The sequence below is a fragment of the Mixophyes fleayi genome, chromosome 4, assembly GCF_038048845.1.
Source record: "Mixophyes fleayi isolate aMixFle1 chromosome 4, aMixFle1.hap1, whole genome shotgun sequence".
Classification (NCBI taxonomy): Eukaryota; Metazoa; Chordata; class Amphibia; order Anura; family Limnodynastidae; genus Mixophyes; species Mixophyes fleayi.
Genome location: NC_134405.1, coordinates 109,841,249 through 109,959,526, shown reverse-complemented (window position 1 = coordinate 109,959,526; position 118,278 = coordinate 109,841,249). Strand labels below are relative to the sequence as shown.

The 118,278-nt window shown below is 40.8% G+C and overlaps 1 protein-coding gene across 1 annotated transcript; it reads right to left on the bottom strand.

Moving 5' to 3' along the window:
- Nucleotides 1-3,982: 3,982 nt before the first annotated feature.
- On the bottom strand, nt 3,983-74,190 carry TNFAIP8L3 (TNF alpha induced protein 8 like 3). Its single transcript, XM_075207992.1, has 2 exons — nt 73,995-74,190; nt 3,983-7,018 (listed from the first exon to the last, which is right to left on the bottom strand). Exons 1-2 carry the CDS (start codon nt 74,038-74,040, stop codon nt 6,456-6,458), a joined length of 609 nt encoding a protein of 202 aa, XP_075064093.1. The 5' UTR covers nt 74,041-74,190; the 3' UTR covers nt 3,983-6,455.
- Between the last annotated feature and the right edge of the window lie 44,088 nt (nt 74,191-118,278).

The following is a 118,278-nucleotide window of genomic DNA, read 5'->3' as shown; positions in this document are numbered from 1 at the left end:
CAGCACATGACCCATTTCACACAGACATCAGTGTTATGCACCCACTATAGATGATATTAATGAAGGGGTTGCAAAACACCCAAAATGATAAAAAAAGCTTTTTCCTTTGTCTGCCTTGGTTCTAGGCACAGTGATGGACCCAACATTAGCCGGGGGAACCTGGAAAACTGAAATGAGAGCAGCCGTATAATACTCTTCTTTGGTGCACCTATATTTAATTACATCATTAAGCAACAATGTAACAGTTGTTTTGTTTTTTGCTTCTGTACACCTATAACAGTTTGCTTCCAAAAAGAAGCAATGTTTGTTCTGACCAAAAAATAAAGTATAAAATTCAATTGAGTATAGAAAAAATATATTCCAGATTTAACAGATCCAACTCCTCCCTATGTGTTCATGTCTAAACTATGTAGCTAAATATGTAAATATTTCCCAATAAAAAGGGACAGTGGCATGATAACAATAGGAGTTAACTGAAATTGTTCAATGAACAGGAACATTGGTGATAAGCAAAGAAATCCTCAACACAAAGGAAGACCTCCGTTATTGTACAGAACTTTTATTAATTTGATTAAACCTATGTGTCAATCAGGTAAAAGTTAATGACAATACTATGATGTTTGAGTTGATCAGGTAGAACCGTTTGAGTTATATGGATCTCATGATGTAATAATGAGGGAACATACACCAGCCCACATTTTATAAAAAAAAAATGCTATGATACAGATTAGGAGATTCTGTGGAAAACACTTCATAATAGTGTGTATACACAATTGGAGTAATCACTGATACATGAAGTGCGTTCTTCAATGAGAGATATTGTTGAATGTTAAGAAATTATATTTATTCCTAGTGTTTATATGGCTAGTGAAATTGGTAAATTAAGCTTTTCTTAATAAGAACTGTAAGCTCCCAAATTATTTAGCTGGTCTATGATCCTGCTGCTCATCTGAGAGCTATGAGACAGAATTTCTGTCCAATTTGACCCAGCACCAGTCGAAGAAGTTCTTGCATCAGTGGGGCATAGACTGGACAATAGCGGCCATCTGATGTGGCTGCAATGGTGCAATGTGGGGCCAGCTTTAATGTTACTTCCAGGCACACTGCTTTGTTTTCACCTGAGCTATAAAAAAAAAAAAGGGAGTGTATTGTCTTAACTCATTATAAATTAATTATAGGATATCTTTGGGTTTATAAATCTTACTGCAGTATTAGCTAACAGTGGCACTTTTGTGCCCCAAAACCAGCATCATGCCTGGGAGTCCTAATCTGGTATGTCTGTTAAGTCTGAAGACCATTGCTATTGGCTTGTGTGAAGTCGTCTTCTCATAGTACTCATGAGGTTTGAAAGCTGCTAAACATCTCCACACTCACTTGTGGCCAAAAGGAAAAGTGATTCTAACATTCTGGTTGAGAGAGAAAATATGCTTGTGCATGGCCACAATCACTGATGTCTAGCCATAGCTATTGTAACACAGACCTTTTATTTTCTCTCTCTTGATGAGGACATTTTAATCTCTGACTATTGCTATGACAAAAAGTCAACATACAAGTTGATTTTATTCTTACTATTTAGCAATATGTCTTATTAAAGAATATATTTAATTTATCACTGCTGGAAATTATTCTGTATGGTATATCAATCTAGTTAGGCTGTGTTACACTATTTTTCAAGTGTCCTAATCTAGCCTTTTGGTCTAACTTTGGTAACGTTTTGTGGAATGAAGCACTCAGTTCTCCTTTAATTGCTGCCATAAGACTGTAGAAATAGAGCACCATCATTTGATACAGTGAATGTAGCAAGTACACAATTATAGTGAGAGGGGGCAATTATCTGATGGGCCTTCACTACTGATAATATCAAGAGCCATATCAAATTCACATTTTTGGAACTAGTCACCTCAAATTTCATAACCTCAGTTATCACATTTTGAACGATGTAATGTGTTTTAATAAAGTGGACTTATGTACAGTGTAAGAGGTCTTCCTTTGTTATATGCATTAATTTGCCTCTTGCTAATCTTGTTTTCATTTCCAACTTGGTGCACAGTGTGAGAACAATTACGTACAGTATGTTACCATGGGGACAGTGGACATAAAACAAGCTGCCACTGTCTTAACAACTTTGTGGTACCATGCTTGTTAATGCATTTCTCTTTTTCTACATGTGCAGTCCATTTGGGACAAGCTATGGTAGGCATGGTGCAGAAATTATTGTTGCATCTTGTTTCTGTGTGTGTATAGTTGGTGTGATAGTGTGTAGCTTGTGATAAGCAGCTACCTAGAATATATTTTTTTTTTTATAGAGTTAAACATGTTCAACACTTTCATAAGCTAGAGTTCCTCTTTTCCTTTACAAAAGTATCAGGTATATGCGCCTTTTCACATTTTTATTTGTTACCACACAAAATACCTCTGTGAAATCCAAATGTTAAAAGTGACTGATTCTCTGTGTTACAACATGGTCGATCCCCAGAATGCCCAAACAACATACTCCCTGCTGTATTATGAGGAAAGACGTTTTGTCCTCTCATATCTAGTGCCACTCTTTACTGATCTAATATACAAGGTAGTTGAGGGTGCGATTGAACTTTATTGGAGCGAAGGATGATCTAATGATATACTGTAGCAAGATTTAGTATATGATTAGCAATAATGACATTACTGTACTGACTTGTTGTAAAGCAAACATTTTCTTTGTTGTAAATATTGTATATGAGAAATTACACAAACTGTACAAAAACAATTCTTCAATCATAAAGGGCCACTAATTCTAAAAATGCATTAAAAAGGCTTATTTTCCAACCTCAACTAATATTCAGTTTGTGCATGTTATAGTTTAGGTTTAGTGGTTCTTTAAATCATGTCTTTATCACATGAGAAAGGAAAGTCAAAGTAAGAACTCTCATCCACATTAGGGCTTTTTTCCTTATCTTTTTAATATGTAAGATGCGAATGTGCCATTTCTATTTTTATCACACTTCTGCTGCTGCTTCCTGTAGAGTTGTAAGACTTTGCACAGTCAGGGTGTCTAGAGAAGAAGCAGAATTTTCTTAGGCTTGTGCATTTTATTTCTGACAGGTTTGCACTTACTAGCTAAAATTAGGTACGGTCTTCCCTCAAAACAATATCCATCAACCCAAGTACTGAAAACATCTGTGCCTTCTGTTAAATGCTCTCTAATAATGTCATGACTAAATAAATCCATTATATCTATCTTACTGAGAGGAATTTTACCTTAGGGACTTATACCCTCTACTAATGAGTACATGATCAGTCTGTTCATTAGGATGCCACCAGCACACAAAGTGTTGTCATATATTTTATATGACATTCTGTTGTGACCAAAATCCACTAAATATAGTATCAGCCAATGACAGCAAATGTTATGTGGTCATAGGCTGGTTGTAATTTGTCATTTGGCAAAACTGCAAATGACATTATCAGATAAGTTGAGTCACAGATCAAGTAGCCTGGCACTCTGCTCCAACAGTTGGTTTCACCTTTAGCATGAGAGCTCTTAAGGCACAAGAATATCCAGCACCTTAGCAGTACATGGCTAAGTACTTTTTAAAGGTCAGTAGATGCAGACTGTTAGGTGAAGAGTAAAATAAGTTGTATTCAGTGTTTTAGTTTATAAAATTAAATGGCTATTATCATGACCTGCCTAGCTTTGTGTCAGTAGGTAAATGTGGTTTTGATTTAGGAAATGGAGAAAAGTAGAGGGTACATGTCTTTGTGTGTTAAACAATGCTATGGACCCAATAGACAAACCTCAGAATACCTACAAAACAAATGAAGAAATGCTGATTATTTGTAGGTACGTTATTCTGCTGTACAGTAATGCAACAATCCTATAAATCTGTATGAAATGTGGTTTTATAAAAGAAGCATGCCGCTTAGGGGTCTGACCACACAGCTACAGGGAGAAAACAACGCGCCATTTACAATGTTAGAGAATATGACTAAAATGAGAAATAACTAGAGGCAACACAAAACATTTTTATGGCCAATGTTTGACAAACAAAGCAATATATAGTTATATACTAATAAATAGAAATACATTGCACCAAATTCTCACAAATCATACAAAAAAATCTTTTGTGGGGGGGACATTATATTGTTCTCTGCAAAATGTTAGGATTAACCATTGTTTTGTTTATTACCACTGCACAGTCATACTTGTATACATACTTATACTTACTTTGTTTTACATTTCCTCTATAAACTTTAAACCATTTGGCAGTTGATTGTATAGTATTTAAAATAATTTTGTTAAAATCAAAGCTTTCTCAAATCAGCAGTTAAAACAAATAAAATGGGGAATCGTACACACTGATTGGTAATAACAATGACAATATCAGATTCCCGCATTTTGGAATGTGGCAGAAATATTACAAATCTGCCTATAAGTCTTTATGTCATTTACTCAACTCAAATACACAGATTAAGGTGTACCATCAAGAAATGGTAAAGCTGGTACATAAGTCACTTGCATGAAACATGAATAATTATGCTAAACACATGATTAAGTTACTTGTGCGGCACCACAGTCCTGTGGCTACATTTCCCAGATCAGAGAGTCCTGGTTACAATGGTAATGTTTTGTGATATACGGGCCTGCTGCTTGGCACATTTACCAACATGTCTAATAATGATCCCAGATTACTATTGGGCTTGGTGGTGCTGATATCAGACCAGATGTTGTAGCGTGTGTAGCCAGCAGAAGACCATTAAACTGCCTCCAGGCAAGTACTTTTTTTTTTTTTGATCTACGCTCCTGTGCAAGTTCAAGTACAAAAAGACCCTGTTGGCCCATATCCTCAAAAATTAAATATTTTTTTTTTTTTTTTTTTTTAAAACTGGATTTGACACTTAGGACTTGGACTCTTTTTAACCTTAATTTGAATCTAAGCGAGAAGGAGAGCAGTTGATCACAAAGTAAAGACAATACACTGTGGGCCTGAGTCATTAAGGAAAGTAAGGCAAGAAAAAGGAGTAAATGTTCTCCGGGACATACCATCTTACAATGGAAGGGGTGCAAATGAATGTATTATTTTGTACATAAGATAAATACTGGCTGTTTTTTCATCTAGCACACAAATACTTGATAGCTTTTTATTTTTACACTGAAATTTGAAGTTGAACTAGGACATGCCCTACCACAACTATAAATCTGTGCCTACATTTTAAATTTAGCTCCCCCTCCAATGCAACATGGTTTTTCCCAGATTCAAAGTTACTTCTTTTTTATGCTTTGCTCTCCTTAATGACGCAGGCCCACTGTGTGTCATCCTAGGTTTAGCTGAGTGACAGTAAAGCATCACAATTAGCAATCTGTTGTTTTTTGAAAAATATTCTGAAAGTTTACTGCTTTCAGGAGATTTGCTGTATAGGTAGCTCATTTATTTACCAGATTATTGTATTTTGATGGCCTGTGACATTATAATGATGGTAAATCTTGTGGAAAAAAGGGAACATTGTGTATCAGTTTAAATCATTTTCTCTTCAATGTACTTTTGAGAACATGAATGGCCCTTAGAGGTACATAGAGTGAGTTATATTTGTTCTTAGCAATTGTATAAAGAACAGTGATAGAAGAAAATAATATCAATTTTAATATACAAGACCAATTATGTATTATTAGTACTGTTAAGAAGATATAAGTAGTTTTCTTTGCTGTGTAAGACATTTTTATCTGCTTATCGCATCTTTTTGTTCTACTTAGACAGTTGTTAGACTGATTATTTAGCAATGTGTGATGTGCAGTGTCAGCTATGTAAGGGAACTTGGCTCTATCAGTGACATGGTTGGGATTACATTTTTTATCTTTTGAACGTTGGTATTGGCGTACTCTTCATTTAAATCAGCCGGAAACATTTTCACTGGGGTTTTCTTTTCCTTTCAATTTAAGGCCATGCGTCCCTTAATTGTTTCAAATCAAGTAAACCATTATTGCAAATCTAAACATTAACTGGGACCAGGCAGCAACTTGCATTACCTTTATCACAATGATAGTCAACCAAAACATAACCGTATATATAAGCAACCGGTGAGGCCGTGATTAAAAAGACCAGGAAGACCACAGAGAAAAATAAAAGCCACAATAACAGAACCAACCAGAATTAAAAAGGTTCAATTCCAACAACTGTTCTGCGTTGTTGCAGTTCAACTAATTTCTTTCCACTGTCCCCATGGATAGTTCATGGTTGTATCCGCTGTCTTATACCTTTAATTGAGGAAACAGTATTTAATGGTTGCGGGTTGAAAATGAAGGCCTCTTTCAGTATATGCATAACGCAAAAAAAAATGTTCCAAGACAAAAATAAGAATGACACCTGATACAGACATCTGCTGTGCTTTAATCTGGCCCCTGCAATCAACATGTCCATAAAAACCTTTTCTGAACACATTATCAAAAACAAATATATGTATATATTTATGAAGACAATGTTTTAAAGGACTCTTTCATCAAGCAATTTATTTACTCCCTCACAAATCCTTTTGAGGTAGGGCCTGCAATTCCCGTCAAGGCTATATAGGGCGGTAAGGAAATCCACATCGGCAAAATGGTTGAAGACTCGGTTAATGCGACTATGGGATTTTGCCGTCAGGTGACGCTGTACTAAATCGTGGAGTAGAGTTTTGCATTCATGCAGGAGTCCAGAAAGAACATTTTTATCAAAAGTGTATTCCACTTCATAGAAACTGACAGCTGTCATGGCTGTCTGGTTGAGCTTTTTCCTGAATTTCTCCACTATCGCCATTTCTTCTGGACTGAACTGGTTGTTCCTGTGAAGAATGCCAACTTTTACAGCAACCTTGACAAGGTCCTTAAGGATTTTGTGAGCCTCTTTTTTATTCCTCACGTATTCTTTAGTGGCTTTGAAAAGCTCATCAAAGATTTCGCTACTTGTGTCGTCGATAAGCATATTTGCCATAGTCTTTGTAGCCATCTTGCTCAGAATTTTTTTCTGAGCTTGTACTGCGAAGCTTTTAGAGCTGAACAGTTCTGGTCCTGTGTATGAAAAAGAAGACATTGTTAAATTATAGGTTTTGCACCAACTATATAATACAGACCATAATGTATACCTTATTGTAGATTACAATTTACAAAAAGAACAGTGGAATGTAATTACCAGATAAAGAGGTAAATTATTTTATACCAAGCTTGACCTCTTAAACGAAATACATAAATGGTATGAATACTAATATATACAAATAATATACTTATAATCTTAGATGTGTTCAGATAGCAAAATACCCCAAAGATCAGAGATGAACAAAAAGATGTGAAGCCAACAGGAACATTTAAGGAGTCTATGAAGAATTTAATTTATTGATATCAATAGAAAGGAATCCTAAAGTCACAAACACTGATTTTTTTCAGGTAAATTGGTTACCTAGATCCCAGATTTGTTCAGCACAGTCAAAGGCAACATATTACAGTTCGAGTGACACTAACCACCATTACTGGTGCCAGGGCTTCATGTCTTTATGTGGCCACCAAACTACTCAGTAACTTCTTATAATGTACAATAGGGGCTATATTATCCCATGTATAAGGCCTAGATTTGTGAAAAGGTGATAGAACAGATGTGACAAACAGTCAATGATCATTTTAATTAGTGTTGCAATATATTTCTTTATTTCTTCTATTGAGATAAGACATCGTACAAATTGGGCATGAAACACTATGTTGGTAGATTGTGTAGCCTACGGTGTATTTGTTCTTTTTTTCTGGTTTTATTAAGAGTTATGTGTAGAATTATGAAAAGATATAGAATTAAAAATATGAACAAACATATGTTGTCACTTAGTATTTTGTCAAATGATGCCAAACACCTGATGAACTACCATCTATAATGGAAAAGGATTTGGGAGTGCTCGTAGACAGTAGACTTAGCAATAGTGCTCAATGTCAAGCAGCAGCTGCAAGGGCAAACAAAGTATTGGCATGCATAAAAAGGGGCATAGATGCAAGGGAAGACAGTGTAATTTTACCACTGTATAAATCGTTGGTAAGACCTCATCTTGAATATGCAGAACAGTTCTGGGCACCACTCTATCAAAAAGATAATTTGGAACTAGAAAGGGTTCAGAGAAGGGCGACAAAATTGATAAAGGGTATGGAGTCATTAAGTTATGAGGAAAGCTTAGCCAGTTTAGGCATGTTTACTTTAGAAAAGAGGCGTCTAAGGGGAGATATGATTACCATGTACAAATACATTAGGGGTCAATACAGAGAACTTTCTTGGGAACTTTTTACCCCAAGGACTATACACAGGACATGTGGTCACCCCCTAAGGTTAGAGAGGAAATTTCACAACAAGCAAAGAAAGGGGTTCTTTACAGTAAGGGCAATCAAGATATGGAATTCACTGCCAAGGAAGGTTGTGATGGCAGATTCAATAGATAGGTTTAAGAAAGGGTTAGACAAATTTTTAGCGGAAAGGTGTATCCAGGGATACGACCATTAATTAAAATGTAGGTTAGTAGTGGATATAGGTTAAAAATAGGACTGCAATATTGAGTCTGGGGGGATTTTCACAATTGAAACATATTGGCGGTTGCTTACTCTGGATCAATTTCAAATATAAATGCAGGATCGCAGGAGATCCAAAATAGGTTGAACTTGATGGACTGGTGTCTTTTTTCAACCTCATCAACTATGTTACTATGTTACCACTGCTAGTGTTCCACGTTAATGAAAGTGGAATGCCGATATAAATTAATGCTCATTGCATTGATAATCATCTTGGAAAAAGTCAGACCTTTACTAAACGCATCCGTGGCAATTTTACATCTCATATCGATAACCAGGGGGTAAATGTATCAAGCTGAGAGTTTTCCGGCGGGTTTGAAATGTGGAGATGTTGCCTATAGCAACCAATCAGCTTCTAGCAATCATTTTGCAGCATGTACTACATAAATGATAGCTAGAATCTGTTATTTTAACCCGCTGGAAAACTCTCAGCTTGATACATTTACCCCCACATATTACAAGTAGATAAACTAAAATCACATTGGTGTGCACCCAGGTGAGAAAACTGAAAGCAGAACGTCTATTCCATCTTATAAGAGGTATGCTCGATCAGCGTGAATAACCAATGAGGAGGGATCCAGAATATTTTGGCTGTATTAACAACTAGGAGAGGAAATTCATTCTCCCTAACAGCTACACCACACTACATTGGATAAGATTACTCTATACATTACATATTTAATAAGGATTATTACATGCATGTATTTTTTATAATGTTCCAGACGCTGCTGGATTAAAGTTATGGTTGAACAATAAGCATCCATTCTCCTACTGTATATTTTCTGTGTAACAAGTGAACTGGACAGCCCTCCTTCACTGTGTAACAAGTGAACCGGGCAGCCCCCCTTCACTGGAATGACCTCCCTCGTTCCATCTGTCTCTCTTCTTCTTTGTGCTCCTTCAAACGTGCACCGAAAACTCACCTCTTCTGTAAAGCCTACCAACCATCTACTTAACCACCTCACCTCCTCCACTCGCTCTCTCGTCTCTCTTCTGGCTCCCCTTGTGCCTGTTCTGTCTAACCTCCCTTAGGATGTAAGCTCACATGAGCAGGGCCTTCTTCCCTCCTGTCTCCTCACCTGTTCTTCTACTCCATGCTTATTGTATTAGCCTGTGTGGAGCTTCTGAAGTATTGGTATTTTTGTTTATGGTTCTGTACTGTTTTACCCTGTATAGTCCACTGTTTGTACGGTGTACGGCGCTACGGATACCTTGTGGCGCCTAACAAATAAATGATAATAATAATAAATAACTGGCCATTCACTCCAAACAAAGACTTTTACAATCAAATAGTACTTTTGAAGAGGTTTAACCATCTATATACCAAACTGTGTTTCTACAGGGCTTAGGTGCACCCCATAAAATTACCTAGACATGTACATTCTGTAGTCTGGGCACCCTGGATATATTGCAGTAAGTGGAATGTTCGTATCGCGAGCCTAGTATTTGACAGTAAATTGTGAAATGCATTTTATATATGTTTGGTTTTTTATTTAGAATATCAGATATGGTTGTAGGTTTCTGGATTTAAATAAATGTGTAATTTATCATGCAAACTGCTCTATATTTGGGCTTATTATTTTGTATGTAAAACACTATTGCATGCGCTTCACTATAATTTTTAATTGTGTTTTTTAATGCAAATTGTAGTAGGTATAGTCATGATGTATATAAGTGGTGGGCAACAGGTGGCCTGGGGTCAGGTGTGGCCCTCCTAAATAAAATGACTTTCTTCATCTGCCTAAGGGTTCGGATATCAGAGGCAGTATATTCGCAGTTACTGTAGCAGGTTCATCACAGATTAGATTAAAAAGTTATCGGTTACACTACTGTATAAACTGTATATACTTCATGCTGATGCTCACAATCCATAATTGGATTTCATTCTTTTTGGGTCCAGTCTCCACAGTATCTTCACCACCATTTGTTTGTATGGGGCCACAGTACCTGACAGGCAGACTTGAGGCATATGCTAAAGGGTCATGGTTGTGGAGCTTACATTCTAGAGAGGGAAATGTAATGAGGCACAATAGGCACTTCTATAGAAGGATACACTGATAGCACACAGAACGGACGTATTAGTCACAGTAGTGAGAGAAGCTTCCGCTTCAAGCACTTGGTACCTTGGAAAGTGGTTTGGAAGGCAATCCCAGTATCAATTACAGAGAAAACATCTAAGAGTACACTAGTGAACTTCATAGTTAGTGTTATGATCTGCCTTCTATCTTTGTGTGCATTTTACCCTGTGTTATGATTTGCCTTGTTTCCCTGTGTGTGTTTCCCTGCAGTACCTGTGATCCTCCAGAGGTGCTGCTGTTCGGCCTTTTCCTACTGTCAGGGGTTAACTACCACTGCTAGTTAATCAGCCACACCTGTCTGTGGCCTATTTATGCCTGCTTGTTCCAGAAGCCTTTGCTGGTCATTGATGTTCCTAGCCTGCTCATAAGTATCTCTGTTCCTGGATTACCTGCATGTTTCTGGCTGCTACTACAAACTGGTTTCAGTTAAGTCATCTGCTGCATTTCTTTATTATTTACTGCTTGTTTGCCAAGATCTGGAAATCCATTGTTCCATTCAGCCTGAACTGTTACTGTTTATTTTTGCCTTACCTGGACTTTACTTTACTGCAATAAACAGTTTAAACGTTTATTTCATGTGTCTGGCTCCATGGCTGTAATCAAGTAATTGGCTTTGAACAGAACCATAACAGAATGACCAGCCCAAAAAGAAAGTCTTGGAGTCATGTGGAAAAACCCTGCTTAAGATTTCACCTGGAACTCTCATTGCAATTGATTTCATTTGTTTTCTCCCTGCAAACATGTCTGCTCTACAAATGGCTGAACAGCCTCTGCTTCAGTGTCTACAAACTGACATAATTCTGTTACGCTCTCAGCTGGCTCAATTTTCTGCTATACTTTTGGACCCACTCAGGAGACTATCAGAATCTGTTTCTCTGAAATCCAATACTGTTGATTTGCTTCAGCCAACTCTGTCTGCTGCTGAAACTGTGCTGCCAGCACCTCTTTATAGTACTAGGACAAATTTGCATTTAACTAACAACTACAGTGTAACAAATGCCCGGTTCACAGGTGGTCCACGCCCCCACCTGACCGAAGCGGAGCGACGGCGCAGAATAACTAACAAACTGTGTCTCTACTGTCCAAGTAATATACACTTCTTACAAGCCTTTCCTCTCCGCAGACCACGACAGCCTACCAAACCATCTTCTGTGGTTACTTCTCCGCATTCTGGATTTGTTTACACTTCACCTATTCTGCTCCCTGGCATGAGACCCAATCTGCCAACCCCAGTTACCAGCTCTGAGGTGCCAGCTCCAGCCGCCTGTCGCGAGGTCACATCAGCTGCCTCCAGCTCTGAGGTCACATCAGCTGCCTCCAGCTCTGAGGTCACATCAGCTGCCTCCAGCTCTGAGGTCACATCAGCTGCCTCCAGCTCTGAGGTCACATCAGCTGCCTCCAGCTTGGAGCCTGCTGCCACTGTGTCTGAGCCTGCTGCCACTGTGTCCGGTCCTGAGTCTCCTGCTGCAGCCATTGCACCCGAGTCTCCTGCCACTGTGCTGCCTGGTTCCGAGTCTTCAGCCGCTGCCTCCAGTTCCGAGTCACAAGCTGCTGTCGTTGTTCCTGAGCTACAGTCCGCTCCAGAGGGGGCGCTGCCCTTACAGTCCGCTCCAGAGGGGGCGCTGCCCTTACAGTCCGCTCCAGAGGGGGCGCTGCCCTTACAGTCCGCTCCAGAGGGGGCGCTGCCCTTACAGTCCGCTCCAGAGGGGGCCCTGTCCCTCCAGTCTGCTCCAGAGAGGGCCCTGTCCCATGCGGTTCAGCCCGAGTTGCCACTCTATGCGGTTCAGCCCGAGTTGCCACTCTATGCGGTTCAGCCCGAGTTGCCACTCTATGCGGTTCAGCCCGAGTTGCCACTCTATGCGGTTCAGCCCGAGTTGCCACTCTATGCGGTTCAGCCCGAGTTGCCACTCGGTGCTGTCTGCTCTGCGGCTCCTCACAGTGCTGTCTGCTCTGCGGCTCCTCACAGTGCTGTCTGCTCTGCGGCTCCTCACAGTGCTGTCTGCTCTGCGGCTCCTCACAGTGCTGTCTGCTCTGCGGCTCCTCACAGTGCTGTACAGTCCGAGTGGTGTGCTCAGTCTGGGTTATCCGTCAGATGTGCCCAGCTTGCCGTCCCAGTCGGGGACTTATGCTCTGCTGTCCCAGTGAGGGATTCTCCAGAGATTACTGTTCAAATTAAGAACTCCTCAGAGTTTCCTAGTGAGCCAGAATGCCCAGATGCCTCTTCCAAGTAATCAGATCCTCCTCCAGTCTTCTTTGATGGAGACATCAAACAGTTTATTTCACTTCTTCAGATTTCCATGAAACCGTTTCAAGACTCTCCAGATTACTTCGCCAACCAATTTAACCAAGTGGGTTCCATAATCATGAGTTTTAGAGGGGAGTCACAGACCTGAGCCTTCTAAATTCCGATAACCCCAATATCCATAACACCATGGACTTTGTTAACGTGCAAGAAGTACTCTCCATCAACAGTTGATTTTCCTGTTCATAGTCCTTCTGTTTCCATTCCAGCCTGTGTTTCAGCTCCTCTGCTTATTCACAAATCATCGATGTCCGTTGCTTCCATTGGTCAGCCTATATCTTCAAAAAATAAAAAGAACAATCACAAACAACAACCCTTGGTTACCGGCTTCATGGGCATTTGACCATCTTCTCATAAAATTAACAGTCCTGTTGCAACTCTAGGCTGGGACTCAGACTCTGAAAGCGAATTTTTGGAGGATACTAGAGAGTTAGTGGACGAACTTGACAATTCTTTCTGTGCTTTCCAAGAATTGGGCTTTGCCTGCACTCCATTGCAGAAGGACTCAATTATGTCGCCTAGAAAATCCCGCAAGAGGGGTAAGCAGAGGAAGAGAAAAGCCTAAAATAGACTTATTATGGAGCGTCTGGAATCCGCCCCTGTAAGGGGGGGATAATGTTATGATCTGCCTTATATCTTTGTGTGGATTTTACCATGCTCTGGAGTGACTAATCACGCTTCACCATCTGGCAGTCTGATGGCCAAATCTGGGTTTGGTGGATGCCAGGAGAACAATTCCTACCCAAAATTCGTACTGCCAAATGTAAAGTTTAGGAGCTGAGCAGTATGGATCTGGGGCGGTTTTTCATGGTCTGGTCTGTGCCCCTTAGTTCCAGTGAAGGGAAATCCTAATGCTACAGCATAGAATGACATTCTAGAGAATTGTGCGCTTCCAACTTTATGGGATCAGTTTGGGGAAGGCCCTTTAATATTTCATCATGACAATGCCACTGTGCACAAAGCGAGGTCTAACAAAAAAATCGTTTACACAGTTTGGTGTGGAAGACCTTGACTGGCTTGCACTGAGCCCCAACCACAACCCCACTAAACATCTGAGATGAATTGGAACACCACCTGTGCCTAACCTCACTAATGCTCTTGTGGCTGAATGGATGCGAATCTCAGCAGCCATGTTCCAGAATTTAGTAGAATGCCTTCTTAGAAGAGTGGAGGCTGTTATAGCCGCAAAGGGAGGACCAACTCCATATCAATGCCCATGGTTTTGGAATGAGGTGGTCAACAAGGACATATGGATGTGATGTACGGGTGCAGGGCCCTCTTAAGAACCTCTTGGGCCCCCGAGCACAGCAGTGCACCGGGGCCCCTATATATCCCCAAAAATAAATAAATAAATGATTATATATATGGGCCCTGCAGCCCAGGGGGCCCTCCGGAGGCATGACGTCATCACGCCCGCCCGACATCCATTGCGGAGCGCGACGGAGGAGGAGACCAGGGAGGTAGCCGGATCGCCAGCTGACAGCACGGTAAGTATTTTCTTCTTTTTTTGCAGGGTTTTTTTTTTTCTGCCTCCGGCGGGCCCCCCTGGGCTGCAGGGCCCCCGGGCACCTGCCCAGCGTGCCCAATGGGAAAGACGGCCCTGTACAGGTGCCCCCAAACTTTTGCCCATGTAGTGGCACAGACAATATAATAAGTCCTATTGGAACTCTTAGGAGAAAATTGTGAACACTCAGAATATAACATTGGTGATTATATTAAACCAAGACCAGTGAAAGATAAGAGTAAGGACACATTTCCTGGAATGTTCCACTAGTCCAGAATTCAGTACAAGTCAATTGCTACAGTAAAGCAGATCTCTCTAGTCCATATTGAAGCAGCAAGAGAAACTGGTCAAATCTATTTACAGTTTAGAACCAGTAACCTTTCTTTTCAGTCATGAGTTAAGGAAAAAAACATGATTATTCTGTACTAAGCACTGAAACACGTTCAACATTGTTTTATAGTCTGCTAAGTGTAATCATATCCTATAAAAGTAAATACCTAATCTGACCAAACTTTTCATCTATGTCCTGTTAACTTTGTAATTACACCCAATTTACAGAGGGTTACATTTCTCTCAGCAGTGTGCTATCCATCATTGTACAACATGTGTTTCCAGAAAAGGGCTTCGCTGGTAAACATATAATTATTTCTATTTTGAAAACAGACATTTGAAATATATTACATTCATTCCCAGGAAGTTGTCATCCTTGTGCAGCTGTCTTTTTCAACAGAAGCTATTATCTGTGTAACAGGAAACTTGCAGCAACCGCTTCTGCTCGTTGACTAGGAGAGAAAGACACTGAAGACCTGACACTTAACTATTGAGTATACACTCATATTAAAGGGACATTCATTATCTTTATATGGTATGTAAAATAAAAATGTAACAGAATTCTAAAACATATTAAAAGTAGAAAATTATAGTTTTGATTATACGATTTTAGGACTGGCGGGAGAATATTATTAGGCAAACCTAAGCAGTTTCCAATGGTGCCAAGTTAGGGGGTGGCATGAGTGACATAAAAGCTGCTGCTCATCAATGTTAGTGTTACGCTGAGAGAGGACTTTGACGGTACAGCCAAGCACCGCACCCCCAGTCTGAGTAGTCGGGAATGTTCCACGCGCCACCTGCCTGCCAAGGTACGAAGCAGGAGTGTGGGTGTCACCTAGGGCCCTGCCAGGGCTTGTATCGGCCCTGTCTGCCATGCTGATGGCTGCTGCTCCTCCACGGTCAGCGACAGCATCATAACACAAGGTAGGAAGCATTAAGGGCACACTCAAGTTGATATAAATTAGGAAGAATATGTATTTAATTTAAATCCTTCGGTTAGCCAGGGCTCAGTGCTGGGACATGCAGGGGAAAATAAAAACACTTAAAGTGACATAATGTGGGCAGCATTAGAATGGGTTTACAGCTTTTAAACGTCTTGTTTTGCTATTTGGTCTTTACCAGTCACCTATTTTACCAGTAAAAATAATGGAGGAGGGAATGTTGGATAGAGACCCCATAACATATGGGTACACAATTAATAATTTAGGGCACATTGCCTCCTAATTTCTAGGGTTGCATCATGTGCTAATATAGTTTTATGTGCTTTGTGGTCCTTTCCTCACTGGTTAGTGTTCATGCTAACAGTGCTGACAGATAGAATCCTGTGCTTATCACTTTCTTCAGTCAAACATCTGCCTGTCTGCATCTTCTCTGCTACATGACACGGGTATTAAATGAAAGAATGGCAGAAGAGAAAAATAACTGTCACTTTCACACTGAATTCCATTCATTTCACAGTATGTTGCTTCCTGGTTACGGTAACGTTTGAACATCTATGTGAAAATAATGCACAAATATTTTTTTACTACTCACTGTAAAAGTAATGTCTGTGGCATATGTACAAAACAGTTGCAAATTCCAATGGCATTTTCTTTTTGTCAAAAATGAGCTGCAATAAAATATGACTAGACATAAAATATAAATACTGAATAGGAATACTGAAAGCATTGCCAACTGGTGTTGACGTGTGCAATATTTTAACCCTCCCTTTAATTTGAAAGATTATTCCTATATAAAAAAAATTAAAATTCACACTTTCAACAAGTCCTTTTCACCTTGCTAGGCATGGAGTTCTGCATCCCTCCGCCCATCACCCCTGCGATTCTGCCACCCTATGCCTGGACTTAGGTGACTATAAGGGGAAATCTGCTGCCCTTGAAATTCTGCCCCGCTATGTCTGGGTCTATGTGGCCTTCCCACAATTACAAGCCTGCACTTTGCTAACCAAGCCATAATGTTCTATCAGGTACACAGATTTTAGCTATTTTCTATCATAGCAAATATGTGTTTTACTTATTAGAACGTAAGTGCGGAATGTTTTAGTTGGGGCGTACGTCTCAATCCGTTAAGGTACACTTGGGCGAACTTATACACAATATTAAGAAGGATGTTGGGAACCCACTTAATCCCACTTCATTTCAAGCGAGTACACAATTGTTCTAAAAGATTCTTTGAAAAACTTTTGGGCCAAGAACAGAGAGAGGAGGAATAAGGACACAAACATCAAACTGGCTAAGGGCGAGATAAGATGGAAAAATAAATTGGGTATTTTAGCCCCAAATGAGTTAAACTCTAACTTTGAGCTCAAATGGTTCCTTTAGTTGAGTAACTGAAAGACCCAAGAGAATAATCTAGTTACGATTAAGATAAATTCTCCCTTGCATAAATACCACATCTCCATTTTTGTTATGTTTGGTTCTCTAAAGAGATGTTTCTATATATCTATCTGAATTATAACTCTATATGTTAAGGCCTCTTTGTTATTAAAGAGGGATATTTTGGTCACAGTAGTAGTGTGGAGGTTTAGGAGGCTTACAAGGCAGAATGGTGGTAATAATATAGAAAAAACACTTTGAGTTGTGTAACCTTAACAGGCAAATCAGTTGATGTTCTAAGAACCAATTTACAGTTGTGGCCTTTTTAGTATCAGTGAAACATGAAAGTTGGTTGTCCCCCCCCACAACATCGCAGGCTGGGAGCTGAAGAATAGAGATAAAGAAATTCAACTTGTGACTGTTCATGTGGGAAAGAAAACTACTGATATCCAAATAAGGACTGGGGGTGTTGTTGAATCTGTTATGTTGTACCTAGCAGCAAGGTATGTTATATTCTTAAAAGACTTGGGAGGAATAATTAATGTAGTGACACAAAAAGCTCTATAAAAAGGTTATGCAAAATAAATGACCTAAGCTCAGAAACTTAAAGGGTGTGTGTGTGTCTTGATCACTGGAATCCCAGTTAACTGGTTTATAATAAATCACAGGCAAGCTGAAGGACGTTGATAATTGATAAAGAAGTACCTTAACAGTAGCATATACTATTGTACTAAGTGCTCTTGATGCTCACCATTGAAAATATGAGGTACCAAGTTTTGCTTTAAGTATTAGAGAGTGCCATGGGGTAGGTACTCCATTTTTTTTCAATTATTTCCATAGCTGGCTTGTATTGTAATAGTCGGTTCAAGTGGCCAAGGGAAAATGACTTTCATTTCAATTCATCCAGGCTTATGGTGTACGTGTGGAGCTGGTTTGTAAGGAGTGCTTATCTGGCTGATATATCCATGGTAACTTGATAAGAAACCAGTTTAAAAAATAAAGACTAGTGATTCTATAGAAAAGTTTTAAAAGTTTTAAACTTTTAATATTTTAATTGTTGATGTCTTTTAGCACAGTTTTTCAAGACACTTCCAGACCACTTCTATAGAAGTGCGGTGCTTGCATTTTTACTTTTTGTAACATGTATATTCGCAAATATTTTATGTTTCAATATTATAATCATTGTGATATATTAAGAGACTTCTTAAATACTGAATTTTACATTGAGTAAAGTAAGTATTGCACCATGTTTTGTTTTCTTTTACACTTCTTGATCCGTGAATATTGAGACAAAATGGAATAGGAAGGAAGGAAAGAAAGTCAAATGTTGTGGCTTTTAGTTAGCAGGACTGTGTTTATCAGCTGATTAGTATTGTACACATAATAATACTTGCATCCTTGACTATATGTATTGGAAGAGCCCTTGTTCACAATTTTTATTGTATGACACGCAGATATAAGCTCTATTTGTCATAAGATAATAATTGCAGACCTCCATAAACCCATCAAGTCCAAACTGAAAGAAAATTAATGCATAGATTCAGTGACTGAGTCAAACAATGGAGCTTGAAATGAAATATTTCCAGTCAAATATGACATACATTAGCCGACACATAAACAATTGAGATAGCTATAATGCCTGGATACATATAACATAGCAATACCCAAGTAAAGCTGTGCACGACTAGGTCACAAAGATTTGAGTTCTTGCACAAGCCCAATGCGTTCAAACCACATCAGTAGGGGGACTTTCGTGGGTGTAAAGGGTGAGGCCGCTACAGGCCCTGGAGGTGAGGCCCCTGCTCCGTGTCTAAGGCACCAACTCTGCTCTCATAAGAGCATAGGGCCTCTTCGAAGCGACACATTCACTGGACCATGCATGCTCAGTACAGCCCCAGCTGGTTGGTAAATTTTAGCCTAGGGCAGTGGTTCCTAAACTTTCTCAGTTCGAGGCACCCTTAGGGTCACCATAATTTTTCCAAGGCACACCTAAGCCAAAATAATTACCGGGTAGTCCAGTTTCTAAGTAGTTATATCTAAATAACGTAAGATGTATTTAGGCCCTTCACCATCACATTGTGCCCCTTCATCATATCCCTCTCTATCCCCTTTATCAAATCACTGTGTCCCCCATCGCCATCTCACACTCTGTCCCTCTCTTCATTAGCTCCCACTCTGTCCCCCTCTTCATCAGCATCTCACACTCTGTCCCCCTTCATTCTTCGTTCCTTTACTTACCTTCTTTCCTCATTTTCTGCTGTCTTCTTTCCTGATGTCCTCTCTGCTACTGCTCCTCACCCGCCCGGCAGGTCAGTGAGAACAGTGAGGAGGAGGATCCGGCGCTGGATGGGCAAGTTCTTTTTTTTCTTCTTCTTCTTCTGCAAGGGCGGCCACAGCACCCCTGTGACAGCGCTGCGCCACCCCAGGGAGCCACGGCGCACACTTTGGGATCTGCTGGTCTAGGGGCTTAGCAGCCTATTAGGAACATTTGAAAGAAAAAAAAATGCATGTAGCCCAGTGATCCAGACAAGCTGGCCCACTATGTGACTGCCCAGGGAGCCCCTGCCTGCCAGCCCCTGCCCATCGCTCTGCTCACTAGAGCTGCATCACTGGGTTACTACAATATGAGGCTCTATAAGCCATAGTTTTGCAGATCAATGCATGCATGCAATTTACCAAATGCTTCTGACTCACACTTCAGATTACCTTTTTGGTTGCTCTATTTCTGTATATCTACCGTAGACTTATGCAGGATCTACGTTGCCTTAAGCAGTTTAGGCAACAGGCTGCTAGAGACGTTACGCTGCCCTCAAATGGTTCACATGCAGCCTTCTGACAATATTAATTCACCCTTATTTGTCTATTGTCCTACTCATTCTGCTTGAACTTCGTGCATGTAGTAATAGGTAAATCTGAAATTGAATGGCAGAGATGTCTTCTCACCAGCTTGACTAGCAATAGGTTAATATCCTGTGTCGGCTGTGTGAAGACCATGCTGTTGCTCCTACCCACCAGTGTGATTTGATGCTTCTCTGCAAAGGTAGTGGATGGAACCCTTTATCGCACAAGGGCCACCTGTGAGGCTCCTGAAAGTGTCCCATGTACAAATTTCTGGCACTGTAGTATAGGAATCAGCAATTTCAGTGGCAAAACCACATGGTAACAACAATGGATTGTTAGTTGAGTAAACTAAAACATATATAAAACCTGTATCAAAAGCATTACAAGTAATTTCCCCAGACAACCCTGGCATTGCAAAGATGTTTTCTTGTTTCACGAGTCTTTTTAATTTTGCATCTTTCAGACCCAGCAGACAAAAGATCTATGAAAAAATTTGTCATAGTAATTTGCTGCTCTAGGCAATCTGCTGACATCATCCAGCGGAGAAGCTGGTCTATGACAGATGATGTGAAACATTGCATATTTCTGTGTCAGTATAGAATAGTCATTATTTTCATATGCACCTGTCTTATATACAAACAGCAGAGGAAGCCCTCTTTAATGAACCTGTAACTTTTTGAGACAAACACGTAATGGCATCATTAGCTGAAAATAGGCACTATCTAACCTAACTACACAGAGCATGAATCATCATTATTTATTTATTGGACACCACAGATGCCGTAGTGCCAGGCAATCATTACAAAAATGACATGCATGAATACAAGAAGCATGAAAACAGCTAAGCATAATAACAAATACATGAATATAATTAGTGCGAGAGCAATGTCAAGTACAAATACAGAATCACCAATGTGCGATTACAGATATGGACAAGTTTCAGCATCAATAAACAATTAGCATGGAACACCACAAAATACAACTAAAGATATGACAAGGGACATACGAGGTAGATGGACAGTGGACAAACATCGTATAAGATAGAGGACCTTGCTTGTGAGAGTATATTCTAGAGAGGGAGCGAAGAGAGTCAATAAGAGAAATTGGCACAAGTGGAACGTGGTGGACAGACACAGTATGGGGAGTGGACATGTAGGTCTAGGAGCGGATAGGGTAGGCAAGCATAAAGAGGTGAGTTTTGAGGGAGTATTTGAAGGATTGCAGGTTGGGGGGAGAGTCTGGTAGGGTAAGGCAAGGAGTTCCATATATGGGGAGTAGATAAGTAGAAGTCTTGAAGATATCTGTATCTCATGGCAAGGTCAGATATGGATGGGGGTGGAGGGGAAGCATTAATCAGACTTACTGACTTTTTCTTTCTCCGCTCTAGGATCTCTCGGAGGAAGGTGAAGTGCGAGTGTGCATTTTGCATTATTTCGTCATGGGGCAGGGTCAAAATGACGAGATTCAACGCAAATTGCATCACAAGGAAATAGGCAGGATGCGGGAGAATGGCCTACTCTCTCCTGGACATCCCGGCAGAGTGGGCAAGTATGCCGTTAATGAGGGCTTTGTAAGTGAGGGTGACCAGCTTGAACCGAGTTCTGGAGGGAATGGGTAGGCAATGAAAGGATTTACAGAGAGGAACAACTGATGAGGAATTACTATAACTAAAGACAGTATAAATGTGTTTCTTTAGCTAGAACTAAAATTATTACATATTTTAATTTTCATTTGGTGTATAAATTATTGCATTTCAAATCATTTTCTTGGTGTTCTCTGGGAATATGGGGCCTGATGGGATTAAATTAACAACAGAGTTGGAAACATGTTTTGTAATGGAAAAAGGGACCCACCCATCCTCACCATATAAAAACCTTCCTGCAGTCTGGGTGGGGTGAGTGACAATTGGAACAGGAAGAATCCTGTCAGCTTATGTACCACCATGAATGTTTTAAGAGGTTTGAAAAATTATTAATGCATTTCATAGCTGTTCAGCTGAAGCTCTATGCCTAGCCAACCACATCACAAGAATATGTTCAACAACTTCATGTACAACATTTAATTTTCGCAATATACTCTCTACCTCCAAAGCACAGAACCTGAAGGGTTCCTCTGTTAAAGGCCTTTAACACAGGAACCTTCCATGCAACTCTCTAAAGGAGAAAGGATATATTAAAAAAATATTGGAGGAAGAAGGATATATTCATATACAGCTTAGACAGATTTCCCAATGAACCATCTGTGGACCCACTGGATCACAATACATGGTGCAAAAAGTGGTAAGTCTCCAGTTGAACCGGGAATCTATCATGTTCAAATCTGGCTTCTACATATAGAACATCTTAGGTGTTGCTTCTGCGTAGAGAAAGTGTTCTTGATAACAGGCCTTGTTATTATTATTTATAGGGCGCCACATGAGGTCCGCAGCGTCGTACAGAGGGAAAACAACAAGACAGTACATGGTATAACGGTACAATACACTAAACAAATAACACTACAACTCTCAACACTGCTACTGGGATGCAAGGGGTATATTCAGCACAGGCTGAAACCTGTGCCCATTTGAGTGGGCACAACCAACAGGTTTAGAGCCAACGAAAAAGCTGCAAAGTCAATGGAGGAGTAGAGTCAATGGGCAGAGACCAAGGTGGAGGTGCGTATTGTAGTTGGTAAGAAAAAAGTTATAGGTAATGAGAACAGAAGGGTAGAATGCCCTGCTCACCAGAGCTTACAATCTAAAGGGAAAGGAACAGACAACTATTTGACACATGTGATGAGCCACTGTAAGGGGAGCTGAGGGCAAAAAGCAATAGTGGGAGAGATGGAGCATAAGCATGAAAGAGGGTGAGGTATACTACATGGTGAAATAATTAAGTGGAGGACTGGTATGCTATTCTAAACAGGGAGGGGGTTCAATGACAGTTTAAAGCTATACAGGCTAGGGATAGTCTGATAGAATGATGGGAGAAATCTTTGATAAGGGAGAGAGATGTGGTTATCAGAGGGGAGGAACAGCAGGGGTCACTGGCCGACCGGAGAGGATGACCGGGGGGAATGGGGAGGAGCATGTATGGAGTTGAGGTGAGCAAAGGAGTTGGAGAGGGCCTTGTATGTGAGGGTTTGGGGTTTGAAGAGAATTCTGTCTCTTCATATGAGGCCAGCGTAAGATACCGGTGTGTGAAGATTTGGACGCAAGTATGTTTAATATACGCCTGACATCAAACTGACGCATACGTGGCCATTGCAGACCTGGGTGCACCTTGAGATATGTCTGCATGCAAACAGAATGGCGTCTTTTTTTCAGGCGCATGTTTCTTATGCATTTTTTACGTAAAACTCTACATGAGGCCCTAAAGATAATATTTTATCAATTGGAGACTGCAGTGCTTCAGCAATTGATTTAGGGTTTTACTAGAGTAATTACTACTATAGGTGCAAGGGATGCAGCCGATATGGAGTCCCACAGGTGAGGGGGGCCGCCTTCCCTGTCAAAGATCCTTCATGGCCTCTCTGAAAAATTTCTGAAACATCAACAGTAAAAGCAAGTTTGAAACTACCATTCCACTGGTCATTTCAAAAAAAATGAAAGACTTTATAAGCAACTTATAGAGACTGTTTTAATGATTTTATTTGATCTTTGTTGTCAACTGCCCATAATATGTGGATTATACAATAAAAAGGATTATGCACAATTCTTTCTGTACTTGTGATAAGAACTTTAGACCATGTTATATTTTGGGGCTGAGGATATATAAATAAAGAGACCTTGGATAACTGAAAAACACCATAATTGCCTGGTCTCTACAGTCTTGGAATAAAATAAAAGAAAACTGTGCCACAAAAATGTCATGCTATATACAATATACTATATGACAAGTAATTCTTATGTATAATATAAAACATTGTATTGACACAATCCAGCTAATTCAGTAGGTGATACAACTGGATATGAAGAGGGCATGTTTCTATCTGGTATCCTCTAATAATAACCTGGTAACTGTTGGGACATGAAAAGCTGCTTCAAGTCGTCACCAATACCACACAGAACTTTAAGTTAAAGCTCACATCAGATGAATGCAAACACCTACACTGGAGTCATCATAGATCAAGTAGGGTTAATAAATTAGTGCACCAGTAAAGAGTTATACTATACGGTGTAGGTCAGATTTATAAAAAGCTGCTGCAGGTATTTTGCAGAAGGGATTTATATATTTATGTGACTCTATAAGGCAGCTGAGCGTCCTCCATCACTTTGGCAAATCCTCTATAATCACACATGAAGGAATTCTTCAAGACTAAGCTGTAATCTCTGATTCTTTATTCATGTCTCTCCCAGGATGATTGCACAAGTTTTCTCCTCCTTTCTCTGGTTAAGAGCATATCTTAACTACCAAGAGCTAGTGCAGCGCTGTAAAGATCTCTCATACTGGACCAAAAAAAAAAAAAAAAAAACACTTGAAAGAAATGCTTTTATTAAAGTAGCAATACATTGCTAGTCATCGGGATGGAACAAAATAGGCAAATTTCCTCTACGGAACACCCCCAAATCTTTCCCCTGCATACAAATGTGTAGCCCAGACAGAGATCCGATATTCTAGTAAAGTGCACAAAAAGAAAAGGCCCTCTTTACAACTGGAAAAGCAAGGAGGTTCCTTTAAGATAAATTAAGAAAGTCAGCTACGGTCCATGCATATGTTTGTATTAAGATTTCTACAGTGACCGATTCGTGTTATGCGTCCCTGGTAGCAGGACAGTGATATCAGTCACCAATGGCCGATTAATTGTTACCAGTTGATCATGCTGCTGCCTTACAATAGCCACAAACACTTCCCACACCAATAGCTACAATTATTATTCTGCTATCTTCTGCTCCGTACTTACTGCATTAGCCTCCCACCGGTCGGCTACCTCTCTTTCTCATCCCTTCTTCCCTTCTCCCCCTTCCTCGACTCCGTCTCCATTTCTCCCATCTCTCCGTCTCATTCATGTGTCTGTCTGTGTTCCCCTCCCTTTAGATTGTTCGCTCCTTTGAGCAGGGCTCTCCTACCTCCTGTTTCCATCACTTTTAACTGCGCTCTTCAGCTACTCAGCTCACCTCCTCTCGGTCCCTCTGCCCTCTGTCTCCTCTCGCTTCTCTCCGCTCCCCTCAGTGACTCTCAACCTGTCATCCGTGCCCACCCTCTTGGGCCATAGTTACCTGCCTATACTCACTTTTCCCCTCCCTCCCTCTCTTTCATGCTGTGCCTGAGCCCCCAGAGTTATAGTGCTTACTGTTACTTGTACTGTGCTGTTTCACCTTGTACTGTGCCATTGTTTGTCCTTGTACGGCGCTACGGATACTTTGTGGCGCCCTATAAATAAAAATTAATAATAATAATAATAATAATAATAATAATAATAATAATAATAATATTATTATTATCTATGTATCAATTGTTTCTCACACCTCTTAGATTGTAAGCTCGTTTGGGCAGAGACATCTTCACCTTCTGTTTCATGTCATTGTATATAATGTGTTGTGTTTCCCCCATATACAGCTCTGCATAAAATATGTCAGCACTTTATAAAAAAAATAATAAAAAAAAATAATAATAATAATAATAATAATAATAATAATAATAATTCCAAGCTGCACATATTATAGCTGGCTTCAATGGGTCTCAATAATAGGGAATTACTAAGGCGTTACCTGGTGTAGAAAGGAGTATATCCTTTAGATGGGCAGGTCATATTGATGCTTGTGGATTCAGTAGTACAACTGTAAATGACGCATCAACTAGTCATAGCTAATTGAAATCTGAATTCAGCAGGAAGTTCTCAAGGTACAGAGTATACACCATGACCAGCGAAAAGTCACTGTATGAAACTATCTGTACCATATAGATTGCATATTAGAAAAGAAAATTCTTTAAAAGTTTATCAAAAACTTTTAAATTTACATTTCTGAAATGTTAAGAAAAAAAAAAAGTTGAAACAGACAGCGCTTAAAATAGAATAGTTTTCTCTCCCCTACTTTCCTGGCATAGGCTACTTATCTTGTTTTCTTTTTTATTTATTCTACATTTTAAACAATGTCAGTGGCAAAAGACACAAAGGACATGGTAAGTAACTGGAAAAAGTAAGCAACTCTGAAATAAATGGTCAGACTGAAATGGTCATTTATACCTATTTTTTAACCAGAAAATGTTAATCCATAGTGACATAAGGAAAATGCCACCTTTACTTTTCCTCTATAAAATCTTAACCTCTTCAACTATCTGACCCACTTCACTTTTCCAACTCTCTTCTTGACCCTCTCCTGTCTGGCTTTTGTCTCTTTCACTCAACTGAAACCACCCTCACTAAAGTGACAATTTACTTACTCATAGCCAAGTCTAAAGATCACTTCACTATTCTCATACTCTTTGACCTCTCTGCTGCTTTCTACACCATTGACCTCTCTCTTCTCCTCACACCCTTCACCAAGTCTTCTCGAAACTGCCCAATCCTGGTTTGCCTCCTACCTCTCTGGCCACTCATTTAGGGTTTCTGGTCCTGAAACTCTCGTCTCTTCACTTCCACTCCTTTCCCCCTTTCTCTTTCTACTAGAGTCCCTCAGGCTCTGACCTCCCCCCCCCCTTCCCGACACCACCTCTATTGGCAAACTGATTCAATCCTGTGGCCCACACTATTACCTCTACATTGGCGATACGCAAATCTCTCTCCCATGGCTTCTCTCACTCATTCTTATCCTGAGAATCTAAGTGCCTCTCTGCTTCCTCAAACTTAACATTCAATGTTCCTATACCGACTGAAGTTTTCCCTTACTTTGAGATCACATTTCTCCCCTTTCCCTCATGCCCATTGCCTTGGAATCATCCTGGACTCTGTGCAGATCTGTACTCCTCCTATCCAGTCCCTCACTAAGTCCTGTCACCTACTCTGTAACATTACTAAAATCCACCCATTCCTCTCTCAGGAAGTAGCCAAAATCCTGAGCAATTCACCGATAATATTTTGTCTGTACTACTTTTACCTCCTCACTGGCCTTTCTGACACCCACCTTTCTCCTCTTCAATCCATCCAGAATGCTTATTGCCCTTTGCTCCCTTCATTTGCTCCTCTGCGTAATTTCCTTCACTGGTTCTCTAACCAATCCAGAATTCAGTACAAGTGCCTTACCTTCACTTACCTACAAAGCCCTCACCAACACATCTTCCTTATACAGCTTTGACCTCATATTGAGGTACACCCCTACCCAGTCACTCTGCTCTGCCTCTAACCTACATCTCTAACTACCTTATCCCATGCTGCCTTTACCTTTAGAACTCCTGTCTCACTCAACTTTCCTCCAACCTGTAATTATTCATACACTCCTTCAAAACTTATCTTTTCATGCTCGCCTATCCAACTCCCACATCATCTTATCCACCACCTCCTCTTCCTTTGCTCCTACTGACTCTCACCACCTCTCCCTCTAGAATGTAAGCTCTCATGGGCAGGGTCCTCTCTACCTATAGTCTCATGTCTATTCACTGTGTGTCTCCCTCATATACTCATGTCTTCTGCTACATTCTGTGTGAGTCCCTACAGGTTTTTACTCACATTCACATGTTAATTATGTGTAACTGTTTCATGTATAGTAATTGTGCTTATTGTATTAGTTATGTCTTATCTGGATTTGTACGACTGTGCAGTGTTACATAATCTGTGGCACCTCATAAATAATCTAAATTCAAAGTTTTAAAATGGATATTATTAAGGAGATCCTGTTACATACATACACACACACACACACACACACACACACACATTGAATCAGATATCTGTGCAGACAGCACATAACATGTTGCTGTATGTTAAAGCTACACAGATCATACACATTGGGTAGTTTTCAGTGTTGACACCTAAAGTAAGATTCACAAAATGCCAACATACAACTGTGGAAGAAATCTTTCACTTTCTTGCAGTATTTTCAACATTTCTTTCTACAGCGGTACAGTTGATTATTCTAACACTATACAGTTGTATATTGTCATTTTGATGCTCCTGCTGGGAAATGTTCCACCATGTGGGTTAGCGCTAGGCTTCAACACTGAAAACTGCTTAGCATCAGTATGGCTATAGCCTTATAAATCCAATTGTATCATTAAAGCAAAATTTAATCTGTGGTGTCATCTTGAAACTGTATCAAGTGAAATGAGCCTGATATCCCTGTGGATTCACAACCAGATAAGCATCTATTTAAATATCATGAACAGAGTCTTCTCTACACTCTGCTTTGCATCTACACCTTCTCTGTCACCCTCATGTTGTTCTATTTTTATGTAAGATTTATTTTCTGTATCATTTGTTACATTGGCTGTCTGACTCGGAAGAGTTCTGTGGTACCCTACATGTTAACGCATATAACTGGGATGGAAAAGCCAACAAATCAGTTACCAATACAGCAAGGGAGTCATTAATTTATCCAAAAAGGGATCCCAATAAGGTTAACCCCAAGATCAGGATGATCGGCACTTTTTGTGCTGAATGGCGACAACTACAGAAGATCTTTCAGCAACACTGGCATATTTTATTAACTGACCAGGATCTAAAGAAAAATCTTGACGAACAACTATAATTTAGTTGGCGTAGAGCAAAAAATCTCAGAGACAAATTAGTACACAGTCATCTCCATAAAAATAAAAAGTACAACCCTAAAGAACTTAAGGGTTATTACAAATGTGGAACGTGTAAGGCTTGTCAATTTATGGTACCAACCAAAATGTACAAAGACAAATTCAAGGAGTGGAAAATACAGGAATTTCTAAACTGTAACTCCTTAGGGGTTGTCTATTGCCTTATTTGTCCGTGTTCCTTGAAATATATTGGAATGACCACCATACCTTTTAAAAAAAGAGTACTAGAGCATATTAATAATATAAAGAACAGTAAAAAAGATCAAGAAAAATTTAAAACACTTACTTCTGTTGCAAAACATTTCTTGTTACACCACGATGGGAACCCAAAAGGATTACAAGCTTTTGCTATGACCAAAATAAATTTGGGAATCAGAGGTGGTGACTTACAAAAGGAATTACTTCAAAAGGAAACTAAAATGATATTCCAGATGAGAAGCATGGCCCCATATGGGCTTAATGATTATAACAGTTATATATCTTTTCTATGACATGTACTGAGCTCGTTTTTCTTTTGGAGATAATCATATTTATATATATTTTCTCTACAAAAAACATTAGGAGAATATCAAAGTTTTACTTGAGTTTTTCCTTTCTGTATTTAATTTTATATAAATTTGGGATCCCTATTAAGGTTTTTAAGGTATCCACACATTTTATTACTTATTATTTCTTTTTTTTATCACATATATGTCTCATCACATGACACTATAGGCTTGTTATTATTATTTATTTATATTCTCTATTGTATATTCCTTATAGATATATATTGTAGAAGGACATATTAATGTATATTTATTGATTTTTCCACCTCATAAAATTCAGAAGGACTATTTATGCTCCTCTTCACGCATAATTGTATCACTTTTTATGTTACACTCAATATAAACACTTTAACATTATAATGTATCAAACCTAGATCCCAAAAATTACAAAAATTATAAACATATTCACATTGTATTATCAATTTCTCTATTTATATATTATCATACTCTTCTTCCATAGAAATACAAATAAGGTTTGATATATCTTTATAAAAGAAACTAGTAAGGGTACTGGAATCCTTTACATTAAAGAAAATAACAATTTATGTGTTCTTATCGATAATTTCTATTGAACCATTTTTTTTATTAAAGTACACCTAAGTGGTTAATATTAACCCATTCTTTTAACAATAAAAACTAGCTATATGTGAGATTCATCTATTGATTGACTTTTAGAAACTTATAGGATGATCTGATTGATAATTAAATCAATGGTAATCTTAAGGGGTATTTATATATCAACCACTGATAAAGTCTAATTTTTGCCTTTCCTAGCTTCAATAATATGTTTCCGTAGGAGTTTTAATTAGATTAGTAAAGTCACGATATGTTCCCATGTATAATATAAAAACTACTTATATGGGTACTTCTCAGATATTTTCCATAAACTAATCTTGCGTAGGTAAATACATCCATCAATTTATTTATATTATCATATAATGTTATGAACAATAAATCAGGAAACTTAACCTCGAGACTGGCAATTCATTTCTTCTGCTTTCCACCAATAAAGAGAAAGCTTCTAAGCATCACAATGACAACTATAGGGCAATCGGACTGCCAATCAAACCCACAAGGGTTTTTGAAGGACAGCGCATACACCCATTTTGGTTTGAACTTGGCGATTGGTTCCTTCATTTTTAACCACACCTACACGAACGGGTATTTAAGAGCTGTCAAATCTGGGATTTATTCTGCCTTGAAAAAGCCACTGAGCGAAACGCGCATCGGTGTTTTTGTCTCACTATCCTCTATGCTATGGACTTTAAGGATCGCCTCCCAGTTTACTTTAGGTAGGGACATTTCACATAACCCCGCGATTCCTGTACTTAGCATTATCATTCTCCTATGCCTTTATCTAAACCTATCAGAATTTAGTGCTACGAGCAATGTATGAGAGGGACCCTTGCAGTGAGTCTACATCAGACTCTTAAGGTTATAATAGTACCTCTTCTAAGCTCCATAGGAGAACTCTGTTTTTGATGCTATTGTAAGCCTACCTTAAGCCTAATGCCGGTTGAGACTTTTGTTAGATTAATCTCACTAACCCGCTATTATCATTAGTGCTAAGATAACAGAATTATTAGCTAATCCGTCTATTCTATATACAATACTAAGTGTTACATAGCTGCAATCCAGTGCCATTTAAGCCTGTTATTTTGCATATATAAGAGGATTTAGATGAGACTTTGCAAAATCGTTTGGAATTTTAATCACTATTCACAACTTTTATCCACCCTTTTAATTATTTCGCTCAATTCTTGTCCATTTTAATCAATCTAATAAAAGTTAAATCTTAATGAGCATCCACGGAGTGCCTCAATTTACACTGTCTTTTCTTTCTCTACAAAATCCCATGTTAACGCATATATAGCTATTTATTTTTTATTTATATTTTAAGTGTATCTATAGCTTACAGACAGTGGATGCAGCCATTCTGTTGGCTGGATGAACATTCAGCATATCAGTACATGCTCCCAGCTGATAGACCCAGGGTCCATATAGAGGAGACCTTTGGGGGGTAGGGGATGAGGTTTGTCTCTGCTGTAGTGTGCTTGCATTACAAATCTACCCCGGAAGAAGCCTGCAGTGGTGGGGTAGGAAGACTTCAATCCAAGAGAGAGCCCATCCAAATATAGAAAGAGGGCGAGAGCCATCACCAGGGACAAACTTGTGTGTCTATATGAGACATTGAATAATTGGACATGTAAGCAACAGTAGGTAGTTACATTTTCCTGTGGCTGTAGCAAGAGTTTGCCTAGAGCCATACAGAGAGCCCACAGCCAGACGGCAAAGAGGGGTTTTGGTTGAATGTGTTTGTGGAACTACTGCACCCTGGAGAACCTAGGAAGCTGTGTAACCATTCTGTAATTGCAACCAAACTGTCTACTAGCTAAGAATTGTCCAGAGGGAGATATGAGATGTACATACTTATTTAATACTTGCAACTCAAGTCCTGTGCTGGAAGGGGAAGCTGAAGGAAAATAAATAATGTTCCCTTACTTTACATTTGAGAAATGGTCAGGCCCCCAATTCAGCTTTGCACCCCTCCCCTACAACCTCTGTATCCACCCAAAAATACATTTGTAAGATCCACATGACCGGAACCCAATCTGGTCATCTATGCTGACACCCAAGACCTAGCTAGGGCAGAGAAGAGCGCAAGAACATTACCGCCCTGCACCCCCAAATGCCATACATGGTGACAAGGGCTACACCTATTTTCATAGTATGTTTTAAAAATTCATCAATGCTAAATTATTGTAGTCAACATGATCAATGCTAGGGGCATTATATAGCCGTTGGTCACTCAAGGGGATTGCACATTACAGATAACATTGGGGATTTGAAAAGCACCATTGCACCCATTTGACTGATGCTTATTATGACAGCACAGTATTAGAACAATATGTTCACATAAGCAGCAGTTTACAGAAGACACATCTATCTTATTACATAAGAGTCTGTGTGAATGTACCATGAGTTCAAAGGAGAACTATATCCTCCATAAGGAGGGCCACAGTCGAGCCTATACTGTGCTACAAAAGATTTTTATAAAATATTTTGTAATGTTTTCCAGCCTGATGAGCAGAGCCAACTCTTTTTTGGAGGTCCTCAGAAATCTCCTTTGATCGAAACATGGCACGTGTTCCCAAACCTGTGTGTTGAAGACCAATCTTTGATAGTGGAGGCTCAAATTTTTTTTATTTCTTTTATTTATTTATTTTTTTAAACAGGGAAGAGCCACCCACAATCTAACACCTGATTGTCATCCCATTGATTGACACTCCTAGGATTATTGGTTAAGGGGATAATTAGTTAGAAGTTCACATACCTTTTAATTAATGTATTGATCAAAATGATCAAACATTATAACTCTTTGTTGGAAAAAGTATCTCCTTTGTGTGATATTTAATTTATTGGATGTCCTTCATCTATTATCATAGATGAGCAAATATAAAGGTCACATTTACACAGAAATTCAGAACATTCTAAAAGAGCTCCCAAACTTTCTAGCACCAATTTAGATGGCTGTCTGACCACCACATTGCAGCCATATAAAATAAAGCTCTTAATACCGATTGCTAGTAAGTTAAGGATTATGTAATGAAAGCCAATTCTGATACAGTAAGACATTTTAAAAAAAAAAACTACCTTGTTATCATGGCAGACATTTGTTACAGCGATCAAATAAGGTTCAAAGAAGCAACAGGCATTTTAGCATATTAGAGAAAGATGGATTCTGCAGCTAGTTTTGGGGGAGTTGTTTCTGTACATATACATTTCAAAATAAAAATGTAACTCTAATAAAGGGGATATCAGTAGAAACTTGTCTTTAAATACAAGAGGTGCTGCAGAGGGCAACATGAGATTACTATATGTTACAAGTTCATGGCGTTATTAAATGCGTCATTTGTTGCCAGGATCTGTAGGGTTAACCTTTGCAGCACATCTCATTGTATCTTTAGGGAAATGTCAAAATGAATTAATTTGATTTCTGCATGTCCACCAAACCTATAACTAGGAACACAGCCAAGAGGGCACTTGGGTGTTGTATTAGCTTGTACATGACTGTCTGAGGTCTAGTTTCCAATCTGCCACAGGACAAATTATTACTGTCTGGCTACAAATTATTGTATCGGCTGACATTTGATGCAATCTTCCCTATCCTACATTATGTATAAACAAACAAAAACAAATCTACTATTAAATTTATCATGCCAGACATGGTTTGCAGTCATTATAAATCTAGTATTAATGACCTGGAATCCTTTAACTATGCAACAGATGACAAGTATTAAAACATTTACAAAACCTAAACTGCACCCCTAATGCCTATCTGTATTGGGCATATAACTGAATGTAGGTCAGCAGTAACTGGAGTGCCACAAATTGCAAATACTGTGTCCTTAATCAAGCCTGTCCAACTTGTGGCCAGTTTCCAAATAAAGACCTCCAATACATTTCTGTAGGCATTAGAAAATCCATAGACTATGTTATATATTTTATGTAACCAAATAAAGTCTGTAAATATGCATTTCTAAGGAATTGCATCCCTTCCCATTACGAACTGGCACAGCTCTGTCCTAAATGAATACTGTATTTTGTGCAGCTGAGTGAAGCATATTTTTGTTGTGTGCAAGCTGGATATCTGGATCTACGTATACTGCCATATCTGTATTATAAACCAACAGTTCTGGATGCATAGATGGCCTACAGGGGAACTATAATGTATGATTTGAATATCTCTGCCCACAATTCCTTGAATAGGAATTAAATTCCTAATTTTATTAGTTTGGGAGGAAAAGCTATTTTATAGCAGAGTGTCATGATCAGACCCACCTGGGCATGCATATAAATGCAAAAACAGTTCTTTAACATAAAAAGACAAACAGAAAAACTAAACACATACTTTTCATGTAATCTGCAATCTGGGGGAGTTCTTTCACAAAAAACGCAAAGTTTCTATAAAACCATATAATCACTTCTTAAACCTTGTTCTTTCTTTCCTAAACTCAGGCAGAGAAGCAGAGAAAGTCCACTATATATAGAGACGACTGTAGGAGAAGAGAAGGGCCACCCATCTCTTAGACAGAGCTGCAAGACACACAGAGAAAGCTGCACTTCTATTAGGGAAGGCTGCTTATCTATTAGGAAGAGCTGTCAGATTGCTAAAACAAGCCCTTAGCCTAAAAGGAACTGCCAATTCTAAATCGGTGTCTTTCACTGCTAGCGTGGAAGCTGCCATGGTCATGTACAAGCTGCCAGAGGAACAGAGAGAGTCCAGGTCCAGCCCAGAAAAACAAGAGTAGTTCCAGTTATCTGCTGCCTGTCCCATTTAATTTCCTTTGTTCCCAGTTCCTGCTGATGCTGTTGCTAACACCCCTGCCATGTAGCCATCCAGAGAGGAGAGTCAGTGGTGAACTTTCCAGGTCTGATGTGAGTTTAGAGAGCCATTCAGGTTTCCAGATTTGGTCTGCTGCATGTGTGAGTAACTTACCAAACAATGCACCGCAGCACACCAAGGCCCAATTACCAGTATTGAAGCCCATGTGAGACAGAGGTGTAGCTTTGAACTGCTCTACACTGCTGTGACTATTCCTCCCCTCGTCCTTAATATTTAACAGTGCTTATTGCCCAGGGGACTGCTGCCCCTCTTATTCCTTGTGCTTATCAAAGGGACGGTATTTCTTGATGTTTGATAAATCTCTAGTTGCTACGTGAGCTGGGAATAATACCTACCTCATTATCCTCTGTGCATTTGCCATTATTGGGACTACAACTCCCATAATTATTTTCTTCATATTGAAAATTAGATTAACATTGTTTTTCCCCACAGTTATTACATTCCCCAGTATTAATCTAGAGGTTGCCTATAATACATTTTTTTACCATATTTTCTTCAGCTTCGTGGCCTTAGGTATTTTACAGACTGGGGATTTAGAGTATTTTTTGCCCATTTCATCTACAGTGCATCCAGAAAATATTCACAGTGCTTCACTTTTTCCACATTGTTAAGTTACAGCCTTATTCCAAAATGGAATAAATTCCTTTTTTCCCCCTCAAAATTCTACGCACAATAACCCATAATGACAACGTGAAAAAAACGTTTTTTTTTTAGATTTTTGCTAAATTTATTACAAATAAAAAAACGAAGAAATCACATGTACATAAGTATTCACAGCCTTTGCCATGAAGCTCAAAATGGAGCTCAGGTGCATCCTGTTTCCACTGATCATCTTTGAGATGTTCCTACAGATTAATTGGAGTCCACCTGTGGTAAATTCAGTTGATTGGACATGATTTGCAAAAGGCACACATCTGTCTATATAAGGTCCCACACTTGACAGTGCATGTCAGAGCAAAACCCAAGCATGAAGTCAAAGGAATTGTCTGTAGACCTCAGAAACAGGATTGTCTCGAGGCACAAATCTGGGGAAGGATACAGAAAAATATCTGCTTCTTTGAAGGTCCCAAAGAGCACAGTGGCCTCCATCATCCATAAATGGAAGAAGTTAGGAACCACCAGGACTCTTCCTAGAGCTGGCAGACCGTCTAAACTGAGCGATCGGGGCAGAAGGGCCCTAGTCAGGAAGGTGACCAAGAACCCGATGGTCACTCTGTCATAGCTACAGCATTCCTCTGTGGAGAAAGGAAACCCTTCCAGAAGGACAACCATCTCTGTAGCAATCCACCAATCAGGCCTGTATGGTGCAGTGGCCAGACGGAAGCCACTCCTTAGTAAAAAAGCACATTGCAGGCTGCCTGAAGTTTGCCAAAATGCACCTTAAGGACTCTCGTAACATGAGAAACAAAATTATTTTAAAGATATCCTAACTGTAAACTTGTGCATTCAAATTGGTTAATATTGCTCATTTATTTACTTGTTATCAATAGAAGCCAAGAACTGTATACCGGGCCTATTTTCAAATTTTGCTTTGTGGCCCACCAATGTACTGTCCCGCACCTGCATCCAGGCAAAACATGAGATGAAGAATGAACACAAACCAGTGCACGAACAATAGTCAAAGACTTATAAATTATGGTTTTCCACTATGTATGTGTTACCTGGATTACTAAATGCTCCAGTCAGAGCAATGAATATGTAAGGAAGTAGAACTCTAGGATTGTTCAAAAGCACATAGGTTGGGAAACTGCTAATGACAATGTACAACAATGCATAGATTGAAAACATCAAATACTGAACATAGACTGGCAAATGGGTTAAAAACGTGGAATGGAATCAACTTTTGCCACACACTCCGTGAGCCAAATTGGTGTGACCTGGTCATTCATGTGTGTACTGCAGCACAGTGTGCCGGACGGCGGCAAATAAATTATATCCACTGCTGGGCTTAGACGTCAGGTCTTGAACAGAACAAATCTCTAGCAAAACTGTTAACTGAAGGAAAATCACCCAATCCATAATTTTGATTGGCCAACTGTACTCAACAGGGACAGTCTATTGTGTTATTCAACTAGTCAGGTTACAAAATGTCAGACAAGCTATAAAATGCCTATATTTAAAGTGTTTGATCTATAAGAAGAAGGGATGTTGTAGAACCCATGAACCTAGTCCACCTGGTTTGCTATTGTTCTGTGCTGCGGATGAAAATAGAAAGTCAATGTAAAGAGACATCAATCAGATTGTGCAGCTTCAGTAAATAGGTTATTCATGTGGTGTTTGGGATGTAGGTATTGATAAAACGCTTTATGGGCTAAAATCGTAACACCAAAACCAATAACTTCTTTTGATCTTACCTTTCAAATACACTTTCATTCATACAACATTGCACTAGCATCTGTGATTCTGAAGATAAAATATAGAGCCACAGATATAGAATACATGACACATACAGGACAATATGGTTAAACACTGTCATAGTAGGTGCTTAATTTCCTGAGGATTTTACATAATAGAGCACATTGCCTTTTTATTTCCCTAGGAGAAGAAGGTTATATAAAAAGTACAATTATTTCCAATAAACTGTTGCAAAAGCATCAGATTGTAGCATAAAAACAACCAAACTTTTCACATGTATTATTAATGTTCTTTTCCCTATTTTGTAGAACACTGCAGTGTGCTATCATAGATGAGAAGATAATATAATATCTCCTAGTTTTCATACATGACAATAGTTTTAATTGTTTTTGGAAAACTGTTTTTAAAATGGACAATCTGCCAAAGAAAATGATTTCCTGGGAATGTGTCCTCCTACTATCGTTTTCCATCTGTCACCATTATGACTGAGTATTATTTAATGATCTATTATTGTGCATATGTAAAAGGGAACAATATATATTAAATATCACATGCCAAATATACTGAGCAACTAATTGATTCAAAACGTCAATTCCAATTTTTTTTTAAACACCAAGACTTACATCAGCAATAAGAAGTGGCCTTGATTTTTGTTACTTGGAAGGAGTTTAGGAGTGGAGAAGAGGAACAAACACAGGCGGTAAGCTGAATCCCTATCTAGTTCTTCTGGTCAGGCAGCGGACTGCACAAAACAAATGGCCCAGACAGTTAAATGTTTTATTATATATATATATATATATATATATTTACATTTTCATTGTGGCTATATCATATCCAACCCAGATGTATGTCTATTTAACCACAAAAACAGTGTACATATATGCATGTATACAGATCTGCACGCATCTGACAATTGCGCCTCCTTAGGACTGGAGAAGGGAGGGAAGGAGCAGTATGGGCGTGTTCAGGCAAACATGGCTGGGGCAGACCAGCACATATACGCATATCTGCTTATATATCTGTCAGGCGCCATACCTTATGTACCTGCTAGATGGTGCAAATACACACGGATGATGATAATGACTGTTACAAGCACTAGCTAGCCGCCTCCGATTGGCCAATTGAGAATTAACTTCTGAAGCAGATAGGCGTTTTCTTCATTGATAATGCATATATTAAAAGGATTTTGTGGACATATTGTTCTTAATTTTTTTTTTTGATACTTTCATTCGTACGCTAGAAGGAGTACATGCTGTATTATATCAAGGTTAAATAGTGAATGTGTTTTTCACTATCAAAACCAATGTTAGCAAGCTTTTCTTGTGCTTGTTACCTGGTCGTGTGTATGCGTATGTGGGTGTATATATGCCGGATGTAAGCCTCACATAAACCTGCTGTATTTGCTACAGGTATAGATTTGGACATATCTTAAGATGTCTACGACTAAGCAAATTGGGGTAGATACACTATTTTTATGGGTGGCTTTCTTAGCGCAAAAAAAATGCCAACATGCTTCCAGCTCTTTAGCAAGCCCTGAATGAGCGTCATGAGTGGGGGTACTGCGGGTACTTTAATACACTTACAACGCCCCTTCATGGAGTGCCTGCGCGGACATGAAGGTGAAGCAGCCAACAGCTTCTCACATGTGAAACGGTCAGCGGCTGCACTTTAATCTCAGTGTCAAGCTGGAAGTGTGGCTCTTCGCTATGATGTCATAGCGTCACTCGCCTATTCTGAGCAGAATACAGCCCTTTCTCCCGCTTGCTAAGTAAGAAGCAGCAGTAGTGGTGATGCAATGCCTAAGGGGTGGGCTGGGGCATCATCTACAAAGGTCGGAGGATTGCCACGTAGAGCAAACCAAGGGCTTGCACCAGCCCTGACTATACTCATGAAGGCGACGGTCAAGCCTAATAACGGATTGGTGTAATGAGCCGTGTTCACATATTGTTTCCTATGTACTAAAGCTAGTTGACCATTGCAATCATTAGCCTAGGTATAACATGGACTTCTGAATATGTGACAGTATCATAGGTTCTTGCCTTGTTTAAGTATGTGTAACAACTTGTGCATAAATAGAATGGAGAAACCTGTTAGTTGCTCACAACCAGCTCACAATAACTCCACTACCACTGCCCATAGATAAGGTCCTGTAAAGAGGTGGGAATAAAATAAACTATATGGTTACAGCAGTTTCTTCAAGTAGGATAAAACTGCTGTTCATGCAGAGAAATGGAGTACTTCATACTTGGAAAACATGTCTCTAGGTTGAAGCTTTTCCATGGCTACGTGGAACAAGAACTCAAGAGTGGTTAGATCATCTTATTACCAGATTTTTGTGAGCTGATTGGATGGATACTAGTTGTTCCTATGTAATCTGCCACATTTATATATAATTGAGGATCTATTGGGCTCATCCCTAAGTACTTATATCACACCATAATATTATATAGATATATTGACACAGGCACCCTGCAGACATCAGTCACAGACAACTTCTTGTTGAAATAAACGGTACTTTTATTGTTTCATCACAATAAACAGTATATACGTCGTCAGGGTGACACCAGGCAAACCATCACTGGCTTGTACCAGTTTCCCTTTCTGGACACAGGACACTAGCTGGCATCGGTCATCGTGTACAAGTCCATAATACAGTGTTTTATACATGACACTCCTCTCCCAGTTTTGGCTTGACGAACAGGTGACACTCCCGCTTTGCCTTTAAAGGGAGTTCCCTGCAGATGCTCTGTAACCACTCTTAATTGCAGACAAACCTTGTCAGCTCTGCTGTTAGCTGTGGAAACAACATTGAAAGCATGCAAGTAAAATCCCACTTTATACTTTTACTCTCACATGTCTTACACCTGTATATCTCTCAGCAGACTGTCAGCTGCAAAGTTGATTGACCATTCCCTTTGCCACTCATTATATAATTACATACATACTAATATCTAATATATAAATGCTTAGTGGCGTCTGTCTGTCTGTGAAAAAAAAAAAAAAACAAGTTGCAGCGCCACCTGCTGGACAGAGTTATACACTGACCTACTAAGTTCTTAGTGTGTGTGGGAAAAAAATTCAAAAAGGGCTGAAATTTGGTAGGGCTCAAACTCATTTTCGTGAGGTAATTTTACCTCATGAACACACATGTGTAGAGACGTGCATTAGTGTGTGTGTGGAAAAAATTATTTTCTCAGAAAGGGCTCATCCAATTGACCTGAAATTTGGTATACTGACATTATTTGACAAAAAAATTAGAATAGTCAAGTCAGTTAACTTCCATCATCCCCCCTTTCCCCCGTGGGAGGAGTAGTAAAAGCTAAATTTACGAGTTGAGGGGTCAAACTCATTTTCGTGAGGTAATTTTACCTCATGAACACACATTAAAAAGGCCGCTTGCGTCGGGAACTAACGCTCTTCCCCTGAGGAGGCCTGGGCTAGGTCCAAATGCATGACAAGAACCTTTTTAAGACCTTAAGTAGCTTGATTTGACTAGAATGCATGAGTATCATGCACGGGTTAACGTGTATATATATATATATATTAATTAACAAAAGGAGGCATTTAGCTGGCAATATGCAGAGAAAGCAGGGAAGTAGAGTAAAACATTGGCACAGTTATATACCTAGGTGGAGATTAAACCAGGTAAAAACATATGTGTAGTTTAAAATTGGTTTACTTACATGATTTAAAAGCTGCTTCCTCTCAGCAAACAGACAGGGTGGGTCTGATAGTCTAAACAGAGCCAGGGATGGGCGTTTCCTTTTAAATAGAAGGTGGGTGTGTCACCTGTCCATCAAGCTAGGCCTGTGGGAGGAGTGTCAGGTATAAAACCCTGCTTGTTTCATTGTTCAGGGAGATCAACGCTGGGCTAGCTGGCTGATCTGGACAGAGAGCTGGACTATGTATAGTAAGCGTTGAGGGTCTCCATAATTGCTGTGCAAGTATACGGTGTCAAAACATTATTACCATCCTGACAATAAAGAACCATGAAAAGGAAGAAGTTGTACGCGTGTGCTTCTGCTGTAGCGGGCTCTTGTCACTAATTATATATATATATATATATATGCCTCAAGTCTGCCTGTCAGGTACTGTGGAATCTGTGGCCCCATACAAACAAATGGTGGTGAAGATACTGTGGAGACTGGACCCAAGAAGAATGAAATCCAATTATGGATTGTGAGCATCAGCATGAAGTATATACAGTTTATGAGGTGTCATTCTTATTTTTGTCTTGGAACATTTTTTTTTGCGTTATGCATATACTGAAAGAGGCCTTCATTTTCAACCCGCAACCATTAAATACTGTTTCCTCAATTAAAAGGTATAAGACAGCGGATACAACCATATATATACACATACATGAACGGATAGTATGCGAGGTTGGATGTTTGTGGCAATTGTGTGCTCATAAAGTGGTTTGCATGAGGTTGGACAGGGTGACAGAGGTATTGTATATTAAACCAACGGTGACTATACTATGCAAATCTTACCAATTTATATATAAAACAGTCTGCTGGAAATGCATGTTGATAAATTGGGTGTGAGAATGAAGAGTAGAAAATCAGTTGCTGATGTTAGTAACAGTATATTAGTAAACTAAGTAGAAGTGGACAAAGAATATTTTTTCCTGCTTTTAACATCAAAGTGCTTCAACCTGAATGCAATTGTGTGAGATGCAGTATCAGTGACATCGGAACTATTTAGGGGACAAAAACAGGGAGTGTTCTTAAAATCTGAGCAGCACACTGCCCAAAAAAAAATACATAAAAAAAAATATATATTTTTTGCTTTTAAAATCCAGGTGTCTGACTGTGAAGGCAATTGTGTGAGGGGTACACTAGTACTAGTAAGCAGCCAAAAGATAGAGTGCTATAAATGACCTGGAATTGTGTGCTAGTACTACTGTGTTTAAAAGGATGGAGAGGATGATGATGATGCTACAGGAGCTGCTAAAGGTGATACACCTACCCAGTGGGCTGTGACGGTCATGAAGTCTTCTGTTTGACCAGTACGTCTTGTCCAAATATTCATAGTTAAAGTGGATAGTACAATGGCCTTTTCTAGGGACTCAATGACTTTTGCTTAACCTCCTGGTACAGCTGAGGAATTGCTGTTCAGTATAAATGGAATGAAGATGGAATTTGGTAGCGTGGACACATGATCTAAACTAATAATTTGCTAAAATCAGATGCGCTGGTGGTGGAAACTAGATACACATCCAATGCCAACATAGCCGTTGGCATTGGATGTGTATCTCATCTGTTGTACAACAGTATGCTGGCTTTTATACTTGGTTCCTCTTGCAAAATCTTGCTTCACAGACAATTAAAGCTATTCCACTCTTCTTGGCCCCCTTCTGTAGAGAAATTTTACCACACGCAGCAACTCTAGTGCCTCTTGGGATTGTGTAAGGGGACTCAGTTTGCATTTGAAAACTGGATACTGCACCACCTACTAATAATGAAGATGATGGATATTGATGATTGATGAAGGTGTTGCCAGTGAAGGTTGCATAAGGTGTCTTCCACTCTGCCACTAGCCGATGCTGGACTTACTGTACACGATTTTCCACCTTCTGATAAACTACTTGAATGACAACAGGGAGGAGGTACCTCTCTACCTACTGTGGCATATCTCTGGGTTTGGATAAAAATATTTCCACATGCAAGAGGTGGATATTTTGGTCTTTGCCTAGGCATGACAATGCCCTTATGGCCATGAGGTGGTACCACTTGTGGCTGCCTTACTTGGACACAATCATCCTCCTCCTCAGTTCAAGTACAAGACATTCCAACATTTTAAGCTCAACAATTATCTCCCTAATCCTGTTGTACATTAGCAATTTCCAAAGTATCATCCTCAATTTCTATGTCTAAATTATCATCCTCACATTTCCAAATGGTTGTCAAATTTTCGAAGAAGGCTGCCGTATAATTATAGTGTCAGAATCTGAAATGTCAGACTCGCATATAGTACTCATGGACACCATTAGACTCTGTGCAGGATTCTGTGAGTGCCCAATTTGTTCTTCAGGCTCAGCGTTCTTTTCACGCACTGATGTGATTGTTTTGGAGTTGACAGACCAACACTCAGAGCAAGAAGGTGGTGCATGGGAACTTACAGAAGATGCATGACCATATTGGGCACGCACTTTTGCAATGGGATTTGTAGTATGTGTGAGAGCAGTAGCGGGACCACTACTAGCAAAACGTGGTCATGATCTGAGGCTTTTCTTGCCACTACATGTGATGTATGGAATGTTATGTCTAAAAACATTAAAATAACCTCTCACCACATTCATCAGTAACTTTTCCCTTAATACTTACATCAAGAGCTGATGTTTTCACAGAGATTGACTAACAGTGTTTGGATGTGGCACAAGCTATCTTACACTTTCTTTCCACATAAACTATATTTACTAGTAGTGGTTGAAAAAGTACTACTACAGCCAGTACTAGTACTGGGGATACTCCTGATCTGTAGATTGATCAGTGGTTGACAAGAAGAATAATGCTATTTTAAGTTGGAGCTACCTGTAGCTGCCACCACACCATTGAATGCCCAATAAGATAGGGAAAGGGGGGACTATAACCTGGCAATGCAGATACTGCTCTATTAACCCATTCCCTCACAAATTGGTATGTCCCTGTCTCCTGTGTTCATTCCCCCTCTAACTAAAACCTGTAATCTATCTCTTTCTACTGGTATTTTTCCATCACTATTCAAGCATGCAGTGATTACTCCCATTTTAAAAAAACAGAATTCTGACCCCAAGTCTCTCATAAATTACCGCCCCATCTTCCAGCTCCCATGCCCCGCCAAGGTTCTCGAGAGAATTGCCTACACACGCCTCACACAGTTTCTTACAGCAAACAACCTATTGGATCCTCTTCAGTTAGGCTTTCGCTCTCAACACTCCACAGAGATTGCACTGACCAAAGTTGTTAATGATTTGATCACAGCAAAAAAATAATAACCAATACTCTCTTCTAATTCTCCTGGATCTCTCTGCTGCATTTGACACTGTTGACCACTCTCTCCTCATACAAACGCTACAATCCCTAGGTCTTGAAGGCACTGTCCTATCCTGGTTCTCATCCTACCTATCTAATCGCTTTTTCAGTATTAATTTCTCTGGATCCACCTCTGCTCCGCTTCCCTTATCAGTTGGAGTTCCACAAGGCTCAGTCCTAGGTCCTCTGCTATTCTCTATCTACAACACTTCTCTTGGAAAACTAATAAGCTCCTTTGGATTTCAGTATCATCTCTATGCGGATGATACACAAAATTTATCTATCCTCTCCTGATCTTTCACCATCTGTGTTGTCTCGTGTTACTGACTGTCTTTCTGCCATTTCCTCCTGGATGTCTTCTCGCCAACTCAAACTCAATCTTTCAAAAACTGAATTATTAATATTCCCACCCAAAAACAGAAGCTTCCTGCCTGACATTTCTATTTCTGTTGATAACATGACCATAAATCCCACCCCGCAAGCTCGCTGCCTAGGTGTAATCCTTGATTCACAACTGTCGTTTATTTCCCACATCAACTCTATATCTAAATCATGTTACATACACCTAAAGAACATTTCCAGAATACGCACATATCTGACATAAGACACCGCAAAAACATTAATTCATGCATTCATCATCTCCCGCATCGACTATTGCAATTCCCTCCTTACTGGTCTTCCCAAAGTCAGACTTGAACCCCTACAATCTATTTTGCACGCAGCGGCTAGACCGATTTTCCTTACAAACCGTTATTCCTCTGCTGAGCCACTCTGTCAGTCTCTACATTGGCTGCCTGTATTTCAACGAATCCAATATAAAATTCTTCTACTAACATTCAAGGCCAGAAACAAAATTGCACCGACATACATTTCCTCACTTGTCTCAAAATATCTCCCTACTCGACACCTCCGTTCTGCACAAGATCTACGTCTCTCCTCCACTCTCATCACATCCTCCCATTCTCGGTTACAGGATTTTTTCCGGGCTGCACCTACTTTGTGGAATTCCCTCCCACGCACAGTAAGACTTTCCTCTAGTGTTCAAAACCTTCAAGCGTTCACTAAAAACCCACCTCTTCAGACGAAGTTATGATATTCCTCAACAATTATCTTAATTTCCCTAGATTACCCTATTACCATCCTCTACACTGCTAACGCAAGACAACAACCTTCTGACCAACATTGCAACACACACAGCCCACTCAGTACTTTTACCTTTGCAGTCTGGCTGGTCCATTGTGCAATATGATGTAGCACATGCCCTTGTGTTTCTAACTCCCATTGTCCTATAGATTGTAAGCTTTCGAGCAGGGTTCTCTTACCTCTCTGTCTGTATGTATTACCCAGTATTGTCTTATGTTTGTTCCCAATTGTAAAGCACTACGAAATTTGCTGGCGATATATAATAAATGTTGATGATGATGATGCTGATTAACCAGTCAACTACCTTGTGCATTACTATGCAGAGAGATTATTTTTATTTTCATATCTGGTCTGATTGAAACACCTCAATTTAATAATTGATCTCTCTTTTCTAAAATGACCTTTTATTACTTCAGCTGTAATCTCTCTCCATATGTATTTGTGCCACTACTCTGTCACTAAGTTTAGCCAGACAGTTCGCTGCAGTTTTTGGCCAATATTGGTGAAAATTTTGACAATTGTAAAGAGGTAATGAAAAAATAGATTGTAAATGAATGGTCTGTTTGTCCGTTAATGTATTCGGACACCCCTGCGCCGATTGGGATGAAACCAACGGGAGGTGGTCCATTTGGATCCTGGCCAGGTTTTAGGGGGCTTAGCGTCCCGGTCTGATCTCCCTTTGGTGTACAATGGACAGAACTTTGACCCAGGGAGCCTGTTCTGGGCCTTCCACTGGATGGTTTTGGATGACATTTAATATAAAAACAAAAATCGACACTGGGCACCCACCTCATGGGTGTGTTGGAAGAGCTGCTAAGTTGCTAATTATTTTTAAAAAAGATTGACAGTTACATCCAATTCATTGATAAACGTAATAACTTGCAGATTTAAATATGGGCACCGCTGGGTACTTCAGCTAATTATATAAATACTAATATATGAACAAAACAGCTCAAAATTACAGGATTTACCTGTTTTTCACAATTTGTCATGAAATCCAGATCCAAAACCATGAATCTATGAGGATTTTTGGCCAACACCAAAACACAAAAAAAATGGGGGTCTGCGCACAGTTTTAAGTAGTTTTTTCAAGCACAAAAATGCCTGCTTCCAGTGTGTATAAGAGTTTTATTTTTCAGTTCTATAAGAAACCAAAGATCAGCGTAATCTCTCCCACCATTTGTATAAACCAATACATAACTATGCATCGGTTTGAATGTAACAGTCTATCACTGCACCGCTTGTAAGCTAAAATCATCTACATTTTCCAGAGTCGGTTTACTATGAGAAAAATTTAATTATAGAATTGTGAAATAAGAATGATGTAATCACCACGACTTTCTCCTATCCCCCAGCATTTTCTTTTGGTTATTGGTAAGGCCAAACAGGTACATCAGAGCCTGGTTTAAATAATAAATTGCTTGTTAATATATTATCACAGCTTAAAAAAACAAAAAAAAAACAAAAACAAAACACATATTTGTTAGATTCATGAAAGGATGCCTAGAATAAAAAGCACCCTGTAAAAGGTTCTTCCATAATTCTTACACTCCTGTACCTCTAGCTATTGTGCTGAACCAAGCAAGTAGCTAAAAAATCATAAGATTTCTTATAAGTGAACAATAGAGCTTGTTTTTTTTATTTCTTCCAAGAAAGCTTATATTATACAACAATCCCAGATTTAAAACAAAACACAGAGGCACTGGTGTAGGCTGGCAGGGATGCACAGAGACATCCCAACTACTTCTACATAAATGCATACTGTCCCGACCATCAATCACAGATGGAGTTCAGTAGCGCACGCAGGGGGGGGGGGGGGTTCTAAATCTCCAGAAACCCCCCCTGCGCTAACTAAGTGGCCACCATATCGGCACTGTCCTATACAGCAGCCGCGGCGCTGTCAAAGAAGCGTCCACGGCGGTGCTATATTGTATACAGCACCGCCGCGGACGCTTCTTTGACAGCGCCGCGGCTGCTGTATAGGACAGCACTGCAGAAACGGGGTTTTTTTGGGTCAGGGGGAAAACACCCCCCTGACAATCCTGCATGCGCCCCTGGGGTTGGCCAAACTGGAAAAACGGGTTGACCTTGCCTAAAATAGGGAGGGGTGGATCAGGCGTGGTTTGGTCACCATGGGCACATGGCCTAATTTTGGAAGACATGTAAATAACTAATTTTACAATATTTACATTTAGCCATTGGCTGAACATACAGACATATGTATATCTGTAGTGTACTCTGTTATATAATAATTATGTAAGTGAGTTGTTTGTATTAATGTGTTTTATAAATAATGGAACATGTGAGAATGACAACTTCACATATTTCTAATAAAAACTATATGGACAGAACACCAACAGGGACTGTAATGACATTGTATTCAAATGTATATATTTTAATAGGGAGCTGGTCCCTCTTTTGCAGCGATAACAGCTTCCACTCTTCTTGGAAGGCTTTCTACAAGATGTTGGAGTGTTTCTGTGGGAATTTGTGCCCTTTTATTCTGTAGAGCGCATTTATGAGGTCAGGCACTGATGTTTTATGAGAAGGGCTGGCTCACAATCTCCATTCCAGTACATCCCAAAAGTGTTCCATGGGGTTGAGGTCAGGGCTCTGTGCGGGCCAGTCAAGTTTGTCCACAACAAACTCATCAAACCATGTCTTTGTAGTCCTTGCTTTGTGCACTGGGGCACAGTCATGTTGGAATAGAAAAGGGCCTTCCCCAAACTGTTGCCACAAAGTTGGAAGCATAGCATTGTCCAAAATTACACGGTATGCTGAAGCATTAAGATTGCCCTTCACTGGAGATAAGGGGCCTTGGCCAAACTCTGAAAAACAGCCCCATACCATTATCCCTCATCCACCAAACTTCACAGTTGACATAATGCAGTCAAGTAAGTAATGTTCTCCCGGCATCTGCCAAAAAAGGATCGCCCATCTGACTGCCAAACAGAAAAGTGCAATTCATCACTCCACAGAACAGGTTTTCACTTTTACACAGTCCAGTGTTGGTGTGCTTTACACCACTTCATCCAATGCTTGGCATTGGTCTTGGTGATGTGAGGCTTGCATGCAGCTGGTCGGTCATGGAAACCTATTCCATTAAGCTCCCGCCGCACAAGTTTTGTACTTACATTAATACCAGTGGAAGTTCTGAATTCTTCAGCTATGGAATCAGCAGAGCGTTGGTGACTTTTACGCACCATGCGCCTTAGCAGTCGTTGACCCTGCTCTGTGATTTTAGGATGGTATTCCACTTCGTGGCTGAGTTGCTGTTATTCCTAAACGCTTAGACTTTCTAATATATTACTTCTAGTTGACCATGGATTATCCACTAGGGATGAAACTTCACCAACCATCACTATCATTGCAAAGATGGCATCCTGTCACAGTACCACGCTTGAAACCACTGTACTCTTCAGAACGACCCATTTTGTATCACAAATGTTTGCAAATGAAGACTGCATAGCTAGGTGCTTGATTTTATACACCTCTAGCAACGGGTCCCATTGAAACACCTCAATTCAATAATTAACAGGTGTGGCCAAATACTTTTGTCCATATAGTGTATATGTTTGGGGAGTTATATGGAGAAGTTTACCCTTCCCATATTTCTTGGTCTCAGTCCTTGTAAATTAATTGGCAAGCCATGGCCACCCTGTGGAAAAAGGAACACATATGACAGGAGGATTGGGCATCACAAAGCCACACAAATATAATTATGGTTTACAGGGACATTAAAGGACAGTATGATAGTGAGTATAGGTGTGTGTTTGTTTTTTAAAGGAGTTAAAAGATGTTTTTGATTCAATTCTTAATTTCTCAGCAAAATAACATTCAGTAATTTGTCCACCTAACAAAATAATATTAAAGCCAATAACTGAAACTCCTCCATTTCATTAAAACATAATGAACAATTTAAGCCAATTCCGCATTACAGCAGCTGTGAAGAATTCCCCAACCAGCCATGAAACCTTTTTTAAAGTAGTTCTGTTTTTTATTTTGCTCATCTTTTCGATATCTGGATTCTCAACAATGCAGACAAACGTTGATGGAGAAAGCTTCCCAATAAGTACACAAAATTCTTTCAAATAGTCGGATACATCCTTGTAGTAGCGGTTTAAAGAACTGTAATAGTACAAAGATGTTCTGTTCTCCAAACCCATTCCTCGTTTGTCTTGTGTGATTCTTGATTCTTAACATTTAATCTCAGTTTTGCTCTTTGTATTTCACATACATAAAAACTGAATATTAAGGGAATCGGGGTCAAGAGTAGACAATACAAGATTTCGTTGTTCGCAGATGATGTTCTTCTCACGTTATCATCACCTCAAACCTCTCTTCCTAATTTATTTGCGGAACTGCAAAATTTTGGTTCTCTTTCTGGCTATAAAGTGAATAACTCCAAATCAGAGTTTATATAACAACCTCCTACGAAACGTTGTTTCAGGCTAATTACCCCCCTTTGCTGTCCAAAATAAAACAAGATTTATTGACCCGGAGTTCTCTCTACATCTCGTGGTTCGGGAGGATCAATACCATCAAAATGAATGTCTTGCCCAGACTTTTATACTTATTCCAGACCCTTCCGATTAAAGTCCCTGACTCTTTCTTGAGCTCTATTCAATCTATATGTGGTAAGTTCGTGTGGCAAGGCAAGAGACCCAGACGTAGTAAACTTTGTCTAGCTAAATCTAAATATAATGGTGGCCTAGGCCTTCCCTTATTTGACAAATATTACCAAGCTACACAACTGACTCATTTCATTTCTTGGCTCTCACAATTAGGACTCAAGAAGTGGGTGGATATTGAAGAATTGTCTCCAGATATAGGAGTTCGCTTCTTACCTTGGATTCCTAGGAGTGTCAGACCAGCCTCAGCCTCTGTTATGCCCTCCATCCGTTTTACGCTGGAGGTATGGGACAAATTGAACAAAAAATATACACTGGCCCCATACCCCTCACCTATCACCCAGCTGTGGAGACACCCTCGTTTCCCACAGGGTTGCATCAATGCGTTTGCCTACCCTTGGAGGAAAGCGGGGTTAGATAGATTCTTTCACCTGATGGGAGAGCATGCACCACGCTCCTTCACAGACCTGAGTGAGAGACATGCACTTCCAAACAACCTATATTTTCTCACTATGTGCAAATCAAAAGCTTTATACAAGCCCAGACCCAATCATCTAAGTTGCGGTTGCCAACACCCTTCGAGAGGCATTGTATTTATAGTCCAGGCCGCTATATATCAATCCTGTATAGTTTTCTCGTGACCTCCTCATCTCCGTTTGAGCAGGCTTGGGAACAGGATCTTGGGGTGACTCTAGACGAGGAGAGATGGTCGCTCATTCGTGAAAGAATTTCAAGGTCATCTATTAGTACAGCCATCCGTGAAAATACATACAAGGTCTATACCAGATGGTATATGGTATATGGTTCCTGAGAGGCCTTTGTTGGCGTAATTGTGGGACGTGGGCTCTTTTCTTCATATTTGGTGGGATTGCCCTCTGATGGCTAAATTTTGGGACGAGGTAATATCACTGGTTACCTCAATCAATGTGCCTAAAAATCCACTCTCGGCGCTTCTATGCCAACCTATCAAGGGCATTACCAAGGCATCAGATAAGCTGGTCCGACACATTTATAATGCAGCTAAGTTACAAATAGATAGTGAATGGAAGAAGGCCTCACAACCTTCTAGAGAGGGTGTCATGAAAAGAACCTGGCACACGGCATCCATGGAATATGTGACTAGTCTCCTTCATGAAACAGTTCCCGCGTTCCACAAAGTATGGGATCCTTGCTATAGCTTTAACAACAGTTCTATGCCAGGCCTCTCATAAACCTTGGATGCTTTCTTCTCATTCTCTTTTTTTAATCTCTATGACTCTATCTCTTCTATTCTCTTTATGTTCCCTCTGGTCACCTTTCCCCCTCTTTTTTTTATTATCATACTAAAGTGTCGAATTCTCAGATAAGGATACTTACCCAACTTGGACTGTCCCTTCCCCTTCCCTCCTTCCCCCTGTACCCCCAACAAAAATAAAAAATTCTGGCAGTTTGTTCTATTCGTCGGTTATGTACAATGGTACTAGATGCACTTTTGGAAGTGGGAATACTTCTCAGTATTCACTTTGTAGATCTTTGAATCCCTCTCGGAATGTACTAGGATGTGAAAAAGATATTTATATGTTTTCTGTTGCTCTTATGCGTTTTTTTTATTTTTCTTATCTGAAGTTTCTACATTTTGTAATCCTGGTACTTAGGTACTATGTATGACATGTACTGTTGTGCTTTATACACATCTGCTGTTATAAATAAAAAGTTTTAAAAAAAACAACTGAATATTACACTGCTGTAAAAAAAAAACATCTTTACACAGTAATGCACAAGGTAAGCGGCTAGCTAAAAGAGACAAAGAGGGAATTATGAGCCACTTAAAAAGAAATGTGTATGACTGTACTTAAAAGTAACCAGATTAAACAAATATGCTCATTACAACAAGTATGCACCCAAACACAATTAAAATCCCATGCATAATATTGGAGTTCTAAGGAAGCTTTTACGTGTGAAGCTGAGCGCGGTTTTATTCATACACTTTGACGACATGATAGATAATGTTTAATCTATGATCACAATGTGATCTATGGAGCATATCTAGTATGCCGCATGAGGAACAACATGGTAAGAAAAATAAATACTGAATTGTATGCACTTTGTTAAGACACCACCCTCCTGAACATGTTCTTTCGAAAGGGGGTGGGGCCTTGATGATGCGATTCAATGTGAAGTAGGCAAATATGTGGCAAAAAAACAAAAAAAACCCCACAAGTTAAAAATGTTGTAGGCATTAATTAAAGCACTTACCCAAGTAACACGTTTTTGTTAATACACAAGCCCAAATCCCAAACCATATAAATTCTGTTCAGGAATTTAAAGATAGGAGTCCCAAACTTTTGGAATTTAAGACTATGACATTTTTGTGACCTGAGGTTTGCTCAAGCCATAAAATTCACCCCATACTTTCTGTACATGAGACACGGTTTTCATCTAGATGCTCCCGAGAGTAGAGTTGAGCCTTCAAACCCCAGCACTGTTGATCATTATGACAATGCTGGTGCTTTAATTAATACCATCTGGATAAAGCCATGACTGGACGGTGGTTGGAGGTGGTGCTAATGTATATACCCGTAATGTATGCAATTAAAATCCCAAAATTAAATATTTCTACTGTAACTATCTTATTTTAAACAAATTCCAAACCGGCCAGTACCAATTTATCATTTGTAGCCACAGAGCAATTTTGTGTAAATAGCAAAGGACAATAAAAACAATTAGAATTGCCAACTCATCCCTTTACAAAAGGGACACACATGAATTACACACAGGTTTGGTGGCTGGCTGAATAGGACCAGGTGAGGTGGTAAGATGTAGACATAAAGCAGTCAGTTCACCTGGTCCCAATGGTATAACAAACCAGTATGATTACATAAAATGATCATATCTGTCTCACCACTTATTTTGGGCCAACAATCAAGCATTTCTAGAGCTTTTATGATGGAAAGGGAGCCCATTGTGCAGTCCACCTCATTCATAAAACTTAAACTTTGAAATAAAATAGATAATTTTTATTTACATTTTAGTCAATGCAGCTACAGTTCTGATGTAGTTTTAATGGAAATAGAAACCACAAGAAAATGGCTATTAAAGATAAAACAATACAATGTACATGGAGAGCTTAACATGTTCCAGCCAAGGCCACATATCTGTCTTTACAAACACCCAATAGTAATGTGCTGAGTTTCAGTCAACAAATGACTAGAAGACTCCTAACCTCAACCTCTCTAGAATGGTCTGACCCCAGGAAACCAGATAGTCCCCTGCCCTAGACAAGCGATTCCTTGATTCACTGAGAGGTGTCAAACAAAGAGAGAGTGGTAGACCTGAGAGAGGAGTAAGCTATAGACCCAGAGATGTCCTTGCAGTCCTCCCCGAACCTCATACAGCTTCCCATCCTCCTTCACCTTATCATCTGGCCATATCCTACAGTTTTAGGATTATTGTTTCCAGATGGCATATTTGTAAAATCCATAATGTGATGCTATGTGATATTGTTCATGGACCTGCGTAGAAAAATTACTTGCATTATTATTATTATTCCTGCTTATTTCGATAGCACGAACATAATATGCAGTACTGCCCAGAGTGTGTTTATTTATTCACATCACTGTACTATGTATTATTTCATAAATAATAGAGAAACAAAACAAAACACCATGGCATTTTATGCTGGCAGCCAGAGGCCCCAACAAAGCATCTTCTCTATACCCCGCAGAAGCATAAATACAGTCCACTGCCCTTGAATTTTTGCTTCTGTGTGCTTGGCCTATGTAGCATCTGGACTTGTATACAGATGTATACATTAGTTTTCAATTTATTGCTATAGGGACGTGTGTCTAAACTTGTCACTCACATTAAAATGCATAATAGAATAGCTAAGTTTATGAACATAATTTTTCCTACATCTGTGTTTGCTTACTTTTGCTAAAACCTATAGCTAATATTCGAAGGAGAGCTACAGACCACCCCACTGTGTCCTTGAGCTAGTAACATCTCCCATCCTGTTTGAATGGATGTGTACTAAAAAGTTATATGTAATAAGCTCTCCATATACGGATCTGATCTTGGATTTTTTTCAGGCACCATTTTTCTAGACTAACCAAACTGTGTTTATCATAAGTCATAACTATGATCAATTGTGTTAATCTTCTATGTACACTTCCTAGTTAACATGCCCATTTTAAGAATGTATTTCCAGAAGCAAACACCAGAGTTTAAATGTAGGTGTAATAATGATAGTATACTTGCATGTATGGCAAGTTGCAATAGCAGAACAGCTTTTTGCTTCAATACTTTGAAAATAATACAAGTCTTACATTTTAGTTTGCTTTTACAGCTGCTGCATGAAATTGTGCATAATTGCTTTGTAAACACAAAGTTGAATGGGGTTGATTGTTTCAGAGGCATTAACTAAGCATTTATTAGCCTGGTCCTTAAAACAGCTTATGATTCACTCACCATGGGTAAGCAAGAACATTAAACACTGGGTCATGCACTTCTTAACGGCTACTCCCTACCGTCAAACATTTGCACTGTAGCAACTTTAGTGGCAACATCTGCAGTAATTTGTAATAGGTTTCAATCTACTTCCAGGCTGGAAGTCATTAAACAAGAGGACTGCACTGGAAGTTTTAAACTTACAAAGGATACTGGAGCATTGCAAGGATAAAAATATGATGCCTCAAAATAACATGAAATATACATACTGGACCTGAGTCACACAAAACCAATGCAAATTGCATTTAAAAAACAAAACAAAAAAGCACGTAAATTGGGCATAAGCATATCCATATTTAACAAGGACCAGATCTGAAGATATGTCTCTTGTTGAATACAGATCTAGGTACGCTCTGCTCTAACAGACAATACAATGCAGTAAATGTCCACTATATATGCAATATAAAGTCCCAAAAAAACACACAGAAAAACAAAAAAATTCTATTAATATCACCTTTTTTTTTTTTCACTCCCCCCAAAATACATTTATTCTGATGGTATGAATGAATACTGTACATAAAATGCATTTTTATAGTTGCTACTGATTGCAAGCACATGTTCTTACATGCATACACTGCCGTCACCACTAGCTGCCCTGTAGCTAGTGCATCTGATACAAATGAAAAACACATTTTTTAGAGATGCCCAAAGCTTGAATCTAACCCCCTGCTGCGTGTGCTAGAGCTTGGCACGCCCTTGTTGTACACTGATTATGTCCCATGGTCAGTGGGTGTGGTTTAATAAATAAATGTAAAGTGAAATAATAGGTTTTCATGGTGCACGACTGATCCCAGCATGCCCTGGGTATGCTGGCACTTCTAGTAGTACAAGTATACCTGTGGCTGTCGGGCAAACACACTCACAAAAAAAGAAAAAAAAAAGGACACCCCACACATTTCTCTTAATCAGTTTATTTCCTCACCAATTTCCTTGTGTCCGGATGGAGCAAATAGCAAATATCAGCAATGTTTTGTGTACTGTTGTGTACATCAAGAAAGGCTCTTTCGGGACCTCACACTCAAATAAATCTACTCCAGAGGATGGGGTCTACCGCTTATAATAAGCGGCAACATAAATGCAGCAAAACTCATAAAAGTAAGGTTAATTATCCTGCATTAGATCCAAAGTGCCTTTATTTTTTAAGTTATAAATGTGTTTATATATTTTTTGTTATATATGTCTCAATAAATCGCATCAGCGGTTGATGAAGCCATTTCAGTGCTTTCACTGATTATATAATAAGTTTAATTCAAACACAATAGACATTCTAGTTTTACAGAAGAGTATTTACATCAGTTTCACACAAATACGGCCATACAATAGATAACCTTAAAGATCTGAAAATGTTGAATTCTATTGTTGTAAAACATGAATGATATTGTTATTGCCTTGCTTCCCTTTTATCCCTATATATTTCTAATTACAACAAGACTAATTAATTTGAACGCCAGCATCATTTATGTTACAAGTGTGAAACTAGGCATCTAATAATAGTAACAAGTGCTGTAATACTCGGAAGGATCGGTGACAGCCATTTCACATGGGCATAAACATGTATAGTTATAGACATCTAACAATACATTACAATCAAGGACACACTATTCCAACATGTGCCCTTGTAAAAACTAGGATTTCATAATTTGCCGGTCCAGTCTAATAAAAAGTGTATATTGCTTTAAATGTGAGCATTAACTCTTACACACATTCAACACATGCATTTGTAAATCTGGAATTCAGGCTAAATAAGTGTGTGTGCTACATGTGTGAGAGGGGACCTAATCTCTGTGTATTGCCATCTTTTTCTGTTTGTATTTGCTAAACACACAATGAAATGTAGCTTGCACATTAATAGGTAAACAGGACAGTAATGTCTATTTTCTAGCGGTATATTCCAGGCAAGTAGTGGACATTTGTAGAGCAATTGTAATGTAATCCACCCCTCTAAAATATGAGCAACTAGCTATCAAATGAGCTTCAGGTCGGGCACCTGCGTGAGACCCACAGATGCCCAGGCAGAGGGTACCACTTGCAGCTCACCCAGCTCTGGATATGGGTAATATTTTACCAGTGACCAGATTGGTAGAACTTCCAGGAAAATCTTGTATAGTAATAAAGGGAGACTCCAGGGGGTAAGTTTATTAAAGTCCGGTTCCTTCAACTCGCTGGGAATCGGCGAGTTGACAGCTAAAATTTAAAGTGGCGCTGGCTTGTAAAGGCAAGCGCTGCCGTTACAAGCCAGCGCCGCTTTACCCATTCTTACAAGCTGTGAAAAAGAATTGGGTGGTGGCACTGTGCTGGAGAGAGAGGAAAGAGGACACACACAACCTCACAGCACACATTCCGCAACACCCCTTAGAGTGCCGGAGTTAAAGGGGTGCTGCTTGTCTGATATTTTTCTTAGTTGCCCTTCTACAAATCATTATCTCCTTTTCAAAATCTCTTTGGAGGTCGCAAAATATGGCTGCCAGTTACACAAACACGAGCTCACAGCAGCTCATGTGGAGGCAGAATGGAATAGAAGAGGGGGTATTTTACATTACACAGATATCAGAGCTTCTCTGCTCACTACATCATGTGGCATATGACTATGGTTGCCATGGTAGTCTATAACATGGTGTAGAAACAAACCAAGGAAAATGATAAATATACACATTCCTATTTGTGCTAAACAAAAAACTAATTTTATCATGGGTTTGCTGCTTTAACAACATCTTGGAAGTTGTGTCCTCTTAGAAGCACTCTCACTTTTTAGGTATCTGCCTTCATTAGTAATATAAGTCATGGAGAAAGAGGAGAAGCTTACACTTTTCTACCCTAAATTATGACCTAATAAAAAGTATTATGAGTGTACTTGCAAGTTGGACTCTGATTTTATCCACACTGTTCACAAGCAGAATGCCAAGTATGCTGTCATTACACAAACTTAGTTTTAGTGATAGTTTACATTTGGCAGGCAGCGAACATACAATCTATTATTTTGAAGGTTTTAGCCGTTTTGATCTACTTGCACTATATAGTTTTTAATAAGACTGCAACTTACCTTTAAAGTGTGCATCAGTGAAACTATACCCCGAACAATTCTTATAGGACCTAAATCCTCATACAATGTAATGTAATTCCAAGACTGAATTTATGGACAACTCTATCATAAAAATCAATTTACTTTTCCACCTGTATTAAAACCACTTTTTAAAATCATGCTGTTCTGTAACTTTAAACAGCAAAACTCTATTTATTGGAAAAAGTAGGACAGTCTTTTATGTATACAATATCAATAACCACCAAAATTGCTGGGCCCATTTTTCCATCCCACAAAATGAATAGAAGCGGATACGAGAGCGATTCTAGATGTTGAATCACTCTGTGGGTTATATTTCAGGTCAACATCCTGCTGACAAGTTTGTTCAGTTACAGACACATCAACTGTATGGATTAACTGCATATCCATTTCATGTGTTGCTGATTTTTGGTACTGGCTGGCATACTACTGTAGTTCTGTAAGGAGATACATTTGGGCCGTTGTCTGTGAAAGATTGCAGATCTGGGCTGGTAATCAGAGCAACTCGTTATTGGGATGACAATATTGCTTGTCTCATCTTTGGGACACACATTGCACTACAGCTACAAAACTCCACATGTTATCCATTTTTCTGTGCCTGGAGAATCTTACACTTGATGGAGACTATTTTTTTTTACCAAAAGCCTTGGAGTAAGGAAAATTATCATCATCATCATCTATATAGCCCTAGCAAATTCTGTAGTGCTTTACAATTGGGAACAAACATTTATAAGACAATATTGGGTAATACATACAGACAGAGAGGTAAGAGGGCCCTGCTCGCAAGCTTACAATCTATTGAACAATAGGAGTTTGAAACACAGGGGCATGTGCTACATCATATTGCACATCCTCTGACATCCCCACCAGCTAGAATGCAAAGGTAAAAGTCAGTGGGCTGTGTGATCAGTCACACAGTAATGTTGGTCAGAGTATTGTTGTCTTGTGCTAGATGTGTAGAGGGTGATAATAGGGTAACCTAGGGAGATTAAGATGCTGGTTGAGGAATATTATAACCTTGTCTGAAGAGGTGGGTTTTCAGAGAACGCTTGAAGGTTTGAAGACTAGAGGAAAGCCTTACTGTGCAAGGGAGGGAAGTCCATAAATTGGGTGCAGCCCAAAAAAAAAGTCCTGTAACCGGGAATGGGAGGATGTGACGAGAGTGGAAGAGAGACGCAGATCTTATGCAGAACGGAGATGTCGAGTCGGTAGATATTTTGAGATAAGCGAGGAGATGTATGTCGGTGCAATTTTGTTGACGGCCTTGTATGTTATAAAATTCTTCTACTATCGGATTTGCTGAAATACAGGCAACCAATGTAGAGACTGACAGAGTGGCTCAGCAGAGGAAGAACGGTTAGGAAGGAAAATCAATCTAGCCGCTACGTGCAAAATAGATATTAGAGGTTCAAGTCTAATTTTGGGAAGACCAGTAAGGAGGGAATTGCAATAGTCGATGCGGGAGATGATGAGTGCATGAATTAAGGTTTTTGCAGTGTCTTGTGTGAGATGTGTGTGTGTATTCTGGAAAAGTTCTTTAGATGTATGTAACATGATTTAGATATAGAGTCGATGTGGGGAATAATTGATAGTTGTGAGTCAAGGATTACACCTAAGCAGCAAGTTTGCGGGGTGGGATTTATGGTCATGTTATCAACAAAATAGAAATGTCAGGCAGGAAGCTTCTGTTTTTGGGTGGTAATTTTATTAATTCAGTTTCTGAAAGATTGAATTTAAGTTGGCGAGAAGCCATCCCAGATGAAATAGCAGAAAGACAGTCATTAACGCAAGACAACATAGATGGTGAAAGATCAGGAAAGAATAGATTTGTGTATCATCATAAAGACAATACTGAAATCCAAAAGGAGCTTATTATTTTTGCCAAGAGAAGTGGTGTAGATAGAGAATAGCAGAGGTCCTAGGACTAAGCCTTGTGGTACTCCAACTGATAAAGGAAGCGGAGCAGAGGTGGCCCCAGAGAAATTAACACTGAAAGAGCGATTAGATAGGTAGGATGAGAACCAGGATAGGACAGTGCCTTCAAGACCTAGAGATTGTAGCGTCTGTATGAGGATAGAGTGGTCAACTGTGTCAAATGCAGCAGAGAGATCCAGGAGAATTAGAAGAGAGTAATGGCCTTTAGTTTTTTCTGTGATAAAATTATTGACAACCTTGGTCAGCGCAGTCTCTGTGGATTGTTGAGAGCGAAAGCCTGACTGAAAAGAATCCAGTAGGTTGTTTGCTGTAAGAAAGTGTGTGAGGAAAGTGTAGGCTATTCTATTTCTCAGCTCCCATGCCCCTACAAGCTTCTAGAGAGGACGGTAATTTGAGAGAGAATTTGGGTCAGAATTTTGTTTTTTTTAAAATGGGAGTAATCACTGCATGCTTGAATAGTGATGGAAAAATACCAGTAGATAGAGAGAGATTACAGAATATAGTTAGAGGTGGAATGAGCACAGGAGACAGGGACCTACCAATTTGTGAGGGAATGGGATTAAGAGGAGTGTCAGAAGATGCCACAAAGGAATTGAGCTGATTGCTTGTCGAGGGAGATAATACCATTTCAAGTCTGATCTTATCTATTTTGTCCTTGAAATAGGAAGCAAGATACCGGGCACTAATAGTAGTCGGAGGGTTTGGGGTGGGAGGATTGAGAAGAGATTTAAAATGTGTTAATAAGGTGTTTGGGGTTAGAAGCCTGAGAATAGATGAGAGATTGGAAGTATGTTTGTTTTGCAGTGTCCAGAGAATTTCTATAGGAGTGGTAGATACCAGTATATGTGATCAAATCATTAGAGGTACAAGATTTACGCCAGTGACGTTCTGTTTTATGAGAAAGTTTTTCTAGAGTTCTAGAGTGTTACTTTAGTGTGCCACGGTTGGCAACGAAGTCTGCGCGGAGTATGTAGTGTCGCTGGAGCCACTTGATAAACGGCAGTTGCACTGTTTGGTGAAAATGGGGTACTGCACGATCAGGGGAGGAGAATGTAGAAATTGGGAAGAGAAGGTGTTGGAGAGAGGTGGAAAACTGTTAAGGATCAATAGAGTTGATATTACTGCGGTTGTGAGGAGGCTTGGAAGAGTTTGACACTAGGGAGGGTTAAAAACTGGGGGTGAGCGAGTAGCTAATAAGGTGATGATCCGAGAGGGTGAAAGGAGTGTTAAGGAAATCAGAAACGGAGCATAGTCTAGAGAAAACAAGATCTAGATAATGGCCATCCTGATGAGTAGCGGATTCAAACCACTGGGAGAGATCAAGTGAGGAGGTTAGAGAGAGTAGTTTGGAAGCAGCATTGGAACATGGATTAGAAATAGGGATGTTGAAATCACCCATGATGATGGTGGGGATGTCAGAGGATAAGTAGTGAGGGAGCCATACAGAGAAGAGTTCAAGAAATTGTTGGTGTGGTCCAGGGGGGCGATAGATGACAGCAACACGCATATGGAACGGGTTAAAAATCCTAACAGTATGTACTTCAAAAGATGTGAATGCGAGTGATGGGACATTTGGGAGAACTGTGAACGTGCATTGTGTTGAGAGAAGTAGTCCAACCCCCCCCTCCTTGTCTGCCTCCTGGTCTGGGGGTGTGGGTGAAATGGAGACCACCATGTGTAAGGGCTGCAGTTGAGGCAGTGTCCGATTGCGTAAGCCATGTTTTTGTTATTGCTAGAAGGTTTAGGTTGTTTGAGAGGAAGAGATTGTGTACGGAGGTAAGTTTGTTACTAACAGAGTGTGCATTCCAAAGGGCACATTTAAAGGACTTTGGAAGATATTCAAGATATGTGTATGTGGGAGAAGTGAGGGGTACCTGGATTAGGCGATATATCACCAGCTAATAGAAGCAGGGAGGAAGAAAGGTAGGAAAGATGATTGTAAGATGTGTGTCCTTTTAGTTTCCTGCGACAGGGTGAAGCTGTTAAAGTTATTGAATTTAAATAGGAAATTAGTTCATGAGTGTTAAGTAATGAAGGGGCAATGTGGACAAAGGTTTGTGTTGTAGGATGGATGAGGGATGATATAGTCCTATAGATAATGCCATGAAAAGAGAGAAAGAAAAATATTTTGGCAAGCATTGGGATTTGTAAGTAAACTAGCAAAAATAGGGGAATTAAAAGAATTACATAATTGCAATGTCCTGTGTAATCAGAGAAGTAGTGCAGAGTGAGGCTGCAGTAGATGTAGTTTATTTGTGGATGTCTGGACTGCATGGAGTAATGATGTGGGTGGAAGTGTTGAATGGTGAGTAATAAAGAACAGGTGATGGAGTAGCTGAATTCTGTCATGAGAGAGGAAAGTGGCTCAAAATCAGTATAATTTCTTCCTACGTGAGATGGCAGACAAAGCCTTGAATAGAATTGAAAGTACAATGATGAAATAGGGGAATGAAATAGCTGTAGCATGGGTAGGGAGTGGCTGAGCAACTAGTAGAGCAGGCTGATTAAACAGAGGGGATTTTGCAGGGAAAATAAACTGACAGATAAAACAAACTTTCATGAGCCGAGTAAAAAATAAGAGCAGAGTCCAAAACAGTCGTCTTGTGGTGTGAAGCTTGTAGCCAGGGAGAGATGAAAACATCAGGGGTAGAATATGGAGTTTCAGGTGAATACTGACTGTTGTCCTTTTGTAGCTGTGATAATAGGCAGAATGTTCTTCTCCTGCTTCTTCCTGTTTAACTCCAGTATGACTCCGAATTATGCGATTTAAATTTTTACACTTGTAACTATACACTTAGAACTATTACACACTAGCTATGCAGCCATCACTTGGCTTGCAGCCATTCTACAATGAATATATATGGTTAACAAACACATGTGATCAGTGTTTTGCATTCAAACCCTCAATAAACTCCCCCAACAATAAGGAAAATAAGGAACCACTAGTGAAGTTGCATAATCCAATAGGGTTAATCCTACTAATAGGGTTAATCCTACTGCTTGGAAGATTTAAAATTCAATGTTCTGGGTCTTGTTTATAAAGGAAATCTCTAAAGTAGGTCCAATAGAACAGCCTCTACAAGTCTACTCTTGCCCACAATTTAGGGAAGCTTATGTATCGTATTGCTTACTCTTTAAAAAAAAACAAACAAAACAAAAACACAATAATGTATAGTAAAGAGTTTTAGAGATGCATCTAGAAAAATAGCTGTGATTTCAGCACAGGTTTATACTAGCTAATACCACAAGCCATCTGAATATTTAAATATCAGTTTGCAGATGCCAAAATGTATAGATAATTGATAAGAGACAACCAGCCATAATTTCCTTACTGCAGAAAATTATGCAATACACTTGGCATTAGTAATTGAAAGTTGATGCAAGTGCTTCCTTTTGCTATTCAATTGAAACACTTTGGCTGTAGGAGAGCAGAGAAGTAAGTGTCTGGACCATAGTCTCTACAAGATTACTAAAAAAGATTGGGATAACCATAAAGGTTCCATTGAATAACCTGACATCATCAGTTGATTAAACATAAAAAAAAAAAAAAAAAAAGTTAGCAAGTTGGTCCCACTACCAACTGCAAATGAACAGAACTTTCCTTAAAAACAGAGCCAGAAAGGCAAGGACTGAAATAAACTGAACACTTTAGTATAGGAAACCACTACATGTAATATGTTAACACAGAATAAGTTTGGTCAACAAGGTTACAACACGACATTATACAAAATACAAGTAAAAAAACAGCAAATCAAATCCGCTTATTTGTGAGGCACATTGTCAGAATTCAGTCTGTAAGAAGGATTTTAATAACTTGTTATCATAACCGAGACGCTACAGGCAAGCTGTCAAGTCAGCAGCTTATTTACTTACTGAAGATGAGGAAGTCATGACTATTAAATAAAATATTTTGGTATTCGAAGCGAATCCTTCACTTGACCCGTGACCAAAATGTTTAAAAAAACAAAATAAAAAACAAAACAAAACAAAAACCCCACAGCATCAATATATCTCAAAGCACTGTACATAAAAAGTAATAACTTAAAAAGTGACATACAAAAACAAACCAATATAACTATTATGGATGGACTGTAAATCAAAGATTATAAAGCAGAGCTTTAAAGGTGGTGTGAACAGGCATAAAAAATATAAGATACTCTATTTTGTATGTTGCTTGCTTCACAATGCTCTAAACCTATTTCTATAGGTAAAACATAAGTATTAAGAGGAAAGCCCTAATGTCCAAGTATATTTTGCTAGGGTTAAAGCACCTAGGGGTATATTTACTAAACTGTGTGTTTGAAAAGGTGGAGATGTTGCCTAGAGCAACCAATCAGATTCTAGGGGGCGTATTCAATTGTTAGCGTTAACGCTAACAAACAAGCGCTCGAAAAATCTTACCGTTAATACGGTAATTACTCGCGGAATTTCAGCTTGCCGCTCCCTGAGCTTTTCGCGCGCAATATTACCGTATAAACGGTAATATTTTACCAGCGCTCGTTTTGCAGCGTTAACGCTCACAATTGATTACGCCCCTAGCTGTCATTTTGTAGAATGTACTAAATAAATGACAGCTAATCTGATTGGTTGCTCTAGGCAACATCTCCACTTTTTTAAACCCATAGTTAAGTAAATATACTCCCTATTACAATAATGGTTTGGGCTATAGGTTCAATTATATCCACTTTACAATAGATGCATACAGGGTAGCACAGAGAGAACTCGACACTTACATCATAAGTAATCCCTCAGACACATGGACTGTGTCAGCTCAGGTTGCACAGAAATTTTCCACATTTATATTACATCGAGAAAAGTCAGCGGGAGTAGGAAGAAGTCCTGTTATTTCCATGGAACATGCAGTGGATGTGCAGGAAGGTCCTGGATAGTTGCTGTAACCAAGCTTGGACATAGGGGTGGAACATGGCACCACTGGGCCCATTAGCAAACTTTGGGAGATGGCCCAGTAAGGTCACTATCCTCCTGGGTCCCTCTTGATGGCCTCTTCTGAGAATGCCTATTTTGGTTGTACTAGGAAACAAATAGAAAGTGTGTAGCAAATTACAACATTCTGGATTTGGCCTCAGTGCCCAGTCAAACACAGTGGTTCAGATATAATTTACCTACAGACACTATAAAGTACTAACCTCATCAACCAAACATCACTATCCTTCATAACCCAACCAATTAAATATAAATTTCAGGGTATTTTATCTTGAGGGTTTTATGTAACCAGACCCTATGATATTCAAGATTTTTTGTAACAATGTTAGAAAATCTTCTACTGCATCAATTAAAGTTTGCCAGGGCAGCTACTCTATTGATTTACAGGTCTCTTACTCATTTGATTATTAAAATGTATGAAAGTTTGAGACATCTGTTCCAACATCAGAGATAGAGCCACCGCGGGATAGAAGTAGGAGATTACATTTACCATAACAGGATAGAAGGGACGTCCCCTCACAGACTGAACCATACATACTCAAGACAGCACATTCCCTCACAGACTGGACAACGGTGAGGACAGAAAGCCAACCAGCACGTCCTTTACGAACACAGCATTCTCTGTGTTACTGACTCATTCATAAGTGGAGATCACTATATTTGATTCAATATAGACTTACACACATTGTCTACTATATGCAGCCACACATGGTCATATTTACAATGAGGAGCAATATGACTTTTTATAGCTTTGTCCCAATTCTTGAGAATGCGACTAATACTGCCACATGTAATTGCCATCAAATATCTTTTCTTGTGCTATAATACTGCATCCAAAACAATTAAATCTCTCTAGCACTGAACACCGAAATTCTAATCTTCCAACTCATTACCACACTGGTCACCTCTTACTGATACCAATTAAACACATTTCTAGATACAATATTATGTGTTTATTTATTTACTTTCAACACTGTCTACAACCTTTATATTGAATTTTGGTGGTTAGAATCGGTTTACACTCACTGTTCCAAGTAAGATTATTTGGATACTCGGACACACACACCAATTTGCGTCTTTTGGCTACATTTCAAGTCAATGTCATCTCCGCCTTCCTCCACTCTGCGTGTGACAGCCTTACCCTCCACCTCACACTCAGTATGTTACAGACTCTCACTCTGTCTCCAACACTACATGTGTCAGTCTCTCTGTATCTCTAATTTAATGTGACAGCCTCTCCTTCGGTCTTCCCCTGAGTTTGTGAAATTCTGTTCCTCTGTCTCTTGCGCTTCATGTGACAGCTTCTGCCTCTAACTCACACTCACTATGTGAAAGCCTCTCCCTATGTCTCCCCCTCTGCATGTGACAGCCTCTCCCACTCTCTCTCCCCAATCTGAGTGACAGCCCCTCCCTCTGTTTTGATTTAATGTTGGAGCTGGTTGGGGACTAGAGTTTTCACTAGTTACTTTGATTCCCATCAGGTGAATTATATTTATCTCCACTTAAAACAAGTGTTACGATTCTCAGGAGTTTTCTATCAGTCATTGTTAGCAATGTCCTTCCCAAGGCACAGAGTCTAACGAATCTCCCGGTCTTCACCAAGAACCACCGCAAGCCAGATGGATTTTGCAGCCGGAGGTCCTCAGGTCACGGGCCTTAGATTAGCCTACTGACGTGATAGGTGACAGATGGTTGGTAAGAGTTCAAGGCTGGACCAGGGAGAGCGGACTCTGTAGTGGTAGAGTACAGCGAGGTAAAGAAGGATTTAGTTAGATGAAGTGGTACAGCACACTTGGAAGAATCCAAAGCTGTAATCAGTAAAACACCGGGTCTGATACATCGAAGGAACTTTGCACACAGGAAGGTCGCCGGGTCGCAAACACTGGAACACAGACAGCAGAGTGGTCGGTATGGATAGTCAGATCGGATACACAGGAGTACAGGCAGCAGAGTGGATGTCCAGAAGCAGAGGTCTAACAAGCCAAAGGATCATACACAGGGAAACAACAGAATGTAGCACAAAGGATACACAGAGAGAAGTAGATGCCAAGTGGTAACCTGTTGCTCTGACACAACTGCAGTGTCCGTGTGAGCTTTATATACTCTGCAGATTGTATATGCTGCCTCCCAGCCAAGATCATGTGACCACCCAACCAGGAGGTGCTGAGCTGTACACAGGGCAGAGAAATCAGCAGCACAGGAGCAGGTAAGTTTGTGACAACGGGGGACCTAACATTCCAGGATTCAGCCAAGCTGATGACACCAGCAGCAGCGCCAGGTAGTCAATGCTGCAAGAACAGGTAGGACACCGCATCACTGACAACTGTCCCGCTTCTAGTGGGTCACTACAGATTTTGGTGGATCAGTCCTGATCATTGCCTGGATAAGTTATTCTGGCAATATGGCTACCAGCTGTGCGTACTTCAGTAACTTGATACATCTTTGTACACCCCAGAAAAGATGAATCTGTCCCTGTGATGGGCTGAGGGGAGCTAGGCATGTACAGAGTTCCACATGTTGCAGGTGTGAAAATATGTTCATCTACAGAAGAGGAGAGCGCCATTTTGAAGATTGCAGGCGGGCTCCAAATATCTCAGCATCAGCACTGGTGGTAGCTATAGGAGAACGGCAGCAGTACTTTTACCATCACTGTCCATGTTAAATAGCCTGCCCCCCAAGCGATAGTCTTCACTGGCCTGGGGCTTTGATAAATAGGAAAAGGGCCTAAATCCAACGAAAACTTCAGTCTTCTCCGGATCTAGGTCTTTGCACCTATTGATAAATTGACCCGCCGAGTGTGGAGAGTGTACAGTGCTATGTTTGGCAGGGATGCAATCATTACTAAGAGCGCAGTGACAAGCAAAACAAACAGCGGATACAGTATCACAGTGCACCAAAGTGCTCCACATAGCAATATGCAAATTTATTCAGCAGAGTTTACAGAATAAAACATGATGTTTCAGAACAGCAAGTCCCTTCATCTGTCCCGTCATATTTTCTTCTGTAAACTCTAATGAATTAATTTGCATATCGCTATATGGAGCAGTTTCCTGCGTTGGGACACTTGTATCCCCTGTTTATTTTGATGTTGTCATGGTGGTTTGGTGCGGACCTCCTGAAGGGAGTAAATCCCATGATTGCATACCTCTGTGTGAAATGCCCCTCTATATGTAACAATAATCATGTATCTAACTTGTTTCTATAAGTAGCAATTGTCATGTTAGTTACACTGCCAAGGTAAAATGTGATTTTGTAAATAAACAACTACAAAACACTACAGTACCACTAGATTTACTAAGCTGCGGGTTTGCAAAAGTGGGGATGTTGCCAATAGCAACCAATCAGATTCTAGCTATCATTTTGTAGAAGTTACTTAATAAATGAAAGCTAGGATCTGATTGGTTGCTATAGGCAACATCCCCACTTTTTCAAACCCGCAGCTTAGTAAATCTGGCCCTTAGTGTCCAAATTATCATGCAAATGGCAGAATAAATGTGTTTTAATATTATTCCTTATCCCAATCATCTTTGAGGCATGGAAGTATACTTTTCAAGTAGCAAGAAAACATCTAAAATTATATTTTATTAAAACATTCAGACTTGGTCCATCCCCATTAACCTGCTGTCACTGAAGAGTACTTAAGCTTTTGAGTACCTGCAGCTAGCCACAAAGTGAATTCTGCTATGGTTAGAAGGTATATTGTAATTCTCCAGTAATCAGTGCCAGTATAAGTCTGAAGCAGGTGCAGTTCTCTTGGTTGGACACAGTATCAGATTGGGGTATGCAAGGCCCAGTAGTAAATTCAGTTACAAGGGACAACTGTAGAGTCAAAATGGAAATATATCTTGTGACCGGATGAAAACTTGTCCCACCAAACCCATTTTGAGGTCAGTGGGGGGCTCAGTAGGAAACAGACAAGTTGGAAACAGATCAGACACTCCTTCCCAAGAGCTGACTATTCTCAGACAGAAAATCAGGAATGCCAGGTATTAAATAAATATGACTGACTGTTGGAGACAGGAGGGCATGGGCTGGCTGGCAAATTTTAGCTCGGGGGTATTAAAGTAATTCTATCGTTTTCAAATAAGCATTGCATAGGCGATTGTATTGTGTTTCTAACGCACAAAGTGATTTATTTGAGCAGATGTTAATAGCCAACAATTCAATACATTATATTATGATACAGTACAGTACAGCCAATACCAAAAGATAAATACATACCGCTGCTATCGCATGCGCTCGCTGCGCTTCCACGGGACCCAGTGGACAGTATATCTGTTAGAATACTGTGGTCAGTGAAGACTGAGAACTGGGTGCGCAGCTATGATCATATATACACATTCAGTGTTACAGAGAACAATGCAAATGACGTGGCTTGCTTCTATAGGTCCAGACATCAGATGGGTCCAGGCTAAACAGGTCATAGGCTGATTCAATCTAAGGAATCCAAATGTGGGGGTCGAGCTCCTTTCTTCCCGCCAATGCTCCAGTTACATCTTAGTCAATTAGCATTTCATAGCCAGCATCATACAAAGGTTTATTCCCTAGCATCAATAACTAGAGCATGCAATATGCGATCTCTTCGGCGATGGAACCGGACAGCTGCTGATGAATAGGGTTTTAATATGATACTAGGCATGACACCTTTCCTATAACCTGAACCTTGAATAGCACTGAAGTGTACATATAATCATACTATATATAGACTAATAATAAACAAATACTATCTGCTCATAAATTACAGTGTAACGGAACCAATATGAATATGAATTATATAAATAACTAAATGTTGTAATGCGAGTGTGTAAGTGCGTATTTTACAGCGCGATCGCACCATGCCACCCTTTACGTGACGTACGGATCTGTGTTACGTGGCATACGGATCGCAATAGCACAGCAAAACAATATTAACCAATATACTTTCATTCATCCAATTATACAACTTTGACAGGGGGGAGGGCTCGGCTATTAGGAACATTTTAAAAGAAAAAAAAAAAAAATGCAAGTAGCCCAATGACACAGCCCAAGGTAGTCCACTATAGGACCAGCCCAGGGGGGAAGATGCCGCTCTGCCCCCCAGCCCCTGTAGGAGGTAATCCTGTTCCTAGATAGTTGCAACCATGCCTGTAGATCACAGTGACTTGCTGAGAAAGGACTTCAGCAGTATAAGGACAATGGCCTACAGCAAAAGTGGTAAATTACTTATCTGCCCGTTTGATTGAGAGGGACAAAAGTGAGGTAGTGCCCTAATCCAGGCTAGATGTTTGAGGTTTTCTTTCAAATACTTTATTTTACATGCATTAGTACACTACAGGTTGGGCCCATATTTATTAATGGCAACCCCTGTGTTAATAGAGTGATTCAAAGGTTAATATGATTTTTTGTAGTGAAGTGTCTGACTGTACATAAATAAACGTTTACACACTTATTGCTGCATTAGAAAGGGAGAGTATTGCGATTAAACACGAGTCTCTGTAATGCAGTGCTTGATGGTGCACAGATTGAGTAGAAGCAGTAAAAGAGGACCAGTCAGGATTTAGGTTTAACAAATCAGAGACTAACATCAGAATCAAGGATAGACAAACTAAGTTCTGTCCAGAATAACAATAGAACATTACGTACAGAAAAACACAAACCCTGACATTCTAGTGCACTACTCACAGCAACAAACCTTGTCTCACTATAACATTGTCATTGCTGTCCTGATCGGGATGGCGGGACAGGGCCCTCAAACCAGGACAATTGGGAGGTATGTTTTAGGGAACAAACGTTAAATTTATTGAATTATACAGTAACTGTAATGAAGCGATATCTCAGGTTTTATAGTAACCATAAAAAACATGCTAGCAACTACTGTTCTTTTCAATAGTATATTAATTTATTTTATCGACAAAATATCCCTAATTTACATGGACATTATCTTCTTTATGTAGTACATTAAATGTTAAGATAATGTATGTATCTAGTAAAGACTACTACATTGTTTACAAATTTACCATAAACATGCCTGCTGTGTGCCATTCCCATTCTTTCCTTCCCACCCCCCAAAAAACAAAATCTATAAAGCATCACGTTATTTGGGGACTTTCTTCTGTGTCGGGTCCAGCGGCATTCCCTCTCCTTAGATAAAACCAGTGCAGCAATCGCAGATTGCTAGACTACTAGAACTTTGGAAACTTTACACATATGTTGCTGTAAGCAGTAAATTAATATTCATTTATATTAAAAACACATTCATTTTTACATCACACATGACCCTGGGGCTCCTCAAGATACTCCCGACTTCCCAGCAGCTCACTCTCCAACGGCCCTCATAGAATCCCCCCAGCCTGTCGAGCAGCTCCAACCCCCTGATACCCCTTCCATGGTAGAAACATCTTCGGTAGGTCAAAATGAAGGTTGATATTTCTCGCTGTATCATTTGTTTTCTTTTTCTTTTATCAGTAAATGTTAAATGTACATTGTTTATATAGTGTGCCTTATTTTAATCGAGTGATTCCTTTCCCCCTGCGCGGGGACCCCCTATGTGTTTTCCTTTGTTTGTATTTTTCTCTTCCCCTCTTTTTTTTTTTCTGTACCCCATATATCTTTGAAAATGTTCAATAAAAATATTGATGCAAAAAAAAAAAAACCAACAAAAAAACACATTCATTTCTTATAAGATGGATAGAGAGAATCCTCTGGAGACTGTAATAGCCAGTCCCATCCTGGTTGGACAGGTGATCTCACCCATGACTTATCATCAGGACAACGATCCAGACTCACCCAATATAAATTATTCAGCAATGGCTAGAGACTTTAAATTTGAAAGTTCTGCATCTTCGAAACTGTGCTCATCTTTTAAAGGGATTCTCAGTTTTGCAAGTTGGAAGGAATGGATGGAGGTTTAACAGGTGGACACATTCCACACCTATAGATGAATTTTGAGGGTGCTTTGGAAATATAGGAATGTGGATAGGAGTTGGGTGTTGCCTAGAAGTGAATTCCTTACAGAGTACTGCCTAATCCAGTGTTGGCTAACCTGTGACACTCCAGATGTTATGAAACTAAATGTTCCAGCATACCCTTCCAGCAATAAGCTGCTATATATTGGCAAAGCATGCTGGGGCTTGTAGTTTCACAACACCTGGAGTGTCACAGGTTAGCCAACACTGGCCTAATCAAAGCCTTGCTGGTGTGTGATGTGGTTGTTACAGAACATTATAGCTACTTCTATTTTTTAAATAAAGAAGGAAAATGGCTGTGTAAAGTATAACATTAGTGTTCCATGATAGGATGTTATCCCTAGAGAGCAGGACTTTCTGCATTACTGACTACAGTTAGATAGAACATACATTTAAAGAGAGATACGTACGACTGAGACACAGATTACAAAGATGACACCTGTCCCTACCTCAGGTGATTACCATGTAAATTTCAATAGCATTGCTTACTCTTCTGATTGGAAAACCTGATTGATGTTATAACACAGATTATTTGCATGTCATGAATATATACATTACATTTTGCAGGAACAATATGGTGAACATATTGCAAAAGTTTCTTATTTACATTAAGATCTGGTGATGACACATACACTGAATGTAGTATGCATGGCTTTGCTGATGGTATAGATTACAACTGGGAAACTAAGCTGGTAACATGAATGGCAGTGCGCTCTCCCTGCTCCAATATTACAATAATAAGCACAATGAATCAGAATTTAACAGTTAGCGCTATACAGACTATAAAATATGAATTCACACAACTAATAGAAAAGGCTGGTTGTATTTGTTAAAACTTGAAATTGTCCACCCGGTCAGTTTGTAAAAATCTGAAGAGCACGTATTAGAACAATCCCGAGCAGTCAATGATATCTTTCTGTCAAGCTTCTAATCTGTGTAAATTGACTGTTGCTATCATATTAAGCTTATCTTATCTCTGCAGTTTGGAAGAATGAGTAGAACCCACACTGTTAACAGTGACTTTAGGCAGGCACAGGAATATAAAATTCATATATAAGTGAAAACATATAACCTGAATGTTTATCCTTAAATCTCTCATGCAAGATTGTGATCAGCTGAAAGATTCAGAGAACAGAGAAAGTATTGCATATCCTGTTACAATACAGAACATACTACTACGAAGCTCTGTACATTGGTTACAAAAGGTGCTGTGCAGTCTAGACAGGGAATGAACACCATAATGATGAAGGAAACTGTAGAAGTCATGTCAGAGGAATCAAGCCCCTGACAATCTCTTCTTAGATAATTGTGATCTTCTCTCTGCTGGATTTTCCCAGTAAAAATCTGGTGAATAAACCACTAATTATGTTTGTTGTATAATAACATGTTATGTGCGACACATTGCTATGTAGTCCAGGCCCATTCCGGTACAAAAACTACCAACAAATCAATGTTTATTATGTGACCACAAATATATCATTAAAGCAAGATGTTCCTTATTCTGGATTAGTGCTAATGACTGGTTAAAAAAAAAAAAAAAAAGACTGCTCAACAGTGAACACATCGGAGACATCCCATTTTGCTGTCCATTCTGAAGGAGAATAAAAACATGTAGATTCTGCAGATCTGTTCAGTTAAACAGTGTGTTACAGTACCTACCACAAAGCTATATTTTCTTAATTTTTGGGACCCGATAATGAAGACTAGGGGCAAGATGTGTTTTTGTGAAATGAGTGGTAGAAAAATACACATTCATATTGTATTATTTTACATTATTGTTTTTCATCAATGTTAGGTTACATAACAGTCTATTCACTTTAGCAACTTGTGGGTTAATGACCCCACACCAAAATTCCAAAAGACTAACTACATAGAACAAGGCCACATAGCACAAAGGAAGAAAAAAAAAAAAAAAAAAAAAAAAAAAAAAAAAAACACTTTTTGTTCTCTCATAAACCCAAGACTTTTGTTTTGGCATAATAACAAAGAAACAGAGAAAGGTTTTAAATTAAATAAACAGTTTGAAAGCACAGAAACATATGGTGTAATGTTCTTTAAACCCAATTTATTTGATTTATTGTGCTCTTGCCTTGCCACTTTATATTGCTGATATTTTGTCTATGTAACTCTGCCAACATTGCATGTAATTCGGTTTTGTATGGTGTGTGGGCTACTTTAAGGGATCAGTAACACCAGCTTGCTGTAAATCAGCACTGCCACAAATCAGCTTGCTGTCAAAGGGATGATGAAGTAAAACATTTTCGTATGTTTGCCCCAATGAACAACATGGTTTATATAGCAATATGACAACAGGAAAAGAACGGACTACTACTCTTGACTTCTGTGGAGAAGAACCTTATTTAGAACTGCAAAAAATGGCTTTGTCAAGCGGTACAATTACACATTGACAGCAGGATAATTTAGCGGTCAAGATAACTTTGTATTTATAGATACACAAGTTTACCAGTTAGCATGCTGCCAGGTACAGATAGCATATCTGCGCCCAGTGCCTCCAACTACGTGCAAATGTCTAAAATTCCAATTCCAATTATCAATGGAGTTGTGTGCAATGCACCGACTGCAGTTTGTTCTGCAGTAGAGACAAGCTACAGGTATGAGCAACAGAACACTGCATTTTCAAACCGCTCTTATCTGCTACACTAGTCAATGATGACCGAGAGGTGTTGATGCGATTGATGAACACGAAATCATTGACCTTTTACAAAAAACAAACTTTTAATCACACTTGTGGAGCTCAACAACTCTTTTAAGGACAAACTCTGTTTCTTCTTTTTTTTTTTATCATTTCATTTTGTGTGACATATTGCACTCGTTAATTCCATCGTGATATTAAGTAAAATTCAGGGTCCCGCCCATGTCAATTAGGTGAAATGAGCTAGAAGTGGGGCAGATGGGTGTCAATCAGCACTTCTCTATATAAGTTTATCCTCGTTACCTGGTGACAGCTCTCCCTCGCTGAGGTCCCCGGAGTCCGTGTCCATGGCTGGGGGTCTGGCTTGTCCCTGCACTGCACTCCCCGGTCTGGGACCTCCTCTGTGCTTCTGACACTACTGAGATTCGCCGTCTCTGGCTCGGGGTGAGCTGTGCGGATCAGCATCTCCAAGCTTCCGAACGATGCAGGCAAGAGAGTACCCCAACAACCAATCAAAAAGTCGGGATTGTCCCCTCCTATGTGTCGCAGCCAATAAGAATGGGTCTTTATCCTGAAGGCAACAGCAGAGCTTCTGCTCGTTTCCTGCACAATGTCAGAATAACTGGCATTTTAGTACTGTGCATGTTATGTAGGCTGTCTGTCCTCAATTCCGTGTGCTTTCTGGTGATAAGTTAAATTATTCTATGCACCTTAACATTTTAGCTTATTTATAGAAGCTGATGTTTTAAGATACAATATCACATTGATTAACACCTGATTCCTGGACTGTGTTTGAAGGCAAAGTACTGAAATCATTCTGATACCCAACACTAAAATACAGATATATATCCTCCTGAAATACATCTTATTATTACCCGAAATAGGAAAAGTGAGTCAGCTATGTGTTGGCAGTTTCTGTGGGAAAAGCTGAATACAGTATTTTATTGTTTTCCACAGGATGTATTTATGTTCTATGCACAAATTTCAGTGCTTTACACTGACTCGTTTTCACTGCTATCAAATATAGAATGTATTTATGGTGTATATTTTAAATGTAAAAACCGTTTATGCATTATGCACATATAGTACCACTTGCGTGTACTTCAATTAAATCTTTATTCTATTCCCTGTCCAGGGAATGGCTGGCAAATTTTAGCCCAGGGGGCAAGACTCGACTCTGCAGACTTTTAGGAATATTTTAAAGGAAATCCTATGTAGATGGCCCAGTGACCCAGCCCAAGGTTGCCCACTATGGGACTGATGCCCCCCAGCCCAGTTAGCCCCTGTTCCTTTTATATTTTTGAAAATATATGAAGTCTCCAACATTTCAGATCAATACTAAGTATAAATAAACCATTTTCTGCATTTCAATTTAAAAGCACCATTAGCGAGTCTATCCACTAAGAAATGACAATAGGGCTGGTTTTCTGTCCCCGCTTATCGTGATAACCAACAACCTATCCTTATGATTTATTATTAAAATTTACTGTCTGGGAGTGGTAAGGTTTACTTACCTCTTTACTGTGCCAGCCTTTGCAGATGGGCTCATGCTTGACTCGGCTAGGCGGTTCACGCTTGTGTAATGGAACTGAAAGTCCATGTTTGGGCTTTCAGTTCCACGTAGTGGATGGGGGAAAAAATAGATAAAAGTATATAAAATATAAATATACAATAAAAATATTAGCCATTGAAAAAATGCTTTATCTCCATCCAGCGGTACTTGTAGCACAGCGATCCTTGTTAAATAGGTTTCCCCATACTTTACCAAGTGTGAGGGAACACAATTGAGAAATGTGACATTTCAATTTTGATAGACCCCCTCATGAAAATGCACTCTGTAATGTCTAAAGCAGAATATTTTAAATTCTTCTTACAGGCTCTTCACCCCCCCCCCCCCCACCTTAGGAATTGCATTTTCAATTAGGTCAGATTGATTCCCAAAATGACACCAAGCTTACCGAAGTGAGTTATGGATGTCTTGAGATCTGAAATATTCACAGGGCTTGAATTCTCACCTCTGCTCGTTCTGCTTCGCTGGTCAGGTCCACATCCACTGCATGCAAAAAAAACTCTTCAGAGATGCTTATCTATCCCTGGATCTGACTAAGTTTAAAAGATTATTGACACTTGCATAGGTTCAGACTCATGTCATTTAGCAAAGCACACGTTGAGATTACATTACAAGGTTACATACAATATACATTGTTATACCTGAATATTAAGGGAAAATAAATATAGTACATAATCCTCACAGAGATAGTATTCCAGTAGATCTTTGAAACAATCCTGTTCTTGGTGTGGTGGCACCTCTGTATTACTCTGTAATATCCCACTGCCATTACAAATTTTTAGCCTTTTAGTAAGTATAAAATTGTGTCATTTTAGTTGGTAAATTAGCAGTTAATAACAATGTAGGAAGTCAGATCTTTTCGATCAGTAAGTTTGTAATTAAATAATTGCCTCTTGGTAAATTAGATATTGTCTGTACTTTTAGTCATGGAGTTAGTTGTCATTAAGTAAAATATAGCCAGAATGGTTAGAAAATCTATTGATTGTTACTAGTTTACTCAAATATAGATAACATTAGTAGTTACTAGACAAGCTAATAATTTATTACAAGGTTCTGTAGTTTAATAACAGAGTTATTTAAAGTGCAGGAAATAGGTAAGATAGAAAATAGAAGTCAGAGCAAGTTGAAAGTGGGCCAGGTTTTTCCGGAGAAGCAGGTAACAGTTTCAGGAGACAACATCTAACACCCACCCTTCTTCCCCCACATTCCCAGGTCATAGTAAAGAGGGATCAACATTGACATTCAATGACCCCATTGTCTACTTAAAGAGATAAGTGGTACCACCAGCTTACTGACACTATTTTAAACTCTAGAGTAATGTCCATCTTATTTGGGGGTTTCATGTTGACCAGGGTCTCGCCTCTCTCTGGGTTGAATAGACTGTGGACCAAACACCGACAACCAGTACTTATGGACCACCATCATTTTTGTAATGACCAGAAAGTCTTCAGAAAGCAGGGATTCATAGTTTCCCCCTTCATACCTCCCCCCTTTTATCCATGCATGTATTTAATAAAATAGTAGTAGTATAAAATGGAACTACTTTGTAAACAAATATATGTCCAATAGATGGATGATGCTGTAGCTACAAGACAGCAAAAAAAGGTTAATATGCCAGATAAACTATGTCAGTAAGTGAAATATAGTTTGTCATTTTATTCAGTAAATTATTGGACAAATGTTAATTTGTCAGAAAGTTTATAAATTAGACAAGCCTAGAGTCAATAAGGTGCTGCAGTTAGATACCAGATTGTCATTTATTGGATAAAGGAGTAGGCATAATACAAGTTAGATCAAGACAGGTCAGGACAGAATAGGGAGGAGTAGTAATCCCTGGTCCCACTCATGTCCAATAGACAGGATTCCAGCCGGTCTTGTCCAGCACTGATCTAGAACCACCTGGTCTCCGAGCAGCTGATGAAACTTTCAGAAGCACCTTGGACTGGAGCAGCAGATGACATCTACTGGGCATCTAGGACCACCGCAAGAATGGATAAACAGGGATTTTGTAATATCTCATCACTTTGATAAAGCTTTAAATGGTACCACTAACTTATAAAACCCTTACTTGAAACTCCAGCATGAACGGTAAAGTCCTGGCCAGGTGAAAAACAGTAAGAGGAGATCTAGATAGAGTAGTTAAAACAAATAGCTTCACAGGCACTGTCCCTAAATTAGATAGTGTCTGAACTCTAGGAGCAGGGGTAAATGTCTTTTCGCCAGGAGAACTTGTAATAATAACAAGGAGCTTTATAAATACCGTAAACAGTTACTTATATATTAATTTGTTGTGATTACTGCTAAGTTATAAATCCTTAATTCTTTCTTTGTTGCCCCATTAAAAATATCAACTCCTTAACAGTGGGCAGATTATTTGTGGGTCTTGTATTGGTTGGGGTCTTTCAGCCGGGGTCAGCAGTATCCCCTCTGAAGTCGGAACAGTGTGGACTACGGATCAAACACTAATAGACAGAACATGGGGACCAACACATAATACAGATAGGGAATATAAATATTAGAGATGAGCGCACTCGGATTTCGTGAATCCGAGCCCACCCGAACGTTTCCGATCCGAGTCGGATCCGAGACAGATCCGGGTATTGGCGCCAAATGAAAACCTGAAACCGAGGCTCGGAGTCATAATCCCGCTGTCGGATCTCGCGATACTCGGATCCTATAAATTCCCCGCTAGTCGCCGCCATCTTCACTCGGGCATTGATCAGGGTAGAGGGAGGGTGTGTTAGGTGGTCCTCTGTCCTGGTAGATCTCGTGCTGTGCTGTTTAGTTCTGTGCTGTGCTGTTTAGTTCTGTGCTGTGCTGTGCTGTGCTGTGCTGTGTTCTGCAGTATCAGTCCAGTGGTGCTGTGTGCTGTGCTCTGTGCTTCTAAGGGCATAGTTATTTCCCCATTATACCCAAGTGTTTAAAAAATTAAAAAAAGTTATAAAAAAAATACAAAAAAATAATTACATTTTTTTTTAATTACAACAAAATTTGCAAAACCAATCCTGCAGTATAAGCCTATTGGTACTGCAATATTACCAAGTTCACACATTCAGCAGTAAAAGTCCAGTGGTACTGCAATATTACAAAGTTCACACATTCTGCAGTATCAGTCCAATGGTGCTGTGTCCTGTGCTCTGTCCTTCTGAGTTCAGTGGTGCTGCTGGGTCCTGTGTTGTGTCCTGTTCAGTCCAGTGGTGCTGTGTCCTGTGCTCTGTGCTTCTAAGGGCATAGTTATTTCCCCATTATTCCCAAGTGTTTAAAAAATTAAAAAAAACTTATTAAAAAAAAAAAAAAAAGTAATTATAACAAAATTTGCAAAACCAATCCTTCAGTATAAGCCCATTGGTACTGCAATATTACCAAGTTCACACATTCTGCAGTATCTTGTGCTACATATAATGGAGACCAAAAATTTGGAGGATAAAGTAGGGAAAGATCAAGACCCACTTCCTCCTAATGCTGAAGCTGCTGCCACTATTCATGACATAGATGATGAAATGCCATCAACGTCGTCTTCCAAGCCCGATGCCCAATCTCCTAGTACAGGGCATGTAAAATTCAAAAAGCCCAAGTTAAGTAAAAGTAGCAAAAAGAGAAACTTTAAATCATCTGCGGAGAAACGTAAAGTTGCCAATATGCCATTTACGTCACGGAGTGGCAAGGAACGGCTTAGGCCCTGGCCCGTGTTCATGACTAGTGGTTCAGCTTCACCCAAGGATCTTAGCCCTCCTCCTCCTCACCCCCCCTACAAAAAAATTGAAGAGAGTTATGCTGTCAGCAACAAAACAGCAAATAACTCTGCCTTCTAAAGAGAAATTATCACAAATCCCCAAGGCGAGTCCAAGGGTGTTGGTGGTTGTCAAGCCTGACCTTTCCATCACTGTACGGGAAGAGGTGGCTCGGGAGGAGGCTATTGATGATGTAGCTGGCGCTGTGGAGGAACTTGATGATGAGGATGGTGATGTGGTTATTGAAAATGAGGCACCAGGGGGGGAAACAGCTGATGTCCATGGGATGAAAAAGCCCATCGTCATGCCTGGTCAGAAGACCAAAAAATGCATTTCTTCGGTCTGGAGTTATTTTTATCCAAATCCGGACAACCAATGTATGGCCATATGTAGCTTATGTAAAGCTCAAATAAGCAGGGGTAAGGATCTTGCCCACCTAGGGACATCCTCCCTTATACGTCACCTGAATAACCTTCATAGTTCAGTGGTTAGTTCAGGAACTGGGGCTAGGACCGTCATTGGTACAGGGACACCTAAATCCCGTGGTCCAGTTGGATACACACCAGCAACACCCTCCTCGTCAACTTCCTCCACGATCTCCATCAGATTCAGTCCTGCAGCCCAAGTCAGCAGCCAGACTGAGTCCTCTTCAATACGGGATTCATCTGAGGAATCCTGCAGCGGTACCGCCTACTACTGCCACTGCTGCTGTTGCTGCTGTTAGTCGGTCATCTTCCCAGAGGGGAAGTCGTAAGACCGCTAAGTCTTTCACAAAACAATTGACAGTCCAACAGTCGTTTGCCATGACCACAAAATACGATAGTAGTCACCCTATTGCAAAGCGTATAACTGCGGCTGTAACTGCAATGTTGGTGTTAGACGTGCGCCCGGTGTCCGCCATCAGTGGAGTGGGATTTAGAGGGTTGATGGAGGTATTGTGTCCCCGGTACCAAATCCCATCAAGATTCCACTTCACTAGGCAGGCGATACCAAAAATGTACAGAGAAGTACGATCAAGTGTCCTCAGTGCTCTAAAAAATGCGGTTGTACCCACTGTCCACTTAACCACGGACATGTGGACAAGTGGTTCTGGGCAAACGAAGGACTATATGACTGTGACAGCCCACTGGGTAGATGCATCCCCTTCCGCAGCAACAGCAACAGCTGCATCAGTAGCAGCATCTACAAAATGGCTGCTCGCGCAAAGGCAGGCAACATTGTGTATTACAGGCTTTAATAAGAGGCACAACGCTGACAACATATTAGAGAAACTGAGGGAAATTATCTCCCAGTGGCTTACCCCACTTAGACTCTCATGGGGATTTGTGGTGTCAGACAATGCCAGTAACATTGTGCGGGCATTAAATATGGGCAATTTCCAGCACGTCCCATGTTTTGCCCACACCATTAATTTGGTGGTGCAGCATTACCTCAAGAGTGACAGGGGTGTGCCGGAGATGCTTGCGGTGGCGCGCAAAATTGCTGGACACTTTCGGCATTCAGCCAGTGCCTACCGCAGACTAGAGGCACATCAAAAAACCATGAACCTGCCCTGCCATCACCTCAAACAAGAGGTTGTGACGCGCTGGAACTCAACCCTCTATATGCTACAGAGGATGGAGGAGCAGCAAAAGGCCATTCAGGCCTAGACAGCCACCTACGACATAGGCAAATGAGTGGGGATGCGCCTGAGTCAAGCGCAGTGGAGACTGATTTCCGTGTTGTGCAAGGTTCTCCAGCCGTTTGAACTTGCCACACTAGAAGTCAGTTCCGACACTGCCAGCTTGAGTCAGGTCATTTCCCTGATCAGGCTGTTGCAGAAGCAGCTGGAGAAAGTGAGGGAGGAGCTGGTAAACCATTGCGATTACACCAAGTATGTAGCTCTTGTGGATGTAGCCCTTCGTACACTTTGCCAGGATCCGAGGGTGGTCACTCTTTTAAAGTCAGAGGAATACATTCTGGCCACCGTGCTCGATCCTCGGTTTAAAGCGTATGTTGTGTCTCTGTTTCCGGCGGACACAAGTCTACAGCAGTGCAAAGACCTGCTGGTCAGGAGATTGTCCTCTGAAGAGGACCGTGACATGCCAACAGCTCCACCCTCATTTTCTTCCACATCTGTGGCTGCGAGGAAAAAGCTCAGTTTTCCTAAAAGAGCCGCTGGCGGGGATGCTGATAACATCTGGTCCGGACTGAAGGACCTGGCAACCATTGCAGACATGTCTACTGTCGCTGCATTGGATGCTGTCACAATTGAAAAAATGGTGGAGGATTATTTTGCTGACACCATCCAAATAGACATGTCAGACAGTCCATATTGTTACTGGCAGGAAAAAAAGGCAGTTTGGAAGCCCCTGTACAAACTGGCTCTATTTTACCCCCCTCCAGTGTGTACTCGGAAAGAGTTTTTAGTGCAGCGGGGAACCTGGTCAGTGAGCGGCGAAGGAGGTTGCTTCCTCACAACGTTGAAAAAATGATGTTTATAAAAATGAATAATCAATTCCTCAATGAAGTACAGCACTGCCCTCCAGATAGTACAGAGGGACCTGTGGTTGTGAAGTCCAGCAGGGACGAATTGATAATGTGTGAGGAGGAGGAAGTACACACTGTAGGGGGAGAGGAATCAGAGGTTGAAGATGAGGACGACATCTTTCCTCAGAAGAGCCTGTTAGTTTGTACAGGGAGAGATGAATTGTTTTTTTGGTTTGGGGGCCCAAACAAACCAATCATTTCAGCCACAGTTGTTTGGTAGGCCCTGTCGCTGAAATGATTGGTTTGTTATAGTGTGCATGTCCTATTTCAACAACATAAGGGTGGGTGGGAGGGCTCAAGGACAATTCCATCTTGAAACTCTTTTTTTGGCATTATGTGACCATACAACAGTCGTTTGCCATGTTCAAAAAGTAAAACAAAATGTCAACAAATTCAAAAAATTAAACCAAAAGTAAAATGCCCTGTCATTATTTAAAATGAGAGGTATTGACGTGCTAGAATTAGTGTAGTTTTTATATGTTATAAACACTACACTTGGAAGTTGGAGGAGGTATTGTGGCCCCGGTACCAAATTTAGTACCGGGGCCACTCCACTATGCAGTCCAGATAGAGGTGTATCAGATATTAAACAACGTTGACTGTTGCTGCAAAATCTTTAAATAATATTGTGGGGAACACTACACTATGCAGTCCATAAACTTTTTCTTTGGAATTCAGACCCGTGGAGGGTTTTTTAATTATATTGTAGGGACCACTCCTCTACGCAGTCCAGGTACATTTTTTGGTGCGATTCAGACCAGTTCAGGGTTTTTAAATTATATTGTGGTGACCACTCCTGTACGCAGTCCAGGTACATTATTTGGTGCGATTCAGACCAGTTCAGGGTTTTTAAATTATATTGTGGTGACCACTCCTCTACGCAGTCCAGGTACATTTTTTGGTGCGATTCAGACCAGTTGATGGTTTTCTTATTATATTGTGGTGACCACTCCTCTACGCAGTCCAGGTACATTTTTTGGTGCGATTAAGACCAGTTGATGGTTTTCTTATTATATTGTGGGGACCACTCCACTACGCAGTCCAGAAAGATACCTCGTTGCAACGTTTTGGACTAATAACAATATTGTGAGGTGTTCAGAATACACTGTAAATTAGTGGAAATGATTGTTATTGAATGTTATTGAGGTTAATAATAGCGTAGGAGTGAAAATAAGCCCAAAAACTTGATTTTTGAACTTTTTATGCTTTTTTTAAAAAAAAATCCGAATCCAAAACCTTAAATCCGAACCAAAACCTTTCGGCAGGTGTTTTGCGAAACAAATCCGAACCCAAAACCTCAAGAAAATCCGAACACAAAACACGAGACACCAAAAGTCGCCGGTGCACATCCCTAATAAATATGATCAAATTAGGAGCCAATGACACATTTTGTATCAATTGTAAATGTGTATCTATACTGATCTACAGATGGAGCAGAGCTTGTTGCACAGAAAGTGTTTTCCAACCAACTCAAATCTCGTGAGCTTTTCACAAATAAAGTAGAAAGAATGTATTATTTTTTTTACAATATATAGCACAGAATCTACACCCAACCATCTGTGGTGAAACTACCACTACTGCAGCGAGGAACTCTGAGAGCAGAGTGGGGACCCGAAATGCTGGAGCTACATCGTTGGGCCGTCCCCAAATTTTGCTCTGGGGAACAGCAATGTAGTGTTCTGCCAATTCATTATTCTGCATCATGTAATATGCCCTAAAGAGGCATATTATAGAATTAGGAAAGGTTTAAATCACTGTGTTTAACACATCGACACTACTTACCCCGACCTAGTTATTAAGAATTTCTATAGATTCACAGCCCGGCACACACAATTACATCACTATTACTGCTGGTCTCAAGAGAGCACTGTAACTAGGAGCCAGCTGAAGAATGTACAAGGATTAGTAAAAAGCTTTGTCCAGCCGGCTCCTAGTTACAGTGCCCCCTTAAAACCAGCAGTAATAGTGTAACATTCACAAGTGATGTAATTGTATGTGCCGGGCTGTGAATCTGTATAAATTCTTACAAGTCAGCGGGAAGATCAACATGTTGCGGATCCCACTTTCGTAATAACTAGGTCGGGGTAAGTAGTGTTGGTGTGTGGTTTGTCGGTAAAATGACTACCACCGATTAGGAATAGGGGTCTTTACCATCTTATTCCCATCCTTCCTCTTACTTACCTTCCCCTGTACTGCGCACTCTGGAATGCAAGATCTGTCTGCAACAAACTCACTCCCATTCATAACCTCTTCCTCTCCCATTCCTTTGGTCTCCTGGCCCATACAGAAATGTGGATCTCCCCCTCTGGTACTGCTTACCCTGCTACACTCTCCTATGGGGGTCTCGCCTTCTCCCACACTCCCCATCCTGGGGACCGCCAAGGAGGTGGTATAGGTTTCCTACTGTCTCCTGACTACACCTTCAGCGTTATTTCCTCTGAACCCTCTCTCTCCTTCCCCTCCTTTGACGTTCACTCCATCCACATTTTCTACCATATTCACCTTCGTGTTGTTGTCATCTATCACCCCCCCTGGCTCGTCCTCTCAATTTCTTGATAACTTTGGCGCTTTTCCCATTTCCTCTCATCTGATCTTCCCACTATTATCATTGGGGATTGTAACATCCCTACCAACTCTCTTATTACTACTGCTGCCTCTAGACTCCTAACACTCACTTCCTTCTATGGCCTCTCCCAATGGACAACTTCTGCCAATCTCCTTGATTGTCTCTAACTGAACCTAGTGCTCTCCCATCTCTGTGACGTCTCCAACTTCTTCAATTCTGTCTTCCCCCTCTCTTACCACATTTTCCTTTCCTTTACACTATCTTTACCCTCCTCTCCCACCAAAAGTCGCTCAAACACTGCGTCCCATCTACAGCATTGTCCCCATCATCTTTGCATCCTCCCTCGAACCCTTACTTGCTCACATTTCTTCCCTCTCATGTCCCAATGATGCTGTCTCTATTTACAACACCACACTCTCTGCTGCCCTTGATACTGCAGCCTCAGTCACCCCCTCCTTAGTACCGGCCAATCCAAACCCAAACTGTGGCACTCCCCTCTTACTCGTCTCCTCTTAACGCCAATGGAGGAAATCCTTCTCCATTGCTGACTTCATTCACTTTAAATTCATCCTTTTTTTCTACTATTCTGCCCTCTATCTTGCCAAATAAACCTATTACACATCCCTCATCTCCTCCCTGTCCAATAAACCCTGACGCCTTTTTGTTACCATTAATTCTCTACAGTGTCCTCCCCCACCTCCTCCCCCCTCATTTATCACCGCTCTTGACTTTGCCACCTACTTTAAAGACAAAATTGACTCTATCCAGAATGATATCCTTTCTCGTCAGACTTGTCTCCCCCCACCTGTCCTCTTTATCACCCACTCTGCCACCCTTGGCTCCTACCCTTTTCTAACTGTGTCTGAGATACTCTCTCTTCTCTCCTTCTCTTCTTCTACAACCTGTCCTCTCAATCCTGTCCCCTCCAAGTTCCTCCAAAACCTCTCTTCCAATGCCTGTTGTCACCTTGCTCACCTATTTAACCTCTCTCTCTCTCTCCACTGGTATCTTCCCTTCGGTCTTCAAGCATGCTCTCATCTCCACTATTCTCAAGAAACCTTTCCTTGACCTATCCACTCTTTCCAAATATCGCCCCATATATCTGCTTCCCTTTGCAACTAAAATTCTCGAATGACTTGTCTTCAATCATCTGACTCACTTTCTCTATTCCCATTCTCTTTTTGACCCCCTCCACATCTGACTTCCATCCCCTTCACTCAACTGAAACTGCCGACACTAAAGTAACAAATAACTTACTCTCAGCTAAGTCCAAAGGTCACTGCTCCCTTCTTGTACTCCTCGGCCTCTCTGCTACTTTTTACACAGTTGATAATTCTCTTCTCCTTACCACCCTTCACTCCCTAGGTCTTCGTGAAATAGCTCTCTCCTGGTTTGCCTCCTACCCTTTTGGCTGCTCTTTTAGCATGTCTGCTTCTGACTTTTCCTCCCCCCACTTCTACTTTCTATTGGAGTCCCACAAGGCTCTGTCTTGGCCCTCTGCTCTTCTTTCTCTACACCACCTCTCTCGGTGAACTCATTCAATCATTTGGCCTCCAATACCACCTCTTTGCTGATGACACGCAAATCTATCTTTCCTTCCCTGACCTCTCTCCCACCTTCCTAACCCAGGTCTCTCTGATATCACAGCGCTTCCTGAAACTCAACATCTCCAAATCTGAGCTCATCATCTTTCCTCCTGCCAATGTTGCTATCCTTCCCAATATCTCCCTCTTGGTTGACAACATCACTCTTTCTCCTGTCACCCAAGCCTACTGCCTTGGAGTCACCCTTGACTAAGTCCTAAGCTTTACCCCTCATATCCAGCCACCTTACCCCTCATCCACTCTTTTCGTTCTCCCTCTCTCCCCTGGCCCCTCTCTTCTCTCCCCCTGCTTCACTGGCTCCCTTTCGTGCCTGTTTTTGTTTTACCCTCCCTTAGGATACAAGCTCTTATGAGCAGGGCCCCCCTCCCCTCCTGTCTCCATACCGGTTCTTTTGCTCTGTCTTTACTCCATATGTCTTCCTGGAGTTCCTGAAGCATTGGTACTTTGTGTTTATTGTTCTGTACTTTGTCACCCTGTTTTGTACTACTGTTTGTACTGTGTACGGCGCTGTGGAAACCTTTTGGCGCCCAACAAATAAAGGATAATAATAATAATAATATCCAGTCCCTCTCCAAATCCTGCCACTTCCTCCTCTGTAACATTATGAAAATGTGTCCCTTCCTCTCTCAGAAAGCAGCCAATATCCTGGTCCATTCACTCATCATTTCTTGTTTCGATTATTGCAACCTCCTTCTCACTGGCCTTTGGGAGTATAACATTTTTGACCTTCCATCCAAACAGAATGCTGCTTCTAGGCTCATCTTCCTCTCCAACTGCATCTCTTCTGCTTTTCCTCGACGTAAATCCCTTCATTGGCTCCCTATCAGTTCTAGAATTAATTTCAATTTCATTTACCCTCACTCACAAAGCCCTTACATATCTGAACTTGTCTCGAGGTACATACCTACCTGGCCACTCCGCTTTGCCTCTGACCTTTGCCTCAGTTCACCTCTCATTACCTCCTCCCATGCTCGCCTATAAGACTTCTGCCATGCTGTCCTTAATCTTTGGAAGTCTTACCTCATCTCACTCAACTCTTCCCCATCCTTCAGTCCTTCGCTCACTCAAAGCTCACCTTTTTAAGCTTGCCTATCCTTCCACCTCCTAACTATTATATTCATCACCTCCTCTTCCTCGCCTGTTATCTTCATCTTTTTCCTAGTTGGTCCTACTGTCACTCACCACCCCTCCTTTATAGATTTATAAATTATTATTATTAATTTTTATTTATAGGGTCCCAAAAAATGTCAGATGCGCCATACAGGAACAAACAATAGGACAGTACAGGGTAAAACAGCATGGTAAAATAACGCTATAACTCAGGTAGCTCAAAGCACATCTCGAAAGAAAAGCTGGGAGAGTGAGGAAAATTCTGTAAAAGATGGAAACCTGTGCACAAGAGTCAGGGCGCAGCTAACAGGTAAAGAGCCACTAAAAGTTGCAGAGAAAAGCAGGAGAGGAGTCGGTGGGCAGAAAGCCCAAGAAGAAGGTGGGCAGAGTAACTAGAGAGCAGTAAAAAGTGGTGGAAACAAGAGAAGAGAGGGCCCTACTCAACGGAGCTTACAATCTAAAGGGAAGGGCAGACATACCAAAAACACAAAGGGTGGAATGGTGACAGAGTCACACGGAGGGAGAAGTGAAGGGGGAAAAAGGGATAAGAGGTAACCGACAAGGTGGGAAGTTAAGCAGATGAGTTGTAAGCTTTTACGAAAAGATGGGTTTTTAATGCCTGTTTGAAGCTTTACAGATTGGGAGATGATTTGATAGAGCGAGGGAGATCGATCCAATGTAAGAGGACAGCGCGGGAGAAGTCTTGAATATGTGAGTGAGAAGAGGTAATCAGAGGGGAGTAGAGGCGACAATCATTGGCTGATCGCAGTGAGCGGGATAAAATATGAATAGAGATAAGGTTGGAGATGTAGGGAGCAGTGGAGTTGGCGAGGGCCTTGTATGTGAGGGTGAGAAGCTTGGAAAGGATTCCATAGGGGAAGGGATGCCAGTGAAGGGCTTGGTAGAGGTGGGAGACAGAAGTGGAGCAGCGAGAAAGGAAGATGAGCCTAACAGGAGCATTGAGTGCAGATCGAAGAGGAGCGAGATGAGAGTGAGGGAGGCTAGTAAGGAGAAGGTTAAAATAATACAAACAAAAGATGATCAGATATTGGATGAGAGATTTGGTGGTATCCTGGGAGAGGAAGGGTCGAATGCGAGCAATTTTATATAGCTGGTAGCGGCAGGACTTAGCAAGAGAATGAATATGTGGGGTAAAGGAGAGAGAGAAGTCAAGGATGACACCCAGGCAGCGGAGTTGGGGAACAGATGAGATAGATGAATTGTTGACAGTGTTTAAGAGGTCAGAGGGGAGGAGGTTCTAGATGGAGGAAAGACAATGAGGTTGGTTTTAGCAATATTAAGTTTAAAAAATCTAGAGGACATCCAGGAGGAGATGGCAGAGAGGCAGGAGGACACCCTAGAGAGGAGGGTGGGAGAAAGGTCAGGAGAAGAGAGGTAGAGTTGCGTGTCATCAGAATAAAGGTGGAACTGGAGGCCGAAGGAGCTGATGAGTTCACCCAGGGAGGAGGTGTATAGCGAAAAGAGTAAAGGTCCAAGAACAGAGCCCTGTGGTACCCCAACTGGAAGGGTTGAAGAGGGGGAGAGGGAACCTGAGGTGGAAACAAAGAAGGAGTGGTCGGAAAGGTAGGAGGTGAACCAGTAATGTAGAACGTAAGCTCTCGCAGGCAGAGTCCTCTCTACCTACTGTCCTCATCTATCTACTGTCTGACTCTCTCGTCCGTCTTGTCACATCTTTTGCTGCACTCTATGTGAGTCCCCATAGCATTACTCACACTCATCTGTGCTACTTATATGTATTACCTCATCTATTTGTTACATGCTTCTTTATCCGGCACTAGGGAATCTGTGGCACCTTATAAATAAATAAATTATAATAACATGGGATGCAATGAAATGAGGCATACTGCGTACTCATACACTTTGTTCTGTATGGGAATTTCCCGTCCCACACAGAACAGAGGTAATTTTATCTAGAATCAGTATATATTAATATATCATGCACACAGTAACTGATCTGTTACATCTAAGTGTCAATAGGCAGATTGAAATTGTACCTTAGCTTTTAAAATGAACATACCATCACAACATAAACAACACTCTCAGGCTAAATTCTAACATTAAATATAAGTTACACTTTTTTATGCACTTAATTTTTGATTTGTTCTCTTCCAGAATCCTGATGAACAGGATTGCTTCACTCCATCTCCCTAGTTCTCGGTGGTCTAGTGACCACCGGGTCTCAGCCGCACAGCGCTACTGCACATGTGCGACCTTTCTGTGGTAGTTCCCGGCTCTCTCCCCAGTAGTATATCCAGCTAGCAGCGTTGTTGCTGCGTATGTGTCTGGTACTGTGCTGCACCTATGTGAGCTTACAAATACTGTTTGCCCTATATATAATAAACAATAGATGTACTACACGGCTGTGTGGTACATAGTGCTCACAAGAGACTGCTTTATATACAAGTGTGTTCCACAAGACTTACTCCATATTACTTTATAAAAGACTGCTATTTACCTATAGGATACATATATCCTGTATCATGCATTACAGAAGTTACTTCACTGTATCCAGGTATAATCAACCAACATTCCTGACATCCTTCTCACGTTCCACTAACACTTATTACAGACATCGGAGAGAGGTTTATGCATGCCTAGAGTGGGGTTAGAAGCAATACATTTTATTTACCAAAGCAAAGGCACAGACAACATTTTGTTCTACATAGCATAGTACCTTTTATGAAGTCATAACAAGTCCTATCCCCAAGTGTATACAGTATATACCCTCATAAATTACTAATATAATTACAATTAACATAATGAACATCATCATCATCATTAATCTATATAGCACTAACAAATATGATAACGCATTACAATTTACAAAAGCAATACTACAAACTATGGGACAATTGGAGTTTGATACATAAGAATAAGTGCTAAATATTGCATATTGGTCCAGCCAGCTTGCAAAGGTAAAACGTGCTTAGTGGGCTATATGATCCAGTCACACAACAATATTGGTTAAACGATTAACTGTGTAAAGGGTGGTAGTAGGTTACCCTAGGGCGGTCAAGAGTGTTGTTGAGGAATTTTGTAAGCTTGCCTTAAGAGGTGGGGTTTCAGAGAACACTTAAAGGTTTGAAGAATAGAGGAAGGTTTTTTTTGTGCGAGGTAGGGAATTCCACAAAGTAGGTGCAATCCGAATAAAGTCCTTTAACTGGAAATGGGAACATGTAATGAGTGTGGATGAGAGACACAGATCTTGAGCAGAACTGATGTGTCGAGTTGGGAGATATTTTGAGACAAGTAAGGAGATGTATATTGATGCAGTTTTGTGACAGCATTTCATTACACCATTTCTGAATTATTGTCAGGCAAAGGGACCGCAAGGAGACAGAGTTGTATCTGGCAGCAAGAAAGTATATTGTGGATTAAAGCAAAAATATAGGGTATGCTTTCAAGTAAGTGTCCTACAAATGTAAAATACGGAGATAGTTCCTAAGCACAAAGAACCAAATAACATATTGTCCATAGATTACAATAAAACGGTGCCCTAGCGGGTCAATTTTTTAGAAACATGTTAGACTATTTGCTTGCTTCTATTAAGCGAGAAATAAATAAGGCACATCTCAACAAAGAGGCAGCCCACACACTTCACAACTTGAGATGAGTTGAGGTAAACAATAGCAGTGATCAAACCATTATGATGGGAATATATACACATTTCCCAGTTATCTGAGCTCAGGCCTGGTGCTCCATGTTCACTGAATAGAAGCTGAGATGATGTTGCTGCACTCACCATATTCATTAAAACATCCTTTATTATGTGTTTATTTATTATGTTTATTATGTTTATTAATATTTAACATAATGTATTAAGTGTTGTTTACACACATGAAAAGGCTCAGGGCTTGTACCCAAATGTACCTGTTCAACCTACTTGGCTTTTCATTGTCATTGTTAATAAAGGATATTATAAGCCAAATGGGCGAAGCCCATTTCATTAGGGTGTGCACCCAGGAAGGTGCTAGAGAGGTATACTCAGTGCCGCCAGAGGGACATGTCTAACACCACCTAAGTCAAATAATTGGATGAAGCAAACTAAACTGATTAATATTGTTTTACCGTGCGATTGCAATTAGTACGCCACGTGTAATAACGCAATCGCACGGATTAATAACACACACATTTACATTTGCACTTACACTTGTAAATAGTACACATTTATTAAGGTTCCAATCCACATTTATTTATAAGTAAAATGTATTAGAGTTTATTTATACATAGATAAAACTACATTGAAGGTATCTAGGGCTCAGATACAGGAAATGTATCATGTTTAGTGTCATTTTGATCTGCACGTTACAATCAGGAATCCGCTACTATTGGTGAAGCGATCGCTTCCTGTGAACGCTAGTTATGGAAGATAAAGGATTAATGCTCAAATTGATATTGTGTTTGGAATACAAATAGGTTGGTTTAAACTGGATTGGGTCGGTTCTCTTAGGCATATGTGCTCAGCTGTTGGAGTGAGCTGGCTTCCACTTTATCGGAAGAATCCTTTGAACTGATCTATGCATTGCATTGTAATGAAATGACCTGACACCTGGACCAACGAAGAAAGACCTTAGTTTATCTTTGTGTACATTGTAACATCAATCACTGTTTTTTTGCTAATTCACACTGCATATAAACAAGCTCCTGGGCCAGTGTAAATCTCTCTTCCTGACATCGGACAACATGACTGTAGCTGAACCTAGGCCCAGGGGCAGTGCATGCGTAATGCATTCGGTTTTATACTTTCCAGTTTATTGTTATATCTTTTATGCTTCAGCATGGTTTGCTGTAAATCCTGCTGTGTCACAAACTTACTTGCTTTCATGCTGCTGATTTTCCTGCCTCTGTGTACAGCAGCACTTCCTGGTTTGGGTGGTCACATGATCGTGACTGGGAGGCGGCTTTTACTACCTACAGACTATATTAAGCTCACCTGGACACTGCAACTTTGTCAGAGCAACAAGTTACCACTTAGCATCTGGCTCTCCCTGTGTATCCTGTGCTGCATTCTGGTGTTTTCCTGTGTATCTGACCCGGCTCTCCTTTGACTACTCTGCTTCCGGTTAACCTGTGTATCTGACCCGGCTATCCTTATCGACTACGCTTCTGCCTGCTCCCCTGTGTTATCAACCTGGAGTTCCACTGCATACGGGTAGGATTCTTCTGCATGTGCTGTGTTCCTTTAGCTAAAAGATCCTGCTCCTCTGTGCATTGATACACTACCTCTACAGAGTCTATTCCCCATTCCTGCCGGACCTCCTACCAAACGTCTGTCTCCTACCACGTCAGTGGGCTTACCTAGGGGCCGCGACCTGCGGACATCTGGCAGCAGAGTCTATCCATTCTTGTTGAAGACCGGGGGGTTTGTTAGACTCCGCGCGTTAGGAAAGCCAGCGCTAATATTGACTGATAGAAAACTCCTGAGAACCGTAACAGTTTACTCTGACCACATTATGACGGACGGATCTGGTAACCCCATATCGAGGGATCTCCTGGAGCATCTGGTAGGTCGGGTTGAGGAACAAGAAATGAACCAGACCCAGATACTGCAGCTCCTGCGGGGTCTTTCTACTTTCTACTTAGCTCCCTCTTCTCCGGCACAAGTGCCTGTGGCTGCCGCACAGGCACTCTCTCATCTCCAGATTCCAAATCCTCCTATGTTTGATGGAAATCCTAAAGTTTGCCGTGGGTTTTTAAATCAATGTGCCATCCAATTTGAATTACTGCCAGGGAATTTTCCTACAGAGAAAATTAAGGTGACATATATTATTTTTTTATTATCTGGACAAGCCCTAGCTTGGGCATCCCCCTTGTGGGAAAACGATGATCCCATTTTACATAACTGTACCACATTCCTGGAAAACTTCAGGCGTATTTTTGACGAACCTGGACGGGTCTCCAATGCGGCGTCCAGTATTTTGCGCCTTCATCAAGGCACTCAATCTCTAAGCCAATATGCTGTCCAGTTCCATACTTTGGCAGCTGAACTTCGCTGGAACAATGAAGCTCTGGTGGCCACATTTTGGGAAGGTCTTTCGGACCAGATGAAAGATGAATTAGCTGGTTGTGAATTCCCTTCATCGTTGGACGCATTAATCTCTCTATGTAATCAGATTGACATACGTTTCCAGGAACACAAACAGGAAAAGGAACTGTTCTGTCAATCTGGACTACGCTTGGCTCCTCAGTTCCAAAGTCAGTCCCCCCCCTGTAGAGGAACCTAGGCAATTGGGGAAAGCACATCTCTCTCTGGAGGAAAGAAAGAGACGATTCAAGAACCACTTATGTCTGTACTGCGGAGAGCCTGGGCACATGCTTGGTAACTGCCCTAAAACGTCCGAGAGATGGCAAGGCCTAACCGGTTCTGGAGAAGCTAGGTTAGGTGTATCCGCTTCTTCTCCATCGGATTCCATTTTCTCCATCACGGTCCTTCTTCAGTATGCGGGCAAACAACTTTATTTACCTGCCCTCATTGATTCTGGAGCTGCTGGGAACTTCATAAGTGCCCCGACGGTTGTGAAGTTGTCCTTAACCACACTACCCCTGGACCATCCCATTGCCATTACTGCCATTGATGGTAGTAGGATTATCGGAGGATCTATTAAGAGACGCATGACTGACCTTTCACTCCAGATTGGGGCTCTACATAGAGAGACTATTTCTTTTTTGGTAATCCCTGAAGCTATAAATCCACTGGTGCTGGGTCTCCCCTGGTTTAGGCTTCACTCTCTTTGTCTGGACTGGCACAAGTCCCAAATACTATCTTGGGGACCCACCTGTCACTCTCGATGCTTTCAAAGAGTAATTTTACCCCAGGAAAAAACCTGTGTACAGCAGCACTTCCTGGTTTGGGTGGTCACATGATCGTGGCTGGGAGGTGGCTTTTACTACCTACAGACTATATTAAGCTCACCTGGACACTGCAGCTTTGTCAGAGCAACAAGTTACCACTTAGTATCTGGCTCTCCCTGTGTATCCTGTGCTGCATTCTGGTGTTCTCCTGTGTATCTGACCCAGCTCTCCTTTGACTACTCTGCTTCCTGTGAACCTGTGTATCTGACCCCGGCTATCCTTATCGACTACGCTTCTGCCTGCTCCCCTGTGTATCCAACCTGGAGTTCCACTGCATATGGCTAGGATTCTTCTGCATGTGCTGTGTTCCTTCAGCTCACATATCTTGCTCCTCTGTGCATTGCTACACTACCTCTACAGAGTCTATTCCCCATTCCTGCCGGACCTCCTACCAAACATCTGTCTCCTATCACGTCAGTGGGCTAACCTAGGGGCCGCGACCTGTGGACCCCCGGGGGCAGAGTCCATCCTGCCTTGCGCCGGTTCTTGGTGAAGAACGAGGGGTTCGTTAGACTCCGCGCCTTAGGAAAGCCAGCGCTAATATTGAGAACCATAACAACTCCCCTGAACTCAGTCAGTTCACTTACCTATGAACTAGCCAGCTGGCTCCTGCTCTCTTCTACTACTCATGCTTCTGCTGCACACACTCTGCAACTTTCTTCTCAGGGAAAAAGAGAGCACCAAAGTTCCCTTCCCCTCAGAGCAGATTTGATTTTTTGAGCCCTGGATTACTGGTTCATGTGCACAGCATTCTGGGGCTTCAAATTATAGTGGTATTAGTGGTCAGATCAGGGGCAGGCTGGACTGGGGGGCAGGGGGACATCTGCCAACCCTATCTGACATCTGACAACCCTATAATGGGCTTCCTTAGGCTGGATCACTGGGCCACCTGCATTTTTTTCCCTTTAAAATGTTCCTAATAGGCTGCTGAGTTGAGTCTTGCCCCCTGGGCTAAAATTTGTTAGCCCTCCCCTGGGTCAGATAGCAGGAAGCTTTTGTTGCGTCCTGCTAACACCCACACTATAGTCCGCTGATACTGCATGTAGCACATTTCATCAGGGTTTACCTACCCAAGGAAATTTATGCCACACCAACTGGGGGTGCCACACAGTGACATAAAGGGTTCATATTATGCCATACAGTAGTGCTCCCAATTCATATTATGCAACACAGTAGTGCCCCCAATTCATATTATGACAAATATAAGTCCTCACAGATCATTTTATGCCACACTGTAGTACCCCCTATTCATATTGTGGTAAACAGTCATATATCCAGTTCATTTTGTGCCACACATTAGTGCCCCCAGTTTATATTATCCCACACAGGAGTGTCTCCAATTCATATTATGCAACACAGTAGTGCCCTCAATTCATATTATGACAAATATACGTCCTCACAGATCACTTTATGCCACACAGAAGTGCCCCCTATTCATATTATGGTAAAGAGGTCATGCATCCAGTTCATTTTGTGCCACACATTAGTGCCCCCAGTTTATATTATCCCACACAGGAGTGTCTACAATTCATATTATGTAAAATATAAATCCTCCCAGTTCATATTATGTCAAACAGTAGTGACCCCAGGATGGTGTATTTTATATAGTATGTGTGCAACTTACTGTACTGCTACATACTCAGCTCCTCCGGGGGCAGAGATAATTAGGGCATGAAGTGAAGGGGAGGGCGCGGCTTCGTCACTACGTCTTGTGATTCATTGAGTGACTCGCTCACTGACACTGTCAGCTCATCAGTATGGCAGTGGCACTGGTAATTTTGCTGACAACAGAGACGGCATCCAACATTAAAGTGTGCCGGGGCACACCTGACACACCTAGTCCGCATACCTATGGTAATGATAATGCTTATGATTAAACCTCTATTTCAATTTAAGAAGAGCTGTAAAAAATCTCCCTTGGGGTCTTTTATCTCAATCTTACCACTTCCTAGCCCCCACAGACTTAATCCCTTCATCTGCTGAGAGCCACATGGTCATAGTGCTATTCAAGCATTGTGACCTGACAAATTAAGACCAGGTGGCACCTGATTAGACAGGTGTTGTGATTATCCAATCAGGTGTTGCTTGTACTTAACTATTCAGGTGACAACAATTGAATAGCGCTTTAGCTCTATAGGTCCTTGGTAGCTGATGGGCTGAAATTTTTGGGGACTATGAAACGATTATATACATGCAGCGATGCAGAGGCGGAACTAGTGAGCTGTGGGTCCCGATGCAGGGAACCAGGGAGGAAGGAACTAGGGCCCAAAGCTCTCTAGTTCCCCATACAGCTGGCACAATTATCTCATGGGCCCCGGTGTACTGCATATGCTGCACCAATGGTAGTTCCAACACCGCAGAATATTTTTATCTGCTCCACTATTTAGAATTTATGCTGCCATAGTCATTGTGAATTACTATGACAACTGTGACATGGGTGTGATACATTTAATGGTCAACTACAAAAAATACAATGCAAGCTTTTTGGACTTTGTGGTCCATAATAGAAACAACATCATAAAGGGTTCCTAGAAAGCTATAAATGTTTTCACTTTTAACCATGTAAAAATTCTGATGGCGTATAAACATTTGTACTCAGGACCCCTACTGAAACTCTAGAAATGTGAAAAAGTCCATTTCGGATGGTGTGAGCGTTAGACATATATAATAGTTATTTAGCTTCATTTCAAAGTACAATTGTTCTGATGAGTGTAGGACTGAGACATATCAATACTGAAAGCTGAATGCCCTCTTATTTTCTTTGTGCTGAGAATTGATAGAAGCAATGCAACACAAAGGATAATAGAAAAGCATGCAACTCAATACACTCATTTTGAACAATACACTGCAGATAATACTAGAATATCATTGACTTTTTATACTAGTTTCCCAAGATACTAAGCATTGCAGAAGTTATGGAGCAAATACCGCTCTGCAATAAATCAAAGTTCAAGCGAAGGTGAAATATAATACATTTGTCTTTAGTCAAAGGTAATATCACAGGACGATAATGAGGGGAAAAAGGTCAATAAAATTTATCGGACTGTGTGCTTTGCTTGAACTGCATTTTATATAAAAAGGATGTATGTAATTGCCTCCTTTAAGTGTCCTTGTACTATAGAGATGTATACAGACCTAATGTGCATTGCCATTCCCCAGGCAGTGCAAGTAGAGCAGTTTACTACAGACATGTTAAATAAGAAACTGATATCTGGCAATGCATTACCCCTGTATGAGCAAGCATAGGATTCCCAACACAATATTCAAATTGTTTGTATGTATCTACCCTTCCCTGGAAATTCTAGATTATGATGTCCTACACAGTGGAAATTCTATTACATTGCTAGAAAATGATTTATTGAAGATTTTTTTGTATTCTTTTTCTGTTGCAGACACAGAAGCAGGGACAAGTGTTTTATTATTTTAAAAAATATATACAGCAAGGGCCTGATTCATTAATGCACGTAAATTGCGATACAAGCCTTATTTTGCATAAAATCGTACTGCGCATACCCAGAAACGAACCATATGCTAGAGAATGCGGAAATGTCCAATTCAACTTAGAGTGCAAAGGACCCTTAATAGAGCCTATGACATACTTGCCACCTTTTTGATGTTCCCCTCCAGGAAGGTGTGGGTGGAAAGGGCATGGCTTGGCGATTCACGTCATTTTAACCCATCCATGACAGACATTTGATAGCAGGGGCTTGTCCAAAATGATGAAATTCCTGAAGAATTGTGTCATAGTGGCTCTAATCCTGCCCACTTCACTAGGAAGTAGGCAGATTAGGGAGGTTGCCCTACTCAGAATTTAGGAGTCTCTCGGGAGAACTGGCAAGTATGGCCTGTGATTTCAGTGGTGGAACAGGAAGCAGAATGTGCAGATTCACATAGTCATTGTACAGTAAGGACATGCCAAGCTCAAACGCAGGCAGCAATGTCTGATTCAAGCTTTGGGCTTCTCAAAACTGTTTTTCTGTTGTATCACTTGCTCCAGCTACAGGTCTGATGTAAGTGCAGATTACTAGTGATGACGGTCACGTATACAAGCTAGAACATGTGTTTGCAATCAGTAGCAACTATAAAAATGCATTCTATGTACAATAGGCATTCATAACATCCTAATACATGTATGTCATGGGGGGAAATGAAAAAAATCCACTATTTATTATTTTTAAATGTTTTGTCATTAATGACTGTATTATTAACTAATGATGATAATTGAATAGGTTTTTTTTCTGTGCGTTCTTTTGGGGCTTTATATTCCACATATGTATTGGACATACTGCAGTGTCTTGTCTTTTAGAGCAGAACTGACCTAGACCCGTATTCATCTACAGTCGTGCGTATGTCCGATATACGTGCATTTTTAGAAATACATTTTGCATTCCTTAATGAATCAGGCCCTACATGTTTTTCCAAAAAGAAAGAGCATACTCCCCATAAAAGTTTAATAATCAGTTCTCTGAGTCAAACAGGCTGGGTTGATAGGCATTATTAGTAGAAAACAGGCAATGCAAGCATAAACCTAATAATACTAACCAGCTTTCAAGTCAGCATAGGACTGAATTCATCCAGTCTAATATAAGGCAGTTTCAGCCCAAAAGCTTTGAAGACTTTGGTAAATAGAAAGTGGAAACCCTAAAAGAGCAACTATGCCACCCTGGGGCAGAGCTGGATTAAGGCTTTGGGGGGCCCGGGGCACTCAAGACAGGTGGGCCCCTAAGATCTAAAATTAAGGGCATAGTGACACATCCTGCATTACATCACCTACAGCCCACAGTATGACACTTACAGCTCTCCTAGGTTGTCTGCATAAGAAAAATCTTTGTTTCCAAAAACTAAAATACTGTACATTAAAACAATCATCAAAACACCACATTAAAATTGGTATTGACACCACACATTAAAACTAGCAATGATACCGCATATTAAAAATTCCATTGATAATGCACATTAAAACTAGCAATGATACCGCACATTAAAACTAACATAAAAAATAAACATAACGCCAATTTTGACTAATTATATATATATATATATATTAGGGATGTGCACCGGCGACTTTTGAGGTCTCGTGTTTTGTGTTTTGGATCCGGATTTTCGTTATTTTTGGGGTTCGGATTTGTCTCGCAAAACACTTGACGAAAGGTCTCGGTTCGGATTTAAGGTTTTGGATTCGGATTTTTTTTGAAAAAAACATAAAAAGTTTAAAAATCAAGTTTTTGGGCTTATTTTCACTCCTAGGCTATTATTAACCTCAATAACATTCAATAACAAGCATTTCCACTAATTTACAGTGTATTCTGAACACCTCACAATATAGTTATTAGTCCAAAACGTTGCAACAAGGTATCTTTCTGGACTGCGTAGAGGAGTGGGTCACCACAATATATATTAAAAACCCTGAACTTTTATGAATCGCACCAATAAATGTACCTGGACTGCGTAGAGGAGTGGGTCACCACAATATATTAAAAACCCTGAACTTTTATGAATCGCACCAATAAATGTACCTGGACTGCGTAGAGGAGTGGGTCACCACAATATATATAATAAGAAAACCATCAACTTGTTTGATTCGCACCAATAAATGTACCTGGACTGCGTAGAGGAGTGGGTCACCACAATATATTAAAAACTCTGAACTTTTATGAATCGCACCAATAAATGTACCTGGACTGCCTAGAGGAGTGGGCACTGGGCACCACAATAAAATATATAAAAAACCTTCAACAGGTCTGCATTACACTACACATACGGCTGCTCCTCCATCCTCTCCATCATATACATGTTGGAGTTTTAGCGTGTGACAACCTCTTGTTTTTGATAATGTCAGTGCATTTTGAATATTTTTCAATTTGCCCCACACCACTGAATGTACTTTATCTATGATACGCATCTATCTATCTTGACTGCGTAGTGTGGTGGCCCCGGTACACAATTTGGTACCGAGGCCACAATATAATTAAAAAACCCTCCACGTGTCAGAATTCCACCAAACAAGTATCTGGACTGCGTAGTGGGGTGGCCCCGGTACCCAATTTGATACCGGGGCCACAATACCTCCTCCAAACATGGTACAGACAATTCGTCATTGAGATCCCATCAAGTATGTTAAAGACAGACAGGGTCCAAGTGTTATTGGTTGACTTTGTAAACCAAAAAACTGTCCCTGTTGCACATAGTCGTGCAATGAAGACTGACTTTTTCATTTAAAGGCACCATCTTTCAAGTGTAGTGTTTGTAAGTCTAAGTCATATTATACTTTTGGTAAAATTGGTTTATTTTGTTCCTCTTTATGGTAACTACTAATAGAATTAAAGTATTAAATAGAAGCGGCAGTTCCTCTTTATGGTAATTAGTAATAGAATTAAAGTATTAAATAGAATTAAAGTATGAAATAGAATTAAAGTATTAAATAGAATTAAAGTATGAAATAGAGTTAAAGTATTAAATAGAATTAAAGTATTAAATAGAGTGGTATAGAGTTGTAGTGTGGTATAGATAGAGTGGTCCCCACAATATAATAATAAAACCCTCAACTGGTCTGAATTCCACCAAACAAGTATCTGGACTGCGTAGTGTGGTGGCCCCGGTACACAATTTGGTACCGAGGCCACAATATAATTAAAAAATTGGGCATCAACTGTCACCGTTGTTTAATATCTGATACACCTAAATATGGACTGCACAGTGGAGTGGCCCCAGTAGTAAATTTGGTGCCGGGGCCACAATACCTCCTCCAACTTCCAAGTGTAGTGTTTATAAAGACAGACAGCGTCGAAGTGTTATTAGTTGACTTTCTTAACCCTAAAATTGTCCCTGTTGCAAATATTCGTGCAATGGACAGTTACTTTTTTATTGAAAGACTCAAGCTTTCAAGTGTAGTGTTTATAAAATATAAACAACAATACAGTAGTTTTAGAGCACGTCAATACCTCTTGTTTTAAATTATGACACGGCATTTTACTTTTGGTTTAATTTCTTGAATTTTTTTAAATTTGGTTTTACTTTTTGAACATGGCAAACGACTGTTGATTGGTCATATAATGCAAAAAAAAAAGTTCCAAGATGGAATTGTCCTTGGGCCCTCACACCCACCCTTATGTTGTTGAAATAGGACATGCACACTTTAACAAACCAATCATTTCAGCGACAGGGCCTACCAAACAACTTTGGCTGAAATGATTGGTTTGTTTGGGCCCCCACACCAAAAAAGCTATTCATCTCTCCCTGTACAGACTAAACAGGCTCTACTGAGGCAAGATGTCGTCCTCATCCTCAACCTCTGATTCCTCTCCCCCTACAGTGTGTACTTCCTCCTCATCACACATTATCAATTCGTCCCCGCTGGACTCCACAACCACAAGTCCCTCTGTAGTATCTGGAGGACAGTGCTGTACTTCATTGAGGAATTGATTATTCATTTTTATAAACATCATTTTTTCAACGTTGTGAGGAAGCAACCTCCTTCGCCGCTCACTGACCAGGTTCCCCGCTGCACTAAAAACTCTTTCCGAGTACACACTGGAGGGGGGACAACTCAGGTAAAATAGAGCCAGTTTGTACAGGGGCTTCCAAACTGCCTTTTGGAGTTCTACCACGTCACTACCTCTAGTTAATTTAGATTGCAAGGCTTGTAAATATAAATACTTTGAAGATAAAAAAAAGCAGGCTGCACAGACTGTGGAGCTAGAAAGTGAAATTAAATGGACCACGTTACTTTGGTGGCTATCTATGCCCCCCCCGCCCTACACTTGTAGTTGAATATAAATAAAGCAGCCTGCATAGACTGTAGAACTAGCAATTCAAATATACAAAGAAATGGACAAAGGCAGTTTGGTATCTGTCTGCATCAGATCCCCTCTCCACTAGGAGTAAAACAGAAAACTTTTCAGCCGTTATATAATCTAGAATATAAATAGAAATTGAGAAATGCAATTTGGTATCTGTCTGCATCATAATCATCAACATCCTCCTCAGCGCCAGCTACATCAATATCCTCCTCCCAGTGTACAACATTCACACCTTCATTAGCCAAATCTGTAACTGGACTGTGGGTGATCCTTCCAGCATATGCAGAGGGCGTGCTGCAAATGCTGGATGGAGTCACCTCTTCCCGTACAGTGATGGGAAGGTCAGGGTTCACAACCAACAACACCCTTGGACTCGCCTTGGGGATTTGTGATGTCATCTGTTTAGAAGGCAGAGTTCTTTGCTGTTTTGTTGTTGTTGCTGACAGCATAACTCTCTTAAATTTTTTGTAGGGGGGGGGGGAGGAGGGCTTAGATCCTTGGGTGAAGCTGGACCACTAGTCATGAACACGGGACAGGGCCTAAGCCGTTCCTTGCCACTACTTGTCGTAATTGGCATATTGCCAACTTTACGTTTCTCCTCAAATGATTTTAAGTTTCTTTTTTTGCTGTTTTTTGAGAACTTGGGCTTTTTGGATTTTACATGCCCTGTACTAGGAGATTGGGCATCGTGCTTGCCAGACGACGTTGATGGCATTTCATCGTCTATGTCATGACTAGTGGCAGCAGCTTCAGCATTAGGAGGAAGTGGGTCTTGATCTTTCCCTACTTTATCCTCCAAATTTTTGGTCTCCATTATATGTAGCACAAGATACTGCAGAATGTGTGAACTTGGTAATATTGCAGTACCAATGGACTTATACTGCTGGATTGGTTTTGCAAATTTGGTTATAATTATATATTTTTTTTTTAATTTTTAATTTTTAATTTTTTTTTACTTTTTTTTTATTTTTTAAAAACTTGGGAATAATGGGGAAATAACTATGCCCTTAGAAGCACAGAGCACAGGACACAGCACCACTGGACTGAACAGGACACGGCACAGGACCCAGCAGCACTACGGAACTCAGCAGGACAGAGCACAGGACACAGCACCACTGGACTGATACTGCAGAATGTGTAAACTTTGTAATATTGCAGTACCACTGGACTTTTACTGCTGAATGTGTGAACTTGGTAATATTGCAGTACCAATGGGCTTATACTGCAGGATTGGTTGTGCAAATTTTGTGGTAATTAAAAAAAATTAAAGTAGTTTTTGGTATTTTTTTAAAAAACTTTTTTTTATTTTTTTAAACACAGGGGAATATTGGGGAAATAACTATGCCCTTAGAAGCACAGAGCACAGGACACAGCACCACTGGACTGAACAGGACACAGCACAGGACCCAGCAGCACAACTGACCTCAGAAGGACAGAGCACAGCACACAGCACCACTGGACTGATACTGCAGAACACAGCACAGCACAGCACAGCACAGCACAGAACAGCACAGAACTAAACAGCACAGCACAGAACTAAACAGCACAGCACGAGATCTACCAGGACAGAGGACCACCTAACACACCCTCCCTCTACCCTGATCAATGCCCGAGTGAAGATGGCGGCGACTAGCGGGGAATTTATAGGATCCGAGTATCGCGAGATCCGACAACGGGATTATGAGTCAGAGCCTCAGTTTCACATTTGAATTTGGCGCCAATACCCGGATCTGTCTCGGATCCGACTCGGATCCGCAACGTTCGGGTGGGCTCGGATTTCATAAATCCGAGTGCGCTCATCCCTAATATATGTATATATATATATATATATATATATATATAAAGTACTACAATTTTATTCAATATTTATTCAATATTGCTAATGGGTGCGTTGATGCACCCTCCTACAGACAAAAAGACCTGCATTGTTGTGTACACCATTGAACGGTCACCAAAAATTAGGATTGTCCCACTAGAATAACAACATTTCACAGACTCTGCGGCTCTCTCCTACCTGTTCTTCTCACTTTCACCACCTGTGCTGCAGGTTTCCTTAGTTGCGGCTTGTCTGGATCCTGGAATGTTGGAGGACCTATTTGTAAAAAAAATGGGGACATTTAGAAAATTACAGCCAGCCCAGGCGTTAAATCAATACCACCCATTATTAATAATTAAGCCTTCCTCCAGCCCCAACATTAAAATAATAGTATTCATATTTAATAAATAAATCTATTTCCCTCCCTACAAATAGCCCCAGCAATAAATTAATAGTATTTGCATTTCAGAAATATACCTATTTCCCGAACCTGTCACTGCCATTAAATAATTCATAGGCACATTTAATAGAGACCTCATTCTCCCCAAACTCACCCCCAAACTACCCCATTTTAAATTAATAGTCCCCACTATTGTGACTCTCTCCCCCCTTTTTCTATATACTGTGCCTCTCTCCCACACTTTTTCCTCATACTGTACCTGTTTCCCCATTTTTCCTCAATCTGTGCCTCTCCCCCCTTTTTTCTCATGCTGTGCCTCCCCCCCCCTTTTCCTTAATGTGCCTCTTTCCTCTTTTCCTTACTGTGCCTCTCTCCCCCTTTTCCTTAATGTGCCTCTCTCCCCTTTTCCTTTCTGTGCTTCTCTCCCCCTTTTCCTTACTGTGCCTCTCTCATCTCCTTTTTCCTTACTGTGCCTCTCTCCCCTTATTCCTGACTGTGCCTCTCTTCCCTTATTCCTGACTGTGCCTCTCTCCCCTTATTCCTTACTGTGCCTCTCTCCCCTTATTCCTGACTGTGCCTCTCTCCCCTTATTCCTTACTGTGCCTCTCTCCCCTTATTTCTGACTGTGCCTCTCTCCCCTTATTCCTTACTGTGCCTCTCTCCCCCTTTTCCTTACTGTGCCTCACTCCTCTTTTTCTTACTGTGCCTCTCTCCCCTTATTCCTTACTGTGCCTCTCTCCCCTTATTCCTGACTGTGCCTCTCTCCCCCTTTTCCTTACTTTGCCTCACTCCTCTTTTTCTTACTGTGCCTCTCTCCCCTTATTCCTTACTGTGCCTCTCTCCCCCTTTTCCTTACTGTGCCTCACTCCTCTTTTCCTTACTGTGCCTCTCTCCCCTTATTCCTTACTGTGCCTCTCTCCCCTTATTCCTTACTGTGCCTCTCTCCCCCTCTTCCTTACTGTGCCTCACTCCTCTTTTCCTTACTGTGCCTCTCACCTCTTATTCCTTACTGTGCCTCTCTCCCCTTATTCCTTACTGTGCCTCCCTCATTTCCTTTTTCCTCATAGTTTGCCTTTCTGCTTAATTCCCTTTCTTCACTTACCTTTCTATTAGCTTTTCTTTTCTTCTCCTCTCTTCTGTCTTCTCTCTTCTTGCTTCCTCTCCGCGCTGCTCCTCACTGAATGACAGGCGTGACTTGATGACGTCACGCCTGTCATTCAGCATTAACAGAGCAGAGAGGAAGGAGGGACGCCGGCGCGGCCGCGATCAGGTGAGTAATTTTTTTTTTTTTTTGCTACCCTGCTCCCCCCACCAACGAGGAGGAGCAGCCCAGAACCTGCCCGCAAACCCCCCGACCCCCCCGCGCCGCCGCAAAAAAAAAAAAAATCATGGGCAGAGCTGTCAGACAGCAACTGACAGCAGGGGCAGGTTAGGTCATACGGGCGACAGGGGGAAGCGGCGGAGAGAGGGGGGCCTGGAGCGGTTGCTATCAGTTAAAAACTGACAGCAGGAAAGTTCATGCGGCAGCGGGGGGCAATTGGAGAGAGGGGGGCCCGGGGCACGTGCCCCCTGTGCCCCCCCCTTAATCCGGCTATGCCCTGGGGTCTCCATATGAAGGAAAAACACTTTTCTATTATACATTTAAAAGGTAATACAAACTGCAAATGAAGAAATTACATAAACATATTCCATATATAACCCCTCCCTCTATGTGCAGCCTCCAATCTGACAGGTGCCTTCCAATGTGTGCAGAGAAGCAAAACCACACAGCGTGGATGGACTAAGGTAAGTGGGAGGAGGAGGGAGTATGCTAATATAATGTGTTTGTGAGGGGGGAGTATGTTAATATATTGTGTGCAGGAGGGGAGTATGCTAATATAATGTGTGTGTGAGGGGGGGTATGTTAATATAATGTGTGTGTGAGGGGGGGAGTATGTTAATATAATGTGTGTGCAAGGGGGGGTATGTTAATATAATTTATTTGTATGGGGGGAGCATGTTATTATAATGTGTGTGTGTGAGGGGGGGTATGTTAATTTAATGTGTGTGTGAGGGGGGAGTATTTTAATATATTGTGTGAGGGAAGGGATGTCTTAATATAAAGTAGGAGGTAAACTATTAATTTGCCAGGCAGCCCCTGGGCAACTATGTCTTATTTTTATAAGGATTTTTCCACTTTTAAGATAATTCTGCTCTTGTCGCTATATGACATTTTAGGAGGTGGTTACTGTTATATTTAAGACCTATTATCCACAGTGGTTGTATTATTGGACAATTCCAGAAAATATGAATAATATCTCCTGTCTCATTGCAGAAAAGCCAACAAAATTATTATTATCTATTAGGCCACATTTTGTGTAGTTTACAGGGGTGAAGTAGAGTCTATTTAATAATTTAACCTGCATCTCAGAATGGTTTAAACATTTTGACATACAATGAAAGGTAATATATAAATAAGGTCCCATTGTTCCTTTGATAACCGTTTACATATGTCTACCTCCCTTCATGAATGTGAGGGTGATTTGGCTACTGTTTCGGAACTTAATAATTATTGAAACCAAACTGCTATAATTTGTGAGTCTGGATATTATTGTGGTTGGTGGTAATTGGCTAAACATGTTTACTTTTATAAAATCAAAGACACAGTGATTCATTTGGAGATATTTATAAAATTCTTTAGAATGTATGTTAAATTGTTCTTGCAGTTGCATACAGGGCAATAGAGATTTTACATAGAACAAATTTGCTATGAATAAGATCCTCTTACAACCAAGTGGAAATTTCTAGGTGTGGTCTCAGTTTTGCTACGGCTCCTGGAGATAGATTCCAAGTAGGCATAACACATTCTTTTTTTAAGGCCACCATCCTTTCCATACTTTCAGGGAATCAAGGATACAGGCCTCTTGGTATCTAACCAAAATTGGGGGAGCTAATCCCCTTGTTTTTTATTTAAAACTATCTGACTATATGCTATTTGTGGCAGATTCTGTTGCCAAATTCAGATGGACATTATGCTATTTAGTTTATCCATATATTTCTTAGGCATTACTTATGGGAAAGTACAGAATATGTACATTAGTTTCGTAAGTAGCATCACCTTAAAAGCTGCTAAACGAAACAGACAGCAGACCCCATAAGTAATCCAAGGTTTCGGTAGATTTTTGAGATGCGAGATTAAAGGTGGGAGATTAACGTCAAATATTGCTTCAATATTAGCCAGTTCTTGTATACTGAGATAAGATGTATAATCTTCTTTCCATACATATTTAATTTTAATCTGCAGCTAGGTCAGATTAGCTTTGGGAATATTAATCGGTAAGACTTCAGATTTGGTGCTATTTAATTTACAGAGGGGGGTTTTTCTATAATGATTTAATATTTCATGTAGGACTACTATCAAAGTCTCTGGGCCGGTTACAAACAAAAGGACATAGTCAGCAAAGAGACATTGTTTGTGTGACCTACCCTTCAGGGCAACACTTACAAAACTTGGGGAAGAACACATTTTCTTGGCCATGGACTCAATTGCTAATGCAAAAATTAAATACACCCTAGCCTGGTGCCATTTGGAATTTGTAATGTGTCAAATATAAAGCTGTTGCTTAAGATCCTCGCATATGGTTATCATTTTTTTTACTTGGTACTATTTTAAACAAAGAACCTACAGACAGATAATGGCACCTATTGGCATGTTTAATATATTATTATATTTTAAATACAAATGAAACCAAGATTTGCACAGCAAAGCCTTCTTTGTTAAAGTATTTGTAAATAATATCAAGTACATATAGTAATAATACAATAAAAATAGTTTGAATCTTATCTTTAGGCTTAATCAAAAACATAATAATTTGTTTCCTGGTTTGCTTTGGGTAAAGGTTGTCTGACTATAAGACTAGGGGCTAGATTTACTAAAGGGCGATTTGATGAAACCGCTGGATTTACTGAAGACCAAATGCAAATAAAAGGGACAGAATGAATAGTTTTAAAAACCATCACTTTAAAAATTGCCACCCCAATTTTAAAAAAGATAAACATACAAACAGCCGGATTTATTAAGCTGGGGTTTACTAAACCACCACAAAACCCCCATCCAATTGGCCAAAACACAGAGGTAGTTATGAGAGGCTGTATGATGTTTGAGCTATTTTTCCATTCAGGAGATAAAAGTAAGCACCATTGACATATAAATTATGGGGTCCATCAATATCTATTAATTAAGGGACAAAATTAATTTATAATTAATTTATATGGCAAATTTTTTTATTTTTCATTATATATTTCACAATATTATTGTATTATATTATGGGGAAATAATAATATATAAGTAAATTAACTGGGCAATACTATTTGATTGCTAATGGGGGCAATAATTATTTATGATGCACACATGTGGCACTACATAGTGCACCCCTGATATTTGCCCACATAAGTTATTTTGGTTGCTCTAAACCGCCAGCGATTTAGCTGTTTTAAATCTGCCACACATTGCCAGGCATTTTACACCGCTGCCTCAAACTGCCCTATAGTAAATGTGGCAGTTTGGAGCACTAAACCCGCCGTCAATGTGTGGTTTGAAACCGCCACCAAACTTGATTCATAGTAAATTTACCCCTAGGTCTAGATTTGTCTCCTGTTCACAGTAAAAATGGGCAAGTGCATTACCGTGTTGACTATCAAGTGGTACTATATAAATTAACTTTTATATACAGTATATATCTACCCTGACAATGAAATTTATTTCAGATCAAAGCATACCATCTGTCAGTACACTTGATGGGGTTCTCTACTTAAACAAATGAATGCTACCCCATCAATTTAGGAGCCCCTGATAATGATAAATTTTAAATTTATATGTACCTAGTTGGAAATTTCAGTGCTGCTTGAGTGATGTGCTTACACATCTCAGCAGCTTGCTCCCAGCCGGCTTGCAGACCCACATTTCCAAGTAGCCCTCCTGCATATACTGTATTTGTAATGAGCTATATGTAGTAGCATACTATAGTGAAACCTAACAGTATAATATGCTGTCACATAAAACACATTATGGCATACTTGTCTACTTTCCTGGAATGTCCTGGAGACTGCTGAACATCAGGAGTCCTCCTGGACTTCTGGAAGAGCAGGCCACCCTCTTGGACCTGGACAATCTTCTTGTGAAGTGGGCACAGCGAGGCCATTATGATTTGATTTGCTGTAAATCGTGGCTGTCATGGTCCAGCATGCAGCGGTGAACGCCATGTCTCTTAACTTTAAGTTCTGGACAATCCCCTCATTTCCATCCGAGTTCCTAAACTCAAAATACTTATTATCCTATAATTTATAATCTTGATGAACTGAAAATTAACAGGACAAACTAGGATAAATTCCTATAACAATTTTACCTTATTTAGGTCATAAGATGGAGTATGGGGTGTATTTTATGGGCTGATTGCACTTTAGGTTACATGGGTGTCCCAGTTTTTTATTTCATGATTATAGGAGTCCTAAATATGACATTGTTAATGGAGAAGGTGAGAAATAGCTAAAACACATTTTAAATGTGTCTTATTTTTTGGCTCATTGGCCAAATGTAGTGAGCACTGAGTAGATGGATTCCCGTGTCAACATAGTTTGGCACTGGCCGAAAAAGGCGCAAGGTGGGATGAGCTTTGCAGCCAGGAACCCGAAGGTTGCTGTCCTTTGTACTGCCACTAGGTGTAACACAGCGGAACTTCGAGATAGTGGTGATCCGAAGCAGGACGACTACTGGTACACTGAATGTAGTGAGGTACAGAATTGGTATCCAGGAGAGACGTCAAACAAACCGAGAACTGGTACACGGGTGGCCAAAGAGGTACAGAATGAGGATCCAAAAAGAGTAGTCAAACAAGCAGGGAACTTGTACTCAAAGGGTTAACAAGGCAATATACAATCCAAATACGAATCACAGGGAAATCCAAGGTCAGCCACAATGCAGTATAATAAATGAGTCAGACTAGTATGGATACCTGTTGCTCTGACACTGCTGCAGTGTCAGAGAGAGCTTTACATAAGCTGGGGATTTGTATTTGCCCCCCCTAGCCGCAGTCACATTAAGAGGGATGGAATCGGCAGCGCAGGAACTGGAAGCCAGGTAAGTTTGTGACAAATGTTTAGCCATAACCAAAATTATACTGTCAAGACCCAAGGATCAGAGTCCTCTGTCTTTTTAAGTCTGAAAATCAGGAGAGTTAGGAGGTATGTTATTATTATTGTTTATTTATATAGTGGCAATAATATAAAGCAGTGCTGTACAGACAATATATGTAGCCTTTCAATCAGTCTCTGCCCCATTGGGTATGTTCCCTACCACACACATCATGCTGACCAACTTTGTATTAAGCTAAATGGACAAGCCGCAAGGAAACTCGATGCCACTGCCTACAGGATGATGTACTCAAATTAGTATTAGTAATTACTGTCAACTAAGTTGACAAGCTGGAAGAAGATCAACATTGATACTCATTGTGAGCTGGACTCAAGGAACGAGAGTGGCACACAGAAAGTACACTCTAGTAGGATGTACAAAGACAGGTCAGGCACACGCATCTCCTTCATACCACCAATCCACAAAGATGAGCAGGTTTATAAAACCAGACACAGTAGAAACAGGAAAGGAGTACACTTAGTGATAGAGTGCTAGGTAGCAGCAAGTAGAACCAAACAGAGCCAATGCAGGAATGGAGCACAGTAATAGTTCAATAAGTATAGGCACAATGCCTGCACAGCAGAGTGTAAAAGCATAATGTCCAAATGCACACAGATTCCAGATAAGAAATAAAGAAATCATTTGAAGTCAAACAATGTATCATCAGAATGGCAGGCAATGAGAAGTAGTCAGTAAAGAGCAGGATCAGGATATGTGGTGGCCGAGTATGATGGGATTTCCTTCCCCTACCTTGTCCTCCAGACACGAGTCAGGTTCTTTTTTGGTCGGATATCCGGTGGTCAGGAGATAAATTCTTCAATGAAGGGGACAAGGATTGGTGAAATAACTTGGGTATATCAATAATGCGGTAAAGATAATTTTGGTAAGCCACCGTGCCACTGACCCCTTCAACAAAATGATAATAACAAAATATTCATTTGATCAACATAGAGCACAATAGCATTTAACATATAATAATAAATAAATTTTCAGGTAAATCACTTAACATTAATATTCAACTAAAACATTTGGTGCACCAATATTATCCCTGGTAACGTTACCATATTTTACACTCAGTCCTGGGTTGAACTGTGCACAGGAATTTAGTAGAAGTGCTGCACGTGGTTGGGGCCCATTAATTACTTTTTCACGCCAAATAAACTGATGATCTTTTGTATTGCACAGTCTCTTTTGTGTGTATTCACAGACCTCTCTATTTTCTCTCCTCTCACACTGTTCTCAGTACATAGCTCAGTCTGTTTAGTGTGATGTCACAGATCTCTATACTGCTTATTTGTTTTCAGTACTTTCCTTTTTACTCACACCTCTCTTTGGCTCACTTCTTATCTTCTTCTCTTCTTACACTTACTTCACTTTTAATCTGCTTATATATCACTTTGTCCGATTTTCATTCTGTCCCTATTTTTCTCTCTCAGTCTATGCAGACACAGGGATCTCTCTCCCTCAGAAGTCTAGAAATTTCCTCTTCCCACTGCCTTCTGGGAGTTCACAGTTATTACCAAAGTTAGTGGACTTGTTGCTATGCCACACACTCCTCCTTCCTGTTACTCCCGGCAACCACCAACCACTCCCAACTGTCACTTCTCCCTAAAGAAAATATATATATATTTTTTTAAAATCTTTAGAAACACTTTTAACAATTAACAAATTAAAAACATATAGATACACCCCAGGGTACTCAGATTTTGGGGCACCACAGATACAGGTAAAATAATTGCTTCACATGGGTCTGTGACGAGACTGGGCAATAACAGGGATATATTGTGTCTGTCAATCAGTGGACCACTTGTGCTACATTGGCTCACCACGTTTATTAAATGCCACCTAGTGGCCAGATCCAGCATTGTTTAATGATCAAAGAGAGAGGGGGAGACAACTCACAGGAAGTATGGATGGTCAGGAGCATATCTAATATAAGGAGGTGGGATCTGAGTATTTACTGACCATTGCCTCAGCACTTCCAAAACCAGACTTGATGGAGGGGAACAGCAGAAGGGCTGCTGCTGAGGACATTTTCAGCCCCCACCCCAGTTACCATCTAGACTCCACCCATGACCAATGAAAATGGAGGGGGGGAGCAAAGATCGGGGGATTTAGGAGGGGAGAGGGGGTTGTTGCTGAGGGATTCCAGTAAGAGAGGACTTGGGCTGATGTTGAGTAGCCATAGTCTATCAGTGCCAGAGGGGATTGTTTGAACCAGGAACTTATTTCGCCAGATTGGGTGCTGAACCTATAGGACTGATTTGTCATCATTCAATAGGAAGACAATCTCAGATTCTAGGGAATTGGTGAGCCTGCATCGGTAGGAAGACTGGAAGATACCCAGACTCCACCAACCAGGTGGAGAGTTGGCCAAGCGGATGGGATCAGCAAGACATAGAGACCCACCTAATGGATTAGGACCCCTGGTCCACCTGGATTGCCAACTGTGGACTTTGTTGGTGGGAGTTTGTGCCTGTTAGGACTCTGAGCTAGGAGGTAACCTGCTGTAGACTGTTGGGTTTTTAAACAACACTGGCGAATTTACTGACACATTGTTATATTTGGTGGAGAAATACATTTCTCCTTGGGGAGCACCTTTGCATTTACTTTGTGTGTATACTTTGTTTAAATAAAGAGGTTATTATCTCTTTCTTGCTTCCTTACTGTTACAGCTGACAGTATTATCATGAACTTGTAAAACCAGTTGTAGGAGTCTTCATAGCAACCGACTTTCCTGTAGAGCTGAATATGCTCACAGTTACTCAGATGCCCCCAGGACTTACACTCAATGTAGTACAAGCGTATGAACATACTGCCGCCCTAGATAGTGGGAGATGGTACAAGCGGAGTAAGGGGCAAGCCAAAGGTCTTAGGGTCTGAAGCACGAAACGTGGTCAGGTACAGGCAAATGGTCAGGGCTGACTGTGATCCAAGGAGGTCCGGGTAACAAGGTAAAGGTCAGGGCAACAAGCAAACAATCAAGGTCCAGGTTCCAGGCAGAAGGTCAAACACAGTAATTAATCCAAAGATTTATACAATAAACAGATGCAGGCAAGTAGACAGGGTACTGAGCGCTATAACCACCAGGGAGGCTAAGCCCTCCATGCCTTATATACACAGGTTGGCCAATAGGAGCAGGGGAACCCAGCAGGAGGTAATATGCCCCCAGGTGAACAATAATTTAAATAGATAGATACGCACGTGCCCGGCTGCACCTAATGCCGGGACGTGGCATTAGAGAAGACAGCGTCCCGACCGTTCCCTTAGCAATGGCCGGGGCGAATACCGGGAGTGACGTCCCATTTGTCATGGAGAAGGCCGGGACACAGCTGAGCAGTGGGTCCCGGCGGCTGGGCACCGCTGCAGCTCGTAACACTTACATGTGTGATCTGTGAACCTAGAGGACCAGATACCTAGAGAACTATGGTTCCAACCCCAGTGTCCTCTCAAGGTCTGGAAGACTAAATTATCTGGTGCGGGACTCTTGCATTGACTGATCTTATAAACACAGGTATTTTCTGCAGCACTTGCACATCATCAGTGTTGATCAAATATCACTAGATTAACCCTTGCTGTGTTTCTTTAGGCTCAGTCCAGCTGCTAATCTGGAAAAGGTCTGTGAATCATAATTAATAGCAAGGGGTAAATGTATCAAGCTCCGATTCTGAAAATCCAGCGATTTTCTCGCTGGTGTTTCACCTCGCAGATATATTAAGGTTTAGAGCAGCCCGAGCTGGCTGGGACTTGTAGTTTCACAAAATAAAATGGCGTCTATTTGTTTTTTAACTTTATTTTCGCCGATATTACCCTACACCAACCGCCCAGGGTTGTAGGAAGAGCCCTAATGCTTTCAGTACTGGGCTGGTTGTTCCTAGAGGGGGGAGCCTGCTCGTTTTTTTCCGGCGGACCCCACTCCCTAGGGAATCCAACCCAGTGCTGAACAGCCTGAGGTTGGTTGTCATTATGGCAGGGGAACCCCTGTCACATGTCCCCCTGCTATAGTGCCACCCACCTCACCTGGTTTGCCTAGTGCTGGTTGAGTGACCCCATGCAAATTTTTTCCCGAATTTCACGCAACCAGCAGTAGGCTGGCAACACTAGGGTTAATAGTGCTTGTGCAGAAGGACCCGACACATTTTTTTTAAAAAAAAATGTATTTATTTTTAAACTTTTAACAGCTGCCAGACCTCCAGCTCTCTAGGCAGACCAGTGTAACAGTAATGTGTTTACTAATAATGCAGCTAGGAAACAGCATGTTGTATCTGGCGATTTTTAAAGCAAACTCGGGAGAGTTTGCTTAATCGTAGCTTCATACATATGAGACTTGTATAGCTAGAGTGGCAAACAGTTGGGACTTTGAACTCTATCGATTTTGGAAATGGCGATTTTTACAGAAACACATCTCTGGCTATTTTTCCTAAAATCTCACTTTAATACATCTGCGAGATGAAACACGGCGAGAAAATCGCTACCCCTAGAAATGAGCAACACCTGGATAAATAAAGGGGGAAATGACAAGGATTAGAGCCCCCTGGGCTTCAGAGCCCAATGCAATTGTCTTACCTGTTCTCCCCATTGGACACAGAGGTATGTTGTTATTAATTTTTTAAAACACAAAATAGCTAATGTGTGTCACAATGAAGGTAAAAAAAAAAAAAAAAAAGTTTTGTTTAGGACATTTATATTACAATTAAGTTTGGCTAGGCTTATGCGAATATGTATGGATAGTGTACTGCAATTGACACATTTACAGTTAGTACTGTAAGCACATTACTCTGCCTTGAAATTTTATTAAAACTTTTCTATTTGTTTTTTATTATTTTTAACCCCTATGATGGTTTGTGCTTTGGAAATAAAACATACCAGGGCTCCTAAAAGTAATTATTTCTTTATTCTAATTGCCATGCAAATATTATTTAATACTTCTATTTCAAATGTATCATATGTGGTTATATGATGCAATACCCTTGTAATTTGTCTTTTCAATAATGGTTTACCTAGCATTAAGCAAGATTAAAGATTTTTTTTCTGCCTCCGTTAGTAGTAATGTTTTTCTTTTTCTGCCATATAGAGTATTCTTGGCCCAATGGCATTGTTAAATTTTACTATGACATTGTCACCTCTGCCACCAGCAGAACCATCAACACCAAAGGCACAGAGGGATGCCTGGCACAGAGGTGAGTAAACCGTTCAGACTTACACTTTATGCAATCCTGGAACCTCTAATGAATGTGCTGGTTGACCTTGAGTCTATGATTGGCTTACACACAGCAATATCACCACTAACTAAATTGTTGTCTGTGTTACATTTCTGTGTGTCCAGCTCATTCTAGACCACAGTATTTATGGCAGCAGGAATGTTACAGACAGTGTTTAGTCAAATTTCCAGGGAATACCCATGAGTCCTTTTTATGAAATAATCAGCAATATGACATAGATTATCAAAGATGCAATGTGAACACACATGGCTAATAGGTATTTTTATTATTATTATTATTATTAATTTTTATTTATAGGGCGCCACTAGGTGTTCGTAGCGCCTTACAGGAACAAGCAAAATTACAATACAAGGTGAGACAGCACAGAACAGTAAACAATAATCACAGTAACTCAGTGAGCTCAGGGCACAGCTAGAGAGGTGGGGGAGGGGAGAGGGGTAGGTCCGCCAACAGTGGCACCTAGGAAGGAGGGCACGGAAGAGAGGGAGACCCCCAGGGGGAAGAGGAGGGAGCGAGAGGGGACAGGGAAGGGGGTCCTCGAGGAGGAAGGCTAGGTAGCTGGTGAGCAGAGTTAAAAGTGGTGGAGACAGGAGGAGAGAAGACCCTGCTCAAAGGAGCATACAATATAAGGGGTGGGGTAGACTGACAGAGAGACACGGGGGAGAGAAGGGGAGAAGGAGGAATGGAGGATAAGGATAAGGGAAAGGGAATGAAGGGGAAGAGTCAGAAGAAAAGGTAGGAAGTTAAGTGGGAGACTGGAAAGCTTTAAGAAAAAGGTGGGTTTTTAAAGCCCGTTTGAAACTGGACAGATTAGGGGAAGTTCTGATGGAGGGGGGGAGCTTGTTCCAGTGGAGGGGGGCAGCACGGGCGAAGTCTTGGATACGAGCGGGGGAGGAGGTGATCAGGGGGGAAGAGAGGCGACGGTCATTGGCCGATAGGAGAGGGCGGGATGGAGAATGAGTAGAGAGGAGGGAGGAGATGTAGGGTGCTGTGGAGTTGGTGAGGGCCTTGTATGTAAGAGTGAGGAGCTTGAACAGGATTCTGAAGGGAAAGGGGAGCCAGTGAAGGGATTGGTAGAGGGGGGAGACAGAAGAGGAGCGGCGAGAAAGGAAGATGAGCCTAGTGACTGCGTTAAGTACAGATCAAAGGGGAGCGAGGTGAGAGTGGGGGAGGCCAGTAAGGAGGAGGTTGCAGTAGTCCAAGCGGGAGATGATCAGAGAGTGAATAAGACATTTAGTGGCATCTTGGGAAAGGAAGGGCCGGATGCGAGCGATGTTACGCAGCTGGAATCGGCAGGATTTAGCAAGAGAGAGAATGTGGGTGCCAAAGGAGAGAGAGGAGTCGAGGATGACCCTGAAGCAGCGAAGTTGGGGGACAGGGGAAATAGAGGTGTTGTAGACGGTGATAGAAAGGTCAGAAGGGGGCGAGGTGTGAGGGGGATGAAAGACTATAAGTTCAGTTTTGGTGAGGTTAAGTTTGAGGAAACGAGAGGACATCCAGGAGGAGATGGCAGAGAGGCAGGCGGACACCCTAGAGAGGAGGGAAGGAGAGAGATCGGGAGAGGAGAGGTAAAGTTGAGTGTCGTCAGCGTAGAGATGATAGTTGAGGCCGTAGGAGCTGATGAGTTCACCCAGGGAAGAGGTGTATAGAGAGAAGAGAAAGGGTCCCAAAACAGAGCCCTGAGGGACCCCAACTGGAAGGGTGGACGGGGGGGAGAGAGACCCAGAGGTGGTGACGGAGAAGGAACGGTGAGCAAGGTAAGAGGTGAACCAGGACAGGACTGAGCCGGAGAGGCCAAAGGACTGAAGGGTATGGAAGAGGAGCGGGTGGACGATGGTGTCGAAGGCTGCAGAGAGATCAAGGAGGATGAGAAGGGAGAAGTGGCCCCTGGCTTTAGCCGAGAGGAGATCATTTGTGACTTTAGCCAGGGCAGTTTCAGTGGAGTGGAGGGGGCGGAAACCAGACTGGAGAGGATCGATGAGGGAGTTTACAGAAAGGTAGGAGGAGAGACGGCTACAGAAGAGCCTCTCAAGAATTTTGAAAGCAAAGGGGAGAAGAGATATGGGCCGATAGTTAGAGGTAGAGGTGGGGTCAAGATTAGGTTTCTTGAGAATGGGGGAAACGAGAGCATGTTTGAAGGAGGAGGGGAAGATACCGGAGGAGAGGGAGAGATTAAAAAGGTGAGCGAGGTGGGAGCAGGTAGTGGGGGAAAGGGAGCGAAGAAGGTGGGAGGGGATGGGATCCAGGGGACAGGTAGAAGGGGGGGATGGAATGAGAGAGTGGACTTCCTCACCCGTGGTAGGGCGGAAGGAGTGGAGGGGAAGGTGACTAGGGGGGAGGACGGAAGAGTGGGGGGGGGTGGAGGAGGAGTTTTCAAGTCGAATGGTCTCGATTTTAGAGGAGAAAAAGGAGGCGAAGTCAGAGGCAGTCAGAGAGGAGGGGGTGGGAGGAGGGGGTGGGGCCAGGAGAGTGCTGAAGGTGGCGAAGAGGCGGCGGGGGTTAGAGGATTGGGAAGAGATGAGGGATTTAAAGAAAGATTGTTTAGCGAGTGAGAGGGCAGAGCTGTAGGATGAGAGGATGAACTTGAAGTGGAGGAAGTCAGCCAGGGAGCGGGATTTGCTCCAGTGGCGTTCAGCGGTACGGGAGCATTTTTGCAGGAGGCGGGTAAGTTTGGTGTGCCAGGGTTGGGTTTTGGAGCAGCGACAGAGTGGACAGGGGCGACCGCATTCAGAGCAGAGGTGAGGGTGAGATTGTAGAGGGAGACCGCCTGGTTGGGGCAGGACAGGGAGGAAAGAGGAGAAAGGAGAGTATCAAGAGTGGAGGACAGAGTGGCCAGGTCAAGGGCGTAGATGTTGCGTATGGATAGAGTAGGTTTGGGCAGGGGGAGGGGAGCATGAGAGGAGGAGAGAGAGAAGGAGAGGAGATGGTGATCGGATAGAGGAAATGGAGAGATGGAGAAGTCAAAGAGATTACATAGGTAGGAGAGGACAAGATCAAGGGAGTGGCCAAGGCAGTGGGTAGAGGAGGAGGTCCATTGGGTAAGACCAAGGGAGGAAGAGAGGGTGAGCAGTTTGCAGGAAGCAGGGTCAGAGGGATTGTCCATGGGAAAGTTAAAGTCACCGAGGATGATGGAGGGGAGGTCGGAGGAGAGGTAGTAAGGAAGCCAAGCAGCGAAGTTATCAAGGAAGAGGGAGGCGG

Coding starts and splice junctions, on each gene's coding strand:
- TNFAIP8L3 (XM_075207992.1), bottom strand. CDS start 74,040: ATGGACACGGACTCCGGGGACCTCAGCGAGGGAGAGCTGTCACCAG. Junction 7,019..73,994: donor CGAGGGAGAGCTGTCACCAG/GTAACGAGGATA, acceptor TTTCATACACAG/GACCAGAACTGTTCAGCTCT.